Source organism: Scophthalmus maximus, chromosome 2, assembly GCF_022379125.1.
Source record: "Scophthalmus maximus strain ysfricsl-2021 chromosome 2, ASM2237912v1, whole genome shotgun sequence".
Classification (NCBI taxonomy): Eukaryota; Metazoa; Chordata; class Actinopteri; order Pleuronectiformes; family Scophthalmidae; genus Scophthalmus; species Scophthalmus maximus.
This window is the reverse complement of record NC_061516.1, coordinates 9,098,523-9,242,701: the sequence shown is the minus strand read 5'-3', so window position 1 is coordinate 9,242,701 and position 144,179 is coordinate 9,098,523. Positions and strand designations below refer to the sequence as shown.

The 144,179-nt window shown below is 41.9% G+C and overlaps 3 protein-coding genes and 1 long non-coding RNA gene across 11 annotated transcripts in view; 2 read left to right on the top strand and 2 right to left on the bottom strand.

The window, feature by feature from the left end:
- Positions 1-12,353, top strand: part of igsf5a (immunoglobulin superfamily, member 5a) — a 15,083-nt gene extending 2,730 nt beyond the window's left edge. Inside the window, exons 4-13 of one of the 4 annotated variants that reach the window (XM_047330568.1) lie at positions 1,831-2,121; positions 2,753-3,064; positions 4,988-5,278; positions 6,224-6,538; positions 8,217-8,507; positions 9,412-9,531; positions 9,827-9,851; positions 9,964-10,058; positions 10,297-10,361; positions 10,873-12,353. In XM_047330568.1, the coding sequence (XP_047186524.1) occupies positions 1,831-2,121; positions 2,753-3,064; positions 4,988-5,278; positions 6,224-6,538; positions 8,217-8,507; positions 9,412-9,531; positions 9,827-9,851; positions 9,964-10,058; positions 10,297-10,361; positions 10,873-10,980 (1,913 nt within the window). In that variant the 3' untranslated portion in view covers positions 10,981-12,353. Of the gene's footprint in view, positions 1-1,830; positions 2,122-2,749; positions 3,065-4,987; positions 5,279-6,223; positions 6,539-8,216; positions 8,508-9,411; positions 9,532-9,826; positions 9,852-9,963; positions 10,059-10,296; positions 10,362-10,872 lie in introns of all 4 variants that reach the window. The other 3 variants (XM_047330567.1, XM_035626933.2, XM_047330569.1) reach the window with 3 other exon arrangements.
- A 10,051-nt stretch (positions 12,354-22,404) lies between these two features.
- pcp4a (Purkinje cell protein 4a) lies at positions 22,405-47,047 on the top strand. 2 transcript variants are annotated; one of them, XM_035627058.2, is made up of 4 exons: positions 22,405-22,537; positions 38,646-38,697; positions 43,589-43,621; positions 46,135-47,047. In XM_035627058.2, exons 1-4 carry the CDS (start codon positions 22,529-22,531, stop codon positions 46,263-46,265), a joined length of 225 nt encoding a protein of 74 aa, XP_035482951.1. In that variant the 5' UTR covers positions 22,405-22,528; the 3' UTR covers positions 46,266-47,047. The 2 variants fall into 2 exon arrangements, with proteins under 2 accessions (XP_035482951.1, XP_035482953.1); XM_035627060.2 differs by lacking the exon at positions 43,589-43,621 and having other exon boundaries at positions 22,418-22,537.
- On the bottom strand, positions 34,368-39,766 carry LOC118301490. Its single transcript, XR_004790316.2, has 3 exons — positions 39,698-39,766; positions 35,851-35,949; positions 34,368-34,865 (listed from the first exon to the last, which is right to left on the bottom strand). It is a non-coding gene; the product is annotated as an uncharacterized LOC118301490 (long non-coding RNA).
- A 2,262-nt stretch (positions 47,048-49,309) lies between the features above and the next one.
- On the bottom strand, positions 49,310-132,698 carry dscama (Down syndrome cell adhesion molecule a). 4 transcript variants are annotated; one of them, XM_035627032.2, is made up of 33 exons: positions 131,770-132,698; positions 111,604-111,921; positions 111,340-111,489; positions 80,764-80,910; positions 79,883-80,161; positions 79,404-79,679; positions 78,602-78,898; positions 76,984-77,259; positions 75,490-75,768; positions 75,054-75,173; positions 74,044-74,223; positions 63,278-63,474; positions 63,063-63,159; positions 62,814-62,942; positions 62,384-62,551; positions 61,775-61,845; positions 61,072-61,315; positions 60,684-60,830; positions 58,441-58,596; positions 58,086-58,219; positions 57,370-57,523; positions 56,677-56,794; positions 56,354-56,517; positions 56,022-56,120; positions 55,359-55,547; positions 54,645-54,935; positions 53,930-54,106; positions 53,786-53,816; positions 53,569-53,684; positions 53,268-53,426; positions 52,424-52,621; positions 51,949-52,251; positions 49,310-51,109 (listed from the first exon to the last, which is right to left on the bottom strand). In XM_035627032.2, exons 1-33 carry the CDS (start codon positions 131,810-131,812, stop codon positions 50,730-50,732), a joined length of 6,087 nt encoding a protein of 2,028 aa, XP_035482925.2. In that variant the 5' UTR covers positions 131,813-132,698; the 3' UTR covers positions 49,310-50,729. The 4 variants fall into 4 exon arrangements, with proteins under 4 accessions (XP_035482925.2, XP_035482926.2, XP_035482927.2 ...); XM_035627033.2 differs by having other exon boundaries at positions 53,277-53,426; XM_035627034.2 differs by lacking the exon at positions 51,949-52,251.
- Positions 132,699-144,179: the final 11,481 nt, after the last annotated feature.

The window sequence follows — 144,179 nt, the reverse complement described above, 5'->3', positions numbered from 1 at the left end:
AACAGATTTTTGTTCAGGAAGAAAGAGAGTAACTGATGGTTTTTGTAATGGTGAATCGATGTGTTAGAGTAGAGACAGTCTACAATGGTCTTAAACACATTGAGGCAAACAAAATGGAGTGAATACAACTTCAGAAAAAAAAAATCTTTGAAAAATCTCCATTATTACTATAAAGGCAGTGAAAGATTATTTGTGCTGATGGTGTTATTTGTCAGGATAGTGTGCACAAGCCCAATACATAGTTGTTTCTGTAAGCCAGTTTTATCAACCAGCTACCAAGCATTATAAAGTAAATCCTGCAAAACACCAGCCAAACCTTACAGTAATCTGAAGGTCATCTCAGTGTGAAACATCTGGCCTCCGGCCCCTGTGAATGGATATTAATTGTGCTGATGAGGACCTCCGACATTACAGACATATTCTTGTTGCATGTCGCCAGGTCTGCCGCTGACGCTAACAAATCCACTAAATAGACCTGCCAGTTGAACGCAATGACTGGGGCTGTCAATGAGGAACAAAGACAGTTCATCTAAAACACAGGGAACTAAAGAAAGTTTCACTTACATACATACATACATACATACACACACATATATATATATATATATATATATATATATATATATATACATACACACACACTGTGAGAGGCCTGGCTAAGCTCGAGGTGATGTCAACCAACAATTGGAATAAAGAGCACGTCAGTCACGTTTCAAAAGAAATAGTTTTTTATTTCATAACAGGTGGGGCATAATAACTTAAATTCCTCCCTGAACGGGGTAGTGGTCCACTTCTACTGGGCCTGGAGAGAGAGAGGGGTTAGGCTGGGCCTGTGAGTATTTGGTCTCCGAACAGTCCGCTCTTCTCCGCGTGAGACTGAGTGTGTCCCTCCTTGGTTTCCTTGGGTCCAACAACAATCCTCTTGACCTTGATCACACGAACAGTCTTTTACTCAGGACCTTAAGGTAAGCGGTTGTAGTATATACTGTATATATTTTTCTGTATTGTGTTAGTTCAGGCTGGACACAGAGGTCACACTCAAGGTATATGGGCTGACTGGCATCAGCTGCCTTATTCATTCTTCATCTTTACTGCCTCATTCATCAGCTAACTAGAATCATCCAAACATAGTCATAGTCATAGTCAGGTGTACATGTGACCTAATTTCTCATTGAATACTGAGCTGATAACTTCATGTCAATATTTGTGACCACAGCTCCCATGTACACTATACTGCATGTACTGTCTGTCTGCATCTAAAAGGGGATTCATTCTTTTAGTAGTTTCAGTAGAATCTATATCTATATCCTTTATATTTGAATGCCAACAGATCCTTTGAAAAGACCAAAAACAACAATGTCTCGAAATAATACAGTCTGTGGTCCAGCTAAGACCATAGCAAAAAAGGAAGCAAACAATTTCATTTAACAGAGATTTAGTTTGTATAATAAAGCCATCAAATGTTAAATCCAAAAACATAACTAATATATTTTATTTTTTATTTTTTCTTAAACTGAAAGAAAAATCTAAACACAATGGGGGAGGGGGAGCCTCCAATACCAGGTTAGGGCAGGGCCAACAGTGGCCATCGTCCCCCAGTCTCTTGATGGCGTCTAGCTCCACCCCGAGAGGAACCTGTAACGACAATGCACAATGCAACACAAAGAAGCCGTAGCCGCGTCCCTGGGTTTGTCACATATTTAGTTGCCTGGAAAAACCTAATGGGTACACTACCTGCTCTGATCCCATGATGAACAAGCAGACCAACAGGTCAGAAGCTTAAAAACCCTTTGACTTAACCTCTCCATTGTCCCTGTCTCTGTTTCTCAGAGGGAGGTACAGTCCACATCACGGGAGGGGATGTGACCGTGGTGCAGGACCAGCTAGTGGAGTTCCAGTGTGTATCAGCTGCTTGGTTCCCCACGCCTACAGTTACCTGGATGCAAAATGATCAAGCTGTAGACAGCAGCCTGTACAACACCAGCAGCATGGCGGATGCGGATTTCTTTAACGCCACCAGCGTCCTCAAGTTACAGGCAGTCAGAAACGCCACAGTGGAGTGTCGGGCAACTGTGCCAGCACTAACAAACCCACAGTCCAGCTCTGTCTTCATGGTGGTTGGTAAGAAAGACAACTTTTCTTTTTTTTTTTAACAAACACAGATGAATGGTTCAGATGAATGTTGTTCAGATGAATGTTGTTTGAGTTTCAGTCATGTCAAAATGACAAAACAAAACCGATGCCCTTTGTGATATTTACGTACCCTGAGCAAACTGAAACATGTCTCAAGTCGTGTGCTTCCATAACATGCAGGCGACGCTCAAGGGCCCTGAATCAAGTCAGTGTCAAGTCGGTTCGAGAAAGTTTCAGTCTCTATACATTCGAGTGCTTTACTTATATTATTGCTTCTCCTCAGCAGTGACGTTAACACCTTCAATGTGCTCCCAAAAAATCTCTAGTACCCAAAGAGATTAAGCTTGGCCTGCACTAACATTATGCTCTTTTTTTTAAATCAAGGATTTTTTTATTTAATAAACAAAAGTTGTACATGATAACAGCTCATCGTTCAGTAAAGCAAAATGTCAATTTAAAACATAACCAAGTCCCAATTGTTGCACAAAACAACAACAGCAGCACTAAAATAAGTTTGCTGTCATGACAAGAACCAAAGAATGATTAAGTCCGTTTCTGCTGTGATAATCTTCATGGCCCATGTGTCATTCATCAAACATCATCTCCATATGTTTGGCAGTGTCGCAACAGTTCCAGCTGGAGCCTCTGAATTCAACAGTGCTGCAGGGCTCTGATGTGCGATTCAATGCCACCGTGGAGGGAATCTGGAAGGTCATGAGCTGGGACGTCCGAGACTTTCAGGTTCTCACTTTCACTGTAAATGGTACCATACTCCGATCCTCTCCGCGGTTCTCTGCTGGATTCTGCTCCGCTGGTGATAAGACCTGTGTGGAGTTCATCATCCATTCTGTCACCCGCAAAGAGACTGGGCCGGTCGAATGCACTGTGCAGGGGGAGTATGGATCCAAGACGGCGCAGCTTAACGTTCAAGGTGAAGGTCACAAACATCTTATCCCCTGTGGTTAGACCCTCGGAGTATAACAGATTTTTGTTCAGGAAGAAAGAGAGTAACTGATGGTTTTTGTAATGGTGAATCGATGTGTTAGAGTAGAGACAGTCTACAATGGTCTTAAACACATTGAGGCAAACAAAATGGTGTGAATACAACTTCAGAAAAAAAAAATCTTTGAAAAATCTCCATTATTACTATAAAGGCAGTGAAAGATTATTTGTGCTGATGGTGTTATTTGTCAGGATAGTGTGCACAAGCCCAATACATAGTTGTTTCTGTAAGCCAGTTTTATCAACCAGCTACCAAGCATTATAAAGTAAATCCTGCAAAACACCAGCCAAACCTTACAGTAATCTGAAGGTCATCTCAGTGTGAAACATCTGGCCTCCGGCCCCTGTGAATGGATATTAATTGTGCTGATGAGGACCTCCGACATTACAGACATATTCTTGTTGCATGTCGCCAGGTCTGCCGCTGACGCTAACAAATCCACTAAATAGACCTGCCAGTTGAGCACAATGACTGGGGCTGTCAATGAGGAACAAAGACAGTTCATCTAAAACACAGGGAACTAAAGAAAGTTTCACATACATACATACATACATACATACATACATACATACACACACACATATATATATATATATATATATATACACACACACACACACACATATATATCTATATATATATATACACACACACACTGTGAGAAGGCCTGGCTAAGCTCGAGGTGATGTCAACCAACAATTGGAATAAAGAGCACGTCAGTCACGTTTCAAAAGAAATAGTTTTTAATTTCATAACAGGTGGGGCATAATAACTTAAATTCCTCCCTGAACGGGGTAGTGGTCCACTTCTACTGGGCCTGGAGAGAGAGAGGGGTTAGGCTGGGTCTGTGAGTATTTGGTCTCCGAACAGTCCGCTCTTCTCCGCGTGAGACTGAGTGTGTCCCTCCTTGGTTTCCTTGGGTCCAACAGGAATCCTTTGACCTTGATCACACGAACAGTCTTTTACTCAGGCCCTTAAGGTAAGCGGTTGTAGTATATACTGTATATATTTTTCTGTATTGTGTTAGTTCAGGCTGGACACAGAGGTCACACTCAAGGTATATGGGCTGACTGGCATCAGCTGCCTTATTCATTCTTCATCTTTACTGCCTCATTCATCAGCTATCTAGAATTATCCAAACATAGTCATAGTCATAGTCAGGTGTACATGTGACCTAATTTCTCATTGAATACTGAGCTGATACCTTCATGCCAATATTTGTGACCACAGCTCCCATGCACACTATACTGCTTGTACTGTCTGTCTGCATCTAAAAGGGGATTCATTCTTTTAGTAGTTTCAGTAGAATCTATATCTATATCCTTTATATTTGAATGCCAACAGATCCTTTGAAAAGACCAAAAACAACAATGTCTCGAAATAATACAGTCTGTGGTCCAGCTAAGACCATAGCAAAAAAGGAAGCAAACAATTTCATTTAACAGAGATTTAGTTTGTATAATAAAGCCATCAAATATTAAATCCAAAAACATAACTAATATATTTAATTTTTTATTTTTTCTTAAACTGAAAGAAAAATCTAAACACAATGGGGGAGAGGGAGCCTCCAATACCAGGTTAGGGCAGGGCCAACAGTGGCCATCGGCCCCCAGTCTCTTGATGGCGTCCAGCTCCACCCCGAGAGGAACCTGTAACGACAATGCACAATGCACAATGCAACACAAAGAAGCCGTAGCCGCGTCCCTGGGTTTGTCACATATTTAGTTGCCTGGAAAAACCTAACGGGTACACTACCTGCTCTGATCCCATGATGAACAAGCAGACCAACAGGTCAGAAGCTTAAAAACCCTTTGACTTAACCTCTCCATTGTCCCTGTCTCTGTTTCTCAGAGGGAGGTACAGTCCACATCACGGGAGGGGATGTGACCGTGGTGCAGGACCAGCTAGTGGAGTTCCAGTGTGTATCAGCTGCTTGGTTCCCCACGCCTACAGTTACCTGGATGCAAAATGATCAAGCTGTAGACAGCAGCCTGTACAACACCAGCAGCATGGCGGATGCGGATTTCTTTAACGCCACCAGCGTCCTCAAGTTACAGGCAGTCAGAAACGCCACAGTGGAGTGTCGGGCAACTGTGCCAGCACTAACAAACCCACAGTCCAGCTCTGTCTTCATGGTGGTTGGTAAGAAAGACAACTTTTCTTTTTTTTTTTTACAAACACAGATGAATGGTTCAGATGAATGTTGTTCAGATGAATGTTGTTTGAGTTTCAGTCATGTCAAAATGACAAAACCAAACCGATGCCCTTTGTGATATTTACGTACCCTGAGCAAACTGAAACATGTCTCAAGTCGTGTGCTTCCATAACATGCAGGCGACGCTCAAGGGCCCTGAATCAAGTCAGTGTCAAGTCGAGTGCTTTACTTATATTATTGCTTCTCCTCAGCAGTGACGTTAACACCTGCAATGTGCTCCCGAAAAATCTCTAGTACCCAAAGAGATTAAGCTTGGCCTGCACTAACATTATGCTCTTTTTTTTAAATCAAGGATTTTTTTATTTAATAAACAAAAGTTAAAAAAAAGAAGAAATGAACAGAGGAACTTAAAAAACAACAACAACAACATTACGTGATCATTTTTCGTCATTCCCTCTGTCACTTCTACAGGCTATTTTCACATTTTGACATGTCACAGTGGGAAAAGTACAGATGTAAGTGATCAAATGAATGATGTGCTGAGTTTCATTGAACTACTTCAGCCTCAGGGTCCTGGTGTTGTTCCTGTACTGTAGGCTCACTGTCACAAGGTCAGGTCTTACTGAGACAGTTTTGAAGCGTTGTAATAATGCAACAATACATATGTTTTGTGAGACTTAAAATGCATGTAATACTCACCAGCAAACTTTCATTATGTCCCGGAACATTACATGATAACAGCTCATCGTTCAGCAAAGCAAAATGTCAATTTAAAACATAACCAAGTCCCAATTGTTGCACAAAACAACAACAGCAGCACTAAAATAAGTTTGCTGTCATGACAAGAACCAAAGAATGATTAAGTCCGTTTCTGCTGTGATAATCTTCATGGCCCATGTGTCATTCATCAAACATCATCTCCATATGTTTGGCAGTGTCGCAACAGTTCCAGCTGGAGCCTCTGAATTCAACAGTGCTGCAGGGCTCTGATGTGCGATTCAATGCCACCGTGGAGGGAGACTGGAGGGTCATGAGCTGGGACGTCGGAGACTTTCAGGTTCTCACTTTCACTGTAAATGGTACCATACTCCGATCCTCTCCGCGGTTCTCTGCTGGATTCTGCTCCGCTGGTGATAAGACCTGTGTGGAGTTCATCATCCATTCTGTCACCCGCAAAGAGACTGGGCCGGTCGAATGCACTGTGCAGGGGGAGTATGGATCCAAGACGGCGCAGCTTAACGTTCAAGGTGAAGGTCACAAACATCTTATCCCCTGTGGTTAGACCCTCGGAGTATAACAGATTTTTGTTCAGGAAGAAAGAGAGTAACTGATGGTTTTTGTAATGGTGAATCGATGTGTTAGAGTAGAGACAGTCTACAATGGTCTTAAACACATTGAGGCAAACAAAATGGAGTGAATACAACTTCAGAAAAAAAAAATCTTTGAAAAATCTCCATTATTATTATAAAGGCAGTGAAAGATTATTTGTGCTGATGGTGTTATTTGTCAGGTTAGTGTGCACAAGCCCAATACATAGGTGTTTCTGTAAGCCAGTTTTATCAACCAGCTACCAAGCATTATAAAGTAAATCCTGCAAAACACCAGCCAAACCTTACAGTAATCTGAAGGTCATCTCAGTGTGAAACATCTGGCCTCCGGCCCCTGTGAATGGATATTAATTGTGCTGATGAGGACCTCCGACATTACAGACATATTCTTGTTGCATGTCGCCAGGTCTCCCGCTGACGCTAACAAATCCACTAAATAGACCTGCCAGTTGAGCACAATGACTGGGGCTGTCAATGAGGAACAAAGACAGTTCATCTAAAACACAGGGAACTAAAGAAAGTTTCACATACATACATACACACACACATATATATATATATATATATATATATATATATATATATATATGGGCCTGTGAGTATTTGGTCTCCGAACAGTCCGCTCTTCTCCGCGTGAGACTGAGTGTGTCCCTCCTTGGTTTCCTTGGGTCCAACAGGAATCCTTTGACCTTGATCACACGAACAGACTTTTACTCAGGCCCTTAAGGTAAGCGGTTGTAGTATATACTGTATATATTTTTCTGTATTGTGTTAGTTCAGGCTGGACACAGAGGTCACACTCAAGGTATATGGGCTGACTGGCATCAGCTGCCTTATTCATTCTTCATCTTTACTGCCTCATTCATCAGCTAACTAGAATCATCCAAACATAGTCATAGTCATAGTCAGGTGTACATGTGACCTAATTTCTCATTGAATACTGAGCTGATACCTTCATGTCAATATTTGTGACCACAGCTCCCATGTACACTATACTGCATGTACTGTCTGTCTGCATCTAAAAGGGGATTCATTCTTTCAGTAGTTTCAGTAGAATCTATATCTATATCCTTTATATTTGAATGCCAACAGATCCTTTGAAAAGACCAAAAACAACAATGTCTCGAAATAATACAGTCTGTGGTCCAGCTAAGACCATAGCAAAAAAGGAAGCAAACAATTTCATTTAACAGAGATTTAGTTTGTATAATAAAGCCATCAAATATTAAATCCAAAAACATAACTAATATATTTAATTTTTTATTTTTTCTTAAACTGAAAGAAAAATCTAAACACAATGGGGGAGGGGGAGCCTCCAATACCAGGTTAGGGCAGGGCCAACAGTGGCCATCGGCCCCCAGTCTCTTGATGGCGTCCAGCTCCACCCCGAGAGGAACCTGTAACGACAATGCACAATGCAACACAACACAAAGAAGCCGTAGCCGCGTCCCTGGGTTTGTCACATATTTAGTTGCCTGGAAAAACCTAACGGGTACACTACCTGCTCTGATCCCATGATGAACAAGCAGACCAACAGGTCAGAAGCTTAAAAACCCTTTGACTTAACCTCTCCATTGTCCCTGTCTCTGTTTCTCAGAGGGAGGTACAGTCCACATCACGGGAGGGGATGTGACCGTGGTGCAGGACCAGCTAGTGGAGTTCCAGTGTGTATCAGCTGCTTGGTTCCCCACACCTACAGTTACCTGGATGCAAAATGATCAAGCTGTAGACAGCAGCCTGTACAACACCAGCAGCATGGCGGATGCGGATTTCTTTAACGCCACCAGCGTCCTCAAGTTACAGGCAGTCAGAAACGCCACAGTGGAGTGTCGGGCAACTGTGCCAGCACTAACAAACCCACCGTCCAGCTCTGTCTTCATGGTGGTTGGTAAGAAAGACAACTTTTTTTTAACAAACACACATTCTGCCTCCATCCTCCTGGAAAAAAAGATGGTAACTAAAAGTTGTCATTTGATTCTTTGGGTTGCAAATTCTCCATTGAACCCCTCAAAGTAATGGAAATCCAGCTTCCACCATCAGTTCGGTGATGTTCACTAAGAGTAGAATTTATTTCAATGACCAAATGAAAAAATAAATAAAACAAAGCTCTATCCAAAGGACCTGTTGAGCGTAGCTTATGTAGAGCACAGCCATCACATACACAGTGTAGTGACTTTCATTAAAATACATCTGTTACTGTGTTACTATTAAAATAAGGGGTGAAATTTAGTAACAGTACTGCTTTGCCTGATCAAGGATTATATGCTTTCTTTCATACCGCTCCACAGCATAATGTACACTGCCATTACATATGGCAATGACATTGACAGCTACTGAGTGTAAGGTTTCAACTTGATGTGCACAAATGGAGCATGGATCATACTGGGATCCTGACATTTCTGACAAGAAGAAAATCCTCGGCAACCTGCTTTGATGTGTATGTTTTTTTGTTTTATCTGGACATGTAGCTTGTTAATGGGTTATGGTGGATCAGATAGGTCGCTGTATCCTCAGTATGGCTCAGTATGTGAGATGTGTGACACTGACATTGCATTAAAGGTCCTGTTCAGGCAGTAGTGGAATGATCCGTCTCCAAAAAATGTTCTTAGAAAAAGAAATGTATATTCATCAAAAGGTTTTTTCATACTTTATGTGCAATTTGTTTTACTGTCGATATTTTTGCTTCTGTCCTTGTTTGGGACATGCCCAGTATTGTAATTTGACATTAATTAATATGCTTTTAAGTCTTTAAAATCTCCTATTCTTACTTCTGGTCTTTCCTCTCACAACAGTTCCCAAGCCTCCTGACTGGACTGTGCTGATAGCTGTGGTCGTGTCTTTTGGAGGGCTTGCTCTGCTGGTGTTACTCATCCTGGGAATCATCTTCTGCTATAAACGCAAGAAAGAAAAAGGTGAGACCGTCAGTCCTAACACAACTAACACCATGCGCTGTGTTCCAAACTAGACATGTCACAGTAGTCCTGTTTGTCTGGGGGCAGCAAGTGCTGAAAATATTAATGAGAACAGGGCTGCTATCGAACAGGTATTCTTACACAGATGACAGAAAGCAGTAGTAGCACAATGCTATTAATCTTTGCAAGTACTACAATCAAACCACTGATACATTTACATTTACATTATATAACATTGCAAATGTTTGTTTGCACGTGTTAAGTATTTCTTTTAAATTCCATGATTCCCCTCCAGAATCCAGCTACCAAGATGAAATGAGGTGAGAAGCCACCAAATATCATGAATGAAGTACTCCACCTCAACCGTTTCGGCGTGCTCCTACAGTACATACAGTCAAATGCTGTGCTGTTGTTCATATTTCTGTGTCGCAGGAGAGCGAGGACACAGAGCCAGATAAGTGATGCAAGTGCAGCTGGACAGAGACATGGTCAAGTGAATGCAGGATATGTGGTGGAAGGTCATACAAGTAAGACCGATAAGTGCAAGTACACACACACACACACACACACACACACACACACACACACACACACACACACACACACACACACACACACACACACACACACACACACACACACACACACACACACACACACACACACAGCTTTAAATGAAAATAGTGGCACTGCATGCTGCTTTGCTATACCAAGCCATCTGTGCCCGGCTAAGTCCAAACTCTTGTCTCTTGTCTCTGTCCACAGGTGTCGCTCCCAGTGAACTAACTGACAGTAGCGTTTGCCAGGCGAATGGCCCCAGTAATTACGAGGTGGGGTTGTTGTGTTGTTCTGTAATACATAATGATAAGCAGTAGAAAGTGTTAACATGCAGCAGATCTGTCATCGTCTGTTCCCTTCTGGATCGGGGGACTGCACATAAATTGTTTACTTTTGACTTCATGTAAGTGACTGAGGGTGGAACAAGCTGTACTAACTATATTTTGATATATGTAAGGGGTTAAAATCAAAGGTGGCACTAGAAAAAAAGGACAAAGAACACTTACACATAGTTGGTGAGCAGTGTTCACCCTTTCAAAGTCAAACATGCTTAAACCTATATGTTATCACGGCCCTGTGCTCATGCTGGATTCTTCGATGTGCCTTTAGAACGACTGACAGGTGATGATTTATAAAGATCCCTTTGCATTGCCCCTGAAAAAAAATGAACTAAACATCAGCCATGTCAATTTATCATATTTATGAAGCTGCTTATCATTTCAGTTTTAACAGCAAATAATTTGATTCATTATTTACGTCACATGTTTTGCTTTTGATTTTTAGATGCCTGATATTTTGAACAGCAACCAGGGAGGAAATGGCTACAACAGTGCCTACAACACTATGGATGAATCAGGCTACAGGAAACACAGACATGTTACCATTGTGTAGGGAAGGACAGAAAAACCACAAACGACAAAGTTGCACTGCAGCCTGAGACCCGACTTCCCCTCGGCTCTGAAGACAGGAGCTAGGTGGGAGGAAGGACTGAATCTGAACAGACTGGTGGCACAGCAGACCACCAACATTTAGCACAAAGAACAAATCAATGACACACAACTGTCGCAGCATTTGACACTGCACCAGCGTAACTGCTGGTTTGCTTGTTCTCATATGAATGCGTCACAGGACAGGTGCCATATAAAAAAATGAAATATCAAACCATATATTTTGGATTTTTATTGAGGTGTTATGTGATCCAGTTTAAAATTATACAAACGCATAATCAATCATTAAACTCTGTCACACATTGCAATATGTGGTAACATATGTGTTACCATGAAAAAAAAACCACGTATGAACTGTGAAAAAGGGAATTTTCATTTATAATTTATTATTGAACTGTATGACTGCATAAACATACATATGCAAATAGAGTACATAAAACTTTAACTTTAATTTCTCTGAGTGTTTTCTTGTCACCCGCAAATAGGGGAAATATCATGTATGGTATTTCCTTGCTATCATGCTGCACTGGACAGTGTCATGATCCGAACTCTTGAAAGACTTTCCTTTTTTCCCTGTGGACTTTTTTAATGCTTTGATTTACCCTTCCTTTTGTGTCTCTGCCTTATTTAAGTTACCTTTTGTTATCCCTTGTGTTTATTGAAGCTTCAGAAAACATTCATTTCCTGTTCTCCCGTCTTTTGTTTGTCTTTTTACAGATCATGTATTATCCCTCTGTAATGCTATAGTTACCCAGGACCAAGAAACCCAGTTTTTTTCGTGTTCTTACTGACAAACAAATATACCACCCGATGTTTCATTTTTATTGGTGGGTGGGTCTTCAGTGCCCCCTTGCTTCTGATTGGCTATGATTGCACTGTACTCTTCAAAAAAAAAGCACTACCTCCTTGCCTTCAGACAGTGCAATGTCAACACTAATATAGATGGATGGATGGATGGATTGACTGGCCATGCCGTTTTCATTTTTTATTATGCTCTTATTGAGAGGTGCCACACATAATTATTTAATTACCTACAGTGTCAATGTTTCTCATATCAGATGAACGCTCTGTCTTTCATTTAATTTAGTTAATCTGTATTGTTGTGTCTGTCATTATTGATTTTAATTAATCTATATTGTCTGTTGTGTCAGTCGTGTCTAATGATGCCGATATTTGTTTGATGTTACTGACACTGTTGAATTGAGCTTTTGGTTCAAAAGTAATGCAACAGAGTTTTATTGTATTGCCTTCTCATGTGCAGCTGAGTAATTGCACAGCATCATTCTTGAAAATTAAACACTTGGTAAGTTTTCTTCAGGATGTCCAATGGACAGTAAAGTCTGTTTTTAATAATTAGAAAGATCACTGGCATTGAAGAACCAAAACTAGTTACGAAAAACGACCAGCAGATGTCGCCCCGTGAGAAGACCAAGGTACGTTTTAACCATTTGTTTTCTAGGGATTTAGAAAGAAAATGAAACAATGTATTTGTCTCATGCAATAACATAAGAATCAAACCAATATTTGAAAAAGTATTGCTTTAAAGGAGTACTCTACGACTAGTCTGTTCAAGGACCTTTTACAATTGGCACGGTCAGCACTAAGAACACTGCTTACTGTTACTGTATTTTTTTTAACTTTCAATTTTTATAATAAAGTAACTGCAAGGTTAATAAAAAGAATAAATAGAATGCATAAATGAAGTAACATCATTTCAAAGAAGGCCCAGCAGTGCATAGCCCCTTTTATGGTTTCTGCCTGTGTCAATTGTACCAAAAAAACAAACGGTGTGGTCATCCAGGAATGGATGGATGACACTTTTTTTTTTTACGAACAGATCTATGTTCCCCCCTCCGCTCCCATTCAATTTCATGTAGGACCTTCGCGACCCCACTGGGATGGACTAGATATTGAATGTTTCCATCAAATCCAGTGAGACAAGCTGCTCACACATTACTTGACAGATCAAAGTTTATTTTTCAGACTTCCCTCTGATCTTCGTCCGAACTCTGGAGACAGAGCTCGGCTTTAACTTGCTGAGACCAAGAAGAGGAACCAAATAAACTGCCAGCCTGATGGTGGCAGTAATCAAACAGTTTTTTGTTTTACAATCACAATTAAACTCTCAGTTCAAGTAAAAAAAATACATATATATATATATATATAAATCTGCACAATTTCCACCCTGTGCTGAGAGTTTTTTTGATAAGTAGACCCCCCCAAAAAACCCTCTTTCCTATAGAATGGTTTATGACTCAGATAATAATTACAGATTTTCTTCAATGTTTGATTTTCTTCTGAATTACTGGACTACGTCATTCTTTTAGACTCTAAAATATTCACATGACACAAAAGTGGGTTAAAACAGGGAAATATAAATATGCAGCTGATTATACATGGTCACACAAAGACATTACTTCAATTCAAGGGGTCGCAATCCCAAAAGTTTGGGAATCACTGCTGCACCAAAGAGTGAGCATATTTACTATGGACATACACTATCTTCTATACTCTCTAATGTGCCTCATTCCAGGTTCAGTCGGACCACTTAACATGATTTTTGTGCTGCTGAGCCAGCTGATTTCGATCGACATTTTCTGGGCGAGGAAACGAACTAAGCTGGACTTGGCCCGGCACGATGCGCCAGCAGGGAGCAAGTTCACCCTGCATGGTTGAACTTTAGGACCAGATACAAGCCAGTGATGGCATCGCTCAACGTGGATCAATTGGCTGATAACATGATGTGGCAGAGTTCCTCATTATCTCTCGTAGCTAAGCAGTGGCTTAATGTAATTCGTGACTGAATTGAATGGGACCTTTTTGTCAAGGTACATCTGAAATGAGGTTTGGAGGGTCTGCAAGCGTTTCAACGCCTTGAGGCTCGTGTTTGACCATTTGGGAAATCCATGAGTTCTCTGAGTTCCTGCAGTGGAAAAGTCCTGTCACTTTGAATGTCCATTTACCCAAGGCTGCTCAGAGACATGGAAATGTCTTTTTTTGGGGCAAAGTTGAAGCCTGCAGTGGCCCTTGAATGCATCCCTAAATGCATCCTAAGTTGATTTCATTATACGATAACTGATGCTTATTTACCAATGTCCCATGGACTCCCCAGATGTGTTGTGACCGCAGCTCATTTAAGCAGTGACTAAAACTTGAAGAGAGGGGACACTGTGTCATCTGTCCACCAGGCGTCAGAGGACGTAGCTTATTCCTCGTCACCTGTTTTGAGTGTTTGTATCTCCAGGATTTGCCAGTCAACCTGCTTGCTGTTGGTGTAGTGTAAGTAATACACACACACACACAAATGCAAACAATCACATTTGAGTGTACACAATTATGAGCCTGTGTTTCTTCAGACTAATTTTTTCTGTTATATGATGTACAGTATGTGTCTGATCTTATTTCTGTAGGAAAGGAAAGATGGTGTATGAGCTTCCACCAGGAATGTTCCTCACTACTTTTCATCCTCCACAGAACACGTCACAGTGAGTCAACCTGACCGAACACTCGATCTGTGGCAGTGGTCCCCAACTGGAAGACCATAACAAAGCCAGACTGATGAACGAATCAAGTTCTTTTTTGCTGCCAAGATCCCAGTTAACATTATTGGTAATTTCTAAATCCATTCTTCTCTCACAGTTCCACACAGTGGTAACACGTGCTCTTGTTGTGTTAGTTTTACTCTATTCCCGTAGAAAGCATGAGAGGTGGCCGGAGGATGATCATATTAAGAAGCTGTCTATCGCCTTCATGTTGTACATGACCATAAGTTTGCGCCGAACTGGACACCACAGTTAACAGGCAGTTCATGCCTTTTTTGGACAAAGAGTAGACTAAGTGTCTTTTCGATTTCAAACCAATACATGTTTTGCAAATATCAGTGGCTCTGGCTCTGGCTCACCACCAAACACTGCATGCGCAGATTTTTAAACATCCCCCCCCGACACCTTAGGTGACGTGCTAACGCATGACACAGGGGTTTTGGCTTCATGGCTAACGTGTCGGTCTCCCATACTCGAGGGTGCGGATTCAAGTCCAGTGCAGTAAAATCATCAGGAACAACAAAGAAAGAGACGAGCGTTCTCTAAAATAGTTTACTGCCCCTTTAATATGTTTTAAGCCTGTGTTTGTGCACTAATTAGCCTGTAGTAGCATGTAGTAAGTCGCATATGAGATTAAAAGGATAGGGAGAGAAAGAAGAAAAGAGGTATTTGATGAAGAAGGAAAAATAAACGTGCACATGAAGTCTCTGGTGTGACAGTGGTGTGCCACCATCTACCCAACCATAACCACAGCTTACACCATTCAGAGGGTAAAGCAGTAGCCTCTCAAAATAACCTCAATAGATATTAAAACCCTTGGGCTTTCAAGCTGCAGCCTCAGCTATTCTGCTGCATTTTCGAAACAGCTCTGATGAGAGTGGTTGGTACTGAATCAAACAGTGAAGCTATGAGCTGTAACAGCGAAACAATGACCTGAAGAACACAGTGAAGCTCTGTAGAGCGGACGGGACCTGCAGATTCGAGAGGTAACGAAGTGGGTTCATCACCATAATTGACCTCTTTAATATACAAGTAGTCATGTGATCCCTTGTTGATATGGTAATATCAGCTATTGGATACAGCGTGTTCTAGCTTGGCTATTTTACATATGCTTCTTCCACCATGGACCATAATACAGTGCACAAATGCATCAGACACGTATTGTTTCATTTTGTTTTGTCTTTTGCCGTTTTATCCTTTGTATCAAAATCACATTTTGGACCCTTTTGTATTGTTCATATCAAATTGACCTGGGACATTACTGGAGTTTTAAAAGCAACACAGAAATCAAAATATACATTAAAAACATCCTCAGCGATTATTGTCATTATCTTCAAATAATATGATAATGATTCCTATTTGCAATTCATCTGGGCCACATTTAATATGGAGGAAGTGGGGCATCTTCGCCTCTACTATGGAGGTTATGGGATTGGTTCGGTTTGTCTGATTGATTGTTTGTTTGTTTTTTTGTTTGCTCGCAGGATTACTCAAGTATGGACATATGCATGAAAATGTTATAAAAGATAGACATCGTTCATGGCAACGTGTAAAAATGCTGGTATGGGATCTGGATCAGGCTCTGGATGGAGACATTTTTTAAAAGATTCCTCACCATTGTAAGGTGGCGCTCTTGTTTGTTTTCGTGATGAAATAATAATAAACAGTGCAATAAATCACGTTTATCTATTAGAAAAAAATAATTAAATGACAACTGATACTGTTGATTGATTGATTTTCCATTCTATCTTAATAATTAAAGCATATAAAGCAAATAGAGGTATAGGTCAATTCAACTACAATCCACCTCTAGACATCATGTCACAGGGCCTTCCAGCTAAGTGGAAGAGAATGAGACACATAGTGTGAAAGTGAATTTGAGGATGAGCTTGACTCTTTGAGACCAAGCACCAGAAGACACTCCTGGCTGACCTGGGGGATCCTTGTGTTGTCACGATGAGGATGTTTGTCCTGTGTGTTGAAAGGGAGTGAGGCTCTACTCTTAAAGCCGGCCAGAAGAACCCTTCAAGTCTGGGAAACTCAACACTTACTGTGGTTACCTGCTCTGTTTATGTATCCCCAATGACGCTCTCCTCCATTTAGCTTCTATTACATGGGGTAATTGGCATGAATACGACTTACATTGTCTTACATTTTATTTTCCTTTCTATGAGACGATACTGTTACACATTACTTTTGTTGGGTTGCAGCTTATCTTGGCCAGTTTATGTGATGCCTGCAATTTATAGCATTTTAATTTGATCATGCTTTGAGCACACAGTGCTCTCTTGGCTTTCATAAATACAATGGAGATGATAACTGAAGCAGCTGGCTGGAAGTGGCTGAAAGAGTTAATGAATAGAACCAATAAAATGAATAACTAGGGCTGTGGTAATGACTGTTGATTAGCCACACATTGTTTGGCATATCACGGGGACTTTTAAGGCCCTTTCCTTAGCAGTTTTACCACTGCATTAGGAATGTCCTGCAAATGAATCATCATCTTCAATCGTCAAATTGGCTCTGCAGGGGGCTGGGATGGCACGCATGCCTCCTGTTGGCATACGACGCAGGCGGTTGAAACATAATGGTAGTAGTAAAGTGCTGTATGTTGACCAGACAGATTTAAGTTGAGTTGAGTTCAATACTGATGATTTTATGTAAGTAAAAACACCAATATCACCCTCAAAATCATGGCTTATCTCTTTGAATTATTTCTTTAGGTCGGACATCCTTTTTTTTATCCCTCGTGTTGATTAGATTGTTTATTTCTATTTCTTTCTTTCTTTTTTTGGGTGTGATGAGCCTTCAAAGATTTTGTTGCTATGGAGATACTTTTAGTTTCTTAGGCGGCACAAGGATTTATCTCATGGAGCAAATCTGCAGTGCAGCACTGCCAACATGCCACAACAGTCATGTATCTCTACATACTGTACATACAGAATTTCCAGCAAATACGAATTATACAGAGCAGCAACCATGATCCGAGAGAACCATAGAAATCAAATATATTATTATTATCATGATTATGATAATTGATTGTGTAGCAGTTAATCACAAAGCATTAGCAATATTGTTTTTTCATTTTGATTTCAGATAAAATGTACACATTTGCTGCTGCAATGTTATGCCCACGTATTATATTAGCAATGCAAATACAACTGATTTAAACTATGCCTCATACGGTATGATGCACTGATCAAAACAGTCAAAAAACATTTTTACCTCATTTTTGAAAGTTAATTCTTCAGAGGAGCAATTCAAAAAATAGCTGGCCTTAAGGTAGCAGATATTATACTATAAGTCAGAGAGAGAGAGAGAGAGAGAGTCAGGATGAAGCAGGAGGGAGAGTCAGGAAGAAGAAGGATGACTGTCAGACTGAGGGGGGAAGAGCGAGGGAGAGAGGGTGCACTTGGCAGCTACTAATGGATAACCCTGCAACTTATCTGGCAAAGACAGAACTCAGAGCTGTGCTCCCTTTGTCAGATTGTCAATATGACTTCAAGACATGGGGCAGGGGTAAGTTTAGAAAAGATGTGCAGATTTGATCCATGCAAAAGCCAATATGCTCATCAACTGCTAAGCACCAGGTACATTTTCACTCACTTACTATGCACTCGCTGTGGATACCTATCTATGGAATCCTACATGTTGTAGGTGGTAGCCACATAAATTCCCATAAAACTTTCTACTTCCTGATGCCAGAGGGAAGCTAATATTAGAAACAAATGGGTTTTCTGTCAAGAAGGAGACTGAGGCTTTTGACATACAGTCATAATTGTGGTTATGAATGGTTTAAATAGAAACAATAAACAGAGGACGTTTTCATGCCAAAGCAGGAAAAACACTGGGGTAACCGTCCAACGACTGGATACCAGGAGCACCAGAGTCCTGGTATTGTGCCTGCTGGCACACGGGCATGGCTTGATGGTAAAACTCAATGGAAGTGAGACATCATTAATAAAATTCACCCGCGCTTTTCCTATTACCCCAAGTCAAAATAACTGCTGCAAAACTTCTGTTGCAGTCTTCAGACTAGGTTTTGAGAAATGTAATTGCAATGTGTCACATTTAGCGAGATAACAAATCTTGCCGTTTGAACGTAAAGAAAACTTGACTCTATATTCCACAGCACTGACTCATTAGAGTATAGATCCTGGTCAGCTTCACAACGCTCACATCATTCACATTATTATGTAGTTTGTATGTCTATTTATGACTATTAATGACTGCTTCGATCAATGAGCTGCAGATGAAAAATGTGTAATGTAGAAGTAGTCTTTGTATTATTATTATTATTTTCATTATTTTTATTAATATCATTAGTAGTAGTAGTAGTAGGGGTAGTGAATGAGGAACATGTCCCCGGAAACAACAAGTTGAATTCCTCATCATTATATTATTCCTTAACTAATTAGTCACAAAAACGTTAAAAAGCCTATGATGCACAGTTGTGAAGAATCTGTGAGCACAATATAGATTGCCCCCTTCTATGGACTGCTGAAGACTTGGAGCAACTGAATGGCAGTTGCTAAGAGATAAAGAGTGGTGGAGTAATATTAGCATTCGTTTGTGGTTGTGGAATGTAAGTCCAATATTCATGTGTTTTTTTGCTCTCCACCACCCCTGTGAAAAACAAGTCAGACAAGAATGCAAGGGGTGCTGATTGGGTCATTGTTTGTGGGGTCTGCAAGGTGGTGACACGTGAAATACAATCCAGCAAGACCACTGTGAAATGGTGAGGTTGTTTTTTTTTGTTTTTGTGTGTTTGGCAAATCTGGAAAGTTGTCACGACAGCAAGAAAAAGAAATTCTGTCACCATCATGGAACACCACTTCAACTGTAGGTTCAGACCTGTCTGTAATAATAGCAGGGCAGATTTAACTGGAGAACGGAGCAGCAGAGGTTACAGCTACACAGCTGATAAAAATGACTTTAGCAGAGAGCGTTGGTGAGTTTTATGGGTCTGGATGAAACCATGTTACAATGATGTAAGCTACAGCGTCATGATGTCCTCACACAACGCTCAGTTTCTTGCAAAATCTGTAACGTATTAAAATTATAGAAAGATTACAAAATGACTGTTTATCATAATGTGTACTGCCAACTCTGGAGCCTTTCTACTTTTTGAAGCATTCTACAAAGAGACTTTGAGCAGCTTTAAATAGAAAGCAGCACTTTTTTTATGTACTTTTGACAAGCAGTGAGTTCAGAGACTTACAACTAAAATGAACAAAAATAGTCATACACTTACTTTTTTTTAGCAGTGGGAACGGAGTATGCAGGACGCTTTGGATGCATTCCCTACATTTCTTTCTGCTCCATCCCCCACAGCCTCCACTGCAAACTCATACAGCAAACTGAGACATTGATTAGGTTTACACTGGCTAAAGAATTAAGAGCTGTCAAAGAAAATATACATGTTATACATTTGAATAGAATACTAATTGGAGAACAATCTAAGTGGCTGTGCAGCAACATTTATAAACCATAATGATGCGAGCTGTGCACCGCTCAAGAGATAAGCTTTAATTAGAGTCGTTGATGAGATTCTGGGTCTATGGGCAGTCCAAATAAATCAATTCTCAGCCTGACTGGTGATCAATTAGTCCCAAAACGTGGATCCTGAGGGACACTTTCTCTGCTGGATCTCCAAGCTCTGAGAGTGCTCTGATTAAAAAGTGACGAACGAATGCCGAACTCAGCCTGATTAATGACTGTTCACACACACACACACACACACACACACACACACACACACACACACACACACACACACACACACACACACACACACACACACACACACACACACACACACACACACACACACACACACACACACACACACACACACACACACACACACACACACACACACACACACACAGGGAAAGATGCCGGTCCTCTGCTAAATCAATAAAAACAGTTAAAGAACTGGGGGTGGGGGGAACCTGCGGAAAATGTCTGTTGCTGCTGTAGGATGTTGTACATTTGGGAACAGCAGGTGTTTTCTACAATTGGATGGTTTGCATTTACAAATTATTATCATATACCTTTAAAACTAATAACCACGACAGCATTAAACCGCTCCCCCTCAAATTAATGGTCTGTGCCCTCAGCATGACATGATTTTTGCAGCAGTGACTGAAGTTACAGATTGTTGTGTCTAGTCAGTCAGGAGGGAGCTCCCAGAGTTCCAGCAGCAGACGTGAAGATTTGTTATAATGAAGAGATGCCCACAAATTACTGACTTGGGTTTATTAAACTGAAATCACATTTTTCATCCAGTTTTGACAGATGTTGTTTGCAATGCAAAAGACAGTGTAAGTCGAGTGGTCATGGGCTAACCCCAAACAGGCCACTTGGTTATAGTGTCATTTTATTGCGTTTAGATAAACTATACAATTAAGGTTGTAGGTGTGAGGCACAAGACACTTTTTATCTTTGTCCCTCTCTGCTATAGAACTGCACTGTGGACTAGAAACCACCAAAAGCACATAGACGAGCCATAGTGTTGCCCTGGGTAACACATTATTTCATTACAGTCTGTACGGCCTGTGTAGTTTATTCTGAAACAGCTCAGCAATTTCATTCTCTAAAGAGCAGAGAGGCCTGGGGAGGTCATTCAACTGGATTTGCCGATAATAATAAAACAATATAGCACCAGCTTTACGGATTAATGGTAAAAACGAAAAACTGTCTCTGCTAATATATTCAAGGTGGAACAAGTTATATGTGAAATAACTGATTGCATAAGTATTCACCCCCTTCAATAGTTATGCTTAGCATCTCATGCCATGAATGCTGAGGCTTCTACAGGGGGATAATATACAATTTCAGATGCTTGAACTTGCATGCATATCTTCTACATTTCAGGGGGAAATATTGTTTCTTTCCCACTCCACTCTCTTTCTGTATGTGTCAGCTGTAGTTACTTGTTACTTTGAAAATTAGAGGCTCTGCTCACCCATGCAGGTCCTTTCAGCTGGCCGGGCTAATTAGACCCGAGAAGAATCCTAATAAGGCAACAATAGTGGAATATGGCTTGTAGAGAAGCTATGAGATTTCATAAAATATACATTATCACTTACAACAGCTTATTATACCCTCACAAAACATTGCTACAGTGTTAAAATCTGCTCTACATTAGACATGCTAAAATGCAGCGTATACTTAAATGCATCATCTTAAAACATAAATACATTTACATGAGATTTTTCTCAGTCTCTTTTTAAAAGCAGGACTTTACCATTTTTACACTATATTGAACCTCTACTCAAATAAACAATCTGATAGGATACTTCCATCCTACATGCCCAATAAACCTGTCAAAGATTTGTATTTATCAAACATAATTCACTGGAAATTATTTTCTCCAAATTCACAAACAATTTCTCCGTAAATGACAGATTGCTGCATGATTTATAGATGACGGAGCCTAAAGAGTTAATTCACGTATCATATCCATTCTTAATTTTTTTATGAATTTTAAGCGAAGCTGAATTCGGATATTGGTGTCAGAATATGAACAAATACAAATACAATCAGAATATGACTCCTTTCCAAAAGATGTTGCCAAAGCCTGTACTGGTGCTCCAATATGCAGACGGTGTACAGAATATTTCACACTCGTTTTTTTTTTCTTCGTTATCCAACTGGGGATGTATTTGATTCCCCCCCTTACATTTTCACCCCCCCAGTATATATCCACGGACAATAAGAAGTGAGGGCAAGCCAAACATGAGGCAGGTGAGGGGGGGGGGGGGGGGCAGACCCCGAGGAGACCCCGTGCCTATTGGTTCTCCAGCAGGAGCGCGCGGCGGACCGCGCTATAAGAGCGGCTTGCGCGTGTGCGAGCGGAGCTGTTTTTGGAGAGGACTGCGCCTTGGCTGACCGGTGCGCACCACACATAACTGGGATCCACACGCAGACACGCACGGCGCAACCATGAGTGAGGTAGGTGATCTTCATAGATGCAAAATGCCCCTTCTGCTCCCAGTTATTCCTCAGCATCAGCAGAAGTTCACAGTCCAGGAGCAGCAGCAGGAACTGAAGACAGGTGGCGGCGCGCAAGTACAATATCAGTTGAATTGGCTCCCAAGCGTCGCGCTTTGTCCAACGACACGGACAGAACTCCTGTGCTTAGTTTCTCATGCTTGTGTATCATTGTGAAATCAATGCTATAAAGTTTAACCCAACGATTAGAATAAATAATGGATTGTGGTTGTGTGTTTAACCGAGGAGGTTGCTTTGAAATTATTTTCAGTAGGATGCCCACATTTTTTTGCGTTTCACATATTCGCCATGCGTCCGGGATTAAAGATTCCAAACAGTTTATTTTAATTGGTCTTCTGCATGTGGCAACTGGACCACATTATAAAGCCTGCCAGTTAGTCACTGTGTGCGAAGCAGTTGATGATTCCCTCTGTGACCTGCTGACAAGCCAACATATTAACATTTCACATATTAAGGACTGTGATGTTTTTGAAGGAGGGTGAAATAGACAAGTGTCAAATCTCCCAAACTTCACTTGACAAATGACAGTCAGAATGTGAGAGCGAGTCCACAAGACTATAACACACATCTCTGCTGAAGCAGAGGCAAGATTGAGCTCTGCATCATTTCCTGAAGCTGAGCCATTACAACGTGTACCTGGACTCGAGAGGTGGTGAGTCCCTGACAATGCTAGAGTGGAGATTGAAAGGACCCCAGCAGGAATCGTCCCTGAAAAACGACGCACTGGCAAAGAGCACATCCTATGTGCAGTGAATTATTCAAGGCTTGCTGCTAAGCCAGAGAGAAAAAAAACACAATGTCCATGGGGGAGCTCAGGCTCCGGTAGAACCTCATCAGGAGTTTGTTCACCTTGAGGAGCTGGACTGACTAAAAGCATATATAATATACAGTACTATCATTCTGCTCTTCTTGTCCTGCTGTAAATTGAGCTGCCTGTGGTGGATGGTGTCCAGTCCTGGCAGCTGCAGCGTGTGGTCCACTGTTGCAGCTTGAGAATGTAGTTGCAGGAGACGCTCTTTGATTATATGCAATAAAAATGAAACAAATTGCTCGCACAGCGTCTAAACTGTAGTGAACACCCGCTGCCTCTTCGGTCATAATGAATTTTTCATTGCAGACTTGCAGCGTCTTTTTGTGTCACACGGAACAGTCAGTGCTGACTTCTTCCCTGTCCTCCTGTGTAGATGCTGAAGCTCGAGTCGCATAAATAAGACATTACACACAGGAAGACGCAGGACATTCACTTGCATCTCATGTCAGTGATGAATGAATGAACCTAAAGGGCTAAGCTGTTGCTCTGAATTAATTATTAAATTAAAAAAATGAAATAAATCAAGGCTCCATGTACCTCCACACTCCACCGCTCTCCCTTGACGCTACTCTGTTCAGAACCACACAGAGTTTTAATGGTGCCCTGGTGCTCATCAAGATAATTGGCTTCATTGGAGTCTTCATTCTCTAGGGGCACTTGAATATTGATAATATAATCAGAGGCAGGCAGTATATTATTGATCAACACTCCAATAAAAAGCCCTAAAACTGTGGTTCACTGTAGCTGCATTACCACTGTCCACTAAATCCAAACTGCTCGACTGCCAGAGAGTGCGGGCGTGATTGATAAAATATTCAAAAACTCCAACAGATTAGCCAACATCCTTGTCGCACGGCTTGAGAGCGTTTGGAAAAGTCAATATCATTGACAGTGCTATGATTAATGGGAAGAAATGAGGCCATAACCACTGGTAGGACTGCGTGCGGATTCATCTCTGGTAGTATCCATAAACGTCAGCAGGCAGTTTGAGGCTCCCGTGGTGAAAGTAGCTGAAATAGGTTGCCTGTCACCATAGTAATGAACAGTGCACCATTTCGAGGCAGCACTACTCAGCCAGTCATAGACTTTGAAATTACTGTAACATTTCATCATTCATGCTACATGTTTTGAATAATCCTAAATGTCCTCCTTGTGTGGAAATCAACCGAAATTCCATCTGTTCCTAGTTCTTCTTGTCTGAATTAAGATGCTGCTTCTGTAAAAACCCTCGCTCAGTGGCACCTCCTTGTGTTATGCCCAATAAATCCAAATCACGTAATCCATTGGCAATGCATGTAATGCATTAGTGGAAGCCTCTGTTTGAGACATTCTGTCCTTTTGACATTTTTCTTTTTACTTTTGCATGTCAAAAAAACCCCAGCTGGTGTAAAGAATCGAGTGTCAGCAACATTGTCATGTTTGGCTCACATGATGGACTGGAGACTTATTCCACCTCCATTTAAGCCTCTGTTAAACACTAATTTAATTAGATGGCACTCAGTGGAGAGGTTGCAGCCAACTGTGTGCAGTTGCCAAGATATGTCAGCTCCACCTTTCGGATTTTCAGTAGAAGATAATGACTTTTTCCGTACCTTATTACCAGTTAGTTTATCACCAGGCACACACAGAGGACCCTGGTGGCTCAGAGTCGGTAAAAGAAGTCAACATGTGACTGCTCGTTGTCATGCACCATCTCTTTCCTGTCGGTCTGTATTTTGGTAAAAGGTAAATTGTCCAATGGGTGTCAAATTCAGTGTTGCTGATGTGTGTAAAAGGTACTGTTTGTACAGAAGTCTATTACAAGGAGGCACATAGAGGAAACATTAAGTGATGCTGTTAGTCTCAACAAGAATCATATCTGCCTCATTAAACTAGACAAGGGGTCTCAAACCCAAATTACCTGGGGGCGGATGAGTGTCCAGTCTGGTCAGTAGGGGGCCAGTCAAGTGCAGCATAAAAAAAGCCCAGTCTTAACACGAACTTGGCTTTGAGCTCAGAGTTGCACTGTAGGTCAATGCGTTCCATTTGTAGCACACTGGGGGCATTTTGCACATCGGAGGTGAAGGGATCTGCAAAAATGTGGAATGTGGCACTGTGTTTTTTGAAGTCTGCAGACCGCTGTTCAAATCCCTGCTGTAGCTTCTCAATGGCATCAATATATTTCTCCCTACTGAATGCTATGCCCTCCTCCACAACACACTTGCAAGCTGGAAAATGGTGCAGTTTGTTCTCAGACAGCCGGGCTTTCCATTACATCAGTTTTGTGGAGAATGCTTTGACATTTTCAAAAGCTGCAGTACCGAGCTGGCCTGGGCCCTGCAACTTTAGATTGAGTGTGTTCAGCTCCTGTGTGATGACACGTAGGAAAGCTAGGTCCATCATGTAGCTGTGATCACAAAGCTCAGGGAGATCCATCCTGCCTTGCTCCATGGGGGTTTTCACTTCTCTTCTCAGACAGTCCGCCTGCTGAGCCAACGTACCTCTGTGAAGTACAGAACATCGCCATATGCTGCATCAGTTTCCTCCAAAAAGGACGGAACTGGCAATTTATGCATTTGACAATGGCAGACATCACATTCTGAAACTTCATGCATTTGCTGCACAGTGCCTGCTGATGGATAATGCAGTGCAAAGGAATTGCCCTAGCTGTACCTTCCTCCCCCAATTTATTTTGCACAAGCGCTACCACTGCGTTTCTACTCCCGAACATTGATGGTGCACCATCTGTTGTTATTCCTCAAAGCGACTTCCATGACAGACCAGCATGCTCAATTGCGTCAGACAGTTGCTCGAATAGATCGTTAGCTGTGGTACAGCCTTGCATTGTTTTCACACAAAGTCTGTCACTTCAAACTGCTTGTCAACACCACTGACAAAAATGGCGAGCTGAGCATTACCATTTATGTCAGTGCTCTCGTCAGGGCCACAGAATATGCACTGAAACTTTTGCCTTTGTCACACAGCTGATCATAAATCTAATTTGATAGCTCGGTAATCCTCTCTGCCACTGTGTTTGCTGAAAGGCTGATGTTGCTGAAGTTACCCTTCTTTTCTGGACAGATGATCATGCAGTGTTGTAGAAACTAGCCTTCAGTAAACGGCTTTCCTGTTTTGGCAATCATCTCACTCACCACAAAACTGGCTTTCACCGCTGCATTGGCTTCCTCGCTTACCTTCTGGAAAAGGTTTTGTTGCATGCATAGCTTTTTATTTGGCTGTGCAGCTCATTTGCTCCTCTCCTCCTATTTACCATACTCCTCTGCATGCTTAGTTGAATAATGCCACTTTACCTTATATTCCTTCAATACGGCAATCTTCTCTTTGCAAATGAGGAAGGTGCCCCTGAACTCAACAAAAACAGAATCCATCTCCCACTTCTCCTGAAATAGTCTGTGCTCATCATCAACTTTTCTCTTGACTTTCGACCACGACATGTTGACCTCTCAACAAAAGACAGCGCTAGCTTGTCACTTGTCAATCAGTCACTCTCACCCCGACACCGTTACCGCGCTCGCTCTCACACACACTCACTGAAGTTACTCACTCAACACCTGCCATTCTCCCTCTAACTTACTGTATTCTCGTAACAGTTGCATGAACACAAAGCGCGTGCCGTGCGCTGTGTTTTTACAAGAAAGAGTGAGGTTGCGGCACTGGTTTCACTATAACTTCACATCAAAAATGAAATCAATTAGGGGGCCGTGTCTGGCCCGCGGGCCGGGAGTCTGAGACCTCTGACCTAGAATCACATCCCGCTAAATATTCCTCAAATGGAATTTGTGATTCCTGATGTCAGCGCTTCTTTACTCATGTCCTTTTTTCCACCATCAATGAGAGCACTGGGTGGTAAAGCCGTCACTGTCGGTCAGTTGTAGTCAAATCATGTTGGTCACATGGAGTGTGAGCAGCAGCAGAACATCCTGCGGGGGCCCCTGGCAGGGCTTTTAGACTGTTTTATAAAGTTTATGCTCTGACAAAGGGCAGAGCATAAACTAGTGGCTAGTTTACTTGAACCCAGAGCTTCATTAGTAAGTGTTAATTCAGGATATGTTTTTTAAATGGACCTTGTTTTGAAAGGTTGATATCATATGAACAACATAATTAATATTAAAGCATAATTATGGGTTATTGGCGCTTCAGTCTTATTTTGGTTGGTTTGACCATCTTTTATCAGTTATGATGTCGTGGTAACATCTAAGATCTGAGAACATCACTACAATAAAATGTGACAGCAGGAAAAAACATGAGCAGTCAGACCATCACACAGGCTGTTAAAGGGGACATATTATGCTCACATTCAGGTTCATTTTTGGGTTATCACTTGAAAAGGTTCACATGCTCTAATGTTCAGGAAAGACATCAGTGTTCTCATACTGCCCATTCTTGCCGCTCCTCTATTCTCCCTCTGTCTAAAACACCTGAATTTCTTTTAGCTCCCCCTCCCAATAAACTCCAGTCTGCTCTGATTGGCCACCTGGACCGGTCTGTTGTGATTGGTCAACAGATTTCAAAATGTGTAGGAAATATCACACCCCTTCACCAGAAAAGTGAAGACTTCTCAGATTGCAGACGGGATTACGTCAGAAGAGTCCCACTGTGACATCAGACTGGGAGAGAAATCAACGTTGGATCAACGTTCAGACAGAAAGTTGGTCAATAGTCTGACATCAATGTAGCAATGTCGCCACATTTCCAGATATCAGCACTAATCATAAACGACAGGAACATTTACACTATAAAAATTTGACTAAGTTGTAATCAACTGACAGTTCCTAAATCCTCACACATCAGACATTGTATAATTTCCCATTCCATTAGTATAACTCGTAGTATATGTGAAAGCGCCAGCTGCTAAAAGCTGATACAAATAACTCTGGGCAGAGTGGAAGTATGAATTTCTACTGATGTCGCTGTAATTCTGCTGCAGGTTAATTGCAGCACATCGTGCTTAAGTGCTGCCTGACATTAGAGTTTGTAAGATTTGACTGGGCTTCAGGATGTTAAGTCACTCAAGGCGTTGTCTTCTGTATTCTGGTGGGAGGGCTATACATAATAATTAAATGGCAATTCCTTACTCATCTGTATAAAATCAGTTTGAGAATGTAATTATTGAAAGACTGCCATACGCAGTATTAATGTTTTACATACAACCTTTAATCAATGCATCAATGTTTAAGTGGTCTCTCGCCGCGTTCACCTTCTGTACCCCATACTTTAATTACAGTGAGAGTGGTGGCTACTTGGCAAAGCCATTTGTTTCATCATCCAAAGTGGACCCGAGCCCTTACTATTAAGTTAATGACACAAGAGTGTTAAAAGTTGCTGATCAATGTAAAACGGAGCAACAAGCTGAGATGAGGAAAAGTGGTTGGCGAAGGATTTTCTTTAAAACTCCATTTTGCTGATTTAAGACTGATGAAGTGATTGTGAAAAAGAAATGTCCCCAGATCACAGAAAATGTGTTAATTTAATATGAATTATGAATTTTCTTTTCTCTCCATGATTTGTCATGAGGCATGTTTTCTGACCCTAATCCCACTTTAAACAATGAACAGAGATTACACTACAATAATCTGTAATCCATCTAAATTGTCAACAGGCTTCAGTGGTGCCTTCACTCGGCATAACCCGGCCTCCGGGATAATCCTGGCTTTTGCAGAGAGAAAATAACAAACCTTAGAGAGTGAGGAGTGAGTGGTTGACAAGAGAAATCAGAAGATTACGATAAAACTGCCAATAACCTCACCCAAGGCTCAAACGTGACCGCCATCATTTCTGAGGAATTGCATATACATGTAATCCAAAAGAAGCAGAACTGTCAACATTATACATCACCTGTTTCCAGTCTGCAATATTACACAGTCACCTTAAAGGAATACAATACAAATCCGTTCATTTGGCTCTCAAGTGATAGACACATGCGCCACATCATTCCTGTGTCCCTTTGCTTTCCTCTCTGGTTTACACTGAGGATTAAAACAATAAATCAAAAAAGATGATTTTAAAATCAATTGTATTAAATTAAATCTCCCAGTAGAAAAAAAAAATCCTTCCTCCACTGTCCTGAGATTCATCCCACCACTCCACTTGTCTCCACCCGCTGCAATTGACTAATGGACACAAACACAGAAATGAAGTGATAGTGAGACAGCTAACTAGAGCACAGATCCAACCGAAACAACTCATGATGCAGAGGATCTGAATAAAAATACCTGCCCTTCATCATTTATTTGGTTTGAGAGGCAATGCCTTTTCCTGTTTTTGTCACTGAAATTGTTTACCACACCACTCAGTCAGGGATAACGCAGCCCTCAATCTGTGAGCTGATCGAAACATTATCTTTCTGTACCTGGAATACAGGATGAGCTGGACCTGTGCCCCACCAAATTCTGCAGTCAGTCAACAGGGCAAAGGAAATGTTCCTTATCCCTCATTTTAATGATCCCGTGTGTTTACAGTAGCTTTAAGAAAGAGAGAGGCGGGACATTCTGCACATCACGTATGCTGCTGGGTGGCCCAAACTATTTCATGCAAATGTTCTTTGGTAGCACCATGCTCCTATGCCATTTGTTTAACTTGAACAACTCCAGCTGGACGGCAGAGTGTACCTACCTCATACTGTAATGATTCTGTTCAACAGCCAATAAGTTGCCACTGGGGATAGAGAACAGTTTGAGATTTAAAGGGGCATTCTACTCAAATTGCAAAAAGAACAACACCACCACTGGCAAAACAACATGAAAAATCACAGTGGTATCGATACATGTACATGGATTGGATTTTATATATATATATATCTTAGACTCCTGCCCCCACTGTCAAAATGAATGGAAGAAGAACTTCACAAACATCTAAAGAAACTGTTTTTCTGCTAGAGGTGAGCAGTAAAGATGGTGATGGTGATGTGTGAGCTTACTTTGAGTCACCAGAGCTTATATTTGTCCCCCATAGTGTTCCCGTCATTTAACCCCTTCCTCTAATGATAGAAAACAGTCTTCATAATTAATTACAGCTGTATTAAATTAAAGTCTAGGGTATAAATGACTGATTTTAATTATTGAACACATTAGCATTAGAGAGAATAAGGAAGTTAGGCAGCTTTCATAAAAACTTCTGTGTAAAGAGATAAAGAGAGGACAGTTCCTTTATTTCATTGTCACACAATGTGTTCTGTAATCAGCTGTTGATTTTTTATTTTGGCTGTTGAAGTGCAGGTAATTACTATGAGTTTGCTGTCATTATTTCTTATATTATTGGCATACGTAGTAGAACTACATCTTTGCTATGGACAGCTAATGAGCTGGAAACTGAAGATGGCGTTGGATATGCAGGAGAATAATGAAAAGAAGCAAAACTCAAGGTCTGCACTTGAACTAATTAATCATCAGACACATTAACTTAGATATTCTGCCAGTGAGTTGTTGCAATATGATCATCGCTTTTGACATCTGCTTATCTGCTGGAGAAAATGTGAGTAGGATCTCTGTCTCTGCGATTGAATTTATAACTCTATAAAGTTTTCACAGCATCAGCTATTTTATCTTTTGTCAGAACAGTCGCAGGATAAACAGGCAAAGTACAATGCTCACAATACTAAGTAATCTGTCAGAGGTATGGGCATGCTTACATGTGATTAAAGCACCTTCCCCATGATGATGTGTTATGTTGTGGCAAAGGCTGAGCCTCCATCAACTTTTTGTAAAGGCAACCTTGTGCAGTTGCTCCGCAGTTGGCACTCCCACTGTGCCGCCTGACTGGCTACATTCAAATGAGAGGGTAAAAGTTTAAACAAGTGCTGGTGTTTAATCACATACTGTTTAAATCACATACTGACACTATGGCACTCAGTTGAGCACATACCTGCAGGGCTGACTAGTTCTAATTTTTTATTTATCATGAAATATAAAGAATTTGAAAAATAAATAAATCTTGGCTCTGCCCCTTAATCGGTATCGACACCAAAGTTTAATCTAATGGTTTTATCCCAGACCCAGGGATGTTTTCATCTGTTTGTTTGTTTGTTGGTTTATTAGTTTGCAGGATTATGCATAACTAGTAATCCAACAAACAAACATGTTTGTGGAGGTAAAAAGTTATATTGTAATGCAGTTCTACCTGTGCTTTTGGCCCCGCTGCTGAAAAAAATCCTAGAGGAAACACTGCAAGGGATAACAAAGGTAACTTAAACAGAGACACGATGAAGTGGTAAATAAAAGCATAACTAAACAATAATGTCCACAAGGAAAACACAGTCTTATAACAGGCTCAGACAGTTCACCACGAGCTCATGATACTCCAGGATCATGACAGCTTCCTCTACATCCCAAAAACTCAAATTGCTGTTTATATCGAAAAGCTGTTAACCTGCTTTTAAATTAGCAAATTAGCTTTATCAAAAAAGGAAAGTCATTTTTTAATCATAATCAACAGTGTGACCACCATGGTTGTTAGCAGTGCTGCATCACACTGCTTGTTCAGTCAATCATCCCTCAGCAGTGTCCCTCCTCCATGCTGCCATCCCTGTTTCCAGTCCGCTAGTGGGGAAGCTGCTGAGGAATTGTAGTGGTGCTGGGCTGAGCTGTCTGTGACCTAGTTTTGCTGTCTCCTCGTTAAATTGTTAATAGATCCCGAGTGCAGCATGGAGTCTCTCTGGGGAGCATGAGCTGCCATAAGAACCAGAAATAGCCCCCCACACAGTGGGAAGGTAATTTATTTATTTTACCAATTCCCCTCCATGCCCACCAGTATCACACCATGTTGTGTTCTATCAACCCAGTCAAAGAGAAAAAGAGGGATGAGCAACACACAAGGAAGCAGCGATGGAAACAATACATCTTTAGTAACCAGTGCAAATCCTTCTGCGTCTGAATACCAATTATAGTCTTTAGTGGTAGTGAAAACTAATCTGCTACAGTGACAGATGTATACAAGTTAATTGTATGGAGGCACTCTGCACTAATAGCAGTCCAAGTATCACTGTTTCTGCTCTAAATCAGAAATGGGAAAGATTTAAAATCGAATGAGATGAACACGTTTAGTCCAATGCCATATTCAACCCTAAACGGTGTCACTGGCGAACATTTCAAAGGGAGAATACTGAAGATGCTGCATTCAAAGACATTTCACCTCTGCATAACACCTGTGATGCAAATGCAGCAAAACAACAAAACAGCTTTTTAAAGGGGCAATAAGCAATTCTGGAAAATGCTTGTTTTGTTGATGTTGTGATTTTACTGCTCTGGCCAGGGCTGCAAACCCGCGCCCTCCGATGTGGGAGTCCGATACACTCACCACTGGGCCAAAACCGTGGAGTTGCAGCGTCACCTGCCAGCACGTATCTTAAGGTGTAGAATCGCTTACTGCCCCTTTAAGTGTGAATCACTTTTTTGTTGCATTATAACTTTTGAGTGTAAACTGTATGTATCAGTTTTACTTGTGTCTTACTGAAGAAGTGTCATACCACATGGACTTTAAGGACTGATGATGATGTTTTGAAGAAATGGCTGCTTGTGACTGTCATACGTCTGACCATGACACACTGTGGCCATGATACTGAAATCTTTTATGGAAAACGACTGGATTCTGATCCAGAAGCTCAAGTGTGAACAACATAATTTCTAGAGTTTATCAAGCTTTGTACATGGTTAGTCAACCATGGCACAGAGAACCACATGTAGCACACATTGTACAGAAGGGCATCATCATTAGCGGTGTAATTATCAACATTGCTCTCCATTTGTCAAGCTCCCTCTGTCGTCAGCATATGGGAGAGGGAGCAGGCTCCTCCGCGGGGACTGTGACAGCGCCGCATCTCTACACAAGCTGTACACAAGCCGCGCTCAAACACCAGCCAGCAACACAGTGTTAGGTTCACTTTAGCTCACCATGTTATTGGCAATGAAGGCGTGGGCGGCCAGTGATCTCATCCAGCTTCCCAATAAAGAGCTGTTCTGTTTGGCAGCACTGAAGGAGTGTCTGTTGATGTTTGTCTGTTAGTGCATCGGCTGCAGCAGTAAAGCAATGAGTATAATTACTATTAGAGTAAATGGAGATATAACTGTAGAGAAGATCTGCTCAGTGTGCTCAGCTCAGAGGAAGCGAAAGATTCCAAACATGATGAAGTTGGATAAAGGCTGTGGTCACAACTGACAACAATGCTGAGTATACAGGATGATTAGATAGTACCATATATTTGCAGCCATGCTGGCAGTGATTACTTTGATGGAGAGGATAAATCTGAATGATTCTCAGGGTCTTTTATGTCGCTCCGATTCAGGTCGATTAATTTAGTCAACCTTCTAAACATCATGGAATGGACCAACAATATATATATATTTATACTAATATTCAAGTCTTATATAATCCACTGACTTTTTGAATTGTGCCACCATGGCCTTGGGTGAATTTTCAGAGCAACTATTAATAGAAAAAAGTTAATTTGTATTCATCCAATTCTAATACTAATGGAATTCAGCATTGACTTTACTTTGGGTTTAGTTGGCTTATGCACTAAACTAAAAGGGTAAACATTATACCTGCCTAACATCATGTTAGCACTGTCGTTGAGAGCATGTTACCCTACTGATTGTCACGGTTATGCAGGAAGCAGCCCAAATGCAAGGCGCATTTAAAGTAATGATTTAATAAATAGAAATCAAAACAAATCCACAAATTTACAAAGTAAAACGCAAACCAAAATCCAACCAAGGGTGTCCACAGATATAGAAAAGGAATAAAGGAACAGAACAATAGCCACAAAGGGAACAAACAAGAGTCCAAAAACACTAACCGACTGGGGGTGGAAATCACAGGAACCACATCACAGATACAGACTGGGGGGAAATAACAGACGAACCAACACAGACAAAGGGAAGCACGGAGACTAAATAGACACGAGGTGGGCGGGGCCAATTGAACACAGGGTGAGACACATTAGGAACAGGTGCAGACAATCACAGGGGGAGGAGACACAGGAAAAGTAAAGACACCAAGACACGGGAAAGAAAGTGAGCAACACAAGGAAAGGGACTTCAAAATAAAACAGGAAACTGAAGAAAACACAAACACGGGATAACATAGATATCTTTAAGTTGCTAAGCACTTCAAGCTGCACAAGAAATGGAAAAATATATATAAGGCCACTAGAACTTATGTTCCTAGGGGCAGAATCATGACACTGATGTTACCATTTAGCTCAAAGCATTGCTGTACCAACAGTTGCTGGTGTGGCTGTAGACTTTTGTGATGCTTTTAGACAGTGAGTTACTGCCACAGCCGCTGCCTGGCAACTGACATCACCACTGCTGACACTGCTAAATACTGCGGGTTGTTGCTGAAATATGAGTATCAGCAACATTGTTTATTGTCCCACACCGGATAATCAGACTGATGTTTAAAATTATGTTATTCCCATTTCTCTTCATTGATGTGTGTTTTCTGTTGGTGAAGTGGTGTGTCCTTCAGGGAAAGCAGATACAGTAAAATTAGCTTCTACATTGTTTCCCTCACAGGATTCTGTAGTTGCCATGGTCACATGGTGAGCCGCAGTGGCAAGCTGAAAAAGTTGGCTCATTATTAAGAGATGTTCGCATTCACAACAGTGGCAACTGCCCTCTCTATAATTACAGATGGCACCGACCTTGGCTGTCTGAAAGCAGCTTTTTCTCGTCTTGTTTTATTCAAGATAGGTACACCGAGCATTTTCAGCAAGCTAGTTTTTATTTAATACCGTAGATTTGATGCTGGACAGAATCTCATGATGGTAATATAAAGATGCAGTGTACGTTTTAACATAATCTGTATTTTAATTAGATACCACACAGGAATCTTCAAGAAACAAACAAACATTCTTACACTTTTGAATGACAGAGAGAGTCACATAATTCAATGTTTACAATCTGATAACTGGATTGTAAATATCTGGATGCTCAGCTATTAACCATACATGTATGTGTAGTGCTTGTATAGGTTAGTTTTGAACTGAACGGAAGTAATGTTGTGATAAAGCAAAGGACTGAACTAACGACTAAAGACTATACCTGCGATATGTACCTGAACTGCCTCTGAACTGCATGGACTGTGACAAGTCTTTTAACTGAGCTGAACAAAATGATTTAAATAAGTACTGGCTCCACCAAATACAAAGCTAGGTATTCCTTAATACAATTCTGGTAAAGGCAGCTTTGAGCCATGAATACTTCTGGCAACTCATTACATCACACTTTTTTTTAGCCCTGCCGGTTCCTACTGGCTGATCCAATGCCTAGATCAAAAGTAATGAGATCCCAAATGGAGATTAAAGATTCCTCTGTCTCTTAAAATCATAGAGACCTGCATGAGAGACTAAGATATGTCTGATATTATATTTCAAATAACACTTCAAAACTGTTTTCAGTGACTTGATTTTTCAAGTTGTATCTGGATATGATTTGAATGTACTTACTTTTACACGCACCATTGGCATGTCTCTCCAATGTCCATATGGAGATCCAACTGAGTTCTGATCATTCTGTCCAGCTAATGTTACATCCTTCTCTCACCTCTGCAGGTCCAACAAAACAACAAGCAACAAAAAGAAATTGAATAATGATAATAGAAGAATCAGTAGTAATGCAGGATGTAATCGTTCACAGTGGATCTAGATTGCGTATCTTATCGGCTACATACCTGAGATTCCCAACCCTAGTATGTAGATGTCTGGATATCTGCTCCTTCCTAGTATGCAAGGGACTGTGTCTGATCAATAATTGTGATAATGCCGAACCCTGTTTCTATTAAATGACTAGAAATGATGAGGCAGGAATGGTGGGGTAATGTGTTGGTGGTTGGGAATTGGGAGCCGGGCACCAAATCCTTATCTCACCTAGGGCAACGAAATGGCTAGATCCAGTCAAGGGGTATACTGAATCATCATCGTCACAGAATGTGAATGTAAATGTGTCATATGTCATTGCGTCGCTATATCATTGATATTGCGATATCATTGATATTGCGATATTTCACATTTCTTTAATCATGTTAAAATTCATACCGGTATTATCGTGGACGTACATACGTCGTCATAGGCTTTGGTCTGTATCTGAGTATGGCAGCTATAGCATCCTTATCACTATCCACATAGAATTACAAACCTCTACATGGGCTTTCTTTTTCTCCTTCTCTCTCAGTTTCGTCTTTGTGCCCCTTTCATTACAAAATAATCTGAGCTAGAATGTCCCAGACTTAGGGCTGACTGATGGTGGAGTGGGCGTCTGGTGGCATTCTGGCGGTGCCGCTCTGACTTTCTGCACTTACGTAACCGCCTCTGTCGCCCTTCTTGTTGAACTGTGGCCCTAAGTGACATTTACCAGATAATAGTAAATGCCAAAACATAGCATAACAATCCGACATTTAGAGAGGAGTAATAAAGCCAGTGAGCTAACTCAGTGATGTCAGCAATATCTAATTAATGTTTGTTTGAAAAGTAAAACGTGCTGGAAGTAGTGAGCAGAAGGGCAGAAGAACCGCAGAGGTGTCTTATTGTTTACAAGAGAATAAGGTCCCCGAGCGCCTTTCTCACCATCATATCTGCTTTCCTGTGACCTCTGACCTCTGACCAGAACTCAAGATATAATTGAATGTATTTTTGATCATAGACCTCAGTGTTACATTGTGGGACGACAAATGCTCATTAATCTGATACATCTTTTCTAGGTTTATTGCGCATAAATTCTGGATCAATACAGTCAAGTTAAAATAAAGTTACATCATAACGTTTTGTCCATGTCTTATAACTTCACAGTTTGAGACAAAAATAATCTTACTGATGATACTTTCATCACAACACAGCCACTCACCACAGACACAAATAGCACAGTGAGGTGCTGAGGTGTGATCAGGGAGTTTTTTTTAGTCCCTTGTAAATTCTACAAATGTTTTATAGCTGAAATGAGATCTAATGTGGAGGAAGTCTAAGTCTTTGAACTTGGATTAGTTTCTCTCATATCTGTTATTGGGTCTTAAGCCAGTCTAAAGCTTTGGGTGTACGGGAGTTTGTCGAAGCTAAAAGCTGGAGGAGAAAAGACAAGGAGGATGGAAGAAAAGAGTACAGAGTGAACGTGAAAAGAGTGAAGGAAAATTGAGACAAATCACAGAAGCAAACATCAGAAAGTTTTGGCCTGCAGCTGTTTTGTTATTAAATTTGTGCTTTTGTCTCAATTCCTCAATATTGCATTGTGTCTTCCGACTGCACAGAGACAATCACTTTCACATTTGTTCATTGTTCGTCCGCTCTGGCTGCCGCTGTGTGCTCACTGCTGAGTCACGTCCTGGTGGGCGAAGGTGCGATGTCTGGCACCGGCACTGTGTGGCACTGCTCCTGCTGAACAGCAAACCCTGATCGGGTGGATGAGAGTCTGCGCGATGCTCGGAATCCCAGTGGCATTTCGACGTGTAAACAGAAAAGCAGATGATGGCCACACTGCCAAGCGGGTTTCTCTCCCACCGGCTCTCATGATGACGCGTGGGACACGAGGAGGAGGATGTTGAATTGTTCAAGACAGTTTTATTTGTTCTTTTTGCACATTGGACTCAAACACATCAAAACTGCTTAGGCATGTGAAACTCATTATCAATAATTGAGGCTGAGCTATGGGTGATGGAAGGATGGTGTCTGCTGTGAAAAACAATGTGCTTTATATCAAATCGCATACACAATGCTCAGCTGTATGAATGGTGCTCTCATAATAAAAACATTTATTTTGCATTTTAATTTTTCTATTCGGTGCATTTTGAGATGTGAGTGATGCTACTGATGCAGACCGGACGAGAGGAGGTCTTTCCTTTGGAAAGTGTCTTATTTTTGGAGCTGAGTGCATCTTGTAACGTTGCAGAGCAGTACCAGCCTGTCCGGGGAGAACAGCTGGGAGCTGTTCGAGCAGGCAGAGAGAGCGTGCTTCTGCTGCAGAAACATGGATTATAGATCACCACAGCTCATCCTGAGCCTCACACAGAGCAGAGGCTGAGCGCCAACTTGTTCTCTGACACCGGCTTTAGTTTAATGTGTGCATGGCCTGTATGAAGCTTTTTCTGGACATACTGTACATGAAACTTGTTTTGTGATCACTGTATGAATTTAAATCCGTGCAAGTGAGCATTCTGTGGAATAGATGAAAAGTTGTTGTTTTTCTCACCTAGGCACGTGCTTGCTTAATATTCAAAAATAAATAATGATGATATCCTTTTCTGTTGTGTTTACAGAGACAGGCATCTGGAGCAATGACTGGAAACAGCAAACCTTCTGCTGGCCAAGGTAAGGCTACTCATGCTATGAAAATTGTAACAATGCAATGAAATACAGAATATTACTCCCGTGCGGTTTTCACCAGAGCTTCTGCATTACAGTTTTTCTCGAGTGCTAAGACACATTTCTTTAAATAATGCTCCATTTCCCAAAACTCTGAACACAATTGCATAACCGGTCCATGTATGTTTTGGTCATTGGATTTTATTTTCAGAAACGGATATTAAAAAAACTAAAGGTTATTTGATTTTTGTTCAAAACATACACAGACGCAAAACTGCACACTCATTTTCACAAACTTCCAAGTCAAAACCAAACTCTCCACTCAAAACCATGTTCTCTTTCATCAAAACCAAACTTTGCCTTCAGACATCACACTAAAGGATCAAATTCACACACTACAAACTGCCATTAAACACTGGTGGGATCAATTCAAAACACTTCCATAAGAACCTGTTAATGCAAAGAAGGACGCCTGAAGCCCTGAACAACAACTCTTTCCTCAAAACAATATAAAGACAAAAATTGTATATAGATTTAGAATTTTTTTTAATCCTTACAGTAATGTACTGCAGAATACAGTATAGTCACTTCCTGGTCAATGACAAAAAATTAACCTAATACTGTAATGGATTATACCCTAACATAAGAAAAAAACATTTTGTACATAAAGTTGGAAATTGAGTCCGTCTCCTCTGTAAGCAAATTGTATTGTTGGCCAGACCATATACACAATTTTCCTCTACGCTTTTGAAAAAAATGTCTCCTACCTCCATTAGGTCATCTCAGTTTTAAGTACTGATGGGAAACCATGCAATTTACAAACTAGGAGCATACACTCACTACAAATTGCTGTACCTGTTTGTGATATGGTACAGTAATTCAACGCATTTCAGACAGCATACAGCACAACAGCTACAGTACTGTCACGGATACGCAGGTACTGGACCCAAATGCAGAGGTGGTGAAACTTAAATGTTTTAATAAATTGAAAAGAAAACAAACTTACGAAGTAAAGAGACAAAATCCAACTAAGAGTGTCCAAAAAATGTAGCAAAAAGTAGTCCGTAGCAAAACAATGGAACCAGGGGGAAATCAACAGGAAGAACATCACAGGAAGAACATCACAGGAAGAACATCACAGGAAGAACATCACAGGAAGAACATCACAGGAACCACAGACCGGGGGGAAACAACAGACGAACCAACCGAGACAAAGGGAAGCACGGAGACTAAATAGACACAAGGTGGGCGGGGCCAATTGAACACAGGTGAGACAAATTAGGAACAGGTGCAGACAATCACAGGGGGAGGAGACACAGGAAAAGTAAAGTGAAGAGACAAAAGACAGGGAAACAGGAAGTGCGGAAACACGAGGAACTACTTCAAAATAAAACAGCTAACAACAACAAGGGATCAAGAAACTAATAATACCGATACATAAGGAAAAGTACAACAAGGGGAATAATCAGATCAAAAAAAAGGGTTCATTAAAGCAACAAAACCCGACCAGGAAGGAAAACTAAAAGATTTTAAGAGTCCACAGAGGTCATGGGGGCAGAATCATAACAAGTACATGTATGTGCTGTAACAGCACAGAGTACAGGAATCCAAAGTAACAGTAGAGAGCAGTATGTCAATTACTAGCTATTATCCTCTCTGCAGGTTCGAATTACAGTATAGAAACTACTGTAAAGCTTTGGCTGCATGGCCCAACCAAGGACATGGTCAACAAGAGTTGCATGAATTTCATCTGAAACAATGGCCCTTGTAACTATCTATCCTGATTGGTGTGTGAACAATTTTGACTCCAGTGTTTCCACCTGTGAAATTGTGTGCTAATTGTGTTCAAGTTGTGATAACTTTCTGAATGAACATGTGGTGTAACCAATGATAGATGAAGGCATTTGTGTTTAGAGTTTAGCACAAGTTGTTCAGCAAACCTGAATCATGTGTTTAAACGGGGAAATAGTGTTTAGAGTTTTGGGGAAAGTGTCTGTCTTTTGGTAGATGGCGTTATGGTTTGGGATGTTTAGTTATTAGTTCTAGGAATAGTGTGTAAGCAATCGAGAAAAACTGTAAATGCTTCATAATAAAAAAGAGCTCCAGCTAATTTGATCCCTTTTGTTGCCATGGACAGCACCATTTTCAGTAATTATCTTGATGGTTTAACATGTATTAGAACTGAACTAGTTTTACTGAGAAGTTGATTTCACTGATTTTAAATAATAACATGATACTAACTCTGTCAAGAGAACGAAAACCTCTAAATACCATGAGTAAATGCAGCAAACTGTACAAAGAGGAGTTGTTTCTTTTCAACCTTTCAGTTTTCAACCAAATCTATGTGGTATAGACGTATGACAAAGATGTCTTTTCAACCAATTTTTGGGTGGGTAGGCTCCAGTTCCTGAAGAAGTCAGAGGACTTAAACGTAGCTACAATGTTTTATGAAGACATACCTGAATAAATGTACTTAATGACTTCCTACCACTGGTTTATTGTATGTACATTGAAGAAAGATCTGTAACGAAACAGCAAAATCAACAAGTAAATGTGAATTTAACTAGGGGCCCCACTGAGGAGATTTGCTCAGCGACAAAGTGGAAATGTGATCTGGTAGTTTGATCCCTGGTCTCTCCCTTCTTTAAGCAAAGGTGCTGCTGTGTCTTAGTACATTGGGAAGTACACTGATTTCTGTTATCATTAAAAATACTTTTTGTCTATTATCTCTTATTAATACAATCAAACACAGTGTAAAATAAAACAAGATCACACAATCATTCAGAAAATGTGACCCTGCGAATAGATTTGAATACGTCACTTTTTGACCACTCAAAGCGCTTTACAGTCCAAGTCACATTCACCCATTCACACCCAGTCATACACTATACTATCATACAGCTATTTACCGCGCGTTTTCTCTCACATTCATACACTGTGGGTAGAGCTGTCAGAGGTAATGTGAGAAACAACACACCGCAGTGATAATGGCTTCCTCCACCATGGTAGCAATTTACAGGAAGACCTACTTTACAAACTAGGCCATGGTATTTTTGGCATTATAATGTAATTCGAATCCCTCGAGTTATGAGCGTTAAAATTGGGCTCGCAGTACTTGGCAGGAGCCTTTGAAATTCATAAAAGGTATTAAGTGCAAAACTGTCATCCAGGCAAAATTAGTAGAAACAAGAACGAAGGCCTGTTTCTAATGAACCTCAGACCAGTGAATTGGTTTGTTTTCATGGCCTCAGCTCAGGAGAGAAGAATGAGAATCATTTTGACATTTCCTCTCTGGCTCGAAGAATGAACAGATGCTCAGAAAGCTTTATATATACATTCATCAGGTTGTGTTTGTGCTGCTCGGTTTCCCTACTTGCAACCATACACGCAGGTACTATGAATCCTTAAAGCACTTTTTACAGTTTTAAAATTAGGTTTCATACAATACACAGAGGAACCAGTGTAATCTCCTCCATAGTCAACCTTCTCTTCACACAGTGGCTGCAGCAGGTTAATGGGAGCCTGTTCACTGCTAAATGGCTTAATACACCTATTCAGCACGTAAAGCAGCTCTCGTGTACCTGGAGACCTCGTGTCATCTCTCTCCTCTCTCTGGGGCTGCTGATAATACTGTTAAGACCCGTACTGGAATGGATTCCTGACTAAACCTCTGGGATGATGAAGTGTGCTGCGGCTCAGGCTCAGTCCACATGGGAAACACCCCGGCAGAGATCGGGAGAGATTTTAGGCAGCTTCATTTGATTTTAAAAAGGCGTGAATTGCATTCATTTGACATCTGCCCAGTTTCACCGTGTTTTTTTCTTTCCACAAAAAACAGCAGAAAGATACTGTTTTTTGAACTGAACTTACATAAATTTACTCATACATGTTTTCTGTATAGAAAAGTTACTTATTGTATTACCATACTTAAATAATCATATGGTTATTGCACCATACAGTAACGTTGATCAACACATGATCAAAATATCACATAATATAGGCTTCAGATACAAGAGAGAGGGGAAAACAACAGAATTGGGTGATACGAAAATTCATCACACTCACACACATTTTACACACATCTTCACAATAAAAAGGCTCCACTCAAACAAAAAAGTATATTCCTCCGTATTTAAAAAAAAAAATTCCCCACCGGTTGTTTGTTTATTTTGACTGAAGCTAAACGAATAAACCTTTGGTTTCACATGACCTGAACATGTGACCAATACATGCAAGTTCCAGCTTTCAAATGGGAAAGATACTATTCATTATAAGGAATGGGGAATTTTGTACACTTCATATGACTAATGACTCAATTGAAGGACACTTAAAAATCCTAACTGGGCGGTTTTCTGCAATTTGCCCGCCAACTAGCTCACAAGCTAACAGTGATACTGAATAAGGTTTGTCATGACATGTGAGACCATCATGTCTGGATGCAAAACAGTAATTTACTTCACAGCAGGAGGGAATAAAAAGTGTTTCCATTGTGGTTCAGTTTCCATTGATTTCATCTCTTTGTGGTTTTGTTGCTCAGTATTTTCTAGACTGGGCCTTCATCGATCTTTGTCCACATACTCTTATGTTGCCTTAAATCTCACAGGAGCCAATTTACACATGACCTTTCACAAACCTCACATGGAAATAATCCCATCACCCATTGTGGCAATTTGATTCATTCGTGCAGCAGCACAACACATTACTGAACGTGTGATGTTGGTGTAAAGGGTATCGGCCCTGTGGAGCAGGTGTGACTGTAGAAAGTGTCTGTGTGTGTCTGTGTGTGTCTGTGTGTGTGTGTGTGTGTGTGTGTGTGTGTAGGAGAGACAGAGAGGTTTGTGCGGCTTTTGCAATCATGAAATGAAATTTGTATTCACTGTCACATGTGTCCTCCAAGGGCTTCAAGGTCAACCAAAGGTCCCATCTAAACGTAAGTAGGTCATTTGGAAAAAATCGCTGTTCATGCTGGAGCACACACTTTGCACGGCAGGTCAGCACAATCATGCACGGAGCGCTGCACTGCATGACAACAGTGCTGCTTGAATACACAACTGACCTTTTGGTATAAGTGAGTGGATGAGTTGCGGTTTCGTTCTTACTGTGTCTCCTTTTCCACAAGATCTATAGTAAGAGTTGAAGCCACAGCCCATAAAATGAAACACAACCTTGTCACTCTCTTCACACCAATGTTTGAGATTTCCGCACTGATTTGAGTTCAGTGTCCACTGTTTTCTCATCATTTGGCACATCAATGTGATTTTGCTGTTTATGATAATGTCTCATTCTGTTCACACAGGAGGATCTGAGACAGTATTAGAAATAAAAAAAGTGGTTTGAAAATAATAGTCTGCTGTTTGCATGGAGAAGATGGCAGTTTATTCATGAATGTTGGATTAGAGTTTGTCTTCTGTAATTTAAGACTGGAGAGCAGTTGCCTTGATTTGTGGACCTTTGTACTGTCCTGAACAAAGTCCCATTTCAACAGATTAAACTGTCTGTAAACCCTGCAATTTCATTTAATTTTTCTTGGAAAATGTTATGACCTCATTTATATGTTGAGCTATTTTTATATAAAGTAACTGTTGGACTATAGGTGTGCCAGAGTTTAGCCTCTCTTTGAATAGATGATGCGGAGGGCACACTGTGTTTTAGTCTTAAATTAGCTCAGCTCCTCCCTCACAAAGATGCAAATGTGGGAGAAAATATTGAATATTTCATATTAACATCCGAGGACTTGATTTATTTTCCTGTAATCCCTGACTAACCCAGAAGGTGAAAAACAGACCATTGTTTAAAGTTATTTAAGCCCAAATGTACTTGATACAATTAAGGATGGCCCGATCCAATATTCCATATCGGTTTCAAGGCAATATTGGCCAAAATGACTGGATCGGATATCGGAAGAAATAAGAAGTAAAATCCGATCCGATACATTACAGTTAACATACCAAATAAATGCCTATTTACATATCTACTAAGCCTTGAACGACATTCCGGCAACATATTTTTATGTTCATTTCTTATTATTTAATTAACAGTTTAAAGTTAAATTTTTTTTTTGCTTGTTTTAATCCTGCTGACCATAAAACATTCTGCCAAGCTCTGTGAGAAATAAAACAGCAGTATTCCATAACACAGTCCTGTTACTGGCTAAGTATATCTTCCTTTAGGGGAATTGATAATTTGTTTCACAGTGGAGTATGAGGTTTTAGATGGCTAGGTTAAACAAAGTGCATCCTGAACAATGCATTATTAATATTTTATTTTACGAGTGGGGAAAAATTGTATCAGATTAGCATTGGATCGGTATCGGCAGATACTCAAGGTTGTAGGATCGGTATCGGATCGGACAAGAAAAGTGATGTTGTCCCATCCCTAGATACAATATTTGTCAGTGCATGGTATTTAAGTAACAAACATGCGAATCTTTCCCATTTCTCCCATCTTATTTAATGTCAACGCAGTAACAGGAACAGTAGTCTTTTGAGCTAAATGTTAACATTAGCATGCTTACGTGCTGACACGTTGTTGCTGTTGTTTAGTAGGTAATATTGTTGTCATGTGCCATGAACGGAAGAAAACAATCAAGTGAAAAAATTTAATTTATTTCAGCCTATACAAATAAAAAAAACAATAAAATGTACAAAAAGGTTAAGTGCACTGTCTACTTCCTGATTCTTTAGGGACTGTAACTGTGATCACTGGGGGATTTTAATCCTAACCCCAAACCTCGAACCTACAAACAAAACACTTATGGAAGCTGTTAGAGAAACTGTGGCGGTATAAGATGCTATAAACAGTCTAGCGAGCTTCAGGCTACAAGCCAGATGAGTGATGGATGTGATATCACAACCTTTTTCAGACAAGAACACCGAATGTAATGGTTTCTTAATGTGAATCCTCATGTTAACTTGAAATGACCAAATGGCTGAAAAATGTATCACCTACTCGCCATTTCCTCAGTTAATTGTATCCAAGACCAAGCACAACTTTCAAAGCCATAAATGCTATCCAATACCCAGCCTCTGAACAGCATGCAGCATAATAGGTCTACAATTGTCAAATGATTGCCAAAGTTGTCCAAAAGATCACGGACCTGATATGAAAACAAAACAAACAGCCTTTCCATTGCAGCTCAATAAACCACATATTGAGCTGACACTTTGCTCTGCGTGTAAATAAAGGTTCTTAGTAATAAATCAGGTCCAATTAATAGAATGGCTGTATACCTACATTGCTGTATTCATGCTTTGTGACAGATAGAAGATGTGTAGGAATACTTCCATGGAGATTTAATTATCTATTTTTTTAATCTGAAACATCCCTGGCTCACTGGAGTTCTGGTGCAGTGCCGGAGAACTTAGAGCATTGTAATTAGCTAAAGATGCTCCTGAAACACATCAGTCATGCCTTTCCTCATCATTGCCCCTGTCCTGTCCGTAGATGAGAAGAAGAACAACCTGCCGCAGGATATCGACATCGACATGGAAAACCCTGAGACGGAGAAGGCTGCTGTCGCCATCCAGTCTCAGTTTAGGAAATTCCAGAAGAAGAAACAGGATGTGAAGTTGTAGAGCGAGCGCCGTCAGCAGCGTCGCCACCTGAACTGGGCCTGGTCTTGCATGTCAACAGAACTGCACCGTCATGAACTGAGAAGGAAGAGTGGTGGGTGGGGTTCCTGAAGGTGGAGGTCAGGGGATCTAAACAGTATGTTTGTCAAAGTCTGTGCATAATTTATAGTTAGAATGACTAATATATAAAACAGTGATACATTATCAAAGTCTGGGTGTACGTGTTTAAATCTTTCCTATAATTTTGCTATTTATGTTTTTTACTTCACTTAATAATGTTTCTTATGTCACTATCACTGTAATATACCCATGTAAACAGAACAAACTATGATATCATAAATTGTCAATTATTTTCTTTAATTCAGGGACAATTTAAAACCACGTGCATAATTTCATTGGCATTTCCCTCCGGCTGGGTAAAATCATCCTGCTTTCACACTGTATTACTCATGCTTTCAAAATCAATGAGGTGTCTCTAATTTGTTGGTGTCGGTGAGCTCCTTTCCACTGTGTCTGTTCACCTGACGACATGAACCTCACTGAGATGTTTGTCTTTGTAGAGACTGTAGATGTTGTGCTTATGGTTCGAGTAGTTGTGTTTCTATCCTTATTTGTGTTCAAGTGTGATTTAATCAATATCATTGTTCAATTGGATCACACATTTACTGTATCCTGTACACATGTATGCATGCAAGCTTGCACAAACACACACACACACACACACACACACACACACACACACACACACACACACACACACAGTTAAATAAATGAAGAATTCTAAAGGAGTCCAAGTTGATTTACTTTCTAATTTCACTCTGTTTAGGTCCTTTATACATTTCTATAAGGGGATATCAAATGAAAGTAAAGGACACAATTTAAGGAACAGAGATCTTTGATGGTTAGACTCAATGTGAGGCATCTTATGAAAAAAAGAGAGAGGACAGGAGCCTCCCGAATCTAGACACTGGTGGTGGTGGAGAAGAACTTGTGGGTCAGAGCCTACATAGAGGCCTCCTTGGAGGGGCCCTCAAGTGTCAAGTGTCTTCAAATGTCCCACAGGAGAGTTTGACAGAGAGCAAGGTGGCCCTATACACTCACTACACAAGTTGCATGGGGGCCTGAAAGTTGTGCCCCCTCCTCCCCTCAGGTTAAAGCGGGTGAGAGGATAACGTAAAACTATCATTCTGGTCACAAAGATGCCCCTTCCAGTCTGTGATGATACTCCTCACAGTCACACATCACTTTAAAACAAATTAAAACCCTGGACTGCAAAATGGAAAGCAAAGGATGGAAATTGACTGTTGATTAGATGTCTCATTGAAGTTATCTATAACCTGAACATACTAGGCAATATCTGGTCACATCTCTCAGTATGTAATGACCATTAGGTATTCAGCAAAGCCATTGTTTGAATTGTGTTTTATATTTGAAAATGGTTTACATGTTTTAATGCGTCAGGTAGGATGGCCCCTTTTGCTTATGGCCTCAGGGAGGTCAGCGGACAGTTGACGGAAACCTTTGGATGAGTGTCCCAGGACATTGTGGAAGTTACGGTGGTGATGAGGAGGCTGTTCCATAGTAGGTCTGACACACAGCATGTGCAGTAGATCATTTTGAGATTCAATATTTGTACTAGCATCTATTCAGATATATCAATAAGTAATAGATCAAACAAGAGGATGGAAATGCAATTTGAATTAGTCAACTGATATTTTGGATTTTCTGCAATGACCTTAATCACTGTGATACTAGATCACCACTTCAGTAAGAAACTGATGGAATACAATAATGGATTTCTTGCAATTTTTACAGCAAACAACATGGAGACACATGTATTTTGCAGATTTACAAATTTTTTGTGATTTCGGGATATATATATATATATATATATATATTTTTGTTAGTGCATCAAAATGCCCACAGGAAGTGCAGTCACAAGCCCTTACTTCCATATACCTCATACCAGTGACTGTGTCCTAATCTGCTGCCCCCTACGGTTCAGTTTAGGTTATTACAGCATTGTGTCCACAATTTCTTTGCTCACCCACACATCTCTTACTGTTTGCTACATTATAAACTTTAAGCCTCAAACTGTCACGTGTCAGGTTTCAGATAATCCCACACAGAGCTGGGACCGGTTTCACAAAGACACACTTTGACTATGTATGGAAGCAAATAATATGGCTTAGATCAAACCAACAGCAACACTTCAGATAATCGTCTAAATTCATCTGTTACAAGAAGCCGTCCAGTTCTTGACAATCGTGAGGATGAATCATTTGCTATGATATCTGGGTAAAATAAGAATTTATTTTAAAGTAAAGAGCATGGCATATGATGTTAATCTAAACTATAATGGCATCAGGGAATCACAAGTAAATCTCTGTCGACACGCTTAATTTGTCGTGGACTTCAGAGGATGATGGCAGATATAGCTGTCATGCTGGGTAATACGGCCTTCCGCAAAAACCCCCGTGTTGTGAGCTAAAAACATGGAAGCAATTTCGCAGGCAGGACATGGTGGCTGAGTTGAAAGTTAAAGGAAGAGGAAGAGTATTGATGAGCAGGAGAACCTTTGACAACACTGCCACCTGCAGGCATGAGAGAATCACAGAGGATGAACACTGCTGCACAATAATGGAAAACATCACCTCGGAGGCTGACAGCCTTTGAGACACAGATTCTGTCGTGATGGAACTGCGGGCGAGGACTCGGCGTCTCCTGTTGACATTCACGACCCGAAGAACAGCCAGAGAGCAAAGCCTGGGTCCGCTCTCTGTGCGTCCGCTTCATCTCCACACGTGTCCATCAGTCACTCATGTCAAACCCGTGGAGGACACTTTGGGGAACAGCCATTTTATTAATCAAATTTGAACTTTGTGTTAGTTACTCTTTATTCCAGTGCCACCATGGTGAACACTCAGGTTAAAAATAAAAAGTGACATTGTTTATTTTTTTCTTGTTAAAATGTATAATTATAATGAAGACAGTTAATCATAGAAACTAATCATAGAAACTGACAGAATGACCTCACAGCATTTTGGATCAAACTCTTCTCCCTTCAGGCTAAATCAGAACGAACAGAAAGAACAGAGATGGGCCAGGGCAGACAGGAACAGAAAACAGCTTCTTACGTAAATCCACATTTTTTTTTTTTTTAGATATTTCCCATAGACATTATAGGTTTGGTTTGAAGGGGGGATTCTGCTGGATTGTCTCACGTTTTTTTTTGTTTTTTTCCCTGTAGAGGAGCATCACTGCAATGCAGCAACAGTAAATCTACTGAGGACAGTGAGAGCCTTGAAGACTCTACCTAGTGCACTGAGAGCAGGGGGATCTATCTGGACACACTTGAGTCGGGGTGTTGTGAAGTGCAAACCATTAGTTCTCTAAACCCTCCCTGTTCTAGCTAACATCATTTACCACCCTGGCAAACAAGCAGTGGTAAACTACACCTGAATACATAGCTGGAGTGTGTCCGGCCCTGTAAGTATACTCACAACATAGTTATTTTTCATCATTACAGTACAGTATAGAGCAATAGTTTTCATATACTTTTCATATCTTTTTTCATATTGCACCATCAGAGAATGGGACACAGAGAAAGATCAACAGAGACTCCATTTCCTAATTAAAACAAGATATGTGCAAACATGACTAAGGACTTTATTAACCAAATCAATTCTTCCCTGTAATATCCACAAATAAAAGTGATTTCTCTTTTTATATATATATTTATAGTAATAAGAATAATAAATCTTCACATTGGATCATTTCATAGTGTGACAAAATGCTCGACTGGGCTGCCCAGCCTCGATCGTTACTCATTGTCTTTTAATTGGTCAGTCCCCATGCATCCATAGGAAATAGATTTTTTTTTTCTTCAAAAAAAGTAACAATTGGAGAGCAGCTGAAAAGTTTGGACTGGTGTCAATTGCTTTCATTCCAAGATTTTCCCAAGTATCATTCAATGTTTGAGAAGGATATTCCATAGGAAAAAACATGACTCCAAATCGTCATCTTCCACTCCAGAAACAAAAGATGTCCGGTTTCTTATGAAAACATTGTAGTAATGGTGATAATAGATAATTTGGTAATCAATAATTAATGATCATTAATAGCTGACAACTAACAATTAATAATCACTGATTAATTATAAAGAATTAACAAGAATGAAGAATAAATAATGCTCCCTCGTTACTCAATTAGTTTGGCAAAGCTCCGACTGGAGTCGTTTCCGATGAGTGAATTTTTTCAAGTGAAACAAAAAAAGAAAAAACGAAAATACAAACAAGAGATAAAAGAAAGTTCTAAAATAAATAAAAGGAGATTAGTAAAAGTGACCCCGCCCTTGGAGGGAGGGGACATATATACAGAACTGCGTGGTGAAAGTCAGTTTACTGCACTTGAGTGTTAAGTCCAGTGTTAGAGTGAGTCCTAGTCCCGCCCCAGGTGCCCCTGCTGTTATACCAGCGTGTAGGACTTTGCGTAGGGGTTGCTGCTCTGTTTGAGATGTCCTCGCGAGTCCAGCAGGGACTCCTGGGAGGTGCTGAGCTTGGCGGCCTGGGCCAGCTCTGAGCCCTCTCTGTGGGGGAGCGTGGCTGCTGAGCCAGGCTGCCACTGGGGAACTGGGTCCCTGCTGGCCTGGGGGGCCTCTGTGGGTGTCGGGGGGGCCATGCGAGAAGGCCGCTTCAGCGAGCGACTCTTCTGGGGCTCCAGACAGGCCTGACCCATGGCAGCTCTCTCCCCACTAGCTGTCCCCCTGGATGACCCCGAGCAGGACATGCCTCGGTTTAACAGGAAATCCATGCGCAGGTACGGAGGAAGGTGAACCAACTCGCCCCCTGCAGAAAGACACAGACCATCGGAGTTAAATATACAAGGTGGAGAGAACACTTGGAGACACTCTTGCGCAACATCACCCGAACTCCAACTCATTTCAGGCCATAGACAAATACTGGTTTTAGAAGTCATATTTTCTACTAAATTTTGATGAATACAGCTTATGAAAGTAATAAACCCAGCAGAGTCTATTCCGTATGATCACAGACACACAAGCTGACTTCTTGTGACCTTGCTGACCTCCATCCTGTCACTTCCATTCACAGTATGAAACTGTTTACCTAAAAATTAGTCATTTCGCCGCACAGCAGGCGGTTTATGTTAATCCTGTCAAGCCTGACTTTCAACAGTTTAGCATATTATATTTACAGAAACCAGGCCTGCCACTGCTGTTAACTGCAGATTTTGCATATTTGTCACTTTTGTCACTTTTTTAAACTCAAAGAACATGAATCCCCTCTGAAGTCATTAGGATGTCTGAAAGCATTATAGCGTAAACTATGCTTTCTTCATGAAGGATGGACAATGTTTAATATGTACTGTGGATCCACTACACTCTATTTTCTTACATCCTACACTCTAGTGAATTTTTAGTCAGTGGCTGACAATAAATGTCTTATGTCCTATTGTATATAGCTCAGATTGGATTTTTTTGACTCAATTTCTCTGCAAAGGAGCTTAACTGTGATCATCATCATCTTGTTAATGGCTGGATGTAACAAAAAGTGAGTTTAGACATTAGTTTTGTCAGCATCATAATGAGGCCAGTTGTAATGAAAGGTTAGCATGCTGCCAGGTTTCAGGCAGACAGAGCTTTGGTCTGTGGACGGCACGGCCTCACCCGGTCTGTGGGCCTTGGGCGCAGCCATGTTCATGACCCGGCTGACGTCCTGAGGCTTGGGCGGGGAGGCAGTGAAGCGGCAGATGCCTGATTCGGACGGTGTGCTGGAGGTCAGGCTGTCGGTGTAGTCGTTGGTTCCTGCCGTCATCTGCTCCGAGGAAGTGTCAGAGATGAAGCACTCTGTGATGGTGAATTTGGCGTGGCGCAGCTGCTCCTCCATCTTGGCGTGTTCGTAGGCTCTCGCAAGCTCCTCGTAGGTGGATGAGGCGCTTTCAGTTGACACCATACTGCTCCTCGCTCGGTCTGGACGTGGGCCGGAGTTAGTGCAGGGATTAGTGACAAGAGTGAGTGGCAGAATTATTGTAATGTGGCTTTGTTAAAGTTGTACGACGGCTGATAAGGGTTCGTTGTTAGCCATGAAGAGTAGTGTTAGAGCATTGCAGGAAACTTTGGAAGATCCAGATGTGCTGCTTACCTGTGTCCTGAGATGGGCTGACGCTGTAGCTGTCACTCTCCTTGTCAACTGAGCCTGCGACTCTGGGTGTGGGCAGCCTCCAGTCAGTGCTGAGAGTGTGGGAGGAGACAGGAGGGTGGGGTCGGTTCAGGGTCCACTGGCTGGCGTAGCGGTTGCGAGCAGCTGGGCCGGCCTTGGCTGTGCGGCGGGCCGTTGGGTCTGAGAATACGGAGAATAAAAAAAACACTGTGTTTATGCAAGTCAGAGGAAGGAATGTTCAAAAAAGTATAATGAAGTGGTCATGGTCACAAAGTTCCTGCGCCCAGTGTCGTCACAACTGTTCAATAAGCTGCAACATCACTTCTGGAATCTGGACACAAATATAGATTTAGCAAAAAAAAAAACGTACAGCTTGCAGACATGTTATCATTAGAGGAATACAGGAGTCATATTAACAGACATACTGTGGTATATAAGGAGTAGGAAAATAAAAACTGAAAAACTCTCATATCATACTTGTCCCTTAATTATTTGAAATTATATATCTACACTAATGGAAGGCGGCTGAAGGCAACACTTCAGTCAGTCATCTCATGTGGAAATAATTATGTTGAATTTATATTCTCTGACCACGTCCCTGCTAACAAGAGAACACTAAGCTCAACACGGCCGACTAGATGCGGACGCCGGAGTTGAGGTGGAGCTAATGAAATGCTACAGAATATGAACAGACCAGCGGAAAGAGACACGTCAAGGAAATGCAATAAAAGTAAAAACTGCTGGGAAAAGGAACATGGCAGAGACAACAATAGAAAGAAAAAAAAGTCGATTTTATGTGTGATGAAGGTTAAAAAAGAGTCCGTACTGGACTTACTGGTTCCTGGTCTGGCATCGGACACATCTACCAGTGGACCGGTGGCCTGGGACAGGGACTGGTAGTGGACAGTGTGGGTGACTGTGGACGACTTCTGTTTCTGGGTCTCCCCAAAGTCGTTATCAGTCAGTAGCACTGTGGACCTGTCATCTGTGGGATAGCAACAAAAACAAGCTCAGTAATTCCATAACCGAGTTTGTGTCCTGTATGAATAAAACTAAAGGGGAAGAAGAACCAAAGAAAAGTGGCTTGTTGTTTGGCAGACGCACAACAAATTGGGCAGTGTGCTTACCAACAGTCTCCATGGTGTCTCTCTCCTCTATCAGGAGCTGGGCTCTGGGGATGTCGATGTGCATGCGGAGCGTCTGTTGCTGTTTGTTAATTGGCTCGGCTGGGCGAGTGTTTTTGCTGTGGGGCACGAAACAAAGACGTGTGAGAAACATTGGGTTCAATACCGAGATACTGAGCTTGCTAGCAGCAAAGCGGTGACATTTTTGAAACAGAATTACCTCATGAGCATCTCAGCCAAGCTTTTTGCATCTGGAAAACAAAGAGAAATATATAATTTTCACTTACATTAGATAACGGTGGCTAAAATCTGTCATGTGAGCGAACTGAAGTAAACATCTCTCCACATGCCGTGCTCATTTTACCTCGCAGCCTCTTGAGCCTCTGCTCCCTCCTCCTCCTCCTCAGCACCAGCAGCCCGATGAAGATTACAACAATGCCCACCAGCACACAAGAAATGGTGACCATCATCTTCAAACCTTCCCCGCCACCCGAGGTGTCCTCACTCACATTGGGTGCCTTCACCAAAGGTGCGATGGTACCTGTGCACGAGTCACATGTCATGTGTCATTACAGATACTGGTGCTTCTGTAGTGCAAAAAAGAGATCTCATCCTCCATAGCTACATGGTTTTTCTCTTCAGCAGCCGCAGCTTTTTTCTACAATCCTTCATCTCAAAGGAGATCATGAAATTATTTAACTGATGGGATTGCATTCGGAGGGCTCGTGAGGGCCGTGTCGCGAGCTGCGACACGAAAACCAGCTACAGTCACTGAAGTCAGCATGGAATGTGTTTTTTATTGCCAGATTCATCAAGGGAGCCTCAATCTCCTCAAGCCTCGAGCTCTGCCATTAACAGAGAAAGTGAGTTATTGCCCTTGCCCCGCTCAGCATGTTGCACATACTCTCTACTTGTTGAACAGTCGCTGTCAGAGTCACATTACACCACCTCTGGAGCAGCTGGTGAATCGCACGTTCCCTGCCAGGTTCAGTGGGCCATGGCAGATATTTCAGGGACCCTGTTCTCTGGAAAGTGTGAGTAGGGACAAGTGTTGTCATGCGTTATCGTCTTGAACTCACTGCCATCATAGCTGAGTGTCGCAAACTTGACTCTCTTCTCAGCGTAGCCGGCGCTGTTGTAGACCTTCATCTGCAGCTCGTACCAGGTGGCCTCCTGCAGGTCGTACAGGATATAGCTCTTGGTGAGGGAGGTGCGCTGTGCTGTGGTCCACGTGGGCGACTCTACGGGCCGATACTCCAGGGTGAACGAGGTGATGGGACATCCACCATTGTTCCAGCCATTCAGGTTTATCTTGACCCGGGTGGCGTTGATGCTCGTGAAGAGCTCCTGTTCTTTAGAGTACTGAGGCTCTGTGGGGAGAGGGGAAGCAAAGCCGTGTGAGCAAGGAGGACTGGATCCTTGAGACAGGGTAAAATTGAAAATCATGGACAAAAGGGCTGCTTTCTGGTAACTGGATGCGTAATTTATCACTTCACAATAAGACTTAGGTCTTATTTTCTGTAAATCCAAGGGTTGACACAAATAATGTGTGTCAGGGCCTTTATATAGAATCATGAATAGGTTGATCTGATAATGAATTATATTATCAAAAAAGAACAAAAGTTTTACCTCAGAATTTGGAGCTACAACTAATTGTATATTTTTTATTTTTTGTCATTACCCAATTAGAGTGACATTAATGAAGTATTTGAAATATGATTCTATTCAACTGCATATGTGCAGTGTGTTTATTATACTATCAAAATACTTTCTGAGATAAACAATCAGCTTACCTTTCCCATGAGTTTTTGCTTCAATGATCTCACTGATGCGTCCAGGCCCCACTGCATTCTGGGCAGTGAGGGTAAACTTGTACCAGGTGCCACACTTGAGGTTCTCCAGCCGATAGGAGCGTTCACTGGGACTGATGGCAAAGTTACCCCACTGCTCACTGTTATCCTCTGAGTACTGCAGAATGTAGCCTGCAGAAAAGCACAGGTGCGGAGGTACATTCAGACCAAGATGGAAGGAAAACAGAAACAAAGAAAGAAATCACTGAAGAGGATTACGGTGGCCCTGAAGTGCAACTCACACAACACAACAGCAACTCACAACTGTTACTACAATTACTACTAGCTACAATATGTATTGCCCTAACTGCGTTATCAATCAATCAATCAGGAAGAGGATCAGTGTCCGATACGTACCTACCCTTTCATTTTCAGTCTCACCAATGCTGTTGTGTTGTGGCAATTTGCTGTTGTGTTGTTTGATTTGCCGTTGTGTAGTGGCACATTGCTGTTGTGTTGTGTGAGTTGCTGTTGTGTTGTGTGATTTTCTGTTGTGTTGTGTGAGTTGCTGTCGTGTTGTGTGATTTGCTGTCGTGTTGTGTGATTTGCTGTTATGGTTTACACTTCAGGGCAACCGTAGAAGATACACTGCGGTGAGTTTCTGACCTCTTATGGAGCTGCCTCCGTTGTCACCTGGGATCCAGGAGAGGGTTATAGAGGTGGTGGTTGTCTTGGTCACAGTAAGACGAGGCTGGTCAGGAGGAACTACGAGAAAGAAAACAGGCAAAGCAAATTACTTTGATTATTAGGACTAGTGGCGGAGCAAAAACAATATGAGCCAATTTCTACATAAACAATGTTTAATTTGCCTCCAACAAAAAGAGACAATATGTGTAAATGCATTGACACCAATGCACGGGTGCAGCATGCTCAAAACACCACCTGTGTGTTGAGCGTTGGTACTGATGTGCTGCTTTTCCACAGGTTTTGCTTCTTACCTTGAACCTGGAGGTTGAGGACGATCTTGTCAGACCCAAAGCTGTTGCTGGCCACACAAGTGTAGTTCCCAGAATCCTCTGCTTTCACTGTGCGGATAACAAGGCTGCCGTTACCGTGGACGCTGCGCCTGCTGTCAATCACGACAGGTGCTGGTGTACCATTGCTGAAAGATAGATGTGTTTAGAATTAGCTACATCTTTTTGAAGACAAACTAACAAATAAGGAAATTATTCAGAAACTGTATGCACTGTAAGTATTGATCTATTAAAATGTATAATTTATTATCTATTGCTTTGCAGCTTCACGGCTGATAGATACTCACATCTCCTTCAGCCACTTGATGGTCGGGGATGGATCCCCCACTGCTTTACAAGGCAGCACTATGTCTCTCATCCAGGGGGTCGTTACTGTCCTGTTGAAGGTCAGAATCCGAGCCGGAGCTGCAGAAGTACACACATGCTCCATCAGGCCACACAGGAGATGCGTCAGCAAATAAATGTGTTGTTGTTTTCTGAATGCTTCAGACTGAGTTTTTCTGTTTTTTTTCCCACATTTGTTGTCCCCTCTGAGCCCTAATGCCACTGAGTCAGAGCTACGGACTCAGGGGACGGAGTGCGATGGTGTTTCTCTCTCCATCTGAGCAGCGGAGCAGAGAGGAGAGGACATCCATCAGCCAGACCCCAGACAGGGTGTGCATTTCCTAGGAACTGTGGGTCCTAACTCCAGACACTATGGGACCTATCGGCATATGCAATCAGCTTATCAGCTCTCACCAAGCATGATAATGCTGACAGGGCCAAACAGCGGGTTATTTACATTCAGCCGATGCTCCTCTGCTGTCTACTTTTTCAGGCAACCACAAGGGTGAAGCGAGTGGAGGAAAGGTCAAACAGGGTAATCGTTGTCAAGAGATCCTGTTAGCATTTGAACTTGCACTGTGCATTTGTGCCCTGGTAAAACCTTAACATTGTAGAGTATCACACAAACTGGACACTGACTGTAAAGCTTCACATACCCTCAGCCATGGGTTTGACAGTGATGATTTCACTGGCGTTTCCGCGGCCGGCAGCGGTGACGGCCACCACCCAGATACTGTATTGCCGGTTCCTGCTGAGGTTGGGGATACGGTAGAAGAACACATCTGGGGCTGCCTCGAACTCGCTGCTCACCTGGGGTGAGGGAAAACAATCACGACTGTCTTATTTGCTGCTGCAGATCAACCCATCATTTTCCATTTCAACTTAATTCCAAAGGCAAGTCTGGTGATGCTCTATATTTGTCTTATTGTTTCAGTGCCACAGAGTTCAACTGTTGTCCAGAATCCTGTAAAACACGCCAGTGACTGGTTTAATAGCCAGTCACAACATCTGTCTTTTTCCACCCTCCGTGGTTTCAGCAGTTTCACCCCTGAGCACACCCAGTGGTGATGTCACATCCCCATCCTGCTACATTACTGCAGCAAGTGAGAAGGTAAACCACGGATATAAGCAAAAACACAATTTTCAGCTGGTGTTGAACCTGTTGTAATTATTTCAGGGGCCAGTGGAAAACACCTGATGAGATATGACATGTCTGCTTTGCATAAATTTGGAGTCATGACTCAGGTTAACTGGTGAATCCAATATTCACTCTTCTTTTCGCTCTGTTTTTTGGTATCAGACATCATTGTAAACCATGTCAAAATACTGAATATCTTATATATCTAATATAATATATTTTTTAACATTTTACCGTGGGGTGTGGGTTGGAGCAGAAAACGGTGTATTTCCTGATGATGCCGTTTACTTTGAGCGGAGGAAGCCAGGACACAAACACCACAGAGTTCGATGCAGCTGCGGCCTTCACACCTGCAGGAGGACCAGGAACTAAAAGGAAAAGTAGACAATGACATACGGACAAATGTTATATTATTAGCATTCATGCAAGACTTATGTTAGAAGTCGTCACACATGTTTGTTTATTACTGTAAAAATATTTAATGTATTTAATGTAAAGACAGAGATTGTGTAATTCCTTGGGACCCTAGAGCAGCAAGTCCCTTTAGCAAAAGTGACTTTAATTTGGAGAGGTGACTTCGTTTGCCTACCGTCCTCCTTGGTGCGAGTGTAAATCTGCTCGCTGCGAACCCCATCTCCAGCTCTGGTGAAGGTCAACACCTGGATGCTGTAGTTGGTGTACTTCTCCAGTCCATCCAGTTCCAGAGAGGGCTTTGAGGTCGTCACGTTCCTGATTTCTCCGAGCTCTGATCGACAGAAAGCAGGAGAGGGCAGCAGAGGAGAGAATGGAGGAATAAAGTTAAATTCTGTTAGAAAACCTCAGGTCAAAGGGCGTACCCAATGCAACTGACCTATTGTAAATAATCCAGTAATATGACAAGATGACACAGGCCCAAAAGTGTGAACCATATATCACAAAGCAGATCACATGCATACAAGTAGATAACAGGCCCGAGGGTGTCGTAGCTCAGCCTTGGATATCATTTCATATTCAATAACAACGTTTAAACAACCCTGCATCCAAGGTCTGCTGTGATGTCAGGCCTTGACTGGCAACCTGCTACCTCAGCTGTGTGGGTTTGAAATATTGATGTCACACTGTGTCACTGCTCTCTGTCCATATCCCTTTTTCATTCCGTTTATTTCTCCCTCCTCTCTCTCTTTTCACTTCTATCCAGAGAGCCGCGTGACCAGCTGCCTCTCTTCTTTTCTGGCTTTTAATGAGAAATTAAAATAACTGGAATACCCATTGCACATATTTTAACACACAATAAATGCATTGTACGCATGGGTGTAGCCTATGTGTGTTTGACAATTGTCTTGATATTAATTACCCAGACACGGAATTAAGAACACTTCTAGATCTGAAAGACTGTAAAGAAGAAAGAAGAAAACTTCGCTGCTGCCAGTTTCTCAAATGTGGTTGGCTGGACAAAACGTGCAGTTTGAATATGTCACTTTGTCACTTTTGACTCTGGGAAACTGAAATGCAAAATGGGAAACTTTTTTGTTGTGGACATAGAAATAAATCAATTAATTATTTTTCTAAAATCTAATAACCAGAATATTATTATTCAAACTAGAAGAAGAGAATACTCAGTAATGACAATGATTAGTCGCTGCCCTGGATATTTTACTGAATAAAGTGTAATCTTAATATGACCCTGAACACTTTTTGTCTAACAATGTATGCAACCAAGCTGATTCCTACAACACTGGTACAGTGATACAACCTGCACCATAGTGTGTTAAAAAGGGCTTGCACCCCATCTGCTGGTGAATGAGATTATATTCTTTCATATTCTCTGCATGATGATATACTGTATATAGAAAACCATTTACAAGTAACAGCATGCGTGGTATGGTCTGAGTATTGAGCCACTGAGTTACAGACTGTTACCATGCAGACTACTCCTGGCTGTCAAGTCCTGAGAGCTGGTGCTCTATAGGCAGGCCAACGGGATGTGACAGTGCAGGGGTCAAAGGTAATCTTGCTGTCACAACCAATCCCACTGACACAAACATGGCATGTGACAACGACATGCCATGTTGTCTCACTTCCACAGGATCACACAGACTTAAAACTCAAATACCCACAATCCACTGTAAATAACTATGAACTACAGTTTCCTCATGTGTCCTATTTGTTGTTACTTTGTTATTGAAGTGCAGTGTTTCTGTTTACTGGATGAATAAATTCTGACTCACATCAAGCCTGGACTTCAGCCGCAATGTCAGTACACGAGTTAATTTGATGTGAGGACATTTTATTATCCATGTTTCAGTCTGACCCAATAAAAAATGCCATCAAGGCAAGTCACTCTTTCTAGACTGTTTTCTTTGGGAACCTCCAGTAGTTTCCCACTGGTCAAAAATAACTACTGGCTTGCTGGTCAGAAACCAATGCCATTTAAGCCCTTGAGGGCGAATAATATATTACATATTCATATTTTTTAAATTTTTTAATATATATATATTCCATTTGATTAAATCTATGTAATGCATTCATGCTATTTTGTTGTTTTTGGTGTGTAGAGTCTGGTCCATGATGCAGATCACAACAACCTGAGTGACGTATGTGCTTTTGTCTTCACATATTCATCCTTGTTCTGCTTTGTGATATTGATTTGACAATGTCTGATGTAGAACACCCTCCCCCCCTAGATATTTTGATGAGAACTGTAGATTCCTGGCAACTGTAACAACCATATAAGCTTAAGTGAAATGCTAATGTTAACGTAGACACTGTGTTTCTATTTGCCACCGACACAATGTATGACACTGGTACAATGAAAGTTTTGCCTCTATGTAGTGCAAAGGCGTTAGTGTGCACCTCCATCAGGCAGGTTGGCCCAGTAGATGACCCTGAAGCCCAGCAGGTTGCCGTTCAGAGCGTCTTTGGGAGGGGTCAGCCAGGACAGAGAGATGACCTCAGGAGATGTGGCTGTGGCCTGGACGTTCTCCGGAGGACGACTGGGCACTGAGGAGGAAAATCCAGGGGACAGAATATGAAACCAGTGGACTTTGATTTGACACTGTAGGAACGACACATGTCGCAGCACCCACCGATCGCCACTAGGTTGCGATATAGCATCACTAAACTCTCCAAGCCACAGTCTGCTTCACACAGGGTTTGGTGCAGTGAACTCTTTAAGCATGTTCTTATATAAATTTAAATAAACTTTAAAGGCTGACACCAAATCGTCTTTCTCTTGTCTTACCGTCCTCAAGTGTGGTCGCGGCCACCTCTGTTGAAGAGGGGCCCGTCCCAGCGCTGTTACTGGCTTGCACCACGACTCCATACTGGGTGAACTTCTTCAGGTTGTCCAGCACCAGGCTTTCTGCATTGTCCCCTGTGGTTTCCACGCTGATCACGCTAAACTGGTAGTTTCCACCTGAGCTGTACTCTCTGTAGCCCACCTGGTATCCTCGGATGGCCCCATTCTGGAGGTGCTTTTTAGGAGGCTGAAAGAGGAATGCCCAAGAATATTTGATTGGATTCAGATTTGACTGTACAACGTGCTTAGACATAGACACGGTCAGGGTTGCTTGAGTAATGAGTATTCCTTACACAATCTGAGTACCTGCACGACAAGGTCCAAGTTTTGGACTTCCAAGTTATGGATCATAACATAGTAAATGTGATACCTCACCTAAACTACCTGACAAGAGAAGAAGACGGATGATTCAACAATAAACAAAGTCACACCTGGGAGCTTCAGTCTTGTACAGTTTGCAGCTGAGCAGCAGGTTAATGGTTTAGTTCAGACTCATCGATGTCTGTACTCAGCACTGATTTACTGTTGTAATTCTTAGTAAACAAATTAAACCTCAGAGCTCTGTCTTCTCTGATTCTGCTTATCTGGCCACAGCAACATATTCACTTCAGGGGAACATTAACACATTTTGTTTGGATGAGCTCACCCTCCAAGTGACACGGATGCTCTGGGAGGAGAGGGCTTCCAGCTGCACGTCCTGCGGGGGTCCATCAGGGGCTGCGATCAGATCACCAACATATGCATGTCATAACACTGTACACATCCAACAGCCGTGTGTCAAATATTAGAATGAGTGAGTGTGTCTCTTTGGGGAGGAGGCCGAGGGGGAGATGAAAGCCTAGAAGGGTTCCGCCTCAGTCTATTGACTGTAGTGTGACATTTACTACTGAGGCCGCTAATTGAAAAGTTCTGCTTTTAGTGCGGGGTCAGCGTGTGCTCAATAATGCAACAGAGCCAATGGAGCTGATGTCGCTGGGCTGTTAATGAATTGACTCAGTTGGCCTTTTACCTCTTTTTGCCTCTCGTCTTTTACTCACCACCTGCTCTCACGTCTCACTCTTTGTTACTGTGATTTGTTGCGTCATAAAAAACGAAATGTCCGGTCTCATGACCGTAGCTGCAAATTATTCGTGCTCTTCAAAAGAGAGTGTCTGTAACATTTGTCGCGGGCTTATTTCTGTTCAGAACAGACATTGAATACGTTTGAGTGTGGCAAAAACAAAGCACAACCCGACCTCAAACCGTTCGTCCTCACCTGCTTCGTCGGTGGTGATGGTCAGCTCGTTGCTGGCCTCGCTCTTGCCAATCAGGTTCTTGGCAAACATGCGGATGTTGTAGGTGGAGGAGGGGTGCAGGTCAATGATGGTGGCCTGATTGAGCTGAGGTGAGACATCTTTGGTCTTCTGAGCGGTATCCCAGGAGGCTGTGGAGGGGAGAGGGCGAGGTTTATTGGGGTTGCTGAAGTCAGGGGGGAGAGGTCAAATCCAGCTAAGTGCATTAGGACAGGCTATATTAATTGATAGTGCTGAGACAAAGGGGATGCAGAGATAATTTATCGACCAAACCCACTAAAACACAAAATGAGCTTACACATTTCAACGGCTTTCTGTGCGAAATAATGAGTGTTCACGACGGTAAACTATGATCATATCATCTAATGATGACAGCAAACGTTTTTCCTGTACCTGATTTGTTCTTGCTCTCAATATCAAAGCCTGTGATAGGGCTGTTGCCATCAAAACCCATAGTCCAACGCAAGGCAATGGTTCTGTCCTTCACCTCTCTGATCTCCACCTCTGGGGGGTCCGGGGGCTCTTCGAGGCACAAAGATGATAGGCACATTATTATTGCACTCAAACTGACACTATCTGCGATTTGGGTAAGGGTTGAAACGTTACGTTATCATTGGGCAGTGTAGGCAGGTGCATTTCTACCTTGCACTGTGAGCTGTATGATTCCTCTGTCTTCACCAAAGGAGTTGATGGCATGGCAGGAGAAGAAGCCAGAGTCCTCCCTCACCGTGGGCATGATCTACATGTACAGACATGAGATGTAGTTGGCATTTCTATATTGCCGTTAAAAAAACGTTGCCAATATTTGGTATCCCAACTCAGATTTTACACTTGCACTGAGTTGCAAATATTCCTACCTGCAGGGTGGAGATGACTTCATCGCCCACCTCCTTGACAGAAACCACATAGCGGCTGGTCTCTGGGTTGATGATGCGTTCCTCCTTCTCCCATCGCACCATGATGGGCTTCTCACCGTGTGCCGTGCAGCTCATCTTCTTCTCTTCACCCTGCGTGGCCAACGTGGTGTTGGGGTAGGACGTGATCATGGCCGGGACTGGTGTGAAAATAAGGTGGAGAAAAAAAGAGAAGGCAATGTCTTGTTAGTAATGTTTCACACAGGAAACATTGAGACGTGCTGTTAAAAGAAAGAGCACCAGCAAAGAGAAAGACGTCTTCATTTCAAATAGTTTTTGTAAGATGGTTTTCATATTATATAAAAAAAAACATTAAATACATTATCATATGAATAAATACAGTCAATATATACAAACAGCAATGAACTGTGAAACAATTCAAAATGTATTAAGATAACTCATGATTTTCATCATCATTCTGTTTTTTATAATTGTCATGAGTTTTAATGGATTTCATTCTTATTCCATCATATAAATCGTATTTTAAATCACACTTTTTGACTACTTACATGTAATTGTCAAAACTCTTACACACAGTCAGCAAAACACAGTCTCTGTGGACCAATGTGTGCATTTTAGTTTCATTACTTTGCAGCAATTTCTTAATTTTTTGCAAAAATGACCACAATTTCCCCAAAGACCACAAAGTCTTTCTTATTCACATACCAACAACTGCAAAACACTACATATATGCAGCATATTTTTCAAATGCAAACACACTGTTGTAAATGTGGTTAAAAAACACAACATTCAGAACAGAATGATGGTGCTATTTTGGTGCGTTTCTGCAGTAACCATTATAAAATATACAGAAAATCTTAGCCAAATATTTACAATAAAATGAAATAACAATAATTCCCAGCACAGCTGATTGTAGTCTCTGCTCAAAGCCTGTGCAGGTTCTCAAATAAGAGAGAGGCTGGTTTAAGGGTGCAACTAAATCTGCAGCATTCAACACTTGTATAAATAAGACATTTTTTTCAGCTTAACAACAGGCAAGATGTGCATCCTTCAATGATAATTGAACAACATATAATAGCAGGGAGTGATGCACAGGAAATCGCCATTGTTTACATGGTAACTGGCAACGATACTATAAAACTGCAGGGAATTCAGGACAGGGTGCTTGCAGACAATACATTTTTACTGAATAATAAAATAAGAACGAAGCAGTTGCACTCTGCAGCCTATGAGAGAAATGGTAGTGATTGTTTTCTGTCACGCAAACCGGTGACTTGCCCCTACAATACAGAGGGGATCATGTCTCTTCTGGATGACCTGCATATCGACTTGTGGCAGTCGCGGCGAGAAGTTGAGGGAAAACAAACTCCCTGACCGTCATTGTTGTGTGGAATAATGTGGCCTTCCACCAGTGTGCTACAGTCACAGACTGGTTTGCTGCACATCCCAGGCCCTTTCCTGAACCCCAGAGTAGAGCTCTTCCTCTGCAAGGAGGTGGAAGGTCTATGGCGACAGTCCACATGATCAGGTGTCCTTACTGGATGTCGCCATGATGCACGGTGAGGAGACACTTCTAATGAAGCCTAAATATTCCCAAAGATACTTTCCATGATACAATAACTAACCTGTCATCAGTGTTATCAGGTAGCATAAGCTGGTTAACTCCCACGTAATTCCCTTGGTGTGTTGATTCTTTTAACACATTCCTCAGAGAAAGAAACACAACTCTGTTCCCTTATGGTTGCTGTAGCAAACCACACTGAGCTCATTATCTTGTTATTTGGGAAGGTTGATAAGGAAGGCAAAGGTCACCTGAAGGTTAGTGAATATAAATAAGAACAAACCACTCTCATGAGAAATGTCAATATGAAATAAAAATAGTTTTGGAAAAACAAAAAATAATGCAAATAAAACCACATATGGTTACTGTTTCTCAAGGATGTTTTGTGACATTTTAATCTCATCATGTCATCGATAACAGTGCACCGGGCCGGGTAGAAGCTTTTCATTGAACCATAACGTAAAATGCTTATTATTTGTCACTCGTCAAATTTCAATGTAAACATTTTGAGGACTGAAGCTTGCTTACAGTTGGCAGAAAAAGGTATTGTGAGCATTGTTAATACATGTAAACTGTAATAAACATGCTTGCTTCTTTTTAATGCTGTGTTGAGAGCCGTAAGCAGCCTTGATGTGTATCCTGTATCTGAGGCTCTTAATGGTACAGTGATGCTCGAACAACACTCTGAAGATACCACACTAAACACACACTAACTATATACATGCCTCATTACACCCACAGCAGAGTGTGTACCATCCCTCTGCTCCCAGATGCTCACCCACCCCCCAACAAACACACAAACGCAAGGCATTCATCTGTGTGCTTGCTCTCGTTTTCTGTCTTTTACACACACACACAAACACACACACACACACACACACACACACACACACACACACACAGACACACAAAGCGTGACTCCAGTGATGTGATGGGAAGTGTCAGGCAAGAGGTTGCAAACATTTAAGCCTCATCTCTTATTCACTCTGCAGCCATTTGGGGCTCGGCTGTGGAAAAGATCGCTGATTTATTTTGCATGACAAGTATGAATTTTTTGTGAGACACATTTGGATAAGTGAGGGGGAAAAAATAACTGCTGGGGCTTTATGTAAACGTTATCGTATTAGAGCACAGTTACTTTCATTTTGCAGTGTAAGTGGCTCGGAGGTAGCACAGGGCAATGTTGTTGACATTCACTCTGGCACATTGGGATAGTGTGCTAGGTGACAAAAAGCGAGGACGGTGAAAAGAGGTGTGACGAGGACGTTTGAGCTGTAAACAATAGAGGCATTTCAACATCCAGCATGTGGAGAAACTTCAGAAAACATTAAAGCCACATTGCATTTCTTTACACTGTAGTTCCCTTGACTTTCATCCATTACAGTTCAAAAGATACTGTTTATTGATACGCTGATACGATAGTTTGATGGTTGCTAAGATCTGCATTATTTTTTGGTTTTTACATTTTGTTGTTGAAACTAAGTAATAAAGACTGTACAATAATAATTGTATCATAAACCATTATGATAACTAATATTATAATTATGTATAGGTAGGGGACCAGAACTAAATGTGCAGTCATGACAAACACTTAATAATCACAAAAATATTAGAAAAAAAATGCTTTACAAAATTAATCTATATTTGAAAAAAAACAAACAAAACAAAAGAGATCTCAAAGTCTGATCAGCTTGAAACATGAACATTAATCGACCAATCATCTCAGGTTTGGTGTGGGTGTGTAGTGGGGGGTTGGGGAGGTTCTTTTGATCTTTCAGCCTATCAGAACAGTGGCTTTCCAGATGGGAGAAGTACAGGAAAAAAAAATCTACATTCATTAATTGATGTTTCTAGACTCCACATGTGGATAATGTGGTTGCGAAATGAGCCACAATTTTAGTTGGTATTTATGAAATTTATTTTTTGAAAAAGAAAAAATAACCATGAAAATATAAAAATGATAATGATAAGATTTTTTTTTTTCTGGGGTCTATATCAAACAGGCATGTTCCCTTATATCAGGAGAATGTAGGCCAGAGCATCTCTGTAGCGCTACAATAATCAGTAATAATTGTATGGTGAGACACATTTTATTTTACTTAGCATACATTGCAGCTGAGGTAGTTTGGCTATTACACTTGGACATATTGCAATTTCAATACTATTTAAATAAATTGTTCAGCCCTATGAACAGAGTCCCGACTGATGCATATTTAAGAGAAATTTGAGCCACACAAGCAGTCGCAACCATCATTTTCAGAAATGGTCTGAATAGTTCTGATGAAGCACACTTTCTTCCCTTAACCATCAACAGTCAAAGGGAATATTAATTTCAATGCTGCATCATTAATCATCATCACTGTTCATTTATTTTCCTAACTCTGTTACTGACGACGTTACACAGGAAATCATTTTCAGATTATTTTATTCACTGCTCTGGTTAAACTCCTGACGTCTCTTTTATTGTAACGGCAGCAGTTTAGTACATGACTGCAACTTGTGCCTGTTCATATGTGAACAAACGTGTTTGTGTGTGCAAGCAGCCCAGCTGAGCCAGCCCTGAGGCACACTTTGTGGCCCTGTAATTGTTGTGTTGATGTATTTCTTTAATATTGAGTGAAATTATGGGAACAAAACAGCAGAGGGGGAAAGAGAGAAACTGAAAAAAGGGTACCCCCCCCCCCCCCCCAGAGGAATACAAGAGATAGAACACACAAAGGATATAATCCTGAGTCTTGTTTTATGTTGAGTCTCTATGACACTAAGATCATCATCTCTGTTTTTTTGTCCAGTTGGATCTCTCGGCTTCATTAATACCTTGCTGTATGCACATGCAGATATCTGTAAAGACGGGGGGAGTAAACATTGAGACATCAGACATAATGATGTGCTCAAATGAAGCATGAAACGATGACTAAACAGAGATCACTGCCCTTGCCTTGCCAGACAGAGGGAAAGTGTGCATGTACTGCCTCTCTTCAGAAATAATACAGTGGTATGTGTTTATGAGGAAGAGGGGAGGGCGGATGCCACTCTGTTGCAGTACAGCACATGTCTGTTTTTCATCTAAATTATTCCTGGAAATATGATGCTGCATCTGTGGCTCACATTAGAATAAAAGGAAAATAAACAGAATACTGCAGTTTTTGGGAAAGCGAGGAATAACAGCAGAGTGAATAGTGTGTGTTCTCTGCACAGCACAATGTGTCTTTTATGTGGAGGTGAGGAGAGCCCTGTTCCTCCACAGCAACCCAGAGGGCAGTGATGATACATTTAAGCCTGCAGGGGATTGTGGGGGATAGGCTGGCTGCTGATAGGCTACTCCCGTGAGACAAAAGCACCCCCTCCCTGCTGCCCCCCCTTTCTCCCAGGCTCCATTTCACCTGGCCAGGTTACCATGCCAACCAGCATCGGACATTCTCTCTTCTTCTCTCCCCACCTCACCTCACTCTCCTCCTTTCTCTCTTTTTCTCCGGTCTCTACTCTTAGAAAAAGGGCCATTTCTAGTAGCCAGGAATAGAACGTGGACCTGCCATTGATTTTCACAGGAGAATGATGATGATTACACAATCACGCCTTGAATGTCGCAATGCAGCCCCCCCCTTAGTCTTAGTGATGTGGAAAACAGAATTATCCTCATGAAGGAGACAGGAGAATAATACTAACACATAATTATACCCGATTGGCAACTTTCTTCTTTGTTTTTTCCTCACTCAACATTAACTGGCTTCATCATCGGAGTAGCACCCATGTTGAGAACACAGGGATGCGGGTCCACATTTCACCCCTCAGTATGTCCCTGGTGTCCTGGAGGGGCCAGTGTAAGCCATGGGGCGCGGCCGGATCAATGGGGCCATGAGGGCCAGACAACAGAAGACGAGCTGAGATGTGTATAGCTCCCTGCCCTGGAGGCACAATGTAAGTGGGCGCTGGGGAAGACACAGCCTGGATGGAGGGGGCGGGGGAGGGAAGAGCGCACAAAGATGACTGGTTCACTGGCAGCCTGCAATGTACTGAAATAATTCTCTTAGCTGCACAATTGGCTTGGACGTGGAGCATGATACCAAATGAATGCCTGCAGACTGGGCAGACTTTTGTGCAGAGGAAGGAGGGAGGGAGGGAGGAGGGGGATGGATTGTAAATGAGTAAATAGGATTAAATAAATAGAGATCAGAAGTAGAGGGAACTTCCTTGTGGTTGTCTGCTGGATACTGCTCAGTGACCACAAGACCATTTACCACTTCTCTTCAGTGAGGCCTCATTATGTGCTTTGTGTCCTCATCACTGTGTTTGCTGACATTATGATGTCTAATAGGCTTGATTGGTCTTAATTGGCCCTGATAAACATCGAGTGGCTGTTGACTGACTCTGATAACATCCGCCGTGGATTGGTAATGCATTGACTGACTTGCATGAGTTTTGGAGGTAGAGATGCTTGACTGGAAATTGCATAAAAAATGATTTGCTTAAGCCGCCACCTGCAGCCGGTGTAAAAAGCACACAAAAACAACACAAACTCTACTACGACTCCTATGGTAAATGTTAATTTGACTGTATTTATATAGCACTTTTCCAGTCATATAGACCACTCAAAGTGCTTTACAGGAAAGTCACATTCACCCATTCACACACATTCATACAGCGCTGCTATTTACCGCATTTTTCTGTCACATTCATACACATTCATACTCTGTCGGAAGAGCCGTCAGAGGCAAGTTAGGGTTAAGTGTCTTGCCCAAGGACACAACGGCATGTGTACTGGCGGAAGCTGGGACCGAACCGCCAACCTTCGGGTTGCGTCTATAATGACTGAATGAAAGTGCCAAGCTAAGACAACACAATAGCTACAATTCATTTCCTAGGGAGCCCACCACAACAGCCTGGCAGAGAGGGATCTATCTAAACCACTACATTAGCAGCCTGGCCCATCAGTCTATTGTAATGGCTGCACTGTGCTGCACTATATCTGTGCTTTTACATTATGTCTTTGCATGAATATGTGCAGCTCGTTGAGTGCAAATGTCTGTCCTTGTGAGTGCTTATGAACATGTTTACTCATCTGTTTCACCTATATGACCTGATGTAATTTTCACCCTACATTTGTCTATACTGTACATCTCAGAATTTCTGTTTGAATCTATTGATTTTTGTTAACACATTGGCTTAGACCTCTGTCCACAGTGCTGTGTCAGCGCTGGGGAATGGTCTATATACACACTATTATCATAAGTTACACAGCTATAGGGGAAAAAATCCCTCTGGCATATTTTAACTTCTATAAAACCAATCACAATCATCTTGGTCGGAGCTAACCCCAAGATGCAGCAAAGGTGCCCCTACAAACTATAGTTTTGGTGGAACATTTGCACGCGGGGAGGCAAGCAGTCATTACTGAGCCCTCACACGTTTATGTTTCTTTAATGATTGATGACGGGCATGCCTGACGCTTAGTGCAGGCTTTTGTGCTAATATGTGCGACTTGAAACTAGAGATTAAGACCATGAACTCCTCAGGAAAATGTTTACTGACGTTTTGAATCAAGTGAGTAGTAGAGTCATTTCCTCTGTATTCTATTCTATAATTTTCTCTAAAGAAACCCACTTCTTTTTGCCACCAGGGAGTCGCCCCCTGCTGGTGATTCCAGATAATACACTTCCTCTTTGGCTTCATTTTCCAGACCCAGTGACTGCATCCATTTTTATATACAGTCTATGGTTTAAAAAACATGGTTGGTTGGCTGGTTTTAGCGCTGCCGCTTGAAAATGTGACCTTTTCTCGGCTTTTAGTACACACAGCAGAAGCATAGGGAAGCAACAGAACCACAATGCAGTTTGGCGACGCATCACCCATTCAAAGTGAATGAGCAGCGTTTCAGTTGAAGCCTCCAATGCGAATGTGTGATTGTACGAGCCAATTCTTTGACCAAGTTGGCATTTTCAGTGTGTAGGCTACTAGAGGGGATTTTGAAAAGAGTAACAGGCTGAGAGCAGAAAGGTAGGAAAGTGCCATGTGAGACACGCAGCCAATGGCAGGCTTACACCTACAGTGTACATCCGGTGGGTCAGACTGATAAATCAAGCTTCACTTGGGTAGCCAATGATACACAGCGAAGATCAAGCTATCCATCACATGAGTACTTCAGCCTGCGTCCGCTTGTGTGCCCTCTAATTGGCTCCTAAGCCTCTTAAGTAGCTGCCACTGCTCAAGTGGTGTAGGCTGGCCTGGATAAACAACATAAAGACAGCACAGAGTGTACATAACATCACAGTGACCGACATCACCGAGCATTACAGCCTCATGCGTTAGGGTGGAACTCATAAAATGAGTCCAATGCGACGACTTCAAATTGCTACGTCTAACCAGTCCAAAAAAGATATTTAATTTATTATGACAAATTTGAAATCTTCACATTGGAGAAGCTGCAACAAGAGAATGATTTAAAAGGTTAAAAAAAATGCTTAAATAATTACCTATATGATTAACCAATTCTCATATTGATTACGAAACTAATAGTTTCAGCACCAGTGAGCAAATCATTATCACAAATGCAAATAAAGATTAGGTTAGGTGAGAAATCAACAGGTTTGGGTGACTTGCCACTGAGAGCTTCTCCACAGGTTCCATGGTCTATCACTTTGCAGCCATCGACAGGACACTGTCCAATCAACAGTGAAATTCTGTCTCTGAGTGTTCTGGTGATTGCCATATTGTCTATACTGTATGTTGCAGCACACGCATCCTGCAATATGTTAGTTTCACTCCAGTTGGCCTGTGGACGATATATGATATATAGTATACATGATATATGATGTTGTAATGATTCAGAATGTTGAAATTGAAATAAAAAAGGGCTTATCAACTTAGAGAATGGAGGATTCAACCAACACTAAATAAATGGTCAAAATTACATTAAAGGGGGGTGAGCGATGTTGGAAAAAGACTAATTGTTGTTTTTGTTTTTTTGACCACACTGGTCGGGGCTCAAAACCGCAACCTCGGGCATGGGAGACAGAGTGATGACAACGAACTGCACACTGTTGTGTGGAGCGGTCCACACCATTCTTTTGTTTTCAATTTACAGAGCCAGGGGTGTGTAGAAAAAGCAGATTTTTTTTCAGCGCACACACAAAACTGACAGCTAGCGGACTGTGAGTGTGTTGGATTAAAATCGCCTCCAGCCCCTTTAAGTATTGAAGGATTTTAGAGGAAGTCTGTCGTTCTATTTATAGAACACATCATTTAGGCAAGCAGAAAATAATCACTGGCAGCATCCTAAAGTGAATAACTGAAAATTGCAGAAGTACTTCAAAGGGATATTTTCAAAGACATGTAATTGTGATTTGCACTTGAATGACATAAGGGACGATAGTGGACACACACACACACACACACACACACATACACCGGTGTTGTAGTCGAGTCACCAACTCGCGAGTCCGAGTTGAGTCCCGAGTCCCCAGTGTTCAAGTCCCAGTCCAAGTCTGCGTCACCAAAGACAAGTTTGAGTCGAGTCTGAGTCGAGTTCGGCTCCCCAGTGTTTGTGTCCGAGTCCAAATCAGTCAAAAGAGGGTCGACAAAAATGACACAGCTTTCACCATTCAAAGGGAGTTCATTAACTGCTTGTCATGGCGTGACAGATGTCTGTAAAAATTAGACGTCGTCCCAGATTTCTCCTCAATCGTACGCCCACAAATTGTGCATTTAGCGGAGCTCTTCCAGACGTAGAGGTGAAATCTGTGAAGGCAATCCTCCTTCCGTCCCGCTGCATCTTCTAAATTTGTTCACAGCGTGGGGCGCGCTGGATCTGCCCTCGCAAGAAACTATAACCGACTAAATTGACAGACCTATTAAACATATGAGTTGTCAGGGACTTCATCCACCTTCGAGTCCGATTTCATGAAAGCTCAAGTCCTTTTGCATTAATCCTCGAGTCAGAGTCATTAATGCGCGAGTCCGAGTCGAGTCACGAGTCCTGAAAATAGCGAATTGAGTCAGACTCGAGTCCGAGTCCAGGACTACATCCCTGACACACACACACACACACACACACACACACACACACACACAGTGAGAGAGAAATCAACAATCGTGTGCATTAGACTGAACTGTATCTTTGTGGAATTCAGATATACATTATTTGTGACACTGGTCTGTGCTATAGAGGAAGAAATGAATGTAGACTGTCAAACATATGCTTTTAGCATCTCCCTTTTAGAGAATCTGAGATGAATTGAATCATGTATTAGACTCTCATGGTTTATAGTGCTCTGTCAACCTGGAGAGGGCAGTGTTCCTGTTGAAAGAAGTGAGATATCACGAGATACTTATTATCATTGAAATGTTAAAGGATTTCACAAATTAAAGTGTCAGTTAAAGAAACTGCTGGATTTCACACATAACATGTAATAGCTGATTTTGAGACTCGGCAGCTCAATATACAGTATACAGTTTACACTGGAAGGGCATGAAGGGAAGGACATGAATGGACATGGACATGGACATTTTATAAGATATGAAAAAGGGCTGTATCTCTCATAAACAAAGGTAGGATGAACTGCAGTATATGAAGGGTAGGACCAAAGAAAACAGAGAGAAAGGCACAGGGAGGAGGGTAACAGGCATGTTAACGCATTCCCCTTTCAAGCCCCTTTTCCTCCATCCCTCAGCCCTCTTTTCCACATGAAAGACCCTGTCTGCATGCAGAATTCAGGGCTTAATGGAGGGGAGATAAGTCCTTAGCCACACAGCAGATAAATGCTGTACTTTCTCCAAAAGATGCGATGGGCATGGCTGTGTGCGTTGCTTTCGTGGGATTCATTCAGGCAGAAAGCACAGAGCGAGCACCATGACGGCATCTTGCTGGTGGCCTGACTGTCACAGACAAAGACCACTCCAGATCCACTCACTTAACCTTTGGGCTTTAGTGTGAATGCTTTAGTTTAATGTTACCAGCAGCACTGAGCATGACAGTGCTGAGCTCACAATCTAGAGTGGACTAGACAAAGTTAGACTTGATCCTTTCTTGTGAACATTTCTCACTAGAAGAATACACTACATATGAGCCATAACCCTAAATACAGAGAACATCTAAAGCAGGCATTATCGTCTATACTACCGTGCAAAAATAAGATGCATGTTTGAATTTACCCTCATGGGTTTGGAAAAGTGCCGTTTTACTTAGACTTACTTTTGACATTGAGATACATGGACTTGCTGACATCAGCTCCGACATCATTGCTGACTCTACACAGGTAGAAGCCGCTGTCTTCTTCCAGCACATGCTTAATGAGCAGAGAGCCATTGACCAGCACCTCAACCCGAAAGCCAGAGTTAAGGGCGATAGATTTGAACTGAGGGACCCCGGCACCTGTCATAGAACAGAGAGTGAATGTTAATAGAGTGTTAGGCGGAGAAACATACACTGGCTCGCTATTTTCTCCATTCTTATAGAAATGCTTAGAGCTAAGTTTAGAGCTAACCGCAACTCAATCACCTCTAAAATATGACTGCTATATTAAGGGTCGTGCATCCATTTTCTTTGACTTTAGCTGAGATGCTAACACACATTCATTTTGTATTGATTGCCATCATATATGTTTGAATTTCTTTTGACCATTTTAGTCTGTAGAAAACAAATTCTTCAAAGGCTGCATGAATCCCAGATACGTTATTTTACCACTGAATGCAATGAGACACATTGCCCCTAAATTGCTGCCAGCTGAACTAGAAGTCAGGGTTAAATGTTTTGCGGTTTGTGTCCTTATGATAAAAAAAAGGATACAAAATTGACAGTTATACATCATGAAGAGTAAAGAATGTCATAACGGACACGAATGTGAGCAATGCAATCGAAGCAATAAAGAATCTCTGCGACTGTGTCCAATAAAATAGAATAAAAAGCTTTTCCTTGAACCAGTGCTTGTTTGGTCTTCAAGTGGTTGTTTTTATGCAAACAATCTCAAGGCTGTGGACATTATGTTTGTTGTGCTGACATTCATCTACCACAGAGAATACGTTTGCCGTAGGACAAAGAAATCTTAACATACAACTCAGCACGACTGTCAAAGGAGAATAAGAGCAAGTTTTCCAGTGAAAAGCCTCTAAAAATGTGAGAATCCAAACCTGTGAGGAACCCTAGCGTTATTTCAATATGTATAGTAGTGTGTGTGTGCATGTGCCACATATATAGTATATTACCTTTAGAATACTCCCACTGGATGGTAGGAACAGGATAGCCTTCTGCTGAGCAGTTTAGTATCACCGCCTTTCCATAGATGCCATCCTGGTCCTTAGGTTGCACCACAAATTTGGGAGGAACTGAAAAACAAGTAGCCATAAGATTCATAGGTCATATTATTGTATCCAGGTTTAAAAATAAGGACCATATTCTGTTCAAGGGAATAACTGGCGGAACAGCTTCTAGTCATTTATAAAATCTGACACTGACAATCACTTGTATCTTATCTGTCATTAGCATTTGCATCCGTTTCTCTGTCAGACTTGTACATTTGGTGGTAAATGATGAATTATGCCTGTGTCTTCTGATTCTGTGAAATTATCCCCCTACCCTTCGCCTTTTCATTTTTCCTCATCACCTCCATTCCAGCTCATTAATTCTCCTTCCCTTCCTCACCTCGGACGATGAGCTGGCTCTGGTGCTCCACGGCGGCGGCCTGGTTGCGTGCGATGCAGGTGTAGTTGCCGTTGTGCATCAGTGTGAGATTGGAGATGCGCAGGGAGCTGGTAAAGTCTATGTTGTCTATGGTGACACCCAGGCTGGCTGGGATTGGACGACCGTCCTTCTGCCAGGTGATGAAGACGGGCTGGTCTCCGGACATGACCACACAGGGGATGAAGACTCGCTGGCCAATGGAAAACCGAGGGAACTCAAATGGGTGGATGGTAGGTGGGACTGTGGATGAGACAGGCAAATTAATGGTCCCTTTAGGAGCTTTACTTACTTACATACTGGGTTAGATGTCTATGATTTAGATTCAATTTCAGCAACACACAACAGGTTTACGACTTCAGCCTCAGAACCTCAGCCATGATTCTGAGGTACTTTATGAAGCAATCCAAACTCATTAGTAACATTTCTGTCTTTATCACCATCTACTCCATATTAGAACATTATGTTGTGATTTTGCAGGAATGAGAGAAATATTTTATTACTTCCCCCCACGTAGAGCAGCTCAAATCTCTCTCAAACAACATGCATATAGCATTCTCTCTCTCTCTCTCTGGGGACACTGTAGCCATCGTGAGAACCAGATGCTTTGGAAAATTAATGATTTAAAATAACCTTGGAATAAGCGGCACTTCAGCGCTTATTTTATTCACAACAAAATAGGGATAATAGGCTCCTGGGGATTCCCTCTCAGCAGCGGTGGAATGCTAAGCAGCTGAGAGGCAAATTAGCTGAGGCGGAATGGCGGCATAGCTTTGTCTACGGTGTGTGATTTCCCTCTCGCACACTCGTTAGCACGTCAAGACCCACCAGAGAGAGAGAGAGAGAGAGAGAGAGTCGGTGGGGGGGTTGCCCATCCGACATTTCAAATTATGCAGCGTCACTGAAGGAAGGGAGCCATCTGAGGTTATCATCATCTGACTCAGCTCAGTGCCACTGCATATTCAGATGAGCTTCAGATAAACTGGCTGGGATGATGGAGATGGTGCCTTGCTATCAGTGATGTGCGTGTGGGTTTTTTTCACGGGTTGTGATACACAAATACCCCTTTGTATATCTGTGTTGTATATCTGTGTTGTCTTCTTTAATGTATCTTTTAAATGTGATGTACAGCATGTGTGCCAAATGTACAGACACATCCAGCATGTAGATTGATAAAGCGATTCTGTCTTAGTAACCGCAGACTGGGAGATGGACTACCATGAATGTATTCAACAAATACTTGGATATAATATGGTGTGTCATACCCCATCTCAAATAAATGGCCTAAGATGCTAACTTGACACTTGAGATTGGTAATAATCATGACGGAGTACACGAGATTACACGCAGCTACAGCAACTCAATCTCGTTTAATTTTTCTGAATGTTAGGCCCAGCTATATTATCCAGGGTTGAGTCAATTATTGTAAGCGAAGACAGATCAGACTGACGTTCATACCTTTCACAGTAACGTAGACACTCTGGTGTGTGGAGAGCTGAGGCTGCACCAGCACATTACACATATATTCTCCTTCGTCCACATCCTTCTGCACATCAAACAGCTTCAGGGTGCCGTTGTTCTCGAAGGCCCGCTGCCGATGGTTGTACGGCAGCAAGTTGGAGTCCTTGTACCACTTGATGGAGTAGTATGGGTAGCCAATAACACGGCAGTGGATGTACATATCCCGCCCAGCGATGGCAGTGAGGTTTTTCATTGGTCTGATGCTGGCAGGCCCTTGAAGGACACATTGGAGAGACAACTCTCTTAAAACGATTTAGAGGCAGGGGGGTGGTATAAATGATAGCTGTGCTGTGTTGTGTGTGTTTTCAAGACACCACAAAGTTTACATGCCTTGATTTATTCAAAGAGTAACCAATAGAAACATTACCAAGGATGAGTTTCAGACTGCCTAATTAAGTATCCTTGCTGTCCCTTAAGGTAAAGTGCTTAGGTACCTCAACATATCAGAGAACTCATTACCAGTTTCCACATTCTTCTCTGTTTTATTTTCTTTGACATTTCCTTTTCCTCTTCTCAGAACCAGGGACTTTCTGTAGTTTGAGCCTGAAGTGAATATTACCTTTTGCTCCAACCTCTTCGGTCCTGGCTGCGAATGCCTCTGACAAGCATTAAGAGGGAAATGTTCCTTTTCTCCACTCACGGAGCTATTCTCAAAACCATTACTTATGTTGCTGGCTTTCACTCACACTTCACACACATGTGAAAAACCAACAGAATAACCAATAGTCTTCCAAAGCTCAGTGCCTATCAGGGATATGGACTATTAGGCCTCTCTTTAAACCACTACAGAAGACAGTTTAACTAGGCTCTGTAGTGTACTTTGAGCACAGGCATACCCTGGGTTGCTACTCTCTTTAGCACGATTAAGGAGCCAACGATGTGAGAAACAGTCATTACACTTTCTCCACAATGGCACCTGTGGAAATTTATCTTCATTGCTTGGCTGGATTCGGCATCCATGGACCCTCGCTGAAGGGCCACAGGATCACCCTATTTACCCTCACAACATGCAAGAATGAACGCAATCAAATTAAACCAATCAGTGTACAGAACGTAACCCATTTCCTTCCAACCGAGCAATACTGATGGCCATGTACTATGGACAGAAAGCTTGAGTGCCCCAGTATTACTGCTACATGACAACAGCAATCCAACCAACCATGTCCCCATACAGAGCAGGCTGCACTACCACCACACACTGAAGCTGACAGTAAATCACCCTAATGGTGTCCCAGTACTATCAGCTGGTGTTGGGCAGGAGGCAGGCATTATAAAAGTTTATGCTGACACCAGTGACAAATGGAGGGAGGAGCTTCCACAGGAGGCTGAAGACCTACTTGTTCTATTCTGATCAAGTAGAAACAGACCAAAGCTACAACCACCCATCTGACAAAACATTTAAATATCTTGGCAAACTTACTCAGGCATTCTTTTAACATATGCACACCAATTCACTTTAAATATAGCCAATTGAAATGCCATCAAAGCAGAACAAGTCAAGGCATGTTGATGTGTATATGTGATGGTGTGCTGGAAGAGTTGATCTGACAAGCACCTCTTACGTTTATTCGAGCCTGGTAGGAAACTGTCCCGGCGGAGTTGTTGCAGATGCAGCGGTACACCCCTCCATCAGGCACCTCGGTCTGGCTGATGTTGAGGTGGCTGACCACATGGCCTTCAGCGTTGGTGTAGTAGGAGATGCGGTGGCGGCTGTCCCGTATCACGGGGTCATCATCCAGAGTCCATGTTACTCGTGGCTCTGGCGTGCCTTTCACCGTGCACGATAGCGACACAAACTCGTGGATGTTGTAGACCTTCTCACTGAATGAAGCCAGAATCTTGGGGGTGCCATCTGATCAGTGGAAGGAGATTGACATGGCAAGGAACATTTTATTAATCTGCATTGATTGCTCTCGTTATAGATACAAACAGAAGCGTATCTGAAGCCTTAAAAAAAGAAAAAATCCAAGAGAATCAACAATTCAGATTGATTTGCCTTTTCACTGCAATGCTTGTCTTTGCTGTAAAAAGCAGATAAATACAGCTCCTTTCTGTGGCTCCACAACATCATTGATTATCAATATTCTCCTTATCCTGGTGTGGTCATGGGAGGCAGACACTGCAGCACCCGCAGCTCTTGTAACAGTATGCGAGCCTCTTTCGGATAAAACTAATAAAAAGGATAGGCCTCGGTTGTGCTGCAGCACTCAAAACAAAATGCCCGGCCTTGATGACAGCATGGACATATAGACACACAGTTTGCATTCACATCTGCACACACAAACACCTGCACATAGAAAACAAAGAGAAAATACATGCTAGTTACTTATCTATATCAAAATACTGTACTTTCTGACCTTCCAGTATGACTTGAACGAGGTCCTGCGCTGACATTTTGCCATGTCTGGCGAAACACTGATAGGCTCCTCCATCGCTCTTGGCCATACCAGCCATGACCAGGTTCTCCCTGTTCTGGCCTGTCATGCGGACGCTGTTACTGGGGTAGATGAGCTCGCCATTGCGGTACCAGGACAACTGGTACTCCTCAGAGCCGGTAACACCGCAGGACAGTGAAACCTGGCTTCCCACGCTTCCCTTCACCTTCTGCGGACTCACCAGAACCTTCAGGGGCTCTGTAGGGTATAGGGAGTTTAGTGACTGCTTTTGACAGATAACTGGTTTATGTGGTCTGATTTGTTTCAGTAGTATAACTTTAGCACCTTAAAAACCTTTAGCACCTTAAAAATCTCAAGCATTTGCTTTTCCCTATTTTGAGGCATCATTCCACTGATACAAATCAACTCCAATTTCTTACCAAAAGTCAATGGGCACTGACCTTTTACCAGCAGCCTGCCAACCACCTCAGCATTGCCGTAGCCATTCCACACCTCACACACATACGTCCCCGTGTCACTGGGCTGGGCTCTCTCTATCAGCAGGCCTGTCACACTCTGCCTGAATCGTGTGTCGGGCTCCAGTGGCCGGTTGTCCTTCAGCCAGCGGTATTTGGGTGCGGGGTGACCGGAGGCCTTGCAGGGCAACTCCACTCGATGAGATGCCATCACCTCGCGACGCTCAAAGCTGTCTAGGATGTGGGGCGCTGAGTTGGTGGGGTCTGCAGGGGACGGGAATGGGGATGAGTTTATGGAGGTTTGAGTTTTTTTGCTGTCTGATCACTGTCTGACCAAACGCAAGGTGTGATGCATATGACTACTGGGATGACTACTTTCACAGGCTGAGAGCTACTCACGTGACAAGTAAACTGAGCTTCATGTGTACAATTGGTGTTGTGTCCCTTTAAATGGTCTAAGGTAAGAGGGGGAATTCTTTGTGCTGGCAAAGCTCTGATGACCTTTACCACATGTCATCCTCTCTTTAATTCATGTGTTTTTTGCTGTCACTCTGTATTCTACTCACACTGTCTAGATCTTTTTTTTTAACAGGCATGAATTTATTTCCATATGGTCCTTGTTATTTTGCACAAACCATTTCTGAAAGCAACCAAAATTAGCAGTAAAGAAAAAAAAGGAACCAGAAAAAGAACAAGTTGCCATACACATAATATAATCAGACTAGTTTTGAAGACATGGATGATTGACAACATTTTCTGTATTAAGAACAATGTATTTACATGTGTTGTGTCATTTCATGTTAGGTTTATTGTAACAAACCTTCATAAACTATTATACTATACAGACATTTAGGTGTTTGTCCTACCTGAGACAATGAGGCGGGCGCTATTGCTCTGCCGGGTCTCTCCTGTGTACCGATGGCGTGTCATACACCTGTAGTTGTACAGCCCGTCTTCCATTTGCACATCCAGGATATACAGGGCTCCCGTGGACGTGATGAGAAACCGAGACACTAGAAATAAATACATGAATCAATTATATTGACTTGCTGCACATCACTCATGTATGTTGGGACAGTTACAGTACAGGTCATTACAATACTTTAAAATGACAGCTCTCATGTAACTTGCAACTGCCTGTGGACAATCACCTAAAAGCTATTTATAGTTTGCAGATTTACTACAAAACAAATTGTTGGAAAGCATCTCCTGCCAGCAGACCACCTTCTCAACAGAGTGCTGAGTCCATTTTCTCATGATTCACTGACTCCCCACTGAGCGAGTACTCAAGTATGGCTCAAATATTAACTTTTGTGCCTCAGAATTACCACGAATATACACATCCTGGAGTCAAAGAAAATGGATGAAAAAAGAATGGCGTCTGTAACATTGTGCGTGACATGTGAAAGAAACAAACAAAGGATCAATATCCTCTGATTTTCATCCGGTGTAAGCAAGCATTTTAGAAAAAATCATATTCCTCAGCTACATGCTGTAGAGCAGAAAATGTAGTGTGTGTGTTTGTGTGTGTGTGTGTGTGTGTTCATTTTTGTGGACTGGAATCACTACCTTAAACATTCTAAAAGAAGAAAATACAGAAAATCCAATATTGAAGTCTCTTAGCAAATATTTGCAAGTCAAGTGAGGAACGCAGCGCTGTGTGATTGTAGTCACCAAACATCTGCTGCAGCCCATTTAGCTCGGCACAGCTCTGAGGCGCTGTGACAAGGCTGTGTGTTGCATAGCAGTGTAACACAGCTCGTTATCATGTAGCTCATCGCTCTCCTCTCTCTCTCTTCCTCTCTGACTCAGGGGAACTCTCTCTTTCTCCATCTCTCTCAGCTCCAGACTGAAGCACAGGCAGCCAGGGATCACAGAGCACTTTGATAAGGCATGGCTGCGCAGGTCGGTGCGCTAATATCATGCAAATGTTATGCAAATTTGTGTGAACACATGGACGCAGGGAGAGGTAGTCTGTGTTTATGAGGAGTGATGTGTACTGTGGCCTGTGGCTGCCGGGGAATTTCATGTCCCTGATGATGGAGAAGCCAATCTGAGGTGGGGATCAAATTGGGCCGCTGCAGGATGGGGGATTCTGGCAATATTGGTAGATATCATAATGTAGACTTTATGGGCTGGAGAATTACCCTCATTTAGTTCTGTCACGGCAGTTAAACACACATTAAGACTGCTTGTACAGGCCTGTGCACATTGCATGTTGAAATAATGGAAAGAGGCCTAAAAAGTGCTTTACATTTGGTGACATCTGGCAACTACAATTACAGCGTGCCCCTTTAGTGACAAACAAAAATATTTCGGCACAAAATAAGCAAAATCTTGTTTTTTGGGGGAAATCTTTGACTTCTGTGACAGTCACAGACATGGATGGATTGAATTACAGATTACCTCCAACATATTTACAGATTACATTAATGGTGCTATAGGAAAGGGATGACTGAGAGGACAACGAGAAATAAGAAGGAGAGGGAGAGGGAGGACTCCACGGAGGAGCGTGTCAAGGATGCTAGTGTGAGCAAGTGTTGACCTAGTTAGAAATGAGAGACCATGGATTTGATATCCTGAAGGGATTTTTTCAGCTTGTGGTCGAGGTGCTCTCATGTGTGACAGACAACCGGTGGTAAAATGAGGGGGACAGGGGAGGTAGCACACGCCCCTACTGTGTGTGTGTGTGTGTGTGTGTGTCTGCAGTCCTTAATCACTCAACACCGAGACGAGACACAATATATTATCAAATCTGAATTGTGCTGGTTGCGGTTGACTTTCATGGGAAAAGGAACAATTCTGCGAAAGCAGATATCAAAGGAAAGAGAAATGCAGGGTGTCTCTCCTGTCTTTCCTTTTTCCTTCTTCCCCTCCTTTTCCTCTGAAAGTAGCCTGGCGTCAGAAGTTGACGAGGCAGGCTCATGAATGAGCGAAACTCTCATTACTGCACACTGCCTGTCACTGTAACAAAAGGCCAGGGCTGGGAGAGGGGAGTACGCCAGTGTTATAAATGAGCATTAAAACAGACACATACTCACATGTGTTTACATGTGGGAGTGTGCGGTTGTCTCTTGTCTAGCAGTGAATCAAAATGTCTCTGGATTATTATTCAGTTTCTCGCTTTATGTTTATGTTTGATATAGGAATGCATTACTAAAAGGTTTAAATGTATGTTTAAAAAAATGTATTTAAGCCTCAATGTCTAAGCCACTGCTACTTCCTGACCCTGAGAAAATGTGTGTGCTGCTAGGGAAACTGCTGTCTGAGATGTCAAGGTTTTTTCAGCCTGTGAGGAAAAGTTACCGGTAATAAATACAATTTTCGGATTCTAGTGAATTCTGCACCTTACTGTTTGCAAACACAGCAGGGGCTACATTAAACATGAGTACAGTGAATATGAGCAAAACATTTTTCAGATGCTACACTAGAATCGGAACTGGCAGTAGTTGCTATTCATTTAAAAACACGCACAAATATTCAGGGTCACAGTAATTGATTATATTTTGGATTCCTCAATGAACCAGCTCATTCTCACTGCCAGAAAACACACCGTGCTGCACTGTGCTGTGCTGTGTGTGCATGTCCTTGTGCACTGAGGGCATTTCTGCGTGTGACCGCACCACTGCAGTTATCTCAAATCCCATTGGCTGGTGTGTCTGCATATTAGGGTCTTTGTGTGTGTGAACAGATTGTAGATGTTTCTATGCATGTGCGCGTGCTGCTGAGTGTCAATGTGTTTATGCAGCATACAGTTGCATGCAGGAACGGTCAATAATAACGATCGAAGGCGCTCCACTACGCTTTTCCCTGCTCCTCTCTGCTCCACCTACTGCATACTAACACCGTCTGAGAGACAGCCTCCACTGTTCTTGCAGGGTGCAGGCGTGTGTGTGTGTGTGTGTGTGTGTGAGGCGGGGGGGGGCATTCTAGGCATATGAGCATGTGTTTGTGTCCACACCTGGGTGTATTAGTGTATATTTTTGCAACTACGGCTTCACTTCACTCCAGGTGGCCTATCAGTCGTCTCCTCTTCCCTTCCTCGGTCCACCCAGCTGCTTTGGCATCAACGGTGCCACAAACACAAGTCCCTTTCTGTGGCTCCACTCTCAATAGGTTCAATTAATCCCCATGTAAGCCACACTGAGCGTGCAAGTAGACTCTTTGTTCATTCAAACTGGGAGGCTTTGCAGATTTTTTTTTCCCAGTGAAGCCTAAATTGCTTGTGAGACATAATAGAAACAGTGGAAAAAAAGGCTGAATCATGTCCCCGTTACAATGCTGTTGTTATATCCTCCACCGACGACAGTTATCACTGGACCCACAGGTTAACATGTGACAAGGACTAGGAGAGAAGCCTTTCTGATAAGGTGGAACACAATGACACAGGGTGACATTGTAGACCTGTGCTTCCTGGCCGGCCATCTGCCCATCTGCTTTAGCTGAAAGAGTAACGTTGGCTCCCCGACTCATTCTAGTGTTTGATAATTGAGACATGAGCGGAGGAAAGATGAAATGGGAGGAGGAGGGGAAGAGGGAGCAAGCAGAGCGAGAGCGAGAGAGAGAGCGAGAGCGAGAGCGAGAGCGAGAGAGAGAGAGAGAGAGAGAGAGAGAGAGAGAGAGAGAGAGAGAGAGAGAGAGACAGAGAGAGAGAGAGAGAGACAGAGAGAGAGAGAGAGAGAGAGAGAGATGGGGGAGAGAAAAAATAAAAGATCAAGAGGGAAACAGCACTTCAGGGATACAACCACTCTCTGTCATCTAAAATGACTTACAAATTAGCTTACAGCGGTGTGCTCCCAGTAAAGGGAAAAAAGACACGACTTTCATATGCTAATTCAGATCATGCAGAGCAATTATCAACAAAAAAAAAGTCAGCCCTGTCTTTCTGACAGATCTGAACAGGAACCCAGTGCCTCTGTCTGTGTTTCCTGTATGTCTTCCTCAAATCAAACCGAATAAGCTTTAAAGATGATATACTTTATACTGCATATGATGTTTGAGACGTTAGAGATATTGAACACAATGTGTATTCTTTCTGCAGGTGACGACATAACATTGTGTTGTATAAACACTAAGTCCTTTTGTTAGACTATTTCATCCCGTGACTTTGAACACCCAAACCTGCACACCTCTGACTCCGAAGAACTTTAAATCGTCTCGCCCATCGAGACCAACAGTCTGGATCGCCACTTAAGGGAAACCCATGGAGTCAGCTAAACAATGCTGATAAAAATGGCTTCCTCATCACTCTGCTGGCAGTGTCCCCATTGTTCAACTGTCTTGGAGTGTATTGGTGAGTGGAGTGAGGTCCCTGGGGACAGTAGGAGCCTGCAGTGTCGCCGTGACCTTGGCCAGTAAGAGTCGTGCAACTTGACAAAACAAACAAACAAATGAATAAATACAATGAAGTAATGAATAAACCAGGCTACAGCTGCACACTCACAAACTATCGCCTGTTTGCATCTGAAAATGTTCGGGCGTGCGTTGGGTGGTTAGGTGAGTGAGCTTGGGGTTTTCACTTTTCTTACATTTCGATACATTTCTTTTGAAAATGTGGCTTATTGTGGATATTTTCAACTTTAACCCAACGACTGGATCTGCAAATATCGTGTTGTTGGGTTAAATTTGTGGTGTCAAATATGTGTTTGGAGAACTTAATTAATTTAACAGTACAAGAAAAGAAAGAGTGTGTATCATTACTGAGGTTAGGCAAAGGTGCTGTAGGGTTTTTATACAACAGAACTAACAGAAATGCATTCCCAAATGCCGTTAGTATTCAAAACACTGTTCAACAAAACATTCAAAGCTACAGTTAACACCGAATTTACTCCTGTTATCCTAGTCACACAGGTAAATAAATACTTCACAAACATAAATTCATGTGACTGCTGGATGCTGTATAAAGATGATTTGTTTATGTAACAGTTACAACATGAATTATTGCATCTCTCCATTCATGAAAAACACTGGCAATTGAATTACTATGTACTAAAATTAAAATCTAGCCAGCGTCGTATTTTTTAATAATCTGAAACTGCGACCCTCTCCCTGCCATATGCAACGCCACATTGTTTCCCACTATGAGATTGTCACACACTGTCTGGCACCAGTGCCGGTGCAGTCTGTGAGTAATAATGAGTGTATGATGAGCCCAGGAGGGCCTGTGTTGTAATTAGGCCTGGTTAGAGTTATTGGCAGAGTGACTCCAGTTTGATCAGGCTCGGATAAGCATCTCTATGGAGAGGGAGATCCCACCAATTTAGAGCCCCTCTAATAAAAATCATTTGTCATTCTTACAGGAGGCACAGTGACAGCTGCTGGGGGTTGCCATGGCAACAAACTGGCCACCATCCAGCATTACTCCCAGTGCTATGAATGGCGGAAATGTACACACATATACTGTCCAGTACAATGTATTAATGCCCTCACATATGCAATAATATTATACTTTGCAGCAAACATTCTTCAGCTACAATCTTCAATTCTGCTCACTCTTTCATCTTAAAAGTGATGTTTTGATTCATTCAAATTGTCCTGATTAACCTATTCATTCTTTATGTTCGTAGGTAGCTGGCATATTTTAACTTTAATGTTTGTATTTTCCCTTTCAAATGGTACTCAACATAATAACACCATGAGCATCGGATTAGTCTGTGCATCAGAGGTTCGTCTTGGTTAATTTCCTGAATGTGTGTGGCTCCAATCAAAGGAAATGTGGCATAAACAACACATAAAAATGTATAAATAAAATGTCAAAACTTCTTTATAATACAAACATGCTCGTTCTAGCTTTTCAATGGCAAGGAAATGCTGATTTTCTTTGTCTAATGTGAAAATAAACTGAATATCTTGGCATAGTCAAAGACATTTGAAGATGTCAGTTGGGACTTTTATGTGAGGATTTTAAACGCTTAAAGGCAAATACCTTTTCTATTCAGACAAGCTGCCTCTGATCTAATGACAGGGAACTGAGCCAGACAATGCTTAACATACTGCACCATATTGTACCATACAACTGCAAATGAACACACAAAAAAAGGTGCAGCTGTGTGTGAATTTGTTTGACTCAGTCAGGAAAAAATCTGAAACCTACATATCTTTCCCTTAAAGAGTTTGAAGCACATTTGGCCCCTCATACAGAAATACAGGAGTGCAGGAAAATACACATATACCAAACACCTGCCCTAATTTCTAATCACACCTGGATGACAGAGTTGAAGCAGCCTCCCTGGGCTACCTACAGTATCTGCCTGTGACAGAGTCGAGTCAGAGTAAGGGGCTTTTCTTCATTTTATTGCTGCTCCTAATCAGCAACAGCATCCCTCTGCTCATTAACTAGACACATGCTAGCCCGAGGCTAACGGCCTCATATGTCAACCACAGATAAAGATGTCATCTTCTGCTTGACTGAATAAACCTCTATTAAAACTAGATGCAAATGGACGTTGAACGATATTCAAATCAGGAGGCAACGGGGAGGCTTAGACCCTGAGGCGCTTGCCCCACATTCCTCTGTCGTGTTAGAAAGACGAGAGATTTTAGATACCGTCTGTGTTAAGTGTGATGTTCCACAAGACACCTGAGCTCTCTATGAAACACGATGTTATGATAAGCAGCATGGTAGCTGTTCATTTTGTGATCATCTTGGGCAGACTTGGCAATTTTGATGGTAAAATGATTTTGCTGCTAATGTGAATATGTTGACTGTGAGTATTTGGCTCCTTTGGCCTTTATCTAACTGTAAAACACCTGTCATGTAAACCCAGTATGAGAACAGCAGGCACAACTGGATGTATGGACACACCGATCACACCCTATCTCATCAAATATACACCACATCAAACAATGGGCAGTGTGAGAATGGATATTTTTTGTGCACTGTATTCATTTGGCAGACACTGACATGCTATGACAGAGCTGTGTCTATTCTCCACCAGATCTGTGGTGAGGCAGCACTTTGCTCTGTCAGACAAATGTCTGTCTGCTCAAGTCAAAACTGAGGAGGGAAATCACACACTCGTCACAATTGCTTTCAAATCTGTGCCTTGTGTGTGTGTGTGTGTGTGTGTGTGTGTGTGTGTGTGTGTGCGTGTGCGTGTGTGTGTGTGCATGCGTGCGTGTCTGTGTGCGTGTGCGTGTGTGTGTGTGTGTGTGCGTGTGTGCGTGTGTGCGTGTGTGCGTGTGTGTGTGTGTGTGTGTGTGTGGTGTAATTAGCCAGTACTGGAGTTGAGCTATTAAACCCCTCATGGTTGTGTGTTTACAATGCTATCATTGGCCTCTCTCTGGCCAACACTAAATGAGCCAGTGTTGAGTCTCAGCTGTATAATCATGAATATTCATCTGTGTGTGTGTGTGTGTGTGTGTGTGTGTGTGTGTGTGTGTGTGTGTGTGTGTGTGTGTGTGTGTGTGTGTGTGTGTGTGTGTGTGCGTGCTGCACTGGCAGACATTAAGGAAGCTATTACTATCCACTCAATCACAGTCCATCACTTTGTCTAGGTGATAAGTCAAGCTGACAACAATTCTACTTATCGCCAAACCCCAAACAAAAAAGGCTTTGTTCCCAGCCCTGCAGCAAGAGCCATGCACCAGGTCAGGGTTATCAGGGTGTCCCACACAGTGTTTTCTCATTATTTTGCCGGGTGGTGGCACTTGGGGAAGAGAATTATCAACTATAACAAACACACTCTCTTCAATACCACAGAGACACACTTGGCCATAATATTTGTTTTCACACACAACCACGGAAATGTGCACATCACATATAGATTATTGATATAATTTCTGAAGTGAGACAGGTCTTCAAGCCCTCGCTTAACTGTGATAACCTGAGTGTAAAAGAGTTACTCCCACAGAGCCATTCCCCTGAGACGCCAAGGCACCACATTCCCGCTTATGGACGAGGACTTAAACACAGTGCTCATTGGTGTTTCATGGTAATTTGCAGTGGCAAGTGAAGCAGGCGATGCTGCTCTGTGAGTAAAGCAGAGGGGGCAAGAGGAGGATTAGATAATCAAACAGTGTGCCACTTTAAATAATCTCTGGCTCCTCTGGGGGAGGTGAGACTTAAAGCTGGAGCCCTTCTGCTTTAATTGTCTGATTTTCCCATCATTACTGTTGAGGGCCTCTGTAATTCAGGCTTATTAAATATTCAGGAGCTACACTGGAGAGGGGAGGGAAGGGGGGAGTGACAGGAGAACGATGGAGGTATAGACGGGAGTGAGAGACAGAGAATGGAGGGAGGATGTGGCAAGAGGAGGAAAATGTGGTAACCGAAGAAGACATACTTAGGACTTTGAAATATAATATTTAAGTATTGTAAGTATTTAAGCAAATACAAAGCACATACATGCTTAAATTGATGACAGTTGATCTTTTTAGTCAAGTAGCATATTTTGAAAAAAGAAGAAATAAACTGAGACAAATCTCCAGTTGCGGGGTGAAGCAGGTTCTACTGGCCCACCTCATAGACAGGCTGAGTGGAGCTCTCCGTGGTGCTGAACCAGAGACGGAATCCTTTACACCTGCTTTCATCTCAGTGACACCATTAAATAAATGCATGACTGGAATAGACGACATGCTTAATGAAAGGGTATTCGACAATAGAGACATACAGCTTAATGTTAAAATCAAACACGCCTGATAGTACTGATCTATTAATGGAGCAATGTGTTCTTTTTCTCACTAATGGAACTAGTCTAAAAGGGTAACCAAAAAATCCTGACAGTTTGAAACCACTGCGGCATGCTGCGAGTATGACAAATCTATAAATGAAAAGACTGCAAACCACATTACAGTGATTATGTTGAAGGAAGTGAAGAGACGAGTCACCCTGTCTGATCGTGGCCCCGAGCTACAGCCAAGCATCTACAGCACAGCAGAAGCTATATGTTGACATGACATTTACTCTGGTCTTCGGCCTGTAAAACCATATTTTCTATCAAAAGATGGTCAGCGTCTGCCAGTGGAGTGGGATAATGCTATTTATCTCCAGTGCAAATCAGATTGTTTTAAAGGTTTTTCTTGAGTCATGTCACATTAGCATGATCTGCTTTATTTCACACTGTTGTCTCTTTTATTAAAAACGACAGGAAATACCTTGCATTGGAGAGAGTTAAATCATCACAATACTGTGAAGAAAGTACATGAATACTGTTTTTATTATCATCAGATGTACTTTGATTTTTTTAAGTAGTTTTTTGTTCTCTCTCACAGTTATTCAAGTATTATACAAGCACTGTACTTTGTTACATTCCTGCAGACCACTAAATACTACAAACATATTTTGCATTGGTAAACTCTATTGTCTATTGATGTCTATTGATACAAGCTGGAATAAAGATTTGCGTAAATGATTCACTACTTTACATTATTAGTCTTTGCGTGCATTTCATTTCATAGAATGAAATAATTAAACAGGGCTCTTTTCTCCACATCCAAACTGTTGAGTATCAAGCGTATTAGGGTTGATTACATAAACTGCAGCCTGGTTCACCTGCCAATCAAGCTAAAGCCCGTTCTTGCGAAAACACCCAATTTAATAATATAACGATCTGCTGGAGTGTTGGAGCAATTTTTGGTTGCTTCTATAAACTGATTAACATGTTTTCTTCATGTGCATACTGAGGCCTGCAGGTAGACACTCCTCTCTAACCAGGTCTTGCTTTTGACCAACTAAAAGTTAAAGCTTGAAGAATGAGCCATTGCAACAATCAGACTGCAAGCTCCTTTCACTTTAACCTGCATTCATTTATTAGTCCAGCTGGATATTTTCGGCTGAGCTGCACACATTTACAAGAACCTGCACACTGACACACTAGCGCATTTTTACTCGATCACATAGATATGATGGATATTAATGTTGGGATATTAGGATTTTTTACAACAGTGATTCACAGGCCAATGTGTCTTAATCTGTGAGCAAATAATGTTCCGTGTTTGCGTTTTTAAAAAGGTACAATAGCTGTGTGGCATATGAATGAAAAAAAAGTCACGTTGCAGAACATTTAGGTGAAGGTGAAACCTTTATTAACAGCATTCAAAAAGCATGGCTCATAGAGAACGATAAGCCATGCATTAGAGTAAGGAGTCTTTAACAGCCTGACTCCACACACCTTTTATCCCTGTTACATCTCCGGTGGACAGAATGTAGACGCACCGCTTGTTTGCAGGATGACTCGACCGCCGTGTAATCAAATTCTCACCGCAGCCTCCACTTTTGCTACAATGGCTCAAAATCACACAGAAAAATATCTCTCCTTTCCTTTATATCATTGCTTTTCAATGTCATCTCCCTCCCCTCCCCTTCCCCCTCTTTGTTGCTGTCCACTCTGCCTCCTTGCTTTTCATCTCATGCCTTTTTCCTCGGTGTTTCCCTTCCCTCCGCCCCCTTCCTCCTCTCCCTCCCTCCCCCCACATCCCGCAGAGCATTAGCTTGCAGTGGTCAGGCCGCTTGACAGCTGCTCCACCTGAAGAATATCAATCAATGTTGCTGTGGAGACAGAACCAGGCTCTCCTCCTTTATTTTCCAGCCCTTCTCTGCTTTCCACCGTGTCGTCCGTGCATGTGGCTGCTCGTGGGCTGAAGACAATTCACTGTTTGTTTTGTTCCTCTGACACAGTGTGAAGGTTTCGATATTTAACGACTTGAACAGATCAGCTTCGGGAGCCTACTTTGGCACCTTGCGCTGCTAATTTCTTTGAGGTGTGACTAATTGAGTTGCGGATGCGAGCCCTGAGATGTCTCAGACTCTCACTCGAGATGAGCCAGGCAGACAGGCGTGGGACGGAGGCGTCTATCACTGCGAACACATGACAGCAGAGTGAGCACTGTACAAATCATGCTGCTCAATATAGAACAACACTCAATATGCTAATAATCGCCGTGAAGCACGCCACTGCTCACCCATGCAGGAAAACAAGTTAGTGGTAAAATACTTTTGTTCTATATCTGTGTTATATTTTCTTATTCTTATTTCTATTTTGCATTTAACCCAGTTATCGAAATGGATAACTCTGCTGTTCTGAAAAACAGGTTGTGTTTATATCACCTAGCAACAATTCCACCTGGATGATCAAATTATCAGGAGACCAATCAAGTTCCTCCCTTTAATTGCTTCAATCTCCCTTTCCCTACAGCTCCCACTGCCACTTTGAGCCAGTCCCCAAACATGGCCCCAGCCCTGCCGCGATACATAACAGTGAGCAGTGAAATGGCTCCCCACAGACGCATCCTCAGTGGCACCGGTGCCAGGCCCGCCAGCGGAGGGTTAAGTAAATATTGGACGAAGCATCTGCTCTCAAAGTACCATTGTCTGCCTGTGTTCCTGCCTGGTCCCAGCCTGGTATAAATCACACACAGCAATTAGTGCCACGCTGTCCCCCTGCCCTCGTTAAACAACCTGCCTGCTGAGGACGCCCATAAACACCAGACACCCGCCTGCATGGGTGGAGGAAGGAGGGACAGATGGATGGATGGATGGATGGATGGATGGATGGATGGATGGATGGAGGGATGGATGGACGCCCAAGAGAAGGAGCACTGGTTTTTTTTACTCCACAGCATTTTTTTAAAGAAACAATGTGGCTAGTGCACATTGTTTACTCTGGTGTTGTACCCCTAACACTTAAACAAGTGGACAGCCATGCAATCACATGCAATGAGGCTGTGCTTATGCAAAGTGGTGCTTTGGCAGCTAACATGCTCACAATGACAGTGCTAACATGTCGGCGTTCAGCAGGTATAATGTTTACCATGTTCACCATCGTAGTTTCATTTGCTATTAGTGTACAAAGTGTTGATAAAGCGGATGTGATTGCCTTTACTTTGCAGGTATTAGGTCATAAAATCAAAGGACAAATTGAAAGTTGGACCTGATGCTGGGGCAACAGATGAAGTCAGGGGCACACCAAAATTATTAGGATTCATGGTCTTTGCAGCATGGACGTTCATACCATAATAACAGTACGGCCACTTGTATATGAATATGTCACGGAGGTCCATGAGACCAGGGATTGACCAAATCACTGGCTGTTTATGGAACAGAGCTAAAACATTCATGTGACTGAACAGTTGGTGTCTATATTTTGGTTCTTTACGCAGTGCAGCACTTGTGAGACCTGGGGTTCCTAACTTCAGGAAAAGAGCAGAAACCAACAGGAGAAAATGGAGGATAAGTGAATCCGGCAGCAGGCGGTTCTCCCATGTATTTTTCCATGGCCATTTATTTTTTCTACAAGTAAAAGGTATAAAAGGCTCCATCCAGGAGGAGAGTAGTGTCTGGCAGAGGATCAACTGTGCAATTAAAGCATTGATGTGTGGGCTGAGTGGCTGCACTTTGTTTAGTGAAAATATTTCAAATACGCAAACTGGAAGAGATCAGGAAGGTCTTCTGAGACAACATGGACACGTATGCAACTGTGACACTATATGGTTGTCATTTTTAACGATATTGAGTCATAAACTACATTTTTCTATTTATGGGGGGAAATGATGTGTGGCAATTTACCGCAATTAAAACTAAAATCAATAATCCCGCGACTAAATTACATGCGAGGAAGTGAGGGACTCAGCTTTTATTATAGCACGGACACAGAGCAGCAGACTCATAAAAGAGCAACGGAATCTTATTTGAGGGCAAGAAAAGCACTGAATTTACATACATACATATACGTATATAAACACAAATTTGATTTTGTATAATTTTATTATAGTTATATATTAACCACTTCTATATAATTTGTCCACATTTACAGACATTCATGTTTGCAATATTTGGCATGCCTGGTTTTGTATATCAGAATTACTCTCACAACAACATCTAGAACATAGATATTTAGACCCAGTATTTTGAAGTTCTGAGTAGTTTTCCCCAAAGAAATCCCCCCACACAGTGTATTCAGACGAAAATACCATAAAATCCTTTCTAAATAAGGAATAACAAAAATAAAAATATATTTCCTGTGTGTACAATCAAATCTTAAAGAGCAAGCGTGGCCTGCTATTCTTCTTCAGCTCATGTGAGTAAAACAACATGAGCCAATGATGGTGTCGCTTATGACGCATGCTCTAAAAAGTTATAATCAATGATTGCTGGGCCGATTTTATCATTTATCAGCAATCAGTAATCTGAAATACCTAATTAAACATTCAATGTAATTTAGCCGACAACAGCTGATGAAAGGACGAAAACAGTGTCTGGCGAGAGGAGAAATAGCCATCAGCACCTCTATTACCATATTGCTCTAAATTACCACAATCACTGGGGGAGCATTTAACATGCCACCACCCAGTCGCACAAATAATCAGAATGAAAGTAAGTGATTTACATTCTGCTCTCTTTGTGATTGTGCAACCAGTTGCTGTTGTGTCCAGGGCAATTAGGCGATAATGAGAGTGTCATTGGGCAGTGGGCACATGCAGAGAAGGAGGGACAGAGAGACAGACAGGGAGAGGTGCTGAATGGCGTGTCAAAGGGATGATGATGTATGGACAGCATCTCGCCACCTCCACCGGCACCACCTGACTGCCACTCACAGACGACAAGGCAGAGGAGCGGGGCCTGGGGGAGAGGGGAGGACTGATGCAAAGGCGGAGGGGCTGTTGAAATATGGCTGGAGGAGGTAGGGAGTGCTGGTTAGCAGTGGTGCTACTGGTGCAGTAAATATGAGAGAAATAAAGGTTTTCATTCCAGGACAGTTTGCTTTGTGGGTATGGTACAGATAATTCTTTGTGTTTTGTATTTAATTTCGTGTCTTTTTCTCCTCATTCCTTTTCTTGTACCTTGCCTCGCCTGCTCTGTGGTGCCTGTGCAAAAAAAGACTTGTGGACAGGACGACAATTGTGCAACAGCAATCTTTCTGAAATACACCTCCCTCCAATTCCCCCTCCCCTCTGTCTCTCCCAGACTGATTCTCCTGTTAAGGTGCATTGTGTGAGAGAGATAGAAAGATGGGGAGAGAGGTGAGCTGGTTACTGTGGCAACCAGGAGAGTGACTCTTAGGCAATGGCGAGAGAGAGAGAGAGAGAGAGAGAGAGAGAGAGAGAGAGAGAGAGAGAGAGAGAGAGAGGGGTGAAGAGTGCTGATGAAGGGATGTAGTGGCAGGAGGGGAGGGTGGTGGTGGGGGTGAGGGGGGGTAGTGTGCAGGAGGCAGATCAGAGGGAGGTGTCAGTGGGTTACTGCGCACAGAGATTCACCCTCTATTTCTACCCTGGCAGAAGAAAGGGAGGCAGAAACAAAAGGAGCTGTCTTTTGAATGGTCGCTGTGCTGGATTGGACTGTCAGCGCTTCCTCCTAACAACCTCACTTAGCTAGCTGCTCCCACTCCCAGACACATCCTTACTCTCTCTTTCTGTGTCTCTCGCTCTCTGTTTCTCTTTCAGAACATGCTCGAGTCAGTTGCAGGTGATTCGCAGAGCGAATTTTACCGCTGATAAATGTTAACCGTCCGGGTTCAACCGCTGAACTACTTGTTTTATCCAACCAACAGTCCACAACCCAAACATATTCAATTTTCTACAACCTAAAGACACGCAAAGGCAGCAAATTCTCACATCTGAGAGGCCAGAATCATTACATGTTTAACATTTCACTCTTACAAAACTTGTAAGCAACGAAATGCTCACTTTCTCAACTCAGTACAGTTAAAGGTTTTGCTACCTTATGTATTCTGGGGCTGGGCTGACCGAAAACGTATGGCAATGTCATCTTAAGTTGGTTTACTCATTGTAGAAGTGACATTTTTGTGTCTGCTCAAGGATTTGATGATTATTCTTGTACTAAATGAAGTTAAGCAGATTTTATTTGGTGAAGGTCACAATGAGGCCACGATGGCTGCAGTGCAACAGAAGTTACATTTTGGCCACAATTGGCAAATAAGGTATAATTACCAATCGGCTAACATTACCCGATAGGTCATAAAGACCAAGTAGGGCTGTAGAAGCATAACCCTACACTGAACTAAAGCAGGGTTTCATTGCTTGATTTTCAAATGCTCATTTTAAGACGAAAAATGTGTTATTTTAACCCTCAAAATGTCATTTCAAAGCACCAGGTGATTTTCATAATAGTTGCGGATTCATTCTGCTGATTGACAAATTGACCAATTGATGCAGCTAATTTCAACAATCTATCTCACTCTTGCCACAACTGCATTCCAGACAACTAGAATATTTAGAGTTTCCCCATATCGCAATGTAAACTTCGCATTTCGTTTAGATGAGGCCAATTGACCTTTTAGCTCTTTCCAGAGGCGTTGTGACTTTCCCGGCCTTGTCGTGAAGACAAGCGGAGGATGATAGTGAATACCCTCTGACCTTATGACAGGAGCCCACAGAGAAACAGACTGCCGGAGACAAACAGAGCCATGGGGTGGGTGTAATGAATATGCTGCCCCCTATGGTGGGGATGACCTTATAAACAACAACAAACTGTCACTATGGCCAGGCCTGCTGGGAGCTGCCCTCTGTGCAAGGGCAAATGGCCTGGAATTCACCAGACAAGGCTGCTAAAGCTACAGAAGAGACCCTTATTAGATGGTATAACACACGACAAGCGCTCAGGCCACTTGTGTATATTGTAGACCCATTTGAACAATCAAAGTCTCCATCAACTAATGAAACTTTTTCGACTCTTCCATCAACCAGCTGGCGAGACCACATCAGTCATTTTTGCGTTTCACAAGAAAGGTATTTGCTGTATTCACCCAGGTAGATCATCAAAAGTCACAGATGCTGCAGCGGTAAATGTGCTCCCACTGTGTCGTGTAACGCTAAGTGACTGCTTTTATTATACGAGACAAGCTACGCCCGCAATCGCTGTGATCTCAGCAAGCCGTCCTGAATCAAACGGCAGAGGAGAGACATCCTCATGTTTCAAGGGGGACTTTCATGTCACAATGAAGGCGACAGGGAGGAGCGGTGGTGGAGGGTTAGAAGTCAGAGCGAGGCATATGGCATCTTGAATTTTGGGCAATGAGATCTGACAGGTTAACTGAACATTTGGCGAGGGGGTGGCGAGTGGTAGGGGCGTACAGGGAGAAAAGGGGTAGAGGAGAGGTGGGAAAGAAGAGGTGGAGGAGTTGAGTGTGGGTTTTGGTGTGTGTGTGTGTGTGTGTGTGTGTGTGTGTGCGTGTGTGTGTTTTGGGTGAGAGGGGTAGGTGGGTAAGGTTGCTAAACACTCCCATCTGTTCATATCCCGAGGCGATACTAGGGCAGTTAGCTACAGTCTTATGCAGATGAGCTGTTGCTGTGGCGGCTCCTTCCACTTACAGCGGATATATTATTCAAATATATTTGAATAATAGGAAAGGCTGGATAGGGAAACAAGGAGTAGCAGGGTCAAGCTGTTTCCTAGGGATTGTTTGCTTCTCACCATCCGATGATCACAGCTTCTTCAGGATGTGTGTGTGCCATAATTATGTCCTTGTTAGGGTTTGCCTTCCTCTGGGTCCCCCTGCATTGTCCCAAGAGAGTTCTGCCTAACACAAACACTGACTCTATGAACACTGACATGCATTATTTGAGCTATTAGGATATTGTTAGGTGTTAAGCTAAACTGATAATGTCACTTTGTACTTAGGTACTGGGATTCTTTTCTGGTGATTCAGTGTTCGAAATACGAGAGTACGATACCTCAAGACAGGCAATTTACAACTGGTAAATATACTGTATATAAAACCTGCCTATGAACCCTGTATTGTAATAAACCGGTAATTAAACTATTTACATATATTATTCTAAACACTGCTTCGAAACAATTTGCAGAATTAGATCATAAAGCCCTCGAAAGATTTCTCGGCATCATAAACTCTGGTTCCAACCGACACCACTGACTGAAAAAGGGGTTTTAAGGTGTAATTGAGTGAGATCGTTGCATCCCCCACGTCCCTGTTCTTGGACACATGCATGTCGTGTGTGCTCCCCCTACGTGCTCGCATAGTCAAATGACGATAAGGAGCTTTTGATGGAATGAGGGGGATAGGAAGGGAGAAAAAAGAAAAAAGAAAAAAGCGGTTGAAGAAGTGGAGGAAGGAAAGCAAAGCCCGGACTGATTTGAATCTGGTAAACTGTCAGAGAGAGGGATTACTGCACCAAATCCCCGGCGAAAATAGAGGCCCAAGTTATTTACTAGCCTTACAACCAGCTGCAAACCATCTGTACTTAATTGTAAGACACAAACTTTATGAAGATCAACTGGGGATTTGACCACAAAGCCTCTTATGCCACTGAATTGGTGTCCCTGCTTCGAGGGAGAGTACGGGAGGCTGCTGGAGACACGTCACGTGTGCTTTGTAGGACATGGACTCCTCGGCTCTCTCTCTTGTCTCTCTCGGGCCCACGCAGATACGTAGACAACCCTTGTGTATAAGAGGAAGGGGTGGAGAGCAAGGGCAGGGAATTAAGATGTGCTCAGCAAAGCGTGTACGTCTACAACTCTGCGCGCAAAGTAAATAACCAATATAAGATACAACACACACGAAAACACACACGACTGTGCGTTAGCGTTCAAAATATTGAATTGGCTTGAGCATGAAGGCTTTTTAGCACGAGGCCAGTCAATAACTCCTAATTAGGCATGTAAGTGGTTGGGCAACCTATACTTAGTAATGGAAATCAGCATAAGCAAGACAATACCTAAACTGGCCACAAGCTAAAAGTCCAGTACTAAACCTGCAAGTGGCATTGTTTAATGTAGGTCATTGTGCATTATGTTGTTCTTGGCAGCCATCTGAAGACAGGAGATAAGAGGTCCTGTCCAAGCCATTGAATGGCAGGTAGCCAGCATAATCCTATTTAACAAGATCTGGGCTGAATCTGGGATGGGGCACGTTGGTGGGGTCACACGAGGAACCCGTCGGGGTCAGGCTGTGGCTTTGTTGGTGGTTTGGTTCTAAAGATTGTGAATCTTAAAAACAATGTACATCACACTTCTATGCCTGTGTCTGTCCCGAATCTGATGTTATGTGCCTGTGAGCAGTCTAATAACAATAAAGTGTGCATTCATATGGAAAATTGTGTTTGAAGTGTTTCTGAAGGGAAAGAATAAAAAAATAAGGACGAAAAGGCATTTCCCCACGAGGGCCTCACTTCTAGGAAACTCACAGACGAGTTACCCAAGAACATTGTGGGTTCTAAGCCGCTGGCCGCTTTAACTCATTTATTTTCTTCCACTGCGCTAATTCCTCCCATCTCCATATGTTGAGGGATGGAGAGGGAGGGGGGAGTGCGTGTGGGCAAGTGTGTGCCTGGGCCGGGGAAAGAGAGAGAGAAGAGGGGGGGTGTCGGGGATTAGGCCATTCTGTCTGGACATACAGCCTTGTGTAATCATGCTGGAAGGGCTGGTCATTGTGCATCTCTGTCCAGTGTCCAGTATGGCTCTGTTTGCCCCAGGATACCATAACCTCAATGAGCAACCCACGAAAAAATGAATTAAAAAACTCTCTGCCCTGCATCCACCTACACACTGAGTATGACTAGTTGCTGCTGTGAGCACAACCATTTAACCAGTGATCTGAACTTTCCAAAAAGTCCAAGTACCCTAGAATGCAAGGCAGACTAAGAAAAGATGAAATTGAGTAAATAAGGATATTGTAACATACATGTCAGTGGACACAAAAATGTATTGTGTATCATAAACTGTAAATTATTTTAGTGTGTATCTACAATATTTGTTTCCAAACTGTGTAAAAGGAAATTTGTAAAAGATCTGTTCAAATTTGCAAATGCTGCAAATCTGATTTAATTTCACAGCAAAGTTACCCGCACGGCAAAGGTTTGAACAAAAGCATGTCAATCCCAAATGAAGTCAGATGAATTCAGTAAGAATTAAGACAGGATTCATAAACTGTCAACATAAGAAATCCAGTCCCCTGAGAAGTTTAATGGGGAGCCTGTAGCATTGTCAGGAGCCGGTCTTTCACTACGCATGGTCACATCATAAACTTGTTATAAACCTTCAGCCCCCTCCCCAACCCCCGCTACCCCACCCTCTATACTCTTCCGCCTCTCTTCATTAGCAGGTATAATCCCTGATGGCCCATCTGCCAGACTCCAAAGCCACGAAACACAGAGAGAGCAAACAAGGCTGGGAGAAGCTGGCCATTAAGGGGCCTGTTTGAATGGGCAGACCAATCACTTACATATACAGTGTGTTTGCTCAGGCCCCATGCGGGCACACAATGCCGTTATATTCACACAGATAAGGAACAATTTGAGCTCCAGGAAAATGACGTTGTTGAGCAGCACACCTGCCTCTGGACAGGATAAGTGCATGAGAGAGAGAGAAAGAGAGAGAGAGAGAGTGTGTGTGTGTGTGTGTGTGTGTGTGTGTGTGTGTGTGTGTGCGTGTGTGCGCGTGCAGTTGGTGGGCCTACCTGGACCCTCTCACCTGCTCAGAGATCAACATAAGGGCTTAATACTGTAATGTGAACTAAATTGCAACTTAGACCTTATAAGTGTATTATCATAATAATAATAATAATAACAATAATAATTTGTTTGTATCATTATTATTATTATTATTATTATTATTATTATTATTATTATCATTATTATTACTGGTATTATTGTTATTATTATTAGAAGTAGTATTATTAGTATTATTAGTACCGTTATCGTTATCGTTATCGTTATCGTTATCATTACCATTAGTATGAGTAGTAGAAGTAGTAGTTGTAGTAGTAGTAGTAGTAGAAGTCGTGGTAGCAGTAGTTTTTCCCTAAAGAACAGTGACAGTCTGATATAACCTGAGCCTCCACTGTGTCCTGTCACTCTGCAGTGTCTGAAAGGCTTCACGAAATTAATAATGCATCACTTCTAAATGTTCCTAAGCGGAAAAGGACCTTGGTTAGGAATCAAAACATTATGATTGTGCTATGTTTTTCAGATCATCTCGGCTTTTCAGTGTGAACTGAGAACCAGCACTGTTCTCACAACTCAGAGTGGCTGACACAAAATGGCTGCCTTGGACTGAAAGAGGCAGTAAGCCAGAGTAGCAGCTCCACAGCAGCAGCAGCAGCAGCCTAGACAGAGCAAATCTTTTACTGGTCTCCCTCTCTTTCTTCACGCTTACTGAGAAAAGATTAGCAAATCACCACTTGATTGACCCCCCCCCCCCCCCCCAAGACTTCCACAATAGCACCATCACAGCAAGACATTTGGGGGTTGCAGTGCGACCCCCAGGCCGCCAAACCAGGATTACATTGTGGAAATGTAATCCTGGTTTGGGGGGCTGAAGGGATCAAGGCACTAGAGGACACAATGTAATCAGGAGGAACGTCTGCACCCCAAGAGTCAGACCACAAGATAAATCCACGCAGAGATTGATCCACAATATAAATTAGAACATATGCTGGGACACATTAATTGACATATGTCACACTTACTGGCATCTTGGCCTCTCACGCACACTGAGGACAACACACACTTTAGATGTAGAGAATTTTCTATTGACATTCATATACTGTTTTGTGCAGATTTTTTCTCTTTCCAGTTTTCTCCATTAAAAATTGGAAAATATTTCAGAGCTTAAATTTATGCTCACAAGTGTAGGAGGGTGCTAAAATTAACATGAGCTGAGGACGCTTGTGTGTGTGCGTGTGGGTGTGAGACTAAATAGATGCACAAGGTAACATGATCTGGTCTCCATTTTGGAGCTTATCAGACACACCTGGGACACACAAACATAAACACACTATGACTTTGAATCTACCCCTTCCTGACACCGAGCACACAGAGGTGACAGCTAAAAAAAAAATCAAGCTGAAGTGAAAAAAAGAGGAAACTGGCTAACACACAGTGAGCTTAATAGCTGTTGAGAGAGATGAGCTTATCTTCCCACCACAGCTAATATGAGCTTCTCAATTAGATGAAAGGCTCTCTCTCTCTCTTTCTCTAATTTTTTGTTCCATTTCTCCAGGCAATTTATTTAGGGTGGGGAGAGAAAAAAAAAAAGGAGCAGAGCCTGAGCGAACCGTATTGGCCAAACGCGTGGCGAGTCATAGCAAGATCCAGCCAATCAGGTGGCGCTGACAGCGTAAACTCAGGCCCTCAGCAACAACATGACTATTTACTGTATGCAAGAGAAGAATGTCTTTGGGATTCATCACTGCTCATCCAACAGTCCACAAACACACACACACACACACGCACACACACACACACAAATATTGAATTTAAGTGTCTTTACACATTATTACAATAGATTTATTTCATTTGAATATTATACTTTTTCACTCCTATTATCAATACGTTTTGGAGAATGCAATTCAAAAACAAAAGCTGTAATATCAATACGAAAGAGCAATAGCACCTAACATGGTTATTGAACATGTGTCCTTCAGAAGGCAGTCAGAGATATTTTTACACAGTTCATTCTGTATCCTGCTTTATAGATTAACTCAGATTATGCAAAAGGCCTTTCATGCATTTACTTATCAATTCCATTTCTTTGTCCTCCAGTATTGTATCTCTCTCTATAGTTGCCAAGTGGAACTAAAGGATTATGCGAGAATTTAAAAAGAAAAAGAAAAAGAATTAGGTTTCTGCACCTTAGACAAAATGTAAAGTGCTGCTTGGCTGATTCTTCCTAATGTTTTTTCTGTACTGGGAGTTTGCATGCGTGATAAAATAATTTCAAGGCTTTCAGATCAAAGAAATAAATATATCTTGAACGAAATCCAGAATAATAATAATTATATTTTGTTTGTTTTATAACACTTGCATTTGAATAACTTGAACATCTTTGTTATCGTCAGAGGAAATAACCCAACAAAACATTTAAATATATCTGTTTTAGATTTAATTTATTAAAGAAAAAAAAAACCTTTTAAACATTGCCAAAATGTCATTATTATTTTTGTTCACAGTAAATGTAATTCAAACAGATTAATCCCCCATTTTTGGGAAAGGTTCAAAAAGCACAACAATGAAATTTCCTTTTTGCTTTAAAATTTCATAATTCTGTATTTATATTTCTAAAATATTGCTATACTATCAAAATAACATTTTTAATTAGATCACATTTTTTTTCCCCATCGAATTGTAATTCAGCTTGGAAATGAAATGATGATAACACATTCATCATTTTGTTTATACTTCTACTAACAGTAGAAAAAATGGTAGAACAAAAAAAAAAAAAAGAAAAGACAAAAATCACCTTGAATAAACACATGAAGTGTCTTTCTCCAGTCTTCCCAGACCTTGCGGACCAACCTGACTCTTAATCATCCTTCCTCACCATCTGCTCCTCCACTCTTCTATCGAGAGTCAAGGTTACACATCACAGCTTGAAAAACACTGCTGCAGGAGGGTAGCAATACATGACAGGGCACCTGGGCAAAAATGGTTGAGGCATGGGGGGGGGGGGGGGGGGGGGGGGGGGGGTTACAAATCCAGGAATACATGCAGTACTTGAGGATATCACTTCCCTGCCTGAGACGTCCATCTATCAAGGTGAGTTCCCATGGCAGCTCGTCTTAAACATATCTTTCCACAGGTCACCTTTACACAGGCATCGGCTCCCAACTGAATAAATTCACTTCATTATTCGTCGTTTTGATTAGCGTGGAGGATTGGGGGGGGGGGGGGGGGGGGGGGGTATCAATGTGAACAGCCCTGAGTTAAGAAAACGTGATGCTGGAAACAATCACACGCCGGTCGGGGCGATGTGGTGATGTCCAGTGACATTTAATTTCTTGCCTGTCCCTTATTATAAGAATCATCATGAGGACGTGAAACTGTGGGGCCTGTACATCGTGAGTCTGCATCAAAGCTCAAGTCATGATTTTCTTCCCCATTTTTCTTTCTTTCTTTTGGGACAGAAAGAGAGAGCGAGTGAGAGAGAGAGAGGGAGGGAGGCTGTGAGTGGCATGCATGGACAGCCCCTCTGTCTCTCAAAGACACTGCAGCAGCTGCATGCACGCGATAAGAGCAACCATTCACAGCCTGCCCCCTTTTCCTCCTCCTACACACCAACACACACACTAATACTCTTTTCTCCTCTCCCTCTGTGTCTCTCACACCACACACACACACACACACACACACACACACATCATTTATATGCACATCAACCTTTCCCCAGGTTCCTCCAAAGACGCTCCGATTTCAAGCGGCATTTGTCGCCATTTAAAATCGTCCCTGCAAATCCTTCTGTCGTTGTTGTTTTTTTTGCAAAAATCTCCTCTGACATCATAGTACAGCAGGGTTGAATATGGATGGCATGAAGAGGTGCGGTGAGGGGGATCACCTTTCTTTTTCTAAGCACTGACAGAGAGTGATCACGGGGCGCTCAGCAGGCACCAACACAGGCGTTACTACAGCACTGACGCTCGTCTTGTTGTCCACTGCTCAGCCTGATTTCAGATTACTTTTTCTCTTGTCCACCGCTCTATGATTATCACACGTACGAATGAGGATTGGTTAAATACCTGAGAACCGCAGCCCCTTAATGACAAATCACTGTCACTGTGCTGCACACACGGTTCTGTCATCGTTGTGTAATGTGCTGTGGAACTGGGTACGATGTTCATCATCTCTGCATCAAAATTGCAACTCGCAGCATGTCGTCTTGTGTTCAAAGGATGTTGAGACCTGAATGCATCACCCGTGTCGTGTTGCCTCCACCCACCACATACAGGAAGAACACATCTTTGTGTATGAATATGCCTCTAAACCAACACACACAAACTGGAATATACACAACCTGCCCCCTCAGCAGATTAATCTTTCCATCTTGTGCTTTCCATACAGCTGGAGAATTTCAGCCTCTTTATCCTTTTCTTTTTCTTTTTTTTTTTTCATAATAAGTGATATGTGAATACATACGAACCATCAGTGACATCTATGCCAATCACTTGCAACAACCAGCCTCAAATCTGCAGTCCACAGAATGTCTAAGTGCTAATTAATTGGTGGCTCCTTCCACGATTAGCTCATGTTGCGCTTATAGCTAATCTGTATCTTGGCAGGGAGCCACGCCTGACCTGGCTTCTATCCAGGTCTGGGAGTCACGGAGGCAGCGGCCATGAGCTAGCCCAGAAGAGCACAGCACAGCACAGCACAGCACCGAGCAGCCTGGAGAGGATGTGCCAAACTGCGGCGGCACAAAGGAGACCTCACTGTTTGTCAAAGATTAAGCAGTGTTTAGTATCTCTCCCCCAACCCTGCTTCTCCTTCTCCCCCTCCCCCTCCTCGTCCTGCCAGTGCTCAAATATATACACACACACACACACACACACACACACGCACACACACACACACACACACACACACACACACACACACACACACACACACACACTCACTCACACCACCTCCAGCTCACACCCTAATTGTTCCCAGCCCTGAGAGTTTAATAAAGAACAAATTGCGGTTATTGGTGAGCAAACAGCACAGTACGGAGGTGGGAGTGTGATCATTGCAGCGCTGGCGCAGTAAAGGGAGAGTAAGGGCATCACCCAATTTAATTAATATCTCTGTCAGTCTCAGGCTCAGACTGGAGCAAGGCTGTGTTGAGAGAGATGTAGTCAGTACACACACTACGATCTAGAGGTGATGGATCTAGATCTATCGATCTACTTTAAACTGACACAATTTACATCTTCTTTTCATGGGTTCAGCAAGTTTTCTTGTGTTTCTTTTTCTTTCTTTTATGCATTTTTTTCACCCGGATAGCTTATCATGCAGCCTGCATGCTGCACAGCCCAAGTGTATCTACCCGTCATGTTCCCATAATTCTTTGTGGCAGCTGCAGCCGGATTCATGCACACAGGTATTGATTTTCTTCCCATTTTTTTTCCTCAGCACAACCCTTTATTTATCTTGCTAAGCCCCTGCCACGGGGTGTGAGGAGAGAACCAGCTCGCAGCTTGTGAGAGGACACAGTGAATTCAACATGAGAGACGCTTACCACATAACCTGGATTTATTTTCATTTATCTGTTATTTATCTGCCAGCACTGCTCTACTGCAGAATATAATCCTGCTCTGTGTGGGATGCATGTGGAGATATGCATGTGTGTGTGTGTGTGTGTGTGTTTGTGATGTATGTCCGTCCGTCCATACAAACACTCCATTCTCCACAGGCCACCTGACCCATTTTTCTGTGTGAATAACAATACTCCAGCCAATCATGGGCAGACAGAATGACGAATGCTGGAAAAAGACTACATCCAGCCTGTCACACGTCAGAGTCCCAACCCTGCCTGTCGACAGAGCGAGGCATGGATGGAGAGGGAAAAAAAGGGAGAGAGAAACAGAGGGAGAGAGAGAGGGAGCTAGTTATCCTCTCTGCCCCTTCTTCATTCCCCTCCTTCTTCTACATCTCCACCACACAGGGACCAGTAAAACCATCACCCACCCACCCCAGCCCCCAGCTCAAGGTTGCACTGCACCAATGGCTGCTACCTACATAGCATTCTAAGAAAAGGGAAAAACCGACAGCGAGCAAGCTGCGAGGCTGCTCCCGAACAAAAACATGAATTATTACATACTTCCTGTAGAACTACTACAACACACAGTATATGACATACTGTATGATTGACTCCCTCTCTACCCTGCAGACACATGTTTACAGTCGGCCAACGGTGACACATGAAAGTCACAAACCTTCTGAAAATACACCTACAGTGAGCTTTTATGCAAGAAGGGAAATAATTATATATAAATAATCCTCCTTTTTTACTTTCATTTATGCCGTCATTCATCATTGACATTTAAAACTGTACGGCAAAACACAGCTGCATCCGAGCAACTGAGCACATCCGCAGTGGTGAGGACGAGTTGAAAAGACACAGGTCAGTTTAGTTTTGCTGCCATTGACTGTGTGCGACCCCTAAACTCACAGACATGCCTCCATACAGTTACTGCCTTGAAATGGTGGGCACGATAACGTCCGGCAGCATTTAGATTGTAGCTCTTGATATTTACTTCAAAGGCCCATTATACACAGCCAATTAAACTGGCATAGTGTGGCTGGCTCGTCCTCCTCTCGGCAGTGGCTGCAGGGATCAGGACTGGCTGCAGAAAGCACTCCCAACACACATCCCAAATGTCAACAAATATGAAAGAACCCGTGAAACACACAAGACGGCTCAGCATTTGGCCAGAACGAGAGTGTTAATCTGCAATATCCGGAAACAACTATCTCAACACGCTACCAAACCCAGCAGCACCGCGTGATGAGCAACGAGAGACATCAGTCATCATTAATGTGATGTTGTGGAAGATTTGATGAATAATAAATAAGATGTTTAAAGTATGTCAACTGAACTCATAGTCCATATGTGTGAATGAGATAATAGAAGTATAGCTTATGGAAGAAAGGAGAATGACGAAAAGAGGAAAAGATTGACACAAAGGCGAGATGAGGGCGGGCTGAGCAGAGCAAAGAGAATCTGTGGTGTGATGGCCGACGGCCCTTGTGCTTTGCTCGTGTGCTGAATGAAAAGAAGCCCCTGTGTGTGTGTGTGTGTGTGCGTGTGTGTGTGTGTGTGTGTGTGCGTGTGCGAGTGGGCGCGTGTGCATGTGTGCGTGTGTGAGTGTCTGCAGTATAGTGCTGAGGGTTCGGCCCCCTCTCGGCCTTGCTGGTGCTGAATGCAGAGCAGGCAGCATCAGGCCAAGGCAAATGACTACAAGGCCTCCACAGTGACTGCGGCACGGGCTGCACCTGGGGAATGGCCCGGACAGCAACACAGCCGCAGCCACACACAGTCCGTCACAAGGCATCCCTAAGAGCAGCCCTCCAGCAGGTATGGTCCAAAATTTTAATTTCCAATGTTTTATGGTCACTTAAAAAATCATATTGATTTTTTAATCAATATGATTAAAAAATCATATTGACATTTGTAACAAAACATTTCCCTAAGTTACCCTAAAGATTTTTTTTTTAAATACTTGTCACTATTGTCTGGAAATAACTACAGAATGGTTTCACTGTTTGAAAATATGTCTTAGGCATTTTAAATCTTCAATTACTTGTCATGTATCGGCTGACATATCTGCAATGAACTTATGTTTGCCAACAAGGCTCAGGCTCTATATTTTAAACACAATCCAGATTTTTGTAAGTCAGGATACGAGTAATCCAGCCGTACAGTAGATTAATCAAGACCCGCACAACCATGTGCACACACCGCTCCATTGCACCATTACTAACATCAGCCACTTCCGAGCAGCTTCGGTATATTGCACACATGCTGTACAGTTTCTCAGCTTTTGGTTTTAACACAAACCCAGTGGTACAAATCATCACAACTCTGCGCTAATACATACTGTATATGATCAAGATGCACAGCATGTAGTGTAACGTAATGTAATATAACGTCACAACATGTTGTGAAAGTACATAACCACGGAACTACCATACACCATCAAACTGTCTTGGATGTCAGTTTGCTATAACCAGAAAAAAATAGGTAAAAAAAGAGGTCCACTGTGACAAGCAAAATGAAGCCGTATCACAAGTTTCAAAAGACTGCATTAATTTACATACTTTTTACACTCTGCTTCTTTTATTTCTGTTCATAACTGACCTCTTAAATTATCTTTTGAGCTAGAGATTAATTCATTCATTCATTTCGATGACAGTACACTATTGTAAATGAAAATAATTAATAACAAAATGTGTATACATGTGGGTGCTGACCATTGACCACTTGGGCAATGGCAGGGCTTTTTGTCTGAGATCAACTATTCAATTTTCATATATCCTGACCATGGGCGTTATTAAACAACGACAGATTTCCCTCGATTGTGTCCATAATTCAGTAAACCCATCACAATCAGACTTGGTCCTTATCGGCTCCCCTTCTAAACAATAACTCAAATTCCCTTAGTCAGGACAGTTTGCAGCCTTTGATTTGATGAATTCCCCAATTTTCTATGATGCACACATACAGTAGATTAATGGACGGACGTTTGCAAGCATTTTATATTGTTGAACAAAGACACACAAGTAGCACATCTGCTTCGATAAAGTAATTAGTTACAGCTAAGTGAAAAGAAACTGCTCATTGTTTAAACCCACAACATTTACCAGCCTTGTATTTTCTTTTCCAATCACAGTTTTAAAGTAATTTCAATAATTCAGAATTGTAAAAATCACTTTTCCTATGCCGTAGTGAATCACGAGAGTTCCGCCTGATCTCTGGTTTCCTCGTGTTGTTAAGTTACTGTACAGAATAGAACACAAAACAATATCCATCTTCATGAGCAAGTCATTAAGTTTAATTCTGTGATTTTTTAAGGAGGAGGGAATTAGAAAATGTGTCCTGCTTGGTGAAATAATATAACTTGTTTCCAAAGCAAATCAACTTGTCAAGAAAGGGAAAATGCATTGGAAACACTAAACAGTAAAGTAAAGAGTAATTATTGTAGCGTGAAGTTTATATTTTCTGCAGTGCTTCTGTTAAAGCCCCAGCCCACTGTAAAACCACTGTATCAGACAGCTTTACTGACCTGTTACTTGTATTGGACATCCTGACTAAATGCACTTTTCAACATTATTTTCCATTCTATTCTAATGGACACCAGGTCCTTTAAGTGGTGCTTTGTTATTCTACCCTGCAAAAGCTCAAAAAGGCCTTCGTCCAGGGAGACTTCCAGAGGGCCTGTCTGACAGGCGCTTCACATCATTCTACACCTTCCAAACTGAAGAGCCAATTCAATTATTCATGTCAGAGACAGAGAAGCTATATTTCAAGTTTTTTTTTGTTTCAAGACCAAGTGTTGATATTATTTTTATTCGTTAAAAATTAAAATCTTGAAGCTTGGTCATCGAGATGAGGGTTTGAGCCATCTTGCGTTGAGCTGTCAGTCAGTGTGCATATAGACGTGGGTACGCACGCACACAAAGTGCACTTAAAATGTGTGTACTATAGAGGATGAGGGGAATGGACGGTGCGTCAGTAGGATGCGTGCACTGAGACGTGAATAAAGACCATTTGCTCATGGATTCATAGGCTTCCTTCATCCATTATTTACCATGGAGAAGAGCAGTGGATTGGTGGCTGGGTGATTTTTCTGACAGCATTTACATGGCTGACGGCTACAGATGTGGCGATTTTTACATCTCAAAATAAATACTTTGCTTTGACAGTGAGGAACTTTTTCTAGATAACAAGTAAAAAGGTGCAGGTTTTTGGGCAACCTGATAGTTGAATGGCTAGGCCCATACCACAGTAGTGGGTTCCTGGTTCGAATGCTGGCCTCCTTACCTTGTGTCATTCCTCTACTATCTTCCATGGTTTCCTGTCCATATAATGACGATTCGAGAGGCCAAACTAAAATTTAAAAAAACCCACTTACATTTTACAAAAATTCTGCTTTCTAAAAGATATTCAGTTACCTTTAAATGTGCAGCCAAACTGTAAAACAATTCAACAATCTTGTGACGATTAAAAAAAAATCCATACCTATAAATGTAGATACAACCTCGTATAGATGCCATCAGCCACATAACCATTGTATATCCCCATATAACATGCTTGGGGCAAATCCATTTGTGGGCAATTAAGAGATTGCTATAGATTTCAACATGGCTGATTTCACCTCACTGGACAAATGTGAAACGTCAACAAAAAAAAGAAGCAGTCGCTAGCCAGCATTTGCCCTCCATCCAAAAGCAAAATGACATTAGCTCTTGTCTATTGAGTTTGCTAAATGCCCCACATAAAGTGAATTTGCCCCCCAGGGCGGGGAAACAATCACGCAGGCGAGCGTTCCATTTAAGTGATTTGAATGATCGGAGCACTGCAGTGCTTCCTATCAGCCAGAGAAATGGGTCAATACACTGAGACTAAGTGACACGGCTGGCAGCCTGTGCTCTCATGGAAGACCGGGCAGAGGAAGAGGAGCGGGACCTCACTGTCATTGGGTCAGATAGACCAGGACACACACACACACAAACACACACACACACACACACACACACACACACACACACACACACACACACACAACCACAGAATGACCAAGCATGCCCTGCTAGCTGGTACAAGGTAGGCCTTTTTGTAAGTGTAAGTTAACAGAGACCACACACACCTCTGGTGTCATAATGCTCATCTCCTCACAAACAACTCTTGTAATTGTCATTGACCAGGATAAACTTGTGAACATATAACTCCAGCTGTACAGTCTTTTTTTTGTATCATGAAGCGAAAGAAGATGTAGCAGTGTCTCATCACCCATTCCCCAACCAATGAATGTATTTTCGATGATTTCCAACCACAACACAAGAAATGGTTGACACACATTTTATCTCATTGGTTTGTGAAAAGTATACCATGACCATCACCATTAGATCAAATCCGACATGAGAGAGAGTCTTACAAGAACAACATAACAAGAAGTAAACAAGATCCTCTGTAGTAACTACATATGTTCCCATATTCCAATCTACCAAATACTGTACTTTTGGATGAAAGAAGAAAAGATGATGTGACTTACTTTCAGCGTTGATTGACATTGTGTCCTTCTCCCAGGACACAACAGTGATGTAGGCCTCCACTGAGGCAGGGATAATGCACTTGAAGACCGCCACATTGCCTCTCATGGCTTTCTGGTCCTCCACCCGGACAGTGTAGGGCTCTCGAAGGACTGGGAGGAGGGGACAGAGAGGTGTGTTGTGTTTTAGGTGGAAAACTGCTAATACTGAGCTTAGACCAGCTATGCCATGATTGTTAAGTGCAATGCATGAGCGGAGAAACTGACCAGCCTTAATGTGGACATCTTGGCTCCTGATTCTCCCTGAGGGGTTCTCCGCTGTGCAATAGTAGGTGTTGTCGTGGATGAGTTTGCTGAAGCTGGAAGGGGGGATGTGGAAGATCTGGAGGGTGCCATTGGGGTGCACATGGCGGATCCCTGGCACGTCATAGATCTCCTCGCCTGTGGCCAGGTACCAGCGCAGTGAGACAGGAGGCAGGCCTGCGGCGGGACAGGGCACCGATGTCCCTGTGGTGCTGGCAAACACTACCTCTTGCACAGATGCATTGACAAAATATAAGCTGGAACGTAGATCTTCACAGAAAACTGTAGCGAGAGAGATAAAATCACAAATACAACTATTAGACAACCAATCGTATTAATTTCACTTCCTACAACATTTTAAAATTGTCTTGCAAAAGTTTCTAAATAATTAAACAAAAAAAGCCCACCACTGTAAAACCGCCCCACATCATTGAAATAAATATGACATAGTGCTACAGAACTGAACAGAACTGTTTTTAGAGGTAGAGGTTTTTTTTCCCTGGTTGGCCGTTGTGTTTGAGCTCACTGCAGTGGTGGAAGGTTGCAGGAGTGAATCTCTTGTTCTCTATGAAGAGACATTGCAGTGGGTGTGAAATAACAGCAAGCACAGCACCAGACCAAGCACGCCTGAAGAACATGCATGACCATAGCCACACACTTTCTCTAAAACATGCACATCTGTGTATACACCTGTGTATGCAGGAAGAAAAACAACATAGACAGCCCTTTTCCGCTAAAAAGCTCTCAAGGCAAAGACAACCCAGTAGATGTCTCAGAAATCCAGTGAGTAATATTCCAAGAATAGAGGCATTTCTTGGTTAAACGAAAAGCTCAAGTAATCATCCGGAAATAAAACAGTACATGCGTAACAGAAGTGGCTACATCATATTGGTGCTTTTAAAGGAGGCGTGCCTTATGCACTTGATGTGATGTCACCATATTACGGAAGCGTTGGCCGGAGCTCCTGACGGAGATGAGCTCCCTTAACCGCAGACTTTCAGTTTATTAACTTTGCAGACTTTTTACATACACAAAAATCTGTATATAGAGGAAAGGGAACAAATTTAAAAGCTTATAGTGTCTCCTTTGAGTTTCTTTTTTCAATTAGTCTCAAAGTAAGTAAAATAAGTAATCTATAATAGTTGCTGTATAAAATGCATAATGCCACAACTTGCTTCTTTTCTGATGGGCTGATGACTTCATAAAATTATTTACTAATAAACTAACACAATGTATCTATTAAGTCATGCAATAATAAACTAAATTAATATATTTATTAATCATTATGCTGATAGCTGTCAGTTCAACCAACAGTATCGTATCTATTGTTTTAAAAACTAAACTCTATGGCAGTAAATACGAAGGTCAAGATAAACAACATGTTCATTCCAGTACAATAAAACAAGATGCAACCAGATCCATGGATTGTTCCCAGAGAAACCAGTGAAAATGTCAAAAAAAAGTTCTGTAGCATTGCAATGTTTAAAGAAAGTGAAAAATTGAAGTTGAACAAAATTAAAAAGTGAAAAGAAAAAAAAAAAGTTTGGATCCATGCCAAAATGTGATGGGTTCTTCTTTGGGCCCATTATGTCCCATCCTTCCACCAAGTTTCGAGGGAATGCGTAATCCTCGGCAGAGGTAACAAAAGAAAAAAATATGGACATGCTGGATTTCTTATCGTGGTTTTTGCTGCATGGCATTATCTACACCATGACTTGGCTTATATTAGCCTGTAAACTATGAACAAATATACACTCAGTTTATTAGGAACACTTGGCAATGCAGTATAGCACAACAGTCCTGCCTCCCTTCATGACGGTTATCATGTTCAGTTTTTGCTTAAATACTAGTTACTGAAGATGAGATATTAATGTGCTGTTAGAGTAATGTGGCAAGTTGGAGGAATAGCATTTTAAAAGTAGATTTTTGTTATAAGCCTGCTGATATACAAAAAATGAGGGTGGCTGAGTTTAACAATTTCACCTTATGCCAGGGTCAGATTACACGTTATGAGCCTGATTATGATTAAGCGACATCGTAGGGCATAGGGAGGGTTCGGAAACGATCAACTGACATTGGACACAACAATCAATCATTTTATCTGGTCTAGTGTGTCATAATGGATGACAACCGACGGGTTTCGTCACCTCTGTTACATTGACCAATAGGAGCACAGCTCACAGCGCTCTGCCAGAAGAGATAAAACCAAAAGAGACATAATGTTGTTGGTGTCACAACGATGAACTAAGAAACAGACTTAGACTTAGACAAGCTTTTCCAAGACAACCAGCTCCATACGCTTCAGAAACCATGTTTGTTTTAATTCTTGTCCCCGGAAGTGAGTTGCAAGGACCTCCTTTCCAGTAACGTCACTCACATCATGATAGTATACCATGATGTCTCTCTCGGCCATGACACAGCACAAACTTATGTAATCACCTAATCTGACACAGTGACCATTTTAACAAGCAAAAATATCTTGGAGTCTGACCCCAGTGTCCTTGATAAATAGACTGAGGAATGTGAAGTAAATGTGTTTGTTCTATTAATTATCAGGTACATCAGTAGTGGAAAACTTATTAGAAAAAAATAACGATTTGCAAAAATGATAATTCCACAGTAAACAAACAATGGTATGGGTGAAAAGAAGGCCGGTATGGGCCTTTAAACCTAATCCTGTGTGTCTTCGGTGTGAACAGCCACTGTCAGTCACCGAAGGTAAATATTTCAGCGGAATCTGTACTGTATCTGTCTGCTAATGTAGGCTCTCCCCTCCTGTCGCCAGCTTGCCTGCCTGTGCGACAGCTGCCAATCCCCCCTCCCCGGAGACCAAACATTTTAGCGCTCCATAAATTCCTAATGAGCGTGCTCAAATCCCCGGCCACTTCCACCCACTGGTCGTTCAACCTGTTAGGACAAACAAACATCATGGCGTACACATGTTTCCGCACATTACTAGTGGCACTCACTTCACACACGCAGCACTCAGAGGGCCAGGCCTGGAGGTGTTGAGAAGCAAAGGGTTGTAGTTGCCAACAGCTACAAGGCTGTAGTTTCATATGCAGGAGCTGGCAAGAAGTGGCACAGGGGCCACGACACGGGACAGTTCTGGGAAATTGTCATTCATCGCCTGAAACCTTGATCATTAAATGCCTGCACAACTCTGACTATTTGTGATTGTGGATGGAGAGTGAAACATCGAGGCGTCTCATTACCAATGCGGGAGCAACCTATCAACAGTGAAGACCTCAGTCTGCAGATACACGGGCACATTTGTGTTCTTTTAAGTGTGTATGTAAAAGGTTGTATTCTGTGTGACAGTCTGCTGTGTTTAGCTGTCGACACAAATAAAAGCTAACCTTCAGCTTTTATCGTGGATGGGTTCCGTCATCACCACTTTACTCTCGATTCTCTGCATTTGTAAATACACCACTCAGTCATCAGTTTGGAAAGGTTAATTACTTTTATCATCTTGCCTTAGTCTCTCATAAATGACACGTAGGTTTTGGCATAGAAAGGGGCATTAATAAAGCTGCATTAGAACATTAAATATACAAAAAAATGCATCAAAATACCCTATTTGTACTTGCTCTCGATTCATGGTGATGCACGGAGAATTTCTCCGCGGTTAATTTACTGCCATGTAATCACACTGAGTAACAGCTTGTCAGTGGTTTTCTCAAGTATAAAAATCTGCCATCAAGATGGTCATAAAATCTCAGCAGCTGTTCTGAAGAGCAGGGAGCCGCTGCGACTGTGTGAATTATCAGTGGAGTAAATATTTCAGCACACTTTCGTTAATTTAGCTGCAAAACAGCCGCTCATCATCTGAGTGATGATCTTCCATTTTCTGTCACTGCTAGATTCCTTGTAGTTATGAGGTCATTCCCAATTTACTGAATTAGCAACATTGTTTATTTTTAAATCAATTTGTTAAAGGGACAGTGAAGCCCGATTCGGATTGCCACTGTCCCGAAGCATATATTTCATGTTTAAGACAGACTCAGATATGGGGTCGGGTTTGGCAGGCATGCATGAGTACCAGTAAGTGTTTAGGTATTTCACAATAGGTACAGTAGCTTGAGATAAGTTACTCTCTGTACCTAAATTGATCAACTATAAACCATGTTTGTATTTGAGTCCAACATTCAGAAACTGTATTAGACAGTGGGGTTGAAATAGACTACTTATATTTGTTTCCTGATTTTTGCGAACATAATAAAAGGAAGCACTGATGAATGTAAAGGCGGTGTGTGAAGTGTCAGGTCAGAGGTTGTGTTTATTCGAGTTTGAAGTGTCTTCAAAACACAAATCAGAACATCTGGGGGGCTCGCATGGTCACTTTGAATATTGAAACATCCCCATGGCACGTCAATTTCTGCCTAGTTTGATCAAGGTCGGACTAATCAACTAATGTGGTGAAATGTGGCAAAACGTTACAAAACTTGCAGAATGTTGTAACATGGAACTTCAAATGATCTACATCTTGTGTTCTTCATTCAGATATTGTCAAATCAGTATCATAATAAGTCATGTGACTTTGGATTCTAACAGTTCCTGTTCACAGTGAACAGACAGACGAATTTGAATTTATTAGGTTTTTTCAAATATATATTTCTTATAAACTGATTTATGGTTGTTTGTTCAACACTGCACGTTATGACATTGGTGTGTGTGGTGTAACGTTTGTTCTGGGTTGGCTGAAAGGTCAGTGGGAATGTTTTTGTCAGAGAACATCATCTGTTCAGATTCCACAAAATGGGCTCATATTTACATCCCTATAAAAAATTGAGGAATCGTTTTGCATGAGAAGATGCAACATTTTACTGTAATAATCCGTCAGGCAGTGTGACGGCTGCTGCAGCATGACACTGCCTCAAAAAGAACATACAGCCATCATGCAGCCTGTGGTCTGAGAGCCTTTGAAAGGTGAAGAAGAGAGGCTGCCTTATAAATGCTTTTGTCTCAATCTGCTTTGCAACAACTCATAAACAATTGATTCCTCCATCACCACCACCACCACCATCACCACCAGCAGCAGCAGCAGCAGCAGCAGCAGCAGCAGCAGCAGCAGCACCACCTATTTCTGGGTGGCTGATTCCTTAAGAAGAGAAAGCCTGATGGACACAAAACCCTGACAGATCCCAGTAGTTCAGATGGATACAGTGGGAGTGCATTTATTTTTCAGTGCAGTGCCAAGGAAAACAGTGAGGTTGGGGGTTGAGTGGGGAGGCGGGAAAGCTGCAAAGCACTCAGACAGTGACACACAGGCCACAATTAAACAGAGAGGCCGAAAGAGGATGTAAAGAAAAGGGAGAAGGTACGCTCAATCTAAGTTGTATTCTACAACCCTCATGTGTACTTTTCTCTTCTTTTATTCCTCCTCTTCCTCTCCTTTCCCTTCGTTTCCACACTCTGCTTTGTACCTCTGTGTTCCTCTCTAACCTTCATCTCTCCTTCACGCTCCGCTCACTGTGTCTCACATTGAGATTTGCTCCACCTTTACACAGCGATGCATGTGCAAAGAAAAAAATCAGCAAATGTGCAGGGAGGGTGCCGAAGGGAAAGCCGGTGTAATGCACTGAATCCAGCTGTGCACTAACTCTGCTCATCTGTATTTATCCCCCACTTGCTTCACAAGTCCCTGCAGCTAGAAGCATTGAAGTGCTGTAGGAAATATATAGAAAACAACCAACAACAGGTATACTCTGCTGTGTCCTGGTTTGACTGTAAAGGGTACTGTTAGCCTAGGTCAGGTATTAATAAAAGAAAAAAGAAAATTCTTGTCCAATCATGCATCAGGTAAAAACTAGTGACTCCTTAATGTTTATTCCCTCTGACTGCTTACTGGCAGTTATCTAATAGAAATTACATAAACATAATTTGTGTTGTTGGGATTTTGTGAGAATATTCAGTTGTGAATTAATAGCCCACGACAAACTGTCCCAATTTATCCCAATGCTTGCTTGCAAGCAAAGGAGACAGTACGTGGGTGGGTGTTGGCTGCCACTATCAAGTGTGTTTGTGTACAGCACCATTAAATAATAATCTCATAAACGGTTGTCATAGACAGTAAGAAGTAACACAAATAATATGCATCTCTAAGATATTTTCAACACGCTGGGACGAAGCTCCGTTTGGAGGATTTATTGATAACACTGGGAAGAAAGGAGTGAGATCAAAACAAGTGCAAACTGAATCTTGAAACAGGAGATAAAAGATTCATGTGGACCCTATCGATAGCCAGTCAGCCATATTAAGGCTGCAGTCTCATTTTGTTGCACATTGTTATTTTGGTTATAGTGACGTTTTTCTTAATTTTATTTTAAAATTAATAATCTTAAATACAAATTTAAATAAATAAGCTTCTTTCCTCCCTGTCATTTAAAGTTTTCTATTGTGTCCTATCCCACATAGCACATGGATCCAGAAAAAAAGCAATCATGTATCATAAAAGCTCTTTACATTTTTATTTTGTTTTTATTTGCTATTATTCCTCAATTGTACAAACTGTACAAATCCTCACGTTCTTTATATCTCAGTTTCTTGATATGGCGTTGAAATCACAAACTTAATATTATAATAACATGCTGATCATGCCCACACACAGACAGATGCTCGCACTAACAGTCAACATATGCCAGCCTGTGCCAGAGCCTGTCAGAATCGACAACAGTTTTCCATGAGCCAAAACCACAAAGAGGAAAAAGTGATATTGTTCAATTATAAATCTCACTCATCTATAATAGATGGACTCTCTCTCTCTTTATGTCTTCTGTCTTGGAGGAAAGGCAGGAGGGGATGGGGGGGTCCTGTTGGGTTAGTGAAGTGGGTCCCTTCTTCTTGCTGTGTGAAAAAATGCCTGGCGCATTCCCAGATGTCAGCACCTATTGGTGGCATGCCCTGCTGAAGCCGCTAACCGTGGGTTGCAGGTGACTCCTGATGCAGTCCTCCCATTGTGAAGCCTCTGCTACTGTGTTTGGAGCTCAAGGGCACCAGACATGCTTCGGTCAAGGAGAGTGCACACAGGCGTGTCACAGAGATGTGGGGGGATGAGCGTTAATGTCTGAGAGCCAACAGACAGAAGGGTTTGGTTGACAGGCGAGACAGAGACAACTCAGCCAGTTTAGAACATGTAATGTAATGTAATGTAGATTTCCAATATGCACTGGACATCCAGACACTGGTTAGGATGAAGTATTTCGTTTGAAGACCAGCTGCAAAGATTCTCAATGAATTTTCTTGTCTTTCATTTTAGCTGTAACGCGTCCCCAGTAAGACCAATGAACCTCCACTCTGACAATGCCCATCAGTGGTTGCTTCCCAATCACCCAGGCAATTTATTTAAGTAAATGTCTGATCAATACAGGTCCCACTAACACACAACATAAATAGGACTATGCATTAGCCCGTGCATTAGCCCACTGATGTGTCAGTGGCTTTTTGCTCAGCCTGTGTTTACCTCAACCAAACACCATTAATCAGCCGAAGCTGAATGTGCTCGGGAGCTTCTTATTTTCTTGTTCAAGTGACAAAAAAACTCAATGATGCTATATTTTATTTCATATTATCCTGGTTGACTGCTTGGCGTTCTGTAACAACAGCCTTATATTCACCCTCTTATGATACTATCACAATGAATTAGCCATAAGCCACAACGTGTCTGCTCTGAGCAACGTTGCTAATGTATTTAAACATTACAGATCAAATTGGCTCTCAGCCACAGTGTGGCCCTCACCAGGTCAGAGATCTCTATGGTGCTACAGTGGGCACCGGCGCTTCAAGACATTAGGGCAGTTCTACTGGGGCAAACAAGCACTGAGCCACACTGACAGCTCATGGCAGGCGATGCAGGTAATTAAGGCAGAGCTCTGCAGAGACCGCCTATAGGGAGGGGTGAGTGGGGGCTGGGGGGTTAGAAAAGGGTGAGGGATAGAGAGGAGTGGAGGACAGGATGGCCTCATGATGACAGTGAGTAAGCATCCACCCCGCCCAAGCCCGCCACCCCACCCCGTACAACCTCTCCACCCTCCTCTCCTGCCCTGGGGGTTTGCACAATAAGCGGTAAAGCAAAGTGCTGCGCTGGGGCGAGATGCACAGATCAGAGAACGGAGTCCCCTCACTCTCCCAAATCATCGGCTCCCAATTTGCCCTCATGAATAATGTTGAGCGCTGCGCTCGATGCCATGCAGCCGCTATGTAAAACCAATGATACCCTCCTCTGATGTCAACTCTCTGGAGGGCGAGAGGCGAGTCACCGTGGAGAGGGTTAGTTGATGCATATGAACGCTCATTTACATGAGCTCCAACAGGAGAGGAGGGAGTTCCCACACACTGCGTACTTTGAAGACCTTAATCAGTTCATCACCAAGGTGGAAATGGACAGATGCAAAAGCGACAGAGGGAAAGAGAGAAACAAAAGAGCATTATGACTAAAGAGTGAAAAGAGAGGAAACTGCTGTATGTGGTAAACAAGCTCTAGCTGCTGGCTCTGAAGGTAACATGCAAAGGCACATGAAGAGAAGAAAGAGGTAAAAACAACCATGAGACATACATAATGCCCCATTACCCTTCCGAAGTGACACAGCTTTGAGATGACAGAATGCACCTGATGTAGCAGCTTCCAGTATCATTCCACATGAACATCGAAGTATGAATCACATCTTGATGCAGCCGCTGGTTACTGCCCAAAGCTCTATAGCCACAGAGGTTAGCACATGGACTTCTTTACAAAGCCAAATTAAAAACCTTTGCATAAAATAGACTGCCCCCGGGCACATTACAGTGAATGAGATGTTCAGTCTATGAAATGAAATGTTCATAAATGAGTCTAGGTTTATTAACACAAAGTGTAAAAAAATAATAATACTGGGGTTTACTGGAGAAGTTTTTTAGGCACACTGGCAGCATGGCTCTGCAGTGCTTTGGTTTTCACATGTCCTGGGAAACATCTCAACATCTGCCGGATGGATTGGCACAGTATTTGGTAATATTCACTGACTGGGAGTCATATATTATATATTACTGACTTTTTGAAGTTCCCTGAGTTTCCTTTCCCGCCGCCATGTGATGGACATGTGTAGCTTTGGCAATTGAGAATTGTGACTATTTGTACAAGTCTATATCCTAAAGCAATACTTTGATGTCGTGGAAAACACATTTGTTTTCTTGCCACAAGTCAGATGAGGAGACTATTCGCATAAATCCGAAAACTGAGCCAGCAGCCATCGAGCTTAGCTTAGCACAAAGGCTGGAAACGGGGAAACCGTCTCTTGGCTCTTTTCAAAGGTTACAAAAAAAATGCACCTATACCAGCACAACTAAAGCTGTCTTATTAACAGGCCATGTCTTTGCTCAATCCATTCAAAACCCAAAGTGCAAAAGAGAAAAGGTGTGTATAACGGTTAATATGTGCTGGACTTAATAAAGTCACAGTGATGACAAAACTCAAGAAACAATCAGACCCCCTGTCCTTTTCACATTTTTACTTATGTTTGGTTTAAAGAAATGTGATCCAGAAGTATAATGTGCTGTGTTGTATAAAGGGAGCTTTAGAGATACTGGCACTGTAGACAGATTTGGTTGCCATCCAAAAGAGCCAGGCTTGCATCTCTCCCTTGTTTCCAGTCTTTGTGCTATGCTTCTCATCAGCGGATGGGTGTTGCTTCATACTTTGAAAAGATAAGTCTGGAGTATCAAAATTCTCATTTGACTTTGTCGCAGTTTTCCTTTCACTTGAGCATTTCCCAGTATTCGTTTCGTCGTTTTCGTATAACTAAATGCATCAAGTCACTCAAAGTCACTGATCGATTAACTGTCTTGCACATTATGATAATGTTAACACGAGCATAGACTTCCCAGGTGTTGCTGGGATTTGGTAAAGCACAATATTCAATCTCCATTTAACACGTTGCTGTAGTAGCTGTTAGAGATGATAGTTATTTGCATTCTTGTTCCACAGTACTTGACTCAAGTCTGCCTGTAATATACTGCAGCATAATATTTAGTATTATTTCTATTTCAGTAAAATTCCAACCACCTCTGCTTGCTGTGCTGTCAAGTGCAATTCTGAATGAGCTGAGAGAGAGAGAAAGAGAGACAGACAGAGAGAGAGAAAGAGAGAGAGGAGGTGGATCTCAGGTGAGCTGAGGGGGAAGACATTAAACCCAACAGGGAATTGGATGAACAGGGAGATTAGTTTAAGGAGGAAGGCTAACAGCTTGAAGATCATCTTTATACAGTATCGTATGGCACAGCTCAGGAGCCTATAGCCAGCACATACTGTATATATATATATCATATCCACCTGAATGTTTTAGAAAGAAAGTGAGGGAGCACTCTGTAAATAGCACTTAATGACTGACATGTTTTTCCTTATACAGTTTGTTTTGAAATGAATAAATTTGATGTTTTTTGATATATCACTGAGGTAGAGGGGTGACTACTAACAAACTGACTGAGAGCTGAAAAGCAACATGGGCGGTGAATAAACTACAGGCCAAATATGTTACTGGAACAGGTTTAGGCAGCACTGATGTGTTCAGCGGTCTGCTGTTGTCCGGTTTGTCATGTTTTCCAATGAAAAGTGTCCATTCAACACACAACATGGCTGATGTTGCCATTTCTGCCACATTACCACTTGCCAGACAAATGATTTTGGATCATATTCCTTGTAGGGCTGGGTGATGTTGCCAAAAATGTTACTGTGTTAATAATCTTCATATCAAATGATAATTATCACAATAAATAGACTGATTTGAGCTTGTGGGTGAAAGCTGAAGAAACCAGACTGAATTGTGATCTTAAATAAATATATATAATTTTTAAGACCACAATTCAATCAACATTCTAAAGTTGTACCACTCGCCATATATATATATATATAATTTTTTGTTATATTGCTATTGGGAATTATTATCTTATCTTGTTATGGCCCAGTCTTAATTCCTTGCATCAAAGAAAAGAGAAAACAATGAAACCCTCATTTAGTAACAACATGCTTCCTCGGGCCTCATTTGAGGTTATGAACCAGGGATCCACACTCGGGAAGCAGTGAGATGCTGTATTAGTTCATAACGGGGCCAAATAGATGAAAATATGATTTTTAATCTCTACAAAAAGAAAGCTTTGAAAAGAAGATTGTAAGTGACTAAAACCTTTTCAGAATTACAAGATGGAGAATAGTATTCTAATGAATACACTGTCTTATCATTTGTGATTTTTGGAGTACCCAGAATTTAGCACCCAAACAAGAAGCATGTGTTGTCCTTGCAAAAATGGGCAGAATGTTACAAATTTGGACGATGTATTTTTGTATGCAAGAGTGTTGCCGTTCATAGCTGCTTCAATTACTTACTTACTTATTCATTTATAAATTAGATTACAAAATACACTTTCTTACAACTTAATCGTGGTGTATAATATGCAGGACATTAGCAGGTAATAAAAACAAGCATTATTATTTACTTGCATCAAAATTAATAAACATAATTTAGCATTGCCTAATCACTTAATAAATAAAAGCTAAGATAAAATAAAAATATAAGAGAGATCTTGGTATGCTTTTCTGTTTGGTAGAAATTTTGCTTCGCTGCCATGATGTGTTTTGCAAGAGGAAAATACAAAAACGAAAGCTATTTCCAGGAGAGAGACAAAGAGGCGAAATGATGTGGCAGTCGACAGGACAGTGGAGGGCAAATCAAAGTCCTGGGGTTAAATGGTATTGTGGGTCAGATGACTAGACATCGTTGACTTTCTGCTCACAGTCATCTTCAGCCTCAGAAAAATATGGCTCCCCCCACCTCCCAACACCCAGTCCCTGCCCAACCTCCTCTCAACAGCCCTCCATTTGCCTCAAAGGCAAGACTATTTCATGCAGGGCAGAGTCCTCCCTTACTGCTACTATGCAAATACATATAGTGAACCAATGCAAGCTGATCTGTGTCACAGTCTTAGTGCATCCAGGATTCAACTATTCCATTTGCCTTTAATCAAGAAGCATAGCAAGACTGAACTCACAGAAGTCATGCTAAAAATGCACCATGTGATGCCAGAGCAGGATTGAATCACATAGTGGACATACACTGAAGGACGTATACATTTAGTCCTACAGGAGGCTGTCTATACAGCACTATTATAAATCACCCTGATGGATACACGGTCAATTGAGAGTAACAGAGACAGGCAATGGCTGAGAAAATGGCAGCTTTCTGCATTAGAGCTGCACTCAATCTGCACACAGGCGAGAGTCCTCCTTTATTAACCATCATGTTTTCTGTGATTACTAGACCACGGTACATCAAAAGCAGCATTTCATTTATGTTCATAACCACCTCCCAATACAGCCTCACATACATCTCCCTGTCCTATACCTGGATTGTGTGTATCAGACCGCCTGCCTGGTGACAGAGGGCTCTGCAAACACTGCCAGGCAGCAAAAAACACATCAATGTATTCAGAGCGTTTACTGCCCGGGATTAATCAAATTATAATTTAATCATCTGATCAAACAGCAATTAGCATAATCACTTCTGGGAAAGGCCTGATAGCGAGGAGACTGGAGCGGAATGGAGCTGCGGGCTAGCAACACTTTAAATGAAACATTTGCCAGAATGTTTGAAAATGTTACACATTTTGGGCAACAGGAACAGAGACGGATTCTGAATGCTAATCAGCACACTTTGGTCATGCCTAATGAATACGTCCAGTAGGCACCAGGGGAGAAACTGCCAGTAAGGCCCTGATTTGATTCATTCTCTTATTGATAATTTACCGCTCAGTTTTTCTTTGCTTCAATTCAACAAAAATGTCAAAATCATTTTCTTTCTGAAGCAATTGGAGTTTAATATTATTATGTTTAGTTTGATATGAATTGTTATCGTTCTGTATTGTTCTTATCTTTTAGGTTTTTTTTGTATAAATTTTAATTCTCTTCCTTTCTATTCCACCTGATGAAGCCACACCCTGTGTTGTGTATTCATATAAGGCTGTAGCAGAGGGACACGACCGCTTGAGAGTCTCAGGTTTAAAATGTACTGTTCTTTCATTAACTGCACTGTCGGGGCCTTAATTAGCCTTTTTTTCTTTATTTACTATCCACAGAATGCAAGAAGGTGTTGTTTGTTTCTTGATGTACAACAATAATACTGTAAATATCCCAATTCACCAGTCTCCATCTTTGTTGGCACAGACAACAAAGCAGCTATGACTCATATAGTCCCACTGGATATTCACACACACAAATGTTACAAGTCCCCTTCTACAGTATAACCTATAGCTTAAGCAAGGTTGATCTGGTCTGAATGCAGAACATAGAGCATTCATAGGTGAGCTGCTACAAAAGTCACGTACAACATGTGAGGTATCACGGAAATGAAATGTGCCATTTGTGCCCATTTGAAGATTAAAACATTTAGTATAATTTCTATTTTTAGAATCTCTAAAGAATTTAAATGATGTCTACCAATCATTGCAGTGCAGAGCAGCATTTTACTTCTTTTTCATTTGAGAGGTATCTCAGAATTATGTACTTGTGTAGGAAATGTTATTTAAAATGCCAGGATTTTCTCAGAGGTGCAACCACATTCAGATTTCAGTAAGTATTCGGGTGATAAAGTGATATCACACTGTACATTATAACTAAAAATGCTACGACCTCCCAGATATCAATGGACTTCACATGTTGTTATTGTATATTATTGAGTTATTATTCTTGTTGTTTCAAGTTTCTATATTCATGTTTTTATATGTAGGAGCACATATATTTCAGATATTTCTCAAGCACCATCTTACTGTACAGTGTGCAGCTGATTTGACTCGAGTATAAAGACAGAAGAGGGTGTCTCTGTGTCAGCAAAACTTTAGTCATTCTCTTCTTTTCAGGGATATACATAAGTAGTATTTAATTGGGCACATACTGTAAAAAGCTGATCACCCTGTGCATGCAGACAGGTGTCTACATCCAACAAGGACATGAAGAAACCCCACCAGGCAGAGTCTCTGTGGGGGTGTTTGACAACACCTCAGCTCACCTCAGTAACCAACATTTCCTCCCAAGAGTAACATACTGCACATAATGCAGCAACACTATTTGGCTTTAGAAATACACATTCTGGGGTTTGAGGGAAAGTCAACCAATCAACAAATGAGTCAAATATATTTGCAATATACATACAAAATGTGTAGTGGGGATGTATGTTTGCAGATACTGTGTGTTCAAAGTAAAATAACTCAACACATACAAATGGGTTAAATAGCAACATTTGTGACTGCACCAACATTAAAATCCTTTGGTAAGATTATAGGGAAAAAATACTCCAAGTTACATATATAAATGTCAGTGCTGATTTCCATTGTAACAATTAACCCAAACCGTTCTCTGGAGTAAGGTCAAGCGCAGCGTTCGCACATGACACAACACCTTATGAATGTCACTGTGCATCTGCCAGTAAACATAAATTATTGTCGCAAATTGTAAGTGTATAATAATACATAATGTGCAGATTAGAGGAAGCCCCCTCATTCTTCCTACATTTCTTGCCTCTGTTTCCTATCTTCATACCTGGCAACAGCAGCTGAGCAAATACCTTTTTCTAACTTGAACTGCATGTCTGTCTTTATAATGACTGCATTTACCATTCACCATTCACCATGATCTCCAGGCAAACACCACAGAGGTTCCCATTCTATTGAGCAGGCGCAGTGGGTCACCTCAGCTGAGCTGCACCTGCCGACCAGCCCCAAACTCTCATTGTATCGCTCTGAATGGTCAAACATAGTCTGCTAGTACATCTTTATGTGTCTTGTTAGATATCCAGTATTATCTCATAACATACTATGCAATAAAACCATTTAGGTTAATGTGGGAAACCCTAGGTAAGGGCCTTCACTTAAAGAATAACCTCAGTTCCACCCAGCTTATGTTTTGCTGTACCTGCGTGGCCACAGCATTAACCTCCTTCCCTATTTTATAATGAAAGTCTTCAGACACAAACAACACAACTAATTGTAATCTTGTTTAGTCATTTGTGCAGTCACCAATGGTCAGAGTGCACTTTCTGGTAATATCTGTAAAACAAATTCTGTGAAATGCCAAATTCTGGCTAGGATCTGTACCAATGTTCATTTGTGAAACATTCACAAGCTTGAAATATGTGAATGTTATATTATTTTCATATAAATCATCACACTGTTCTTATGCCAGTTGTATCGCTGATAATCCCCATTGTTTTAACATAATTTAACCCCACTGTACAATTAAGTATTAAGGGCTAAAACAACTAGTATCACTTATACTGAAATTGTGGAGTGTGACACTTGATGTACAGTACAATACTGTGAACTAACTGGACACAATTATAAAGTAAAAGCTTTCTCTATGTCTTGTTGGATATACAACAAAGCCTGTTGTGTCTTCATCAGTGTCCAACACTATAACCATTGGCCTCAATGGAAAATCAGGCTGATTTCGTGTGATTCTTTGAGCTGTAGATACCACAAACTGACTCTGTGTGTCCCGCCTCCCCCGCTCTTCCTCCTTCCTCCTCTTTTTCTGCCTCACTACACACTACCATCTCCTTAAGCATTCTGGTCTGGGTTAAATGAAACCTTAACAGTTCAATGTGCATCCATTAACATATGCTTGAGTCTGCTCTTGCTTGAATAGCCAAGCTCAGGTTCAAGCGAGCACACACAAGAGCGACACAAAAATCTTGACCCGATGGCACTGACAAATCCTGGAGTGATTAGTGAGTCCACGAAAACAGCATGTCACTAATACCTTCTGGTATTAAGTCTTACGCATAATTAAAACTAAAAAAAGGGAAAAAAACATCTTCCTGAATCTGAATTTTACACCTTTAAAATATGAAGTCAGCACCAAAGTGACCCGTAATTATATATGTTAATGAATGAGATGGTGTAACTAATATTTTATGGAATTAATATACGCATGGGATTTTCAAAACAGGATGACATTGGAGTTTAATTTTGCATTTCCATTCTGGGAAGTTTGGTTTTAGTCAGGTTTTAAAAACACTATACTACTCTATATTATGGTAAAGATGTCATTAACACAACACATGACGTTAAAAATGTGGAATATAAAAATGTGAATATTCTGCCTCTGTGATTAATGCACTATAACATCATTAAATACAGTAGCTCTTTTAAGCACGAGGGCATACCAAGGAGAAAATGATGGAAGGATATGATATGAAGGAGTAATCACAGAGTAAAGACACTGGCCTACATTGTGTAGGGTGGTGTGCTGTGGACTCAATTGTTGTTGGCTGATGTGTGTTGCTGTGACTCTGTCAACCCGTCGTGGCTCTATGTGAAGTGACAGATGTATACCAGAAGACGCTAGTCTGCACAGGCCTAGTCCCCACTGGCCTTAATGTGACCTCTGTGCTTTGCCATTTTGACTGGTGGTAATTGGTCAAAACAAGGCCGTGGCACCAAACTCGCTGTACATTCATTAAATGGAGAAGCTCCTCTAGAAGATGGGACAAATCTTTTTATTTTTGTGCCCAAAATGATGAAGACAACAGTGGTTTGTGGATGCAATTGATGAAATGTCAATGGAGGTTGGAGGCAAAAGACGCTCTCAAGATGGTGTAACCCCAACTCTGCCCCCTGGAAATGACCACTATACTGTACACTACTTATTTGTTTGGCCAAATACATTTTGTGGGAAATATAATTGCTGCAAGGGTTTTGTTCATTGGCTGAAGATTGTACAGATAAGTCCATTGTGAACATTCTGCAATTTGGGAGATACCTTAACAACAAAAAAATGTAAATAGTGGTAAAATAAATCACAGATTAGCCGTAGCAGTTCTTTGGGAAAGGGTGAAGAGTCAGTAAACTACAGACAGATATAAAAATCAGTTGCTCTTCATTGGCAAAATGACAGAAGCACACAACTGAACAGCAATCAAATATTTGATAACTTCATTACAAATCCAAGTGTCCTCTATGAGTTTGGTTGATAATAACTTCTGTCCTTCTCTGGTTAATATCACGCATGGTTTACTCCTGATAAAAATGAGCAGAGTAACTGCTGCTGACAGGTACTCTGATGCCCGGGTGTTTTGTGTCTTTAATCCTGCAAACTCGCTGTTCAGCGTGGAGGAGCTATGAGACAATTCAGTCTGTTGCTGTGATGATCTGAACTGGAAGAAAAAAATGTCAAGGGAAACTACATTCTGCCTAATCATTAATCATGTTTGGTGTCTGGATTAGGTCATGCTGAAAATGCTTACTGTATGTTTTAATAAGTGGAGATACCATTTCTCCAGCAGTCCCTCGCAATCCTGGGCTGAGAGCTAAAAATACACACGCACAGAATGATACGAAGAGGCAATTGAGGAGCTTTACTGTATATTTACACAGCTTATTAGTGTCCAATTGAGCATAGCTGTGCTAAAACAACATTAGGCCATTTCCACAATGTTATCTCCTCACAACTGGAATATGTTGTTCCTGTTCCATTTAGGTTTTAATAGACACTTTTGCGACAGCCACTTTTAAAGCTCAAGCACCACTGAAGTGAACTCAGCATATTTTACTCTCCACATCAGTGAATTGTTTATACCTACTGCAGATGAGCTTGAAAATGCGTCCACAAATTGGCGAGCGGCAAACTGGAGCAAAATGGAGTTTGTTCACTATAGGTACTATTCACAAATGACAAACTAAAGCTGCAGTTCAATAAGGTGGATAGAAGTTATGATCTTTTACATCTATTTTCCACAAACAGGCGATATAAATACAAATATCCAGATATAAAGATAAAGGATCACATCAACATTTGGAGAATGAGACATTTCAATTGGTGTTGAAATAAAATGTTAATCCCACGTGATCGGTAAAAAAATTGACATGATGGAATCTATCAGGAAGCATTGCCAGGGTTACCTGGAAAGAGGGCAAAGCAAGTCCAAAGCCCACACTGCAACAACACTCATTACCCAGGTCTCCATAGAGACAACCTCAGCAGCCTGTACTGGACCAGAGCCCCAAAAGCCTTCATTTCAGCAAGCTACAGCTCTGCGTCCAGAAGAGGTGCAGGATGTACGATTCTGGTGCAGCTGCTCATTAAGACTCATTTTTGCTGAACTGTCCAGGGAAAGCAAATATTCAGCAGCGGAAAGAATACAGTGTATGATCAGCAATCACAGCCCTTTCATTCTGCCTACAGTCGATTTAGCGTGGTGCAGGCAGAAGCACAATACAAGGAGAGGTTTGTCATAATGCACTCCGGATTATTCTGGTTTCGGCCACAAAACCAACCTTTAAATCTGTGAATCAATAGAAAAGGTCAGTGCCAAATGAACCGAGTCTGCCGATATGAATGGCACTGCACCCGCATCGAGAGAGAAAATGTAGCATTCATCACAATTGCAAGTGCTATTGCTGCCATTCAAAGTTTCCATGTAGATGTCTCCAGCAGCAGCCATTTTGCAAACGCTGTTGCCTGGACCAAAGAGACTGAAAAAGCCATTCACAAGCAAAGCGATAGATCGTGCTCAGCAAACAGAAATGTCAGCGCAGCACCGAGGGAGATTTGAAATGGACATCGGTGTCCTCTCCGTCTCTTGAAATTGTCTTGCCTCAGACACGGAGAGGACTGTTTGCTACGCCACCATCACAGCTTTTACTCCATTCTCCCCTATAAATAACCGCTGCCTCCATTGAACCCTTTCAGCATGGCCACAAAATGGTTTTCCTGTCATCTTTGCTTGACGCATCACCCTCTACTCTCAGTTGACACTGTGTGCACATTGGATTTTATCCAAAACCCCTTTCTCTCCGTATACCTTTCAAAAGATCTTCTAAATACCTCAATTTTCTTTTGAGCTGATTTCTGCCCCCCAACACGCGCACATCCCACCCTTACCCCACAGCCCCTTGTGTTCCCCATACCCCCCTTCCTCACACACCCCTTCTGTAAAAAAATACCTCAATTCAATTTTTTTTTAAACATTGAGGAATTTACAGTGCAATTTTTTTTTTGTTTGCAAGATGTGCACTTGGGTGAGGGTGATAGGGCTCGTCTATTATTTTCACAATCCAAAATGACTCCATGTCTGTGCTTCTAATATGGCGGGTGCAATGCCAGAAAAAGCACAGCCAACCTATTTAATCCTTTTTTCTTTTTTTTAAGAGGACCTTCAACAGAGCTTATAGATTGTAGACAAACATAATCATATATGTTACTGAATGTGTTACTTATTTTTTTATTAAATATATTTTGACATGTCAGTAAATATTGTTCATTTCCATCAATATACTTCTTAGTTTAGGAGAGGATTTCTGAATTTAAAAAGTACTTAATGCATATTAAATAATTACTTTTTTAGGGGAATATTTTTGTTACAATGCAAATCATAAACAAAGTAATGATGAACCCATCAGTTAAACATACAAATATTTTACATCTAAATTATTTACTGAGATCATTTTTGCCATAAGCCACATACATGAAAATGTGACTGAAAACTGATTATATGCACACCGAGCATATAAAAATAATTCAGGGAAATGCATCAAGACTGAGGCCCAGTGCAGTTTGATTGGAGAGGATGAAGAGTCATTTAAGGAACCAACAGAGAAGAAACAGAACAATTGTGAGATTGAATCTTAGAAATAATTGCACAAAAACTAAGCTATAAAAATGCATTAAAATGTCTTGTTCCATGTGCAGTACAGGCTGCACCACCTATATTCTCAACCTACATTTCTCCTCTCTCTCTCTCTCTCACCCCCCCCCCCCCCCCCCCTCTCTCTCTCTCTCTGTACATCAATATATATTTAAGAAACGGACAAAATTTTATCTTGAAATTTACCATACGAGACTTAATCCCTACAAATGTTATGTGGATGTATAAAACCCCAAAAGCCCATATACACTGCCTGTGTCAGGACATAGCAACAGCCTGTTCCTCCATTCAATTTTCCGGGACACAAAAAAAAGGGTGAGGAAAAGGGAGAGAGAGAAAAAAAAACAGAATCGATATCTCGAATGTGGAAATGCGCTGCGACTGTTTCTAACAGCACAGCAACACTCTGGTCTCTGGAATAATTAACATGAACCAGAAGTTGAACATGCACAAATGCATCACCTACCATTCAAGATGCACTGGGAAAAGATGAGAGCCAATATCCACATGCCCCGCTCCGTTCAATATCCAAGCTTATGCTTTTTCTTCTTATCTTCCCGCACTCTTTCTTCTTGTTATTTCTTTCTTTTATTTCTTCAACAAGTCAACTGCAATGAAAGAAGAGGGAGCCTGCAAATCCCCTTCTCCCTCTCTCTTTCTCTGCCTCTCTCTCTCTCTCTCTGTCTCTCTCTCTCCCTCCCTCCCTCTCTCCCTCTCTCTCTCTCAATCCTTCACGTTGGGAGGAAGATGAAGAGGAGGAGGTTTGAGCTTCTTCCCGCTGCTGATTGTCTCCTGGCACGCCGGGGGACAGTGTGTGGTCCACGACTGTGCGTACCCCCCCTTTGTTGGATTGCGCGCACCGCACCGCGCCAGGCCTCAGTGCAGCCGTCCCCCCGCGTCGGAGCGCGCTTGTGCGTGGAGCATGAGGAGCTCAGCTCGGTGCGCCCCGGTCCAGGTGAGCTGTGCCGCCGCCGCCGCCGCCGCTGCTGAGTCAGAGGCTGGAGGCGCATAGGACAGACAACCTTTACGCGCACCCAACTCCACGGTAAACAACAATTAAAAGGAACTCAACAAAAAAACAAACAAAAAAACAATTAAAAGGCTCCGATATCAGAATAGAAGAAAATAATACATAAATAACAAATGAATGAATCAGAAGTATATACACGGAGAAGAGACAAACATGCCCCCTTTTTCGGGTGTAACGAAAAATGCGTAAAAGTTTGATGTTTTTCTCTGTTGGAGGATTCAAAGGCGCACGGAGGTGACTGTTAGCTGCGCTCTTCGCCGCCTCTCTCCGTCCGGCGAGCAACAAGCACACGCATCTTCCCCCTCGCAGCCGCACACACAAACTGCGCACAGTGGTCCCTGCGCTCACAACCTGCCGCGCCTCGGAGCACTGTGGAATAAACCCGCGCCTCCTTCTCCGCAGCCGCTTTTCTCCCTCTCCATTGCCTTAAAGGTGCAGGGGTGGGGAGATGGGGGTGGGGAGCGGGGGCGGGGGGGGGGGGGGGGGGGGGGGGGCACAGATGAACCTCTGAAGGAGCGTAAGACAAACAAAAAAAAAAACCACCTTTCTTTTGTTTTACCACTGAGAAGACGGATCAAAGTGTCCACCCTGAGAGGGAGAGCTGTGCGTTAACATAAGCAAGAGAATTAGCCGGTGCAGGACGCCCTTCTATGGTTTGCCTGCACTGCTGTGGTGTGGTGAGGCTGGAGGATGGATGCTGAGGAGGCTGGGAGGGAGGGAGGGACGGAGAGGGAGTAATGTAGGCTACACCTGACTGGATGCTATGTAGGCATTTGGCGGGGTACAAAAATCTAAATGATCTTAATTGGAGGAGATAAAGTCCTGTCTTTTAACGTCTTTTCGGGATAATTTATGAGCCCTGGGGGCAATCGGGGGATCCTGCCAGCCTTACCCTTGCATCCATTAATTGACCTTGACAAATATAAGCAGCGGCCACCCCCAATGCACCAGGGGGCATCAAACGGCAGCCATGTCAGACATCCACCACCCCCTGCATGTGTTCACCTCCAATCAAACCACAGAGGAGGCAGTGGATTCATGTGTGAAAACTAAAGCTCTCGCTGATGAGGGAACAAGACTTGTAAACATATTTCATTCAAACAGATTAGCTGTGACCTCTACATTGAGATTTGCTAGCAATTTAACAATGTGCATTTTGAAGGGTGGTATAGTTTGTTTTTGTCCATTATTTTTTTGTCTAGCTGGAGAGACAGTAAATGTTTCCTTTTATCTTCAGCCCAAACAAACACATGCTGTGTATTCCAGGCTCGGGGTTGTGATAAGAAAGTCACACTTGCATGAAACCTTGAATGTGGAATTATTTCGCAGGCACTGACACAACAGGAACTGCAGTGACATCCGCTGCCATGTGACTGTTTGAATTTAGCGTGGCCCATTTATGTTTGTATAGCAGGCGAGTCAGGCTTTAGTCGTCCTCCTAGATAGTGTCTGTCTCTTAGACTTAGCGTCCACATCAGACCTACATGAGCATGCTCTGCACCAGGAATGCAGGACCTGTCACCGCCTGTCTGGCCCCTGCATGGGCTTCCAGCCAGGCATCCCCAAAATAAATCGGATCATTATCACTGACTCCAGCCGCCGAAAGCAAGAAAGCAGGGAAGAAAACATGCTATTCCTCACACGTTGTATACAAAGTCCGTTTCTGTTTGTGTTGATTTTGCCTAATCCCCCTCCCTGTCAGTCTCCTTGGCTCCCAGCAGACACAGATGTTTGTTGTTCATCCAGTTATGGTGCATGTGTTGAACTTTGCACGCCTCCTTCTCCTCTCTAAATGCCCCACTACCCCTCGTTCAAATAAATTACTATTAGAAATCATAATGTGCAAATTTTGCTCCTGTTATAGGCATCTACTAAAACTGCCTGCATTAACAATAAGGCCTGGGGCCTCTACTACGAAACAAGTTCCATTTACAGAGGATATCTTTTCGATATCTTCCTTCACTGAACCGAACATTGATTCATACTATGAAGCTGGTTATCAACGGGCCCTACAGTGTTAATGCAGAACACACAGAATCCTTAACACTACAAGCAACATCTTCTTGACAATGAATAAAGTTCTAAATAATATGAGGAAAAAAGATGCTGGTACCTGCCGGTGAGGTCGGTTTTAGCAACATCCAAAAGTCACATTGAACAAAGTTAGGTGTAAATGATGAGAACATACCTAGAATAGAAACAAGTTGATATCATTTTAGATTTTCAAAGTAAGGCTAAGGGTAATGTAAATAAAAACTGTAAATAAACACGGTAATTGTATCAGTATGAGTATTTTCCCTTTTTGTCCGATGGTAAACAAACTATTATTAACGTGATGCAGACGGATTCTGCTGCCCAAGCAGAGAGAAGTATTAATGTGTGATGAGATCGTATCGGTTTCTCTATATCATTTGTCACTTTACTGTAAACTCTGTAGAATGATGACTCTGGTTTTCCAGTGATCTGATTGGTCAGTAGTTGTGCTGTTGACATGTTTTGATCTCTTATCCATGAGAACCAGCTTCGTAGGATGGAGAACCCAGAGTGAAACCTGACATCACCTTGATAACCGCGAATCCCGCTTCATAGTCCAGGCCCCTGGTCTTGGACTTATGTGTTACCTCACTAGATAAACTGATTTACACATCAACACCTATTGATAATTATATCAGTTATGTGTGTGCCATTCTCTTGGATTGCCACCCTCTTCACACTATTTTAAGTCCATTTTTTGTTCTGTAAAACAATATTATAAGACAGACCCATGTAATGGGAAATGAGTGAGGAGGACCAAAATCGAACAGACACATAGTTAGAGGTTTGTGTTGTTGACAAAATACCCAGTCAAATACAAATTAACTTGGCACTGAACCATTTCCTGATTGCCATTTTCTGTCTTGTTATGTTCAATCATTCAGCCATATGGTGTCACTCCAGTGGACTGTTTGCGTACAGAGATTGGATTAAAATCTGACTATATGGTCATAAAGAGCTCAATCCCTATTTCTCTAATCCCTGCTTAAACTCCATGATATGTTGTGAGGTTATGATGAAATCAAAGGTATTATCCTCTTTAAACCCTTCTGTTATTTAAATGTTAAACCATCACAGACATTTCTGGGACATCTTTGCTGCATCAAGTGACGCACTTCATTACAAATCTGGCAAAAAAAAAATTGCATCAGAGAAATAACATCTGTGAACACAGTTTTATACGTTAAACACACAGCTATGTATTACAATATACAGTAATGTGCTTACGCACGTGTTCTTGTGCAGTTATGATGCTGCAGTTTGCTGAGAATATATGTTTTTTGATATGTCAAGAACTGGTCAGTCAAGTCAAATGACATTTTGTTTTGTTTTGTGGTGTCTGTGTTACTGTATGGTGTTCATATCATTCTCCAGCTAAAGTAGACTTCCACTCTGCATGTTGTATTACAAAACTGATCAGATATCTGCTCGAATGCCGGCACAAGGTGATCCACACCACAAGACACATGCTCAACTCTGGTGCAGTCAGGAAGTCAAAGGACACAAAGCAGAGCTGGAAAAGGTCCTTGTTGTTGAAATGCATGAGGACAATATTAAACAATATATTCAATAGACTACCAAAGTGGTGGACAGAATGATGCCTATGCCGTTTCCAGCTCTTTGAACAGACTGCTATCAATGGATAGTACAGATCCTATAACTACACTACTCATGAGAAGTTTGTAATGAGCCACTTCAATGCAGCTGCATTTACCAAAACACATGTATCCAAAAATCAATATCTTAGAAAGATTACAGAAAAGTAGAATAGTGGTTGTAAAGGCAGACAGAGAGTTTACAGAAGGTGGGTAGAAAATGAATGAATGTGAGTATGCTTGTACTCACACAGAGACAAGAATTAGGCCTATAAATATCCCACATGGCACATATTGTTACAAACACTTGGTTGCGAGTATCCAGGCTTTATCAAATACAGTAGAGCTTACAGTATATCCAAGGGTAACTATAGACACAGAAGAGTTGAATCAAGCTTTATATTCTAGATTTTCAAATTGACATTTAATTCAGCTATTTGTGTATCAATGTTGTCATGCTTACTTTTACTTCTCAATGTGGAGTAAGTTTGTAGCTGCTCATTTACAATACTATATATACACTGTAGTTGGAGAAGAAGTGAACTGTGGGGAATAATAATAACCATTACTCTTAATGACAATGAGTTGGATTCCCTCTAGGGAAACTTTCATGGTTCTTATTAACAGAATGCTCTCAAGTACTTTGCTTATATTCGAAGAGACTAATAAAATAGATATCTGATAATGTGTTAAAGATGACCAATGATGGCAGGTTCATCCCAATCTATGGCTCATAAGGAATATGGGGGTTTTGCTGCCTGGGTCAGACTGCTGAATAATTCAAACCACCTTATACGGTTGAAGTGGAGGAACAGTAGTCTTAACGTACATCCAGAGACCCGCATTTATTAGATCATCTTAGAATCCTTCCCTCTGACCATAAATTCTGAGCAGAACGTGAGACAAAGTCACAATTCAAGTTTAATGAGTCGACATGTCTGCACGATGAAGAAATGGAGAAATCGTGTTCCCTTTGAGAGCAATTCCTCGCCATTAGAGGGTGGAAAGTGCTGTGTCTGCTTGAAAATAGGGTATGTGCCATAAGCTTTCCACCGCAGGTACTTACATGAGAAATTATACTACGCACTCGCAGCCACAGCCACAATGAATGTAAAGGACAAATCTACACTTGAATTCTCAGAAGCTGTTCATAAACTGTGTAGTAACTGTATCATTAGTTTGCTGATGTCACCTCTGCAACTTTTGCCTAAACATTTATGGCTGTGTTCTGTTACTGACATCTCGATATTTCTGCCTCTTTTATGTACGATGGATTCTGAAAGGTAACTCAAGAGATAAGGTTCTGTTCATCAATTTCAGGGGTCAACACCAAATGTGAAATTAGTTGCTGCTTTAGAGCAGTTCGCTCAACCAATCTGAAAGAAGACTACGAGTCTGCAGCCATGCTAGCAGCTCTGTCAGGCTGTGATTTGGCACATCTCCCTGAAGCTAAATTCTTACATCACCATGCTTACATGTCCACAAGGACAATGCTAACGTGATGATGTTGAGCAGATTGGTTTTACATCTTTCGCATGTTAGCATGCTAATGTTACACACAAAGCACAGTGGAGGTTGATGGGAATGTCATTAGCTCTGCAGATATTTGTCCATAACCCAAAATAGTGGGTTATGGACAGCTCTCAGTCAGATCCATCCCCAATTCTACATCCGGTTGCAAAACAAAACAACATGGTCCTGGTCAAAATGTGAAACTCAAGGCTTCAAAAAGGCAGTTCATAAACCAACGGTGATGTCACGGTGGGCTGCCACCTGGGTCTGCCTCATTCCCACATACACTGGTCCACCTGAAAACTACACCACCTTGGTTTTTTAATGTTTTTAGCCCCCCATCCCACCCTGCAGATCTGCTTACCTGTGTTGAAAAAGTTACTGCACGCCACTGCATAAAAATATTATATGTATGTCTCTGTACAAATAACAGTGTTATAGCATCAATTCAAATGAACATAGAAGAGACATGATGGGTGTTGCTGATGAAGCATTGACTGTATATAAAGATGGACGGTATGACAACTTCCCAAAAGTGAAGCCAAATCATCTTGATCGCTTCCTGGTGGCTGGCTGCAATATAGGTCATAAATCAGGCCTCCTCCATGTTAGCAGAGGGGACATGGATAACACTAAAAGTATCACACCAAATAAATGTCATACAAAGATGGTTTCTGTCATTTTAGGTAGTTCTTATTACATTGATGCATGTTCAAGTGTCCATGTTTCTGATAAGTTTGGTTTTCATGAGTTGTTTGAGGCTATAGAAATTAGGGATGGGACGATACCACTTTTTCGTGTCCGATCTGATACCGATCCTGCAACCTTGAGTATCTGCCGATACTGATCTGATACAATCTTTTCCCCCCTAATGGAAAAAATGTTTTTTATAATGTATTGTTCAGGATGCACTTTGTTTAACCTAGCCATCTAAAACCTCACACTCAACTATGAAACAAATAATCAACTCCCCTAAAGGAAGACATTTCTCACAGAACTTTTGGCAGAATGTTTTATGGTCAGCACCATTCAAACTAGCAAACAACTAATTGAACTGTAAACTGTTAATTAAATAAGAATAAATTAACATAAAAATATGATATTTGTGTGTTTACTGTAATGTATCGGATCGGATTTTACTTCTTATTTAGGCTGGTAGAGAGCTTGTGGGAACGGACACAAACCATCGCAGTTAGTTTGGAGTAACCCCAATCTAGCTCCATTTGGACTCTGCTGTGGATACAAGGATTTATAACAAACATTTCTGTTTAAGTTATTTGCAAAGCCCTAATATACAAGGTAGCCTAGTTGTGCATAGGAAGTGAGAACAAACTTAAAGTCTGGAACAAACCTTGTTAGCAAGGCTGAAAAAAACAATGCTTCCCCTATTGATGCAGCAAAGATGTCCCAGAAATGTCTGTGATGGTTTAACATTTAAATAACAGAAGGGTTTAAAGAGGATAATACCTTTGATTTCATCATAACCTCACAACATATCATGGAGTTTAAGCAGGGATTAGAGAAATAGGGATTGAGCTCTTTATGACCATATAGTCAGATTTTAATCCACCTTGCCCCAAAAGGCAGTGACAGGGAAGAGTTCCTTGATTGTCCACCTTAACAGATCTATGTATTGCTGTATATTATTAAAAATGTATATTATTTTCATTGACTTCTTTGCATTTCATAGCTCGATGCGCTCCTGTCCAGTCCTGACTGAGTGGACAACAGGGTCATCCACAGGTAATTCTATGTGTTCTATATGTTTTTTTTGGTTTTAAGGAGGGAATTCATAACATTGTTGATTATTGAGGCAGAGCTCCATTAATTCAAATTTCATTTTGTAAAACTAGGGTAATGTAGAGTTTAAGAAGTGTCATTTGACAGTCTGGAACAATTTAATTAATTTAGATACTTTTATGGCTTATAACCAGCTAGAGTGTTATTATCTGACAAGCTTAAGGCTTTGATCAGTCAGATCTTTCAGCTCAGATCCAGTACAAGCTTGACTTTATCAACTGTAACAAAGCAGTAGACAGATATATTTCCTTTCCAAAATGATTACATTTCCTTTTAAAATAATTTAATATATATCATGTATACTTTTCAAAATGTCATGATGCTGATGATAAAGATTCAGTAAGTCAGTGCCAATTTCCTGAAACCTCTAACTTGTTCTTGGAACATCCCATATTGGACACATCTTTCTTGGGAAAAATTGTGGACTCTATAGTTATACATATTAAACAGCAGCAATTTGCTGAATCAGAAAGAAAATATGTTAAGACTGGACATTAAAAAAAGATTCTTTATTTTCTCTAAAGCTTTAGAAACACTGACCACTCATACTATATTTACTTGACTTATCGAACAAATGTGTGTGTAATGTCCTTTCCAGAGAAGTCACTAACTGATGGAAGTGTTTTCCTCAAAATGTGCATATTTTCAAAATATATAAGAAAAAGATGTGGCAGTGCAGTCTAAATGTATATTAAACAAAACATGCACTTCATAAACCATGTTCTGTCTTTAGGCTTGATAAACGTTGCATTTACTTTTCCTAAAATTCACAGAATCCTGTCAAGACATTAAGCTGCATGATGTGAGTGTGACATTGCACTGACCAGAGATCTGAGCCACCAGAGGCTGCTCGACCGTCATTCACAGAGCAGTAGTAAGCCTAAACATCTTTGAGTTTGACTCTTCTGGTCCGTAACTGTCCAACATGGGGTGGAAGCGTTGCTTAGTAACCACAGCACATGACTGACCTTATCGGTGCAGTCATAAAAATGTATGAAGTCCTTTTATTCATTTTCCCTTCTGTGTTGTGCTCCCTCTCTCTTTCACACCCATGCACGCACACACACGCACGCACACACACGCACACACAGTTCAGATGAACACATCCTAAATGTATTGTTCTTGTGTGTTTGTGTGTGAGAGAGAGCGAGGGAGCACAGCAGGGTGGTAATGAAGGGCTATACCTGACACATGCCACACACTACATCAAGCAGCATGAAGAGGGAGAGGTGGGCGGGGGGGGGGGGGGGGGGGGGGGAGCGGGCAGTTACAGGAAAATCAGCACTCACAATCCACATAGGAAATCTGCACAGGATGCAAGTGTGAGAACCGCTTCTCTTTCACTGAAATATTTCTATAGTGCCCTTGTAGGAAAAAGTAAAAAAGCGAAGGATGCAGATTCAAGATATATAATGGTATATCCGTTAGATGTTGCATAACCTATAATCAGGGTTGCTTGGAGTATCACATCACTGTGATCTACTTATTTGATGTAAATATGTCTAGTTTACAGTGTCTTAATCTGGGTTCAATTCCTAGAACATATTAATGGAACTGTCAAAGTATTATGCAGTGGTGGCGCACATAGTGCCACCACTGAACGGTGGGTTTTCGAAGGCCTTTACAAGCCAGGAGCAGTGCTGGTGATCCCACACAGGACGTTAAGCAATACGTCTGTCAGCTCCTCGACACAGTATCCCCGAGACGGGCTATCTTGCAAAGTGCTGCTCTGTTGTTTCCACGGGGAGCACAGATGTTAGCCACGCTGTCGCCCTGACAACATCTGCACAGCTGTGTTGTCGTCTGCCACGCACAAGCAGGAGCGTCACAAGCGACTCTTGCGCTGGTGACAGCCGGGGGCAGGTCGGCGCAGATGGCAGGAAGGGTTGTGAGGAGACTGACGGGGTGGAGCGGGCTGCAGGTAGGGAGTGGGGCTCCCATCTGGCCTCGGTGCTGGCACGCTGCCCTGGGGCATCTTCGGCGTTTACTCGACAGAAAGCCTGTCAGGAGTTGGAAGTCACCTTGTGCAAGACATTGTACTCTCTGGGCAATTTCACTGGAGTGGAGAAGGGTGGCAAAAGTGTGTGTCTGCGGGTGAAAATCAAACTTTGCAGTCCACGCAAAATTTTAACTTCAGTGGAAACAAAAGAATGGTTGCTATCAAATGAATCCCAAGACAATGGTTTGTCCTACGTTTTAGCCTGATTCTGGTTACGTTAACTAAGTTATATCTAAGTGTTTTGTCAACTACTCGGGCAGAAGCTTGAGACATTTGAAATGTGAAATGTCCTATCAGGTGTAGCTGAAGATTTTCAGAAGCAATTCAAATAATATTTATTGAAAGTGACTTTTAGTCTGTATAAATGCATTAAAAAAGAGTGAAGAAGAGCATTGTTCTCTCTCCCATGTTTCTCAAGTATTCTGCTTTTTACTCTTAACTGTTGACAATTTAATAGTGTGCGCAAAGATCCTTGACACACAATGTGGAAATAGGAAAGCACATATTCTCTTTGCACTGAATTAAAAATGCTTTCAAGGATTTGTCATTGTTTTAAAGCCCAATTTATGAACAAATAATGTTGACTGACATGAAGGCATTGCCACATATATTTCCTACAGTACGTTATTCCTGCAAGGAGTTATTAGCATTTGATCAGCAAAAAACTTGATTAATTCCATGTAAAATCTCATAAAAATTAAATTTAAATGTAGCAACATATATTTATATTAGAGAAAGCAGTGCACAAATAAAATGTGAATGAAATGTTTTCATGAAATTGTCCATCTGCTTTGAGGTGCGGGACACTGAACAGTGGATGTGAAATTTTCCACATTTCTTTCTGTTATAATATAAGTCCAACCTTAAAGTAACGTTTCTGATTTGTTGACGAGGGCTTTAGCTACCTTTCACAATGCTGTAGAGCTGCAGCGATTAGTCAATTGATCGATTAGTTGATGGAGGGAAAATTAATTACTTTCATTATCAAAGAAACGCCTCAACCATCATCCATCATCAATAATGCGTATCCTTTAAGGGCCGCCAATCACAGCTGACACCCTGGACAGGTCACCAACCTATCACTGGGCCAACATTCAGAGACAAACAACCATTCACATTCACACTGTCAATTTAAAGTCACTCATGAACCTAACCTTTTCCGCATGTTTTGAGATTGTGGGAGGAACGCCAGAGTGCCACGCAGACACGGGGAGAACATCGAGATTCGATTCGAACCAAGCACCTTCTGACTGTGGGGTGACAGTACAGTAGAGAATCGCTTTATGATAATAAAATGTCAAAATTCTTTACATTCCAATTCTAAGGATTTGATGCTTCTCTGTCATTTAAAATACAAAGCAAAACACCTCTAAGGGTTAGGCCGTGAAGGCATCACCTTGGGCTGTGGGAAGCCATAACAGGCATCTGTCACTTCTGTCATTTTCACACCTTCTATATACAATATATATACGATCAATCAATAAATAAAAAAATGTATAATTAGCAGATTAATCAGTAATGTTGAGGCCATAGCTGTGTGCGTGAAAAATACTAGAAATAATGGTGAAATCATTCATTTTGTTGGCCAAAATGTAATTTACAGAAAATAAATGCACTGTATTTTAACCATCTGACTAACTCCCGTTAAACTTCTCCTGAAATAAATTTTCACCACCTATTACATTTAGAGAACATGTGACAATCTATCAACCATGTTTTACCAGTAAAATGAACCTAATGGGTCATTTTCTGAACAGAACTTCTAAAACATGTCTTCTGTTCAAAAAATGCTTATAGAGAATTCTCTTAAAAATAATTGAAGGTCATTAAGTCTCAAACTGATAAACATAGTAATTATGTTTGTAGAGCTGCTGAATAGAAAGAAAAAAAAAACCTCAACAGAAAGTCAATGCCATGGGCAACATGTTAGAGCATCTTGAATAGGAACAAGTGCTGAATCCTGAAATTGCTCCATGATGGTGTTTTTATTTTTACATCCTTCAGTTTGAGTTAGTATTACATTATCATTGTAATAAGTAGTACTAGTAATAATCTAATTCGTTTTGGGGTTAATCTTCTGTCCGCATGCTTTCCAGTGGTTTGACAATCGATACACTGTTTTAGTGCTGAGTAAAGACTGAAGGTGCAAACCTCCACTGATCTTCAGACTGGAGAGTCAGACTGAGCAAACACGCAATGACTGTTGACTGCGGCCCGGGACGTCGCCCAGTGGGGGGCTCTGCGTGTGACCTGGACTGGCTGTCCAGGGCAGGGAGCCAGCACAGAAGAAAAGAGCTTTACGGATGGAGCATGTGGTCAGGTCATCTCTTCTCCTTCTCTCCTCCCTTGCTTCACAGCTCCCCCCTTTAATCCCAGCCTGGAGCCCCCCCCCCCCCCCTTCCTCCCTCCTCCTCCTCCTCCTCACCTCACCCCCCTCCCATGTACCCTGCGTATCGTTCGGAAATACCAACAGATGCCCAGTGTCTAAGACAGGCATTATGTTCTTAGAGGATGTCCTGGTAATTCTGGTTTTTGCCAGGCTGCTGATTACTACCATGTTGTTTAGAAATGGTGAGGGATCGGCAGGCAGAGCAGAGGACCACAGGTAGCCCTATCTGCGAGGTGGATCCACGTGGCGCCGCAGTCTACAGTATGCAAAACAAGATCCTCAAGAGCCGGAGGGGACATATGTCTGTTTGTAGAACATAACAAAGTGATGGGATTAACATTCACATAACAAGCTGATGGATACAATAAACAGACAGATAATTATAATATCCTCGTCATCGTAGTTATTAGAAATAGTATCAGTGTTATCCAGGGGACAACTAAATGGTATTCAGGGATATCTAAATGAGAGTGTGCCAACAGCAGCATTTAGTGCTGTGTTTTATTACATGTTACTC

What these genes read in the sequence shown, in the direction of transcription:
- pcp4a (XM_035627058.2), top strand. An exon ending in CAAACCTTCTGCTGGCCAAG is followed by an intron (nt 38,698 to 43,588) that starts GTAAGGCTACTC and finishes GTGTCCTCCAAG; the next exon opens with GGCTTCAAGGTCAACCAAAG. An exon ending in ACCAAAGGTCCCATCTAAAC is followed by an intron (nt 43,622 to 46,134) that starts GTAAGTAGGTCA and finishes TCCTGTCCGTAG; the next exon opens with ATGAGAAGAAGAACAACCTG.
- dscama (XM_035627032.2), bottom strand. Translation starts at nt 131,812, where the DNA reads ATGTGGATATTGGCTCTCATCTTTTCCCAGTGCATCTTGAATG. An exon ending in AAGTCATCTCCACCCTGCAG is followed by an intron (nt 63,160 to 63,277) that starts GTAGGAATATTT and finishes CTGTACATGTAG; the next exon opens with ATCATGCCCACGGTGAGGGA. An exon ending in ACCAGGAACCAGTAAGTCCA is followed by an intron (nt 52,622 to 53,267) that starts GTACGGACTCTT and finishes CCGTATTCTCAG; the next exon opens with ACCCAACGGCCCGCCGCACA.